We start from the raw sequence: 118,104 nt of genomic DNA on the forward strand, positions 1-118,104 counted from the left end.
CAGGCAGATGCGCTCTGCAAATGTCTTGGCACTAGTGGGACTATAGCAAAGTCCAATAGCCACGTATAGGATGCCACTAGGTACACTGAGTGTTTGCTAGTATAATGGCTTCGTTATAATTTGTTGTAGTGTGCAACGCAGGCAGATGCGCTCTGCAAATGTCTTGGCACTAGTGGGACTATAGCAAAGTCCAATAGCCACGTATAGGATGCCACTAGGTACACTGAGTGTGTGCTAGTATAATGGCTTCGTTATAATTAGTTGGAGTGTGCAACGCAGGCAGATGCGCTCTGCAAATGTCTTGGCACTAGTGGGACTATAGCAAAGTCCAATAGCCACGTATAGGATGCCACTAGGTACACTGTGTGTTTGCTAGTATAATGGCTGAGTTTAAAAAACTTGGAGTGTGCAATGCAGGCAGATGTGCTCTGCTAATGTCTTTGCACTAGTGGGACTATAGCAAAGTCCAATAGCCACGTATAGGATGCCACTAGGTACACTGAGTGTTTGCTAGTAAAATTGCTTAGTTTAAAAAACTTGGAGTGTGCAATGCAGGCAGATGTGCTCTGCAAATGTCTTGGCACTAGTGGGACTATAGCAAAGTCCAATAGCCACGTATAGGATGCCACTAGGTACACTGAGTGTTTGCTAGTATAATGGCTTCGTTATAATTTGTTGGAGTGTGCAACGCAGGCAGATGCGCTCTGCAAATGTCTTGGCCCTAGTGGGACTATAGCAAAGTCCAATAGCCACGTATAGGATGCCACTAGGTACAGAGTGTTTGCTAGTATAATGGCTGAGTTTAAAAAACTTGGAGTGTGCAATGCAGGCAGATGTGCTCTGCTAATGTCTTTGCACTAGTGGGACTATAGCAAAGTCCAATAGCCACGTATAGGATGCCACTAGGTACACTGAGTGTTTGCTAGTAAAATGGCTTAGTTTAAAAAACTTGGAGTGTGCAATGCAGGCAGATGTGCTCTGCAAATGTCTTTGCACTAGTGGGACTATAGCAAAGTCCAATAGCCACGTATAGGATGCCACTAGGTACACTGAGTGTGTGCTAGTATAATGGCTTCGTTATAATTAGTTGGAGTGTGCAACGCAGGCAGATGCGCTCTGCAAATGTCTTGGCACTAGTGGGACTATAGCAAAGTCCAATAGCCACGTATAGGATGCCACTAGGTACACTGAGTGTTTGCTAGTATAATGGCTTCGTTATAATTAGTTGGAGTGTGCAACGCAGGCAGATGCGCTCTGCAAATGTCTTGGCACTAGTGGGACTATAGCAAAGTCCAATAACCACGTATAGGATGCCACTAGGTACACTGAGTGTTTGCTAGTATAATGGCTTCGTTATAATTTGTTGTAGTGTGCAACGCAGGCAGATGCGCTCTGCAAATGTCTTGGCACTAGTGGGACTATAGCAAAGTCCAATAGCCACGTATAGGATGCCACTAGGTACACTGAGTGTGTGCTAGTATAATGGCTTCGTTAGAATTAGTTGGAGTGTGCAACGCAGGCAGATGCGCTCTGCAAATGTCTTGGCACTAGTGGGACTATAGCAAAGTCCAATAGCCACGTATAGGATGCCACTAGGTACACTGAGTGTTTGCTAGTATAATGGCTTCGTTATAAATAGTTGGAGTGTGCAACGCAGGCAGATGCGCTCTGCAAATGTCTTGGCACTAGTGGGACTATAGCAAAGTCCAATAGCCACGTATAGGATGCCACTAGGTACACTGTGTGTTTGCTAGTATAATGGCTGAGTTTAAAAAACTTGGAGTGTGCAATGCAGGCAGATGTGCTCTGCTAATGTCTTGGCACTAGTGTGACTATAGCAAAGTCCAATAGCCACGTATAGGATGCCACTAGGTACACTGAGTGTTTGCTAGTATAATGGCTGAGTTTAAAAAACTTGGAGTGTGCAATGCAGGCAGATGTGCTCTGCAAATGTCTTGGCCCTAGTGGGACTATAGCAAAGTCCAATAGCCACGTATAGGATGCCACTAGGTACACTGAGTGTGTGCTAGTATAATGGCTTCGTTATAATTAGTTGGAGTGTGCAACGCAGGCAGATGCGCTCTGCAAATGTCTTGGCACTAGTGGGACTATAGCAAAGTCCAATAGCCACGTATAGGATGCCACTAGGTACACTGAGTGTGTGCTAGTATAATGGCTTCGTTATAATTAGTTGGAGTGTGCAACGCAGGCAGATGCGCTCTGCAAATGTCTTGGCACTAGTGGGACTATAGCAAAGTCCAATAGCCACGTATAGGATGCCACTAGGTACACTGAGTGTTTGCTAGTATAATGGCTTCGTTATAATTTGTTGTAGTGTGCAACGCAGGCAGATGCGCTCTGCAAATGTCTTGGCACTAGTGGGACTATAGCAAAGTCCAATAGCCACGTATAGGATGCCACTAGGTACACTGAGTGTGTGCTAGTATAATGGCTTCGTTATAATTAGTTGGAGTGTGCAACGCAGGCAGATGCGCTCTGCAAATGTCTTGGCACTAGTGGGACTATAGCAAAGTCCAATAGCCACGTATAGGATGCCACTAGGTACACTGTGTGTTTGCTAGTATAATGGCTGAGTTTAAAAAACTTGGAGTGTGCAATGCAGGCAGATGTGCTCTGCTAATGTCTTTGCACTAGTGGGACTATAGCAAAGTCCAATAGCCACGTATAGGATGCCACTAGGTACACTGAGTGTTTGCTAGTAAAATTGCTTAGTTTAAAAAACTTGGAGTGTGCAATGCAGGCAGATGTGCTCTGCAAATGTCTTGGCACTAGTGGGACTATAGCAAAGTCCAATAGCCACGTATAGGATGCCACTAGGTACACTGAGTGTTTGCTAGTATAATGGCTTCGTTATAATTTGTTGGAGTGTGCAACGCAGGCAGATGCGCTCTGCAAATGTCTTGGCCCTAGTGGGACTATAGCAAAGTCCAATAGCCACGTATAGGATGCCACTAGGTACAGAGTGTTTGCTAGTATAATGGCTGAGTTTAAAAAACTTGGAGTGTGCAATGCAGGCAGATGTGCTCTGCTAATGTCTTTGCACTAGTGGGACTATAGCAAAGTCCAATAGCCACGTATAGGATGCCACTAGGTACACTGAGTGTTTGCTAGTAAAATGGCTTAGTTTAAAAAACTTGGAGTGTGCAATGCAGGCAGATGTGCTCTGCAAATGTCTTTGCACTAGTGGGACTATAGCAAAGTCCAATAGCCACAGATAGGATGCCACTAGGTACACTGAATGTTTGCTAGTATAATGGCTTAGTTAGAATGAGTTGGAGTGTGCAGAGGACAAGAGGGTACAGTGGCAGGATTGTGGTGCTCTGGGTAGAGGAATGGAAGCCTGCCTTTCTATTCCCTCCTAATGGTGAAATGCAGGGAGGAAATCCCTGACCTGGGCTACACAGACGCTGTTGCTGTTTGCAGGACCTGTCACCTATGGCTCTCTGACCCTGCCGGTACGAGCCCTTAAAAGGACTGCTAGAATGTGCTCTCCCTAAGCTGTCTAACGCTGTGTATGCAGCGCATACAGCTGTATCGGCGATAGGACAAAGGACGGAACTGCGACAGTGATGTCTGACACCAAAGACGCAGAAGGCAGATAATGGCGATCGTGAAGAAAATGTCCGGTTTTATAATGCAGGGACATGTGACATGCAGATCCTATCACACATGCCGTTGCTTCTCTGCCTCAAAGTCCACTTAGGTGTGTGTGTGTCTGGGATTGGCTGACATGCTGGCCCGCCCCACAAGACGCGCGCGCTTAGGGAAGGAAGACAAGAAAAAAAAAAAAAAAAAATGGCGATCGCCATTATAGAAACAGCAGTGATCTGAAGGCGCTGTTCACGCACACTATACACTGAAATGTGATAATAGTTTGATTCACAGAGTGACTTACACTATTACAGCAGAAACCAAGCTAAGATTTAGCTGTTTTTTGGCTGCTAGAACCGTTCTCGAACGTTTCTAGAACTATCGAGCTTTTGCAAAAAGCTCGAGTTCTAGTTCGATCTAGAACATGCCCCAAAATCACTCGAGCCTAGAACTGGAGAACCACGAACCACGAACCGCGCTCAACTCTAGTAACAAGCATACTCGCTCATCACTATTAGTGACGTGATCACCGCATCTGCGCGGTAGAATCCCATTCACCGCTCCATGTTGTAAAATGGAAACAGCGACGCGCCTGCGCGGTGAAGCGTCAGCGTCATGGTTGACGATATTGTGGCGACGTCACCAGGCAGCTGCGCAGAAGAAGTATATGGAGAGATCCCGGATTCCCAGCCCATTGCACTTAAATGTAACAGATAAAGACATTTTCTCGTCCTGAAGAAGAAAACCTCCCAGAGTATATGCCATCTTACGGACAGCTATTACTCCTCCTCAAAGGTGGCCAGAAAAACCATATCTGCCAAAACCCATTAGTTAGAAGATGAAGGAAGCTTATAGACGTATAAGTAATGAATAATAGCAAAGGCCGGGATCCATATATATCAGCCCAGGGTCCCAAAAATAGGGAAAGTGTTTAGTGTAGAGAATGCATATTGACTATATCAAAGCACAAAGGGTTATCATCATCAGAGCATATACTCCAACAATGCAATGAAAAGAATCTAGCTAAGAAAATGAATTAATACCCCTCAGGAATAGCAGGGGCTACAAAGCAATCAAACGAACAACAAAGAGAACAAAAATCCAAAAACGGAACTATGGGGCAGATAAGGAAGAGAAAAGAAAAGAAGAGGGGGCTTATAGGAGATGTATTGTAGGTAACTATCTTAAATGAAGCTAATAAAGCTCAAAACCTCATTGAGGCCCTTGGGGTTAACTGTATCAAGGAGGAAAGTCCAACGGGCTTCCCTCTGAAGTATTCTGTTGTCCCAATTTCCCTTCCTGGTTGGCATCGGGACAACTTCAATCCCTTGAAATCGTATGCTCTTGGGGTCTCCCTGGTGACAGTTATTAACGTGTCTAGCTATAGGTGTGTCGCGTTTGTGGGCAATATCGCCCAAATGCTCCCCAATGCGAACACGCAATTGGCGTCTTGTCTTACCTATATAGCTAAGTGGACACGTGCATGTACATCTGTACACTAACCCTTCCGTACGACAGTTGACAAAATCCCTGATGTAAAAAACTCTTCCTGATTCTAGATTGGTAAATGTTTTGCTTTGATCTATATATGCGCAAAATTTACAAGACCCACATCTGAAGGTACCACACGGTTTCCTCTCAAGCCATGTGCCAGGTGGTTTTTCTGGTACAAAATGGCTATGAACCAGGTAATCTTTAATCGTCTTACCCCTCCTGTATGTAACGCTGGGATAGGGAGTGATGAAGTCACTCAAATCTGGGTCAGATCTTAAAATTCCCCAGTGCTTCCTCAGGATGTGCATGATCTTTTCATTCTGACCATCATATGACCCAATGAGTCTGGTAATTTGTTCCTGCTCACGCCTGGGTTTACTAGCTAGTAGAGTAGTCCTTCTTTGATCACGAGCAGACTCAAATGCTGATTTGATCACATATTCCGGGTAGCCTCTCTCCCTGAAGTTGTTGCTAAGGCTCCCAGATTTTTCTGGAAATCAGATAGGGACGAGCAATTCCTCCTGAGTCGGAGGAATTGCCCCTTAGGGATACCCCTCCGTAGGGGTGCAGGATGATAGCTCTCCCACCTCAACAAGCTGTTTGTTGCTGTTGGCTTCCTGGAAATAGTGGTACCCAGAGTTCCATCCATGTTCTTAATGAGGAGGATATCAAGGAAAGGTAGCTTATCACCACCTACCTCACATGTGAACTTAAGTCCAAGATTATTGACATTAAGGTGTGCCACAAACTCAAGGAAGGATTTTGCGCTCCCCTTCCAGAGGACGAGGATGTCATCAATATAGCGCCCCCAGAACATTATCTGGGGGTTCCAAGTGACATCCTCGTCCCCAAAAACCACTACATCCTCCCACCAGCCCAGGTACATGTTTGCATATGTGGGAGCACAGGGGCTCCCCATTGCAGTACCCCTGAGCTGGTGGTAGAATTTATTATGGAAGATGAAGTAGTTATGGGTAAGTATATGCATGAGGAGCTTGAGAATGAAAGAGTTATGTTCCCTGAATTGTATCCCTCTAGTCTCCAGATAGTAGCTTGCCGCCCGTACGCCAGTCTCATGCGGTATACAGCTGTACAGTTGTTCGACGTCGATAGATGTGAGAATCGTGTCGTCATCCAGCTGTATGCCTTCCAGTTTGCTCAAGAGATCTGACGTGTCCCTTATAAACGATGGCTGTGTATTTACAAAATTCCTAAGGACCTTGTCCAGGTAGATACTGGGGTTCTGCCCCATAGCGTCAATGCCTGACACTATGGGGCGACCCTTAAGGGGGCTAAGGCCCTTGTGGATCTTAGGGGTAGAGTAAAAGGTAGCGATCATGAACTCCCTTGGTAAAAGGAAGTCCAACTCTTCTTTAGATATAAGTTCTTTAACAAAAGCCTCCTGGACGATCTCACAAAGGGCCAGCTTGAATTTGGCGGTTGGGTCTGTATGTAGAATGGCATATGTGTTCTTATCTGATAATATCTGGAGGCACATAAGTCGGTACTTATCTGTATCCATAATAACAATATTGCCCCCCTTATCGGAGGGCTTTATTGTTATTGTCTGGTTTGCATCAAGTGTTGATAGTGCCTCTCTCTCCATTTGTGTAAGGTTATTTCTTGTACTTTTAAGGGCCGGATTAATCTTATGGATTTCTTTAGTAACCAGTGTGGAGAAGATGTCAATACTAGTACATTCAGTTGGTGGTGGCATCTTCCTATTTTTTGGTCTCAGGCTAGTGAACGGGCCCCTACCAGTATTCGTATTATCTGTTTCTGACAACTCAGCCAGAAGCCTGACATCTGGCAGAATGTTAAGGGGAATTCCCAGTCTATGGCACTCATTAAGGTCTTTATGCCGGAAATGTTTTCTCCACCGGAGCTTTCTCAAGAATAGTTCAAGATCCTTTACCCAGACAAACGCGTCAAAACGCATAGTGGGGACAAAGGTTAACCCATAGCTTAGTACCCTCTCTTCCAATTGAGATAACTTATAACTAGACAAATTCACAATCTGTTTGCCTCCCGTCTGACCCCCAGTTACCATTTCTTGGATTTTTTGTTGTATCTTTTCCGAACTGGATATGGGTCCCTTATGCCTAAAAAACTGCTCTGTTGTGCAGATGAGGGTAATGGCACAGAGGAGATGAAAGATTCCAAAAATGAGGCCTGTGCCCCCCGTTGTGGGTCTTGATTTGCATAATGGGGTATGTCCCCTGGAGTTCCACATCCCCTCGCCCCACCCCGTGCGGTGGGATGTATCCCACCCCTGCTTCTATTAAAGTTTCTCTCCCTCGGCTTCCCTTCTGAGTCCGAGAGGTCCGAGGAGGAAATATCCTCTACCCTTTCCGTGAGACTAAAAGCCCTTTTCTGCTTAAAATCCTCCAGATCTCTCATAAAGTGCTTGTGTTTTTGACTTTTTAGATTAAGTTGATATTTTTCCACTGCACCCTGTAATGCCAGTTCTTTTATCTGAAAGTCCGGGTCGGTGTTAAGTTTAAGAGCTTCCTCTCTTAGAGTATTGAGATGTTTACTGGTCTCCTCAAATTTCTTTTTCTCCTCTTCCAGGAGAATGGTCATAAAACGTAGTGAGGAGGCTAGTGACTCCTCCTCCCACCTTTTAAGAAGCAGCGGTGTCCTAACTCTTTCTGCTGGGACTAATTTAATCCTCAGTCCTCTGGGCACTATATTGTTTTTTGAATAGTGCTCCAGGGACTGTACTTCCCACCAGCTTTTAGCGTTGTCAATGTAAGCTGTTTGTAGATCTGCAAATATAGTTCTGAGATTTCTCTTTGTTGGGACTGGTATGTCGAGGTTTCTATCAGAGAACACCTCTTCAGCATCGCCAAGCCAATGATTGCTATTGGTAGCTCCTGAGAGGAAGCCAGCCATATCAATTTAGAAACCAAAACAAGTGAAAAACTAGGAGTATTAGTGCAAAAAACCAAAACAAAAACTCCTAAAATCAATTCTTTATTTTATCATAATGTTAAAAATGCTCCAAAACAGAGCGCAGTAACTCTTATACAATCAAGTACACTGGTCAAGTGTGGTGGAAGAAAGGGCAAAAAGAGGTATGAGCCAAAGTGATAGGGGGAGCTCTAATTTACTCAACACTCAAGATAGAGTTATAGATAGCATAACTTCAATGATATAATTTTTGTAAATTGAATGCCCTGTTATTCTAGGGGGTGTAAAGAGAGGAAAAATCTAACCCTCCCTTTTATCTACCTACCAGCGGAGGTGCACCATAAGTTATTGGGTAACCCCCGCTCCTCGTCGGCTTTCCCTATTCTGTCCCTTTAACCCGCAAGTCCCAGGAACAACCACCACCAAGAATAAAGGTGCAAATAGTCAGAAGGTCATTATCAATATGGTTACCTGGATTGGCAACCCTGATGCAGCTTATCCTTTATGAATAAAGGAGAAAAAATGATGCTTATTGATGTATTAGCAACAAACTTGGAAAATCCATACAAAAAATTACTATTAGCAACACACTTGGACAATCCATACAAAAACTTACTAGGGCTTGGTCACCATAGATATGATAGCCAAACTACAGCTGTACATATAAATGTTCCTGTACAGCTATACAAGTGCAAATTGGTAATAATATACCGATGATATAAGTGATAACAAGATAATAGCATGTAATCCCACAGGGAACTTATCTGTTAGAATCACTGATAACAACTCCCAATCCCGACGCGTTTCCCCCCTATTTATATCTTTAGGGGTTCATCAGGGGAAGAAAGAAGGATTTCATTATATCCACATCATCAGTATCATTAACTTTCTTTCTAAAGAGAAAAAGAGATACCGGTTTCCCAAGTAAGGACATTGTATAACGTCCAGAAAAATCGCATACATTCTCTACAGTATACACTATATAAAGCCGATTTGTCTAATGTCATACCTTAGTTAATTTGGCTTTCCTCATGGTATCAGGCCGACATCAGCCTTTAGTAGTGGGCAAAGACGTCAGGCATGCATTACCCGCTAGTGCTCCAGGTGTAATGACCCCAAAAAAAAAAAAGAGCATCGGGCAGAGAGGTAGCATACCCTTCCTCGTTGGCGTCTTTTAATGTCTAAATGCCGGTTACATGCTTTAACCCCACTTCCTGTATCGTGGCGTAACGCCGGAAGTGTAAAACATGTGGTGAAACCGCCACTCCCATACCTGCGTGACCAATAGGAAGTGCGGCTGAAGTGGTCATGTGACAACACAAACGTCACAGACATCACTTCCACGCCCCCACACGAACAGACGGGTATGGTGTCCAAAGTAGTGAGGTGGTAGGAACAGACGTCACTTCCGCACCTGCGCCGCAGAGTGTTAGTGACGTGATCACCGCATCTGCGCGGTAGAATCCCATTCACCGCTCCATGTTGTAAAATGGAAACAGCGACGCGCCTGCGCGGTGAAGCGTCAGCGTCATGGTTGACGATATTGTGGCGACGTCACCAGGCAGCTGCGCAGAAGAAGTATATGGAGAGATCTCGGATTCCCAGCCCATTGCACTTAAATGTAACAGATAAGGACATTTTCTCGTCCTGAAGAAGAAAACCTCCCAGAGTATATGCCATCTTACGGACAGCTATTACTCCTCCTCAAAGGTGGCCAGAAAAACCATATCTGCCAAAACCCATTAGTTAGAAGATGAAGGAAGCTTATAGACGTATAAGTAATGAATAATAGCAAAGGCCGGGATCCATATATATCAGCCCAGGGTCCCAAAAATAGGGAAAGTGTTTAGTGTAGAGAATGTATATTGACTATATCAAAGCACAAAGGGTTATCATCATCAGAGCATATACTCCAACAATGCAATGAAAGGAATCTAGCTAAGAACATGAATTAATACCCCTCAGGAATAGCAGGGGCTACAAAGGTAGGTAGATAAAAGGGAGGGTTAGATTTTTCCTCTCTTTACACCCCCTAGAATAACAGGGCATTCAATTTACAAAAATTATATCATTGAAGTTATGCTATCTATAACTCTATCTTGAGTGTTGAGTAAATTAGAGCTCCCCCTATCACTTTGGCTCATACCTCTTTTTGTCCTTTCTTCCACCACACTTGACCAGTGTACTTGATTGTATAAGAGTTACTGCGCTCTGTTTTGGAGCATTTTTAACATTATGATAAAATAAAGAATTGATTTTAGGAGTTTATATTTTCTGCACAAGCCCTATTCAGGATGCTCATAAAAGTCTCCCATTTGCTTTGTGTACTTTTATTACTTAGTACATCATCCCAGTTTATTGCACTAAGATCATCTCTCAACCATTTAAAATTTGCTTTCCTGAAGTTTAGTGTCCTTGTAGCCCCTCTACTAGACATCTTACTAAAGAATACATGAAAACTTATTATTTTGTGATCACTATTCCCCAAGTAACCCCCAACTTGTATATTTGATATGCGGTCTGGCCTATTGGTTAGTACAAGGTCTAGTAGTGCTCCCCCTCTTGTGGGGTCCTGTACGATTTGTGAAAGGTAATTATCTTTCATTCTTATCAAAAATCTATTTCCTTTGCTGGAACTGCAAGTTTCTGTTCCCCAATTTATATCAGGATAGTTAAAGTCCCCCATAATAATTACCTCTCGAGACTCATTGCTTTATCAATTTGCTTTATGAGGAGATTCTCTACCTCTTCCATAATATTCGGCGTCTTATAACACACCCCTATCAGTATTTTATTATTCATTCTCCCCCCCTTATCTCCACCCATAGGGACTCTACATACTCAGTACCCTCACATATGTTGTCACGCAGGATGGGTTTAAAGGATGATTTTACATATAGACACACACCTCCCCCTCACTTATTTGTACGGTCATTCCTGAATAGGCTATAACCCTGTAAATTAACAGCCCAGTCATAGCTCTCATCCAGCCATGTCTCTGATATCCCCACTATATCATAATTTTCTTCCAACAATATTAATTCTAATTCCTCCACCTTATTTGTGAGGCTTCGGGCATTAGTGTACATGCACGTTACGTATGACTCTGTACCTATATTCCTGCTTACTGTATTGACTGTCCTAACCCTTCCACGTACCACCCCCAATTTCATTACTTGTGCCCTGGTCACTATCTGCACTACATTCCCCTTCTATAAAGTGAATACCCTCGCCCCCCATTCCTAGTTTAAACACTCCTCCAACCTTCTAGCCATTTTCTGCCCCAGCAGAGCTGCACCCTCCCCATTAAGATGCAGCCCATCCCTAGCATAGAATCTGTAGCCAACTGAAAAGTTGGCCCAATTCTCCAGGAACCCAAAACCCTCTTTCCTACACCAATTCCTGAGCCACCTGTTAACCTCCCTGATCTCTCTTTGCCTCTCTGGTGTGGCTCGTGGCACAGGTAGTATTTCCGAAAATACCACCTTTGAGGTCCATGCTTTAAGCTTACAACCTAATTCCCTGAAATCATCTTTAAGGACCTTCCACCTACCTCTAACTTTGTCATTTATGCCAATGTGGGTCCTCCCAAGCCCCTCCCAGTAATCTGTCAACCCGATCAGCGATGTGCCGAACTCGAGCGCCAGGAAGACAACACACTGTTCGGCGATCCCTGTCTTTGTGACAGATTGCCCTATCTGTCCCCTTAATAATTGAGTCCCCCACTACCAGTACCTGTCTTGCCTGCCCTGCACTCCTATTCTCCCCCTTACTGGAGCAGACACTCCTCTGGCATTCAGAGGTCATGCCTTGCTGCAGCAATGCTACCCCTGTAATGACATCCCCCTCATCTGCCAAGTTTGCAAACCTATTGGGGTGTGTCAGTTCAGGACTAGCCTTCCTAGCACTTTTCCCTTTACCCCCCTTTCTAACTGTCACCCAGCTACCTACCTCACCGTCCTGCCGCTCCCTACTACGATCCTCCCCCACATCTGACCCAGCAAGCTGCTGCTCAGTGAGCAGCACACTCCTTTCCATATTGCTAATGCATCTCAGAGTTGCCAGCTGCTCATTTAGATCCAGTATCTGGGCTTCCAAACGTGCAGCTTGCGCACATCTCGAACAACAGTATGCACCCTCGAACGGCTTTTCAAGGACTGCATACATGAGACAAGATGTACACTGGATCGCATTAGCAATAGTGGAGCACGTTTTCTAATGGGGATAGCACTAAACAAATGTTAAGTAATTAAACAACTAAATACAAACAATTCTACTCACACTTACTTTTGCTCACACTTTGCTCACTCATGCTCACAATGAAGAAGACAGGCTAAAATTCAGGTTTTCAGAAGTCTTCCTTCCGGCTGTAAAGGCCAAAACCCGGTTCTCCTTGAGCTCGCGGTTACTCTTCACTTATCCCAGAAGGCACTGGGAATATGCAAATTATCCTCGCAAGACTCCTTCCCTGGCTTCCAGAAGTCTTCCTTCCGGCTGTAACGGCCAAAACCCGGTTCTCCTTGAGCTCGCGGTGACTCTTCACTTATCCCAGAAGGCACTGGGAATATGCAAATTATCCTCGCAAGACTCCTTCCCTGGCTTTCAGAAGTCTTCCTTCCGGCTGTAACGGCCAAAACCCGGTTCTCCTTGAGCTCGCGGTGACTCTTCACTTATCCCAGAAGGCACTGGGAATATGCAAATTATCCTCGCAAGACTCCTTCCCTGGCTTTCAGAAGTCTTCCTTCCGGCTGTAACGGCCAAATCCCGGTTCTCCTTGAGCTCGCGGTGACTCTTCACTTATCCCAGAAGGCACTGGGAATATGCAAATTATCCTCACAAGACTCCTTCCCTGGCTTTCAGAAGTCTTCCTTCCGGCTGTAACGGCCAAAACCCGGTTCTCCTTGAGCTCGCGGTGACTCTTCACTTATCCCAGAAGGCACTGGGAATATGCAAATTATCCTCGCAAGACTCCTTCCCTGGCTTTCAGAAGTCTTCCTACCGGCTGTAACGGCCAAAACCCAGTTCTTCTTGAGCTCGCGGTGACTCTTCACTTATCCCAGAAGGCAGTGGGAATATGCAAATTATCCTCGCAAGACTCCTTCCCTGGCTTCATGCAATGCTCCATTACGTTGGTCCCCAAGATTACTTTCGGGGTGTGATCACTGGGTTCATTCATTACCACAATCATCCCTTGATTCTTTAACACGTCCCACAGTCAGGGTCACGTGCTTATAGCCCACCTGGGTTAGCTGGAGTTCATTGGCTGCAATCAGGGTCAGGCTATCATCAGAGGGGGCAAGTTCGTCAGTACCCCAATACTGCTGGTACAGTGTATATGATATAGTGGTTACCTGTGATCCTGTGTCCAAGAGGGCCATGAGCAGGACGCCGTCCACTGCCAGCGGGATGATGGGGCGAGCCCCTACGTACCGGTCTCGCCAATCAGGGGGGCCGTTGGTGTCTACTCCTGAGGATTGGCCCTTGGCCCCAGGGGTTGCTCGTTTAACGGGCACCGCCTAGAGTAGTGGCCAGGCTTGCTGCACCTGTAACAGATAGGAGGCCCATACCGTGAGTCATTAGTCCTTCTCCGCTGCATCCAGGGGACGTCCTCCGGGCTGTCGGCGAGCTGGATCCCTCCTGGGAGCTTGACTCTCGTCGGAATCTGGAGTGCGGCGAGGATCTTGGCTAGGTCTCCATCCATGCGGCGGACCTGGGCTGCTAGTTCCTCCATCATCCCGATGGGTGCTGCAGGAGCCGGTAGAGCCGGAGGTGGAGGCACCACCGTGATAGGAGCGGTCTCAGCTGGCCATGGGGCCGCCTCAGGAGAGTCGGGCGCTGGGGTCTGCAGGGCCTCGATGGCCCGCTCTTTCAGTACTGCAAAGTCCAGATTGGGGTGTTCCAAGGCCCACAGCCGCAGCTGCTTGCGATCTTCCACGGACCCCAGCCCCTGCAGGAATTGCTCTACTAGCATCTTATTACTGTCCACATCATTGATAGTGTCCACCCGCTTCAGCGTATGGAGTGCCGTTTGCAGGCGCAGGGCATAGTCTCTTACATTGTCCGCAGGCCGTTGTCGGAACTGATAAAACTGCATCCTCAGCTCCGCTTCGGTGCGGGTCTCAAAAGCGATTTGTAGTTTTTCGAAAATGGTAGTCACTGAGGCCCGGTCCGCGTCGGTCCAGGTCTCCGCCTCCTGCTCAGCCGCGCCGGTTAGCTGCCCTAGCACTACCGCTGCCCGTTGCCTATCAGCCAAGGGATAGAAATCGAGGACCGGGCTAATCTTTTTCCGGAACACCTGCAGAGCATCAAGCTTCCCATCTTACTGCGGTAGCCAGGTAGCACCGGGCACATAGGGCAGGGAGAACGGCATCACCTGAGCGACCGCTGTACCCGCGGCCCCCCGCTCCTGCGACCGGAGCAGGGGCTATCCCATTTCCCTCTACGGGTGCGGCAGGAGCTGCAACCGCCACTCCTCCAACAGCTCCGTCGGGCGCAGACATCTTTTTCCCGCCCCCCTTAGTACTCTTCAGCACTTCCGCTTGTTGGGGGCAGAGCTTCGCTTTTGCGCCTTCCCTGCTCGGAGAAAATGCTTGAGCGGGAGATTTTTGCGCCAAGATGGCGGCGCATCAAAATTTTCGGCCGGACGCCGCCGGCGGAGATCACAAGGCGCACTTCTACTGGTAAGTAGATGGGTTCAATCCTGTTTGTGACGCCAAGTTGTCGCGGGCGGGGAGGACGCCGTCGCTGCTGCGCTCTTGCTAACGCTCGTGTCCGGCACCGCTGCGGCTGCTGCTGCTGCTCGGTGGCTCGAGCGGTGGTCCGGATCCGGGGGCTCGAGTGGCGCTCCTCGCCCGTGAGTGAAAGGGATGGTTGGTTTGGGGGATTGAGTCCGTGACGCCACCCACGGGTCGTGGTGAAGATGGGCTCCACCGCTGCTGGTGATGGAGATCCCGGGAGCGATGGTAGGGAGCAGCTGGGATGTTGTTTTCCCCCTCCGTGGGTAGGGGTCGGTGGTCCCGGGGCCCGATGATGTCGTGACGGGGAGATAGGGTTGGTGAGGTGCAGGGTTGCAGGGACAGCGCGGCGCGGTGCCGGATGACACAGGTTTACTCACTCAGCAAGAAAGGTACAAAGTCCTTGGTAAACCAAACGGCTGGATGGGCGGGTCCTGCAGCCGGCTGCAGTGTCTCTCCCCGGACAGGTGATGGCGGCTGTCTTATCCTGCACCTTGATGTTCTCCTTCTGACTACTATGGATTCCCAACGGTAGTCCGCTCCCCGGTGTATGGGTACCGGAGGAGCCCGTTTGCCCGTAGACGCTGGCCCTTGGGTCTCTAGCCGCAGGCGGTAGCTGTATTCCCTCACGGTGTGGGCTGTTGCCTTCAATCGGGACTTTTGCTGTTGTGAAACCCCTGGGGTTCCAGTCACATTTGGATCTGACTATTGTCGGCGGCTCCAAGCCTGGTTGGGGTCCGATGGCCCTGCCTGTGTGTGCTGGCTTCACTTTGCTCCCCAGTCGGTACTGGCGGGCCAACGCCCGACCCCTGTCCTACGATTCCGCGTTGCTTCACCACTCCTGCAGACGGCCACCACCATCTGCCAACCTTGCTGTCAGTGCCTGGGCCACAAACCCAGACACCCAAGTGCTTGCTCCTCACTCCTCAAACTCCTAAGCTGTTCTGTCACTTTTCCCGCCTCCAGGCCTGTGAACTCCTCGGTGGGTGGGGCCAACCGCTTGTCTCCGCCCCACCTAGTGTGGACATCAGACACTGGAGGGAGGCAACAAGGGTTTTTGTTTGGCTGGTGTCCCTGTCTAATGGGGGTGGGGGTGTTTGAGTGTTATCTGTGACGACCTGGCTAGGCCAGGGCACCACACACCCACGGGGTCAGAGGTTACCCGTCACCGGGCTGCGGTTGTTCTCCTGGCCTCGCCCAGTTCTGTGATCCCGTCCAGTGCCAATAAAGCTTTGGGGACTGGGATGATGGGGGTATTTGTTCATGATGCCACCTGTGGTGTGCGGCCAATATGAGCCAACGGTGTGGTTTCTTTCCTCTTCTGGGGCGGATGGTGATGCAGCTCGGGTGTTTCAGCTCTCCACAGGTAAAGCTAGGCCCCAGGGAGGATGAGGAGAGTAGTAGTCTATTGTTGAAGCGCAGGGCTGGTGGCGCAAGAAGAAAGCGACACAGAGATTGCAGGCAAAGTTTTTTACTCACTCCAATGTTGTCACCCTTGGAGTACCGTTTTCCACCGTGATGGGCTCCTGTTGATCCCGGATAGTTCGGAGGTTACCGCCGGTGTTGTGGAATGTGAGCCCTTCCTTCTTGCGCTGTGTGGGATGAATCTCTGTGACTTGTAGTACTACAGATCCTCGTGTCCTGGGTTTAGTTCCCATCCCGTATAGCAGGCAGCGCGAGACCACGACTAGGGATGATCGAATACTTCGCTTTTTCGGCTTCGCGAATATTTTCCAAATACCTCGCCGCTATTCGACATTTCTCAAATATTCGATGCGCAATGTAAGTCTATGGGAAACCCGAAAAACAACTATTCGGAACTATATGGGCTTTCCATAGACTTACATTGCGCATCGAATAGTCGAATAGCGGCGAGGTATACGGAAAATATTTGCAAAGCTGAATAATTGAAGTATTCGTTCATCCCTAGTTACGACTCCAGGCTCTATGTGCTGCTTTGCACGGGGATCTGTGTATGGGTCAGAAGACCTGAAATCCTCTGCCCGGCGGATTTTGCTGGTGGGACCTGAAGTGCCCACCAGCCTAGGGCTCCACACCCTGGAGTGTGCGCCGGTCCTGAGGGGGATATCAGCTCTTCCCTCAGCGACCATGTTCTCCTGTGTCTCACATGTTTCCTGTCTCCGATCATTCTGTCTCAGTGTGTGTGTGTGTGTGTGTGTGTAACCTTGCTCCCCAGTGTGTAGCTCCACCCCCCCAGTGCTGACCAATGAGTAGAAAATCCGCTTTCCATGACGGCCACCTCTAGTCCAGTCCAAGTGGTTGGCTACTAAGCTGTATGTTGTATACAATGTGATAAACACTGGTGAATAACCTTCTGCCTACCCGGAATAAATACTGCACCTTAAGTGAGGTGCAGTACACTGTGGTGACTGAAACCTCAGGGGTGCCACAACGAAAGGAATTTGGTTGGGGCCCCGTGTATTTTTGGACTGAAGGAAAGAAGGACTAGGGCTGGAATATGATGGATAACCTCTGGCCTGAAATTGTGTTCACCCTCAGTGGGGGTGTGCGGGGTGCCTGAGCTCCACCAAAGTAGGCCATGAATTAGAGCATCTCTCATGAGTTCGACTGCTTTAAGCAATTTTAAATAACTGGAAATAACAGTATTCCCTGAACACTTTCTGCATCAAAAGATTCCCAAAGTATACAAGCTGAAGGAGCCTCCAGAGCAGGTTAAGACTTTTAGACTTATTGTAGACTCTTCCATCCTATTCTTAACACAAGACTTTTCAGAAGTCTCATTATCATCATATGATCATATCATCATACTAACTGTTGTGTTGGCTCCTGACTCCACCTCCTGGCTGCACCTCCCCCCTCCCAGGTCCTAAGTTAGTGTGACTGGGGCCCCTGTATGAGGGCATCCAGTAAATTCCACTCTGTAGGCAACCCCTTTATTACCTGACCTTAGCACAGTCCGCAGTAGGGGCAGCCTGGTGTGCATTGGAGTGTGCATGTCTGGAAACCGGGCCTGACCTCCTCAGGAACCGGATGTAGCATTACACTCAAAATTGGGTGTAATACTCTGTGGCAACTGAAGCCCCAGGGGTGCCATACTCCCCCCACAGCAAATGGTGGCACTCCCGGGCCGCAACCATTTAAAGTTGGTACACCTCATTTTTCTATGCATAAACAAATAACATTCTTCCCTTTATGGGAAGCACCATCATTAAACGTTACTAACATTTTCAACAGTTACCGGTCAGCAGTATCATTATGCAATTAATAACAACTTTTGCATAGAAAAACATTCAAGAAAACAATTATTCTTTCTTGGCTGCTGGTGGTGCCAGAGGGCTGGTCCCAACCCCCTGGCTCTGGGCACTCAAGGAACATCCACGGGTAAACTGTCCAAGTTTGCCAAACCAGTGTGAGGATGTCCATGGTGTCAGAAATGGGTTTCTTCACAAGGGCAATCCTGGAACATCCCTTTGGTAAAATACTCTGCAGAGGCTGGATTGCAATTACCTCAGTCTTACCTCCATTGCGTATTGGCTACCCATCAGCATCAAAACAATCAGGAAAGCAGGCAGGAACATCTATTACCAGCAAGCGCCAGGCACACAATGCTCTCCTAAATAAACTAGGCTGATCGGCAATAGGATTTCCTGGATTCCCAATTAATTTATTCACCTGTCTGAATCACAGATTTCAACCTCAGCCTCATTACCTTTCCTTGCCACCAGAGGGAGCTCCAAACCAGTTCCCACTCAGATTCACAACAGGAAATCCTGTGCCTGCAAGGACATGTCCACTGAGGAGAATTACATACCTGAGTGACTTCAAAGATAGACTGTACAGGTTGTTTTCTTTTTCAGGATGTACCCCTGTAACCAGTTGGTGAACAGACTCTGCATAAAGACTCCATGAATGAACTGCAGCTTCAGATCCTGGAACTGATTGGAGGTATGGCTGTTCTGTTCAAAGTGATGCAACCCAAGCAGGGGACTCAGCAACCTGTGACTATTGAACTGGCCTCCCTTGCTGATGACCTCCTGCTGCCACCAGCTGAAGATGGCTGGGAGTTTTTCCCATTTATTTGGTGCCTGAATCTACTCCAGATAAGTTTACTGTTTCTGTGCTTAAGTGCTGGATTTTTTGCACTTTACAATATTACTTATTTTGTGATTGTGTTTCTTCCCATTATATCTGCAGTTCTGTTTAAAGTCTCAAGCACAAGAGTACCTGAGATAGTGGGGGAGAGTCCATGTGGACTCAGTATTTTTTATTATCAGGAGATTGATATTTTTTGCAGGGTTTTTTTGCTGACGGCAATCAGTTGTGTCCTGTCCTGTTCTATCTAGTAAGTCGGGCCTGACCTTTGCTGATCTATATTTTCTATCTGTGTATTGTGATTTCTTACATCACCATTGTTTACATGTTGGGGGCTTGGTATGCCTTTGGGGACTGCTCTGAGGCAAGTTAGGATTACTCATTTCTATCTTTGAGGTGTAGCAAGTTTCTCAGGCTGTTATTACCTCATTACCTGCTGTGTTGTGCTATATCGTCCCTTCATCCCAACGTACGTTTCAATTAGCTTTCTTCATAAAACTGTCACAAACTGACAGACAATAGACTATTTCTCATTAGTGATAGTTATATGTATAAGATATGTATATGGTCAAAATAAACCTATCTTATACATACAGTCATATGAAAAAGTTTGGGCACCTCTATTAATGTTAACCTTTTTTCTTTATAACAATTTGGGGGTTTGCAACCGCTATTTCAGTTTCATATATCTAATAACTGATGGACTGAGTAATATTTCTGGATTGAAATGAGGTTTATTGTACTAACAAAAAATGTGCAATCCGCATTTAAACAAAATTTGACCGGTGCAAAAGTATGGGCACCCTTATCAATTTCTTGATTTGAACACTCCTAACTACTTTTTACTGACTTACTAAAGCACTAAATTGGTTTTGTAACCTCATTGAGTTTTGAACTTCATAGGCAGGTGTATCCAATCAGGAGAAAAGGTATTTAAGGTGGCCACTTGCAAGTTCTCCTATTTGAATCTCCTATAATAATAATAATAATAATAATAATAATAATAATAATATTTTATTTCTATAGCGCCAACATATTCCGCAGCGCTTTACAATTAAGAGGGGACATGTACAGACAATATGAGACAATACAAAATAACAAAATTAAGATACCAGGAGGAGTGAGGGCCCTGCTCGTAAGCTTACAGTCTGTGAGGAAATAGGGGAGACAGAAAAGGTGAATGGGGGGGAGAAAAGCTTGTCCTATGAAGAGTGGCATCATGGGCTCCTCAAGACAACTCTCAAATGATCTGAAAACAAAGATTATTCAAAATAGTTGTTCAAGGGAAGGATACAAAAAGTTGTCTCAGAGATTTAAACTGTCAGTTTCCACTGTGAGGAACATAGTAAGGAAATAGAAGAACACAGGTGGAGTTCTTGTTAAGCCGAGAAGTGGCAGGCCAAGAAAAATATGAGAAAGGCAGAGAAGAAGAATGGTGAGAACAGTCAAGGACAATCCACAGACCACCTCTAAAGACCTGCAGCATCATCTTGCTGCAGATGGTGTCAATGTGCATCGGTCAACAATACAGCGCACGCTGCAAAGGAGAAGCTGTATGGGAGAGTGATGCGAAAGAAGCCGTTTCTGCAAGCACGCCACAAACAGAGTCGCCTGAGGTATGCAAAAGCACATTTGGACAAGCCAGTTACATTTTGGACGAAGGTCCTGTGGACTGATGAAACAAAGATTGAGTTGTTTGGTCATACAAAAAGGCGTTATGCATGGAGGCAAAAAAACACGGCATTCCACGAAAAGCACTTGCTACCCACAGTAAAATTTGGTGGAGGTTCCATCATGCTTTGGGGCTGTGTGGCCAATGCCGGCACCGGGAATCTTGTTAAAGTTGAGGGTCTCATGGATTCAACTCAGTATCAGCAGATTCTTGACAATAATGTGCAAGAATCAGTGACAAAGTTGAAGTTACGCAGGGAATGGATATTTCAGCAAGACAATGATCCAAAACACCGCTCCAAATCTACTCAGGCATTCATGCAGAGGAACAATTACAATGTTCTGGAATGGCCATCCCAGTCCCCAGACCTGAATATCACTGAACATCTGTGGGATGATTTGAAGCGTGCTGTCCATGCTCGGCGACCATCAAACTTAACTGAACTGGAATTGTTTTGTAAACAGGAATGGTCAAATATACCTTCATCCAGGATCCAGGAACTCATTAAAAGCTACAGGAAGCGACTAGAGGCTGTGATTTCTGCAAAAGGAGGATCTACAAAATATTAATGTCACTTTTATATTGAGGTGCCCATACTTTTGCACCGGTCAAATTTTGTTTAAATGCGGATTGCACATTTTCTGTTAGTACAATAAACCTCATTTCAATCCAGAAATATTACTTAGTCCATCCGTTATTAGATATATGAAACTGAAATAGCTGTTGCAAAAACCCAAATTGTTATGAAGAAAAAAGGTTAACATTAATAGGGGTGCCCAAACCTTTTCATATGACTGTATAGCTATTACTAATGAGAACTAGTCTATTGCCTGTCAGTCTGGCATGTTTAATGGTAATCCTTCTAAGTGCTAATGAAGAAAGCTAATTGAAACGTATGTCAGGGTGGAGGGACGATATAGCACAACACAGCAGGTAATCAGGTAATAACAAGTTTACAAGCACAGGAGCACCTTATTTTCATTGTGCACTGTATGAATTCCCACTATGTATTTCTGCCATCATATCTATTGGGGTAATAGATTCATTGCTATAGTTTATGCACTTTAGGACTTTGTCCATTCATTAGCACTTAGAAGGTTCACCATTTAACATGCTGGACTGACAGACAATAGACTATTTCTGATTAATGATTGCTATACGTATAAGATAGGTTTATTTTGACCATATACATTTTTAGCAAAAATATTTTTGATAGCTATTTATTGTTTTTTCCATGCTTTAATACCTTTGCCTGCCTGTATAGTTATATCTTCATTTACATGAAATTATAGACTGTTATTGTGTCCCTCCTTTTTGAAGCACCATTATATACTATTACATACTATTTTATCTTCAATGTTTTTAATATTTCTTAATAAAAATCCAATTTTTAAATTTTAACTCACTGTGTTTTTTTGTTGGAGTTATTTTTTACTCCAACAGGTGTTGTCCAGTAATATATGCCCCCATTCAGGTATAAGGTCCCCCATCCTGGCCTTGTTCCACTAATAGATGTCCTCCATCCTCGTATAATGCCCCCATCCTGGGCTTCTTCCAGTAAAAATGTCTGTTCTGTGGCTCTTTTCCAACAAATATACAAAGACATAAATGATCATACCTACATTGCTTCTCTCTCAAGACACTTGGCATCCTCTTCTGTAGCTGACGCAGAAGCCAGCAGCTGACATCAGCGTGCAAGCATAGGGCAATGCATGAGGTCAGTGCCATGCACAGTCAGCACGTCAACGTCATCTACAGGCCTCTGATTGGCCCGCAGCTTTTTTGCAGTGCAGGGAGCAGGCCGGTCTGTGACATAATACATTTTAGCTAAATGCATGTGTGACGCCCTGGCCTATCAGGTCGTCACAGGGTATTGTGCAATCTGCCCTTCTGCATCATATACACTTCCTCCTTAATTACGGGTCCCTGACCTTTTGGTGTTGCTAAGAACAAGCTAATCAAAACCCTAGGAACACTCTGCACCACACCCACCAGACACACCAGTGTACAGCCTGAAGGGAATAGGACTGGCCACTTGAGGGGTTGGTTAAGGGGAGGTCAGGAGTGTTAGGAGACAGGAGTTGAGTGGTGACTAAAGTGGAGAGGTCAGGAGCTGGGCTCCTCGTTTTACTAGGTGGCAGACGTTGGTCTGGGCCTGGTAGGAGCTGGACCCCGGTTACAGGGGATCGTGTTAAGGGGCACGGACTGTGCCATCACCGGGCAGGCTCCCTGCTGAAGTGGCATCAAGAACTTTGGTTTACCACGATTGTCAGCGTCAGCATTATTGGACTGAGTGAGTATGCAATTAAACCTTACCGGCCCGACAGCACCTCCCCGACACCGTCACCGAGTCCCGCGGCATCCCCTCTACCCGTGGAGGGGCTAAACACCTGGCTGCCCACACCATCGCCACCGGGTACTCCCAGCGCAGCGGTGGTACTTTACCCTTACCACACACCACGGGTGGCTTCACAAACTTTTCACACATGTCCCCTGTACATATACCTCCTTTATTTGAGTGGCCGCATGACCCCCCGGGTCCGGACGTCCCTCGAGCCACCATTGATCCGGATCCGAGCAGCCCGGCTGCTGACGCAGGGGCAGCACACATATATTTCAGCTGAAATAGCTGCTGGCATCGGCGGTGCCCCTTCAAGCACCCTCTGTGTCTGATATCGTTACGCCCCTGGCAATCACTAAGAAAGATGGATTCAGCTGAGGAGGGTATCCTCAAAATATGTTGAATCATTGAATACATGGCATGATGTTTTATTGATCAAGTTTTGATTGAGAACATTTTAAATTATTTCTTGACAGAATTTGATTCCATTTTATTGGGCAGTAAAGTAAATAGAAAAATTAAATTCTGGCAATATTTAGAGTTCCCTACATGGGATGAATAGATTTTCTTTGCAATAATAATATAGCAATGATGTTGACAGGGCCTCATAGGCTTCTTCATATATCTCAGTAAACTCAGAAAGACTGTTCAAACCAAGTACGGGCGCTCGGTACAACATGGCGGAGCCAATCATTTAAATACACCTTCACAGTTGCTTGTTTCCCCTCATTCTCCATCCTCCTTTCTTCTTTGATTGACATCTCTGGCTTCATGGAACAGAGAAATGAAGAAATAGATGAAAACAAGCAGGTGAGAAGGTGTGTTGGAATGTTTGACCACCCCGCCATGAGGTACCGAGCGCCTGTTCTTGGTTTGAACAGTCATTGTGTGAGACAAAGTCCCTTTAAGTGGAAAGCATAGAGGATGAGGGAGGGCCAGAGAGATGGTGGGTCACAGAGGAAGCGTTCAGTATCCAACATCCAGGTGAAAGACGTCAGTTATTGTAGAGTTGAGGGAGCTTCATGGAAAAGCTGAACGAACCCAAGATCTGTAATGTCCCCACCACTTAAAGCGCCCAATGTGGTCTCCAAAATAATTGTGGTACCCTGAAATAAAAATTGTTTCTAAAAAGAGCCCCCAACCCAGCCTGATATAAAGAGGAACACTAGTCATCTAATCCAGTTTCCATTTTACACAACATGTAGCCTGAGCAATGGGACGATGAAGACAGGCACAACATTGATGTCGTCGCACCTGCCTACGATGGAAACCTGCACATTTTTAAAGCATAGTGCTAAAACAATTTGTGGTTTAAGAAGGGCAGTGAGCCCCATAGGGGTGAGCAGGCCCATGACGATCGGGAGGGTGCAGGGTAGTAAGGAGTTAAAAGGTTTTGGTTGGGGATGAGGGAGATAGATGGGGGGCATGGGATTGGTGGTTGGTACTGGAGGGGGGATTGGTGGAGAGCAAGGAAGGGGTGGGGGCATAGTTTGAGGTATAAAGAGAATGTAAAGTGTGTTACCTCCCCTTTCGTCGCTTGAACTTTGTGCCCCAGGACGTTTGTGCTGCAGTCCACTGCGATGGCTGACCTGGCTGCTTTAAGGGACTTAGTGCGTGGGGCTGCTGAGGTCCTGGGTGCTGACGTACTACGGGATCAGCTGGCGGCGGTTTGCGGTGCTGGAGCGGTGATTCCTGCTGCTCCTGCGCCCGGGCCTGTTCTACGTGCTCGGCGGTCACGGCCGCCGGTGCGCTACTCCCCCAGTGGAGGGGGGAGAAGGAGATCAAGGAGCCCCTTCGGGGACCCTCCGGCACGAGGGAGCCCCGCGTCTGCTGTGGTGGAGCTGCCGGTTGCCGGGAGGAATCCTCGCCGGAGATCCCGCGGGTCGGAGGTGGGCGGAGCTTCGGCGAGGCCTACTTCCGGTCCGCGGCCTGCAAGGTCCCGGAGCGGAGTAGCGGCAACCCCCGGTGATGTGCGGGCCGGGGGTGGAGCCCAGCGTATCGGATTGGTGGTGGAGACTCCCTGCAGACGGCAGGGGAGCGACTCAGGACGGATAGTGGAGGTGGAGTGCGGCGGCGGGCAGAGACGAGCGGGAGAAGAGTGCGGCGGCCCGGCGGCCATGGTGCGGTCCCGGATTACGGTCCCCTCCGGCGAGGATCGGGCTGGGGGGGGGGTTCCCGGCGTTTGTCAGAGGCAGGACGGCAATCCCGCAGTCGGCAGGGAGGGAGCCCAATGAGCAGGGAGGACGCAGCAGCGGCGCAGCAAGGATACCGGAGGCCAGCAGGGATGGACGGCGGTACGGCGCCACGTCGTGCCAAGAGACTGAGGTCCAGCAGGAGGCGTCCGGAGGAGCGGGGTGCGGTGACCGTGGGGGTCGACGGCCGCCAGGTGCGGGCTGTCCCCTCGCTGGTCCCCCCTGTGGCCGGCAGCGGCAGTTCGGACTCCGGAGGGGATGAAGAGTCGATGGCAGCGACAGGCCGGACGGAGCGACAGCAGGATGATCGGGGCACGGCTGTGCCAACGTCGGTGCAACGGCAGCCGGGTGAGCGAGCGACAGAAATGTTTAATGCTGTGGGTAGTGCGGGCGGGGGAGGGGGTTCCTCCGCGGGAAGTGTTGCGCAAGGGGCGAGTGCGGTCGGTCAATCTGGTCTACCGGGCCCGGATTTTTGGGGGCAGCTTTTGGGGGTGTTGCAGGGGTTGTCGGCGGAACGGGGTAGTCGGATGGGGCCTGGGGCTCCGGTGGGGGCGTGGGTGGCCCCCTCGGAGGTAGTGCAGACAGAGGCGTCGGGGCGTGAGGTTGCGGCGCGGGACACTACCGCGGCGGTAGATGCGGGACAGGCGGCCGGTGGGGTGGCTGCCGTGGGTGCGAGTAAAGAGGCGGGAAAGGAAAAAGAGAAAGAGGATGAGGTTGTGCGGTTGGATGATAGGGCGCAGAGTGAAATTTATGTGTGTTTTGAAGGTCAGTTGGGGGTTCATTTAAAAAAGGAAGTGAGGGACAAGATTTGGAAAGGGGAGTATGTGGAAATTTTTTCCCTGCTTCCCCTGGAGAAGTTTAATTTGGATAAGGTGAAGCCCAGTGATACAAAAAAGGAGAAGGAGGATGAGGAAAAACGGAGGTATAGGTTGATCCCGAGGACGTTTACCAATTGGCTGCAGGCCTTTGCGATCTTGGCTAGCGTGATTGGGGAAAAGGAGCCGGAGCATTGTTCCGCTCTATTCGGTTATATGGACGCGATAGGGGAGGCGTATAGAGTATACGGCGGATTAGGGTGGTTAAGATATGACGAACAGTTCCGGCAACGGAAGGCTCTGCGGCCTGGTGTTCAGTGGGGACACAAAGATATTTCTTTGTGGATGCGGCTAATGACGGCTCCGGCTCAGCCCTTTCGAGGTGGTGCCGGGAGCCCGGGTGCGAGCGGCGGGTCCCCGGCTGGACAGAAAAAGGGGGCTTGTTGGCAATATAACGAGGGCCAGTGTAAGTTCGGGGCCTCATGTCGTTTCAAACATGAGTGTTCCGGATGTGGAGGTTCTCACTCCCTGGCAAGGTGCTTTAAGAAAGGAAAAGGAAAGGCGGGGGAGGGGTCTGGAAAAAGGGAGGACGCCAGTGAGGGTAGAGGCGATGCTTCCCTATCTAAATAGGTACCCGGACGTTAGAGCGGCGGAATTGTTGGCACGTGGTTTTACGGAAGGTTTTCGGATTCCGTTTGAATCTGAGGCGCCGGTGTTTCGCCCGGGGAATTTGAGGTCCGCAAAAGAACATCCAGCGGTGGTGAAGGAAAAGCTGCAAAAGGAGGTGGAGTTGGGGAGGATGGCGGGTCCATTCCAGGACCCGCCATTCTCCAATTTAAGGATTTCCCCCCTTGGGGTGGTGCCTAAGAAGGAGCCGAACAAATTTCGGCTCATCCATCATTTATCTTATCCGGAGGGATTGTCGGTGAATGATGGGATATCACCAGAGTTGTCGGCAGTTTCTTATGTATCCTTTGATAAGGCATTGGAGCTGGTAAGGGCTGCCGGGCGGGGGGCCCTAATGGCAAAGGCGTATGTGGAAGCAGCTTTTCGTTTACTTCCGGTGCATCCAGAGAGTCTTCATCTCTTGGGGTGTATGTGGGATGGGGAATACTATGTTGATCGCTGCCTGCCGATGGGCTGTTCCATTTTGTGTGCACATTTTGAGGCATTTAGTACCTTTGTGGAATGGGTAGTCAAGGACGTGGCAGGGGTCCATTCAGTGATTCACTATTTGGATGACTTCTTTTGCGTGGGTCCGGCGGGCTCTTCGGTTTGCTCCTTGTTGTTGTTTACGTTAGAGCGGATTGCGAGGAGCCTGGGTATTCCGTTGGCAAAAGAAAAAACAGAAGGCCGGTGACTGCTCTATGTTTTTTAGGTATTGAAATTGATACACTGGCAATGGAATGCCGATTGCCTGAGGGGAAGCTTCTGGATTTGAAGGCGTCGGTGCGTTTTTTGTATCAGGCCAAGAAGGTGCGGTTGCGGGACTTGCAGTCAGTGCTCGGGAAATTGAATTTCGCTTGTCGCATCATGCCGATGGGGCGGATCTTTAATAGGAGGCTGGCAAGTGCATCCGCGGGGGTAAGAGCTCCGAATCACTTTGTCAGAGTGACAAAAGTGATGAAGGGGGATTTGTTGGTTTGGGAGAAGTTTTTGGACCGGTACAACGGTCGGACTCTTTGGATGAGCAAGGCTTTGTCCAATAGCCAGTTGGAGTTGTATACTGATGCGGCTGGAGCGACAGGTTTTGGGGCAATTTTTCAGACGCACTGGTGTGTTGGAAAATGGCCAAAGCTTTGGGTGGAAACAGGTCTGGTGAGGAATTTGGCGCTGCTGGAATTGTTTCCCATAATTGTAGCAGTGGAGTTATGGGGCCCCGATTTTTCCGGAAGAAGGGTTTGCATGCATTGTGACAACATGGCGGTGGTGCATTCCATCAATGCGCTGTCGGCAAAATCCCCGCCGGTTGTGGGGTATTTAAGGCACTTGGTGTTGCGTTGTTTGGAGTTGAACATTTGCGTGGTGGCTCGGCACGTGCCAGGGATTCGAAACGAGGTGGCTGACGCGTTATCACTGTTTCAGTTTTGCAGGTTCAGGAAGCTGGTGCCGGGAGCGGACGCGGATGGAGAACCTTGCCCGGACGGGCTGTGGGACCTGGCATCGGTGTAGCTTTTGAGGAGATTAGGAGATCGGTGTCTGAGGCTACTTGGTGCCGATATCAGGCGGTGTGGAAGGAATGGGCAGAGTTGGAAAGAAGGGACTTCGTGGAGTCGGGTTACAAAGACCGAGTGTTGGGGGTCCTGATGTTAATTAGTGGGGATTTTTCGGCAGGTCGGTCCGTTTCGGTGATGGGTGGCAAGCTGGCGGCATTGGCCTTCCTGTTTCAGATGCAAGGGGTCCGGGATGCGACTAAGGATTTTCTGGTGCGGCAGGCAATGAAGGGTTTTCGGAAAGGGGCCCAGTCGCGTGACATGAGGCGGCCGGTGTCATTGCCTTTGTTGGGGCGTTTAGTGGGATGTTTGGGGGAATTGTGTTCGTCTCCTTTTGAGAGGGGGTTGTTTTCGGTAGCTTTTGTATTGGCGTTTTTTGGGGCCTTTCGCATTGGTGAATTGGTCAGCCCGACTAAGCAAGCAATGGGTGGTTTGATGATGGAGGATGTAATGCTGGGGGAGGATAGAGTGGAATGTCGGCTTCGTTTTTCGAAGACGGATCAGAGGGGGCGGGGGCGCTTAGTGGTGTTGTTTGCGTTACCGGGACACCAACTGTGCCCGGTGGTACAGGTTTCGGAGTTTATAAAGGTACGCGGAGGTTACCCGGGCGTTTTCCTGCGGCATGCGGACGGATTGGCCTTGTCGCGTTACCAATTCATTGCGGTGCTGAAGATGGCCTTAGCTCGGGTGGGGGAGGAGCCAAGTGAATACGGGTCTCACTCCTTCCGGATTGGGGCGGCAACGGAAGCCGCCAGGTGGGGTTTGAGTGAGGATTGTATCCGGCGGATTGGGAGGTGGGAGTCTTCCAGGTTTCGCTTGTACATTAGGCCTCATTTGGTCAGATGATGATTCGGGGGTGGGGAATTCCTGTTTTGTGTTTTGATGCTGGTATGTGACAATTTTCTTGGCTGTTGCTGTTTTATTCGTGGTGTTTATATTTTGTAGGGCCATGCCTTGTGTGGATCCTCAGGCACTCCTACGTGTATTGGGGAGCGTTGCGGGCGGATGTGCGTCACGATGGTCGGCAGCTTGGAGTGTCGGTGACGGAGGCCCGAGTAAAGTGGCTGGGAATTCGGGGCATGACCTGGGGTAGGGTGCGCCCAGAGGTGGCTTATTATAGCCGTATGTATCGTGACCCGGATGTGTTAATTTTACACGTGGGTGGGAATGATTTGGGAGTAAGGTCGGCAAGGGAATTGAAAAGGGACATAAAGTTGGACCTGTTACATTAGTGGAGGGCGTTCCCGGGCATTGTGATCGTTTGGTCGGACATCATAGCTCGGACGCAGTGGCGTTTTGGTAGGTCGGTGGACCGTATTAATAGGGCTCGGAGTAAGCTGAACCGGGCAATTGGCAGGTTTGTGGCACGGAATGGTGGTTTGGTGGTGCGGCATAGAGAATTGGAGGAGTCCACGGAACAGTACCTAAGGGGAGATGGAGTTCACCTGACCGATGTGGGTCTGGATTTATGGATGTTGGGTTTGAGGGATGGCCTGGAGCAAGCACTTGGGGTGTGGGGGGCCCGGGCCAAGTAAGGTGGTCACTTGGCCGGTCTGTGGCGGGGGGATAGGTCCGTCTGAGAGGTTGGGAGTACCGACAGTCGGTTGGTTGGTACGAAGTCGCTCAAGGGGAGTGGCTTCGGAGTGGATGGGAACTTGCAGGCGGAGGTCCTGCAGGTTCTGGGTGGGGGTAATTAACGATGGAACGTTATTACCCCTCACCTTGGGCCGGTTGGTCACGGCCGAGGTGGTCCTCTGGGCCGGTTTGGAGGTTACGGCCGGGGGGTTAAGAATGATGGTTGTTTCCCTCTCGGATGGATCTATCGGTGGTTTTGGTTATAAGGGTATATATGTATAAAGGTTATGTTTAACAATGGGTGGCATGTTGAGCCACGAGTTTGGTATACATATATACGGTTAAATAAAAGCTGTGGCCATTCCTTGCAATAAAGTCGTAGTTATCGTCTTTATTTAAGTAAATAGGGTATGGGGGGTAGAACCTGTTAACCTGCTTATCCCTTATAGATGCGTCATGAAGATAAATGGTGGGACATGGAGCCCAGAGCTCCTAAGTTTTTGATTTTATCCACATCCATGCTGCTTGCCACCCTTCAGTGATTGACAAGATGCTGACTAGGTTAGGCCAGGCAATAAGAAGCTGCGCACTAGAAGGACCTAAGAACCTTCTAGTGCGCAACTTCTTATCATCTGGCCTTAATAACAGCTAGCTCACTGCCATAATAGGATTCTGATAGAGGAAATAAACTATTAATCATGAGAGACCACCAGTTTAGGCCACAATATGTTCTGTCAGGAAATAATACAAATGCCAGGTGGCACCATAACTAGGAGAAGCAATATCAACATATATGAGCTTTTTTAGTTTACATTTTCCATTTTAAAAGTTATGTTATTCACGATCTCAGGAAATATATATTGATTTGTAACATATCCTTTTAATTAATATATATATGAATATATTATTATTATACTTCAATTTATATGTAGCTGATATTTATTACAATAATAATATGATCATTCTAAATTTCTTAATATCTTACAATTTTAGGCCACTTTATACTAAACATACAAACAACTTTTTAAGAGACTTGATCATTTTTTAAGTAAACATCAAACATGCCCTATCTGCAGACAGAATGCCTATGTCCAATATGGAATAAGTCCAGTGGGCGGTCCTACTCAGTGATTGACATTTTTTTCTGTATTCATATGTATACAAGGAAGACTGTCAATCACTCAGTAGGACCGCCCACTGGTCTTTTAAAAGGGTTATTTTTAATCAATAGATCTTGGAATAATAATAATTTCCACACTTGTATGTGTTAAAAGAAATGTTCCTGTGCTGAGATAATCTTATATATGTGTCCCTGCTGTATATTGTAAAATATTGTTCCGCTGTATGTTTGTATGGAATTCAACTTCTTAAGAAAACTTTTGAAGATGACATTTTGTCACCAATGTAGGTAATTCTTGGAATTTTACATGTTGATGACACTCAAAGGTTACACACGAGGGATAGCGCATATCTTATATGCCTTTGGAGGGGCTGTGAATCCTCCCGCAGCAGTCAGGTCCAGTGTAGCCCCAGGAGGAGCCTGGAACGTGAAGTTCTGCAGTAGCTTTGTGAAGAACATGAACAGCTCCATTTTGGCCAAGTTTTCTCCAGCGCAACTTCTCTTACCTACAACAAAATAAGAAGTTAAAGGATAAAAAGTTCTCATTTTTTAATGGAAAAGCAAAAGGTACTGTATACTTCCAACATGGGCTTTTTAACACTTCGTTTGAAGTGTTCTGCCTTCTGCATTCATCTGTGTTGGCATTGTTTCATTTGCTGTTCATGTTTATTTGCTACATTGTACTTTGGCCCCCTCTAGTGACCAAAGTTTAATAGCACCGGGCTTGCATTTCATGTTTCCTCTCTCCTCCCCCTTGCGGTGCATTCTGGGTAAGAAGTCTCATTTCCTGCTGGCTCACAAGCTGAGGACAGTCTCCATTTTTATCCCCTGAGTGTTAGCATTGCTGGTAAGAGAATATGTTGTAATGAGTGATTCACTACTAACATTTAAGCAGAGCCTGGATGCCTTTCTTGAAAAATGTAATATTACCAGTTATGTATATTAGATTTTATGACAGGGTGTTGATCCAGGGAACTAGTCTGATTGCCATATGTGGAGTCAGGAAGGAATTTTTTTTCCCCATTGGAGCTTGTTTGCCACATTGTTTTTTTTTTGCCTTCCTCTGGATCAACATGTTAGGCTACGGGTTGAACTAGATAGACTAAGGGGTACTTTGCACACTATGACATCACAGGTGCAATGTCGGTGGGGTCATGTTGAAAGTGACGCACTTCTTGCGTCGCTCTCGACATCGTAGTGTGGAAATCCTAGATGATACGATTAACGAGCGCAAAAGCGTCGTAATCGTATTATCGGTGTAGCATCGGCGAATTTCATAATTACGCTGACGCGACGGTCTGATGTTGTTACTCGCTCCAGCGACAGCACACATCGCTGTGTGTGAAGTCGCAAGAGCGAGGAACATCTCCTACCTGCGTCCCGGCTGCAATGCGGAAGGAAGGAGGTGGGAGGGATGTTTACATCCCGCTCATCTCCGCCCCTCCGCTCCTATAGATCGCCTGCCGGGTGACACCGCATGACCCGCCCCCTTTATAAGAAGGCGGTTCGCCGGCCAGAGCAACGTCGCATGGCAGGTGAGTGTATGTGAAGCAGCCGTAGCGATAATATTCTCTACGGTAGCTATCACAATGATATCGCTGCTGCGACAGGGGCGGGGACTATCGCGCTCGGCATCGCAGCATTGGCTTGCGATGTCGTAGTGTGCAAAGTACCCCTTAGAGTCTCCCTTCAACCTTAAAAACTATAATACTATGATACTATGAATATTTATTTTTTGTTGCCATAAGCAGCCCTGGACTCTCGCCATGTTAGATGTCTGCATTTACTAAGCTAAGATTAAGCTGCTTGTACACTTCTATGTATATTGTCACGCTTCTATATGTATGTTCCCTTTTATATTACCAATGTACTGATCATACGCATCTTATTGTGCTAGTTTCACCAATCAAACAAACACATTTACAAATGTTAATTTAAATACAGACTTCAAGTAACAGTCTACTTATTAAGCTATGCTGAAAAAACAAAAAAGCTTGCACTGAATGTACACTACAGCACTAAAAAATTCCAACTGTACTTATTATAAATATGAGATTTTTGGCAAAAAATTGCAATTTCTTGAGCCACCCCGCCACTTCACGACAAATCTCTGTTGGGGCAGTCCTAACACTAAAATATTTTTATAAAAGGTGCCATATGGCCTCACATATGAATAGTAGAACTGCTCTTAGCAGCACTCACCTGGTCTATTTCAATCCCGTACCCATGACTGAGTCATGGCTGTGGGCGGGACAGGTCCAAGTAAATGCTGCATGAAGTAAATAGCCTGTGGACAGGGCCTGATGACTGAATGTGAACAGTAACCAATCGCCAAAATCTAGACAGGTGGAATACATCCCAAATTTGGGTGCATAGCAAGGTGGGGGTCAGCCACCGACCAATTTAATGAAGAAAAAACAAAAAAGCTAGCACTGAATGTGCACTACAGCACTAAAAAATTCCAACTGTACTTATTATAAATATGAGATTTTTTCAGGCCCTGTCCACAGGCTATTTACTTCATGCAGCATTTGCTTAAAAGACCTGTCCCGCCCACAGCCATGACTCAGTCATGGGTACGGGATTGAAATAGACCAGGTGAGTGCTGCTAAGAGCAGTTCTACTATTCATATGTGAGGCCGTATGGCACATTTTATAAAAATATTTTAGTGTAGGACTGCCCCAAATGAGATTTGCCGTGACGTGGCGAGGCAGCTCAAGAAATTGCAATTTTTTGCCAAAAATCTCAAACTTTTTTTTATAATAAGTACAGTTTGGAATTTTTAGTGCTGAAGTGCACATTTAGTGCTGGCTTTTTGTTTTTTCTTCATTGAATTGGTCGGTAGCTGACCCCCACCTTGCCATGCACCCCAATTTGGGATGTATTCCACCTGTCTAGATTTTGGCGGTTGGTGACTGTTCACATTCAGTCATCAGGCCTTGTCCACAGGCTATTTACTTCATGCAGCATTTGCTTGGACCTGTCCCGCCCACAGCCATGACTCAGTCATGGGTACGGGATTGAAATAGAGCAGGTGAGTGCTGCTAAGAGCAGTTCTACTATTCATATGTGAGGCCATATGGCACATTTTGTAAAAATATTTTAGTGTAGGACTGCCCCAAATGAGATTTGCTGTGACGTGGCGGGGTAACTCAAGAAATTGCATTTTTTTGCCAAAAATCTCAACATTTTTTATAATAAGCACAGTTTGGAATTTTTAGTGCTGAAGTGCACATTTAGTGCTGGCTTTTTGTTTTTTCTTCATTGAATTGGTCGGTGGTTGACCCCCACCTTGCTATGCATACCAATTTGGGATGTATTCCACCTGTCTAGATTTTGGCGGTTGGTGACTGTTCACATTCAGTCATCAGGCTCTGTCCACAGGCTATTTACTTCATGCAGCATTTGCTTGGACCTGTCCCGCCCACAGCCATGACTCAGTCATGGGTACGGGATTGAAATAGACCAGGTGAGTGCTGCTAAGAGCAGTTCTACTATTCATATGTGAGGTCGTATGGCACATTTTATAAAAAATATTTTAGTGTAGGACTGCCTCAAATGAGATTTGCCGTGACGTGGCGGGGTAGCTCAAGAAATTGCAATTTTTTTCCAAAAATCTCAAAAATTTTTATAATAAGTACAGTTTGGAATTTTTAGTGCTGAAGTGCACATTTAGTGCAGGCTTTTTGTTTTTTCTTTATTAAGCTATGCTGGATAAGGTTAAGCTGCCTGTCAAACAGTATACGCTCCAGGGTCCATATAGGGAGGACAGAAGAGACACAGTGATATTATATTACGCTTTGGCTATCCCAACGTAAGACCAATAAGTTAGATAAAACCCCAAGTGTGCCTTACACAAATGACTCCATCTGTTCCCAGATGTTCTCCTACTGTGCCCGTGATGGTCGTAAGCTAGTATGGAAATCTTCGGCAACTTTACACTTAGCACTACGTTCACAATCAGCAGCTTTGCTGTGTTTTCTTCTGGAGCCAAAACCTGCTCTATTAACAGTAAAAGCACTGCGTTCAACACATTTGTTTAATTGACTTTTTTGTGTGGAATACATGGGTGATTTGCCTATAGTACATATTTAAAAATATTAGTTTTATTTACCAAAACTGCAGCAAAAACTGTTTGCAAAAGCAAAGCTAAACTTGTTTGCCAGGGGCGTAATGACCGCGGTCGCAGAAGTTGCTACTGCGATCGGGCTCGGGGTGCAGGGGGCCCGCCGGCTCCGGCTTCAGCTAGATGTGTGTCTGAAGGCACACATCCAGCTGACATATATTGGAGCCGATTAAGGCCGTGAATATTTATTGCTCCCACACACACAATCGTGCGCATGGGGAGCAGAGAATATGCTGATAGCTGCCAATGCTGTAAGTGGCCGCACATAACACTGATGTCATGTGCTGCGCCGTTTACACACTGGTCAGTTCCAAGTGTCGCAGGACACCGGGAAAGTGCAGGGTAGGTGAGTACCATGGCAACCAGTCACACAGGGCCCCTTCCTGCAGACAGCAGATGGGGCACCGCAGGGAGCAGCAGTTCACTGTGATTTGCTGCTCCTGCAGTGCACAGGCTCCAGCACATGGCGCCCTCCCCTCCTTTGTGCCCTGTCTGCTCCCATCTTCACCACAGAGAGTGGGAGGGGCGGCTGCACTGCTGCGGCCGGAGAGGCTGCTTCTTAAGACCTTCGGAACTCCAAGAGACCAAGAAGGAGGTGAGTATAATGTGATCATGTGTTATGTGCTGCCTGTATGTGTTATGTATAAGATATGTGTGTCCTGTATAGTGTTCAATATGTAGCTGTCTTTCTGTGTATACTGTCTGTCTGTGTATACTGTCTGTGTATACTATCTGTCTGTGCATACTGTCTGTCTGTGTATACTGTCTGTGTATACTGTCTGTGTATACTGTCTGTGTATACTGTGTCTGTCTGTGTATAATGTGTCTGTCTGTGTATACCGTCTTTGTATACTATCTGTCTGTGTATGCTGTCTGTCTGTGTATACTGTCTGTGTATACTGTCTGTCTGTGTATATTATCTGTCTGTCTATACTGTCTGTTTATACTGTCTATCTATACTGTCTGTTTATACTGTCTGTCTGTCCATACTGTCTGTCTATACTGTCTGTCTGTCCATACTGTCTGTCTATACTGTCTGTCTGTCTATACTGTCTGTGTATTTTGTCTATCTGTCTATCTGTACATCCTATCTATCCATCCATCCATCCATTCTGTTTGTCTGTACGTCTATCTATTAGTGTTGAGCGGACCCAGACTGTAAACGTCCGGATCCGCGCGGTTTCAGCGCTATCTCCGAGGACGACCGGGACGCAGGATTCTGGGTGCACGATCCGGATTCGGCAATTCATAAAGCATGAAAAAAACAATAAATAAATGAGCGTTTCATACTTACCAACACTCAGTGTCATGGCGGCATACTGCTTCTGGGTCGCGCTTTCACTTCCTCTGCTGGGCACGCAATCACACAGCTTTCCTTCTTTTCTCCACCCAGCGGCCGTCCGTGCAGGCTGACATGCCCCCCAGCCTGTGACAGTCTCCTGCAGTCATCGCTCTCTGCCCACAGGCTGTCCGTGCAGGCTGACATGCCCCCCAGCCTGTGACAGTCTCCTGCAGTCATCGCTCTCTGCCCACAGGCTGTCCGTGCAGGCTGACATGCCCCCAGCTTGTCAAAGTGCCCCAGCCCCGGAGGCTGTGAGAGTGTGCTATGCTCATGGCGTCATCGTTAATAGCAGCTCACGCTATACTCAGAGCGAGCAGTGTTATCGCTCTGAGATGTAGCAGAGCTGGTTGTGTCGCCGCCCGTAGGCTGTGACAGTGTGTTATGCTCATGGCGTCATCGTTAATAGCGGCTCACGCTACACTCAGAGTGAGCAGTGTTATCGCTCTGAGATGTAGCAGAGCTGGTTGTGTCGCCGCGGCTGGAATATATACATTCATTTATTCAGCATGTGACAGTGCCCCAGCCCCGGAGGCTGTGACAGTTTTCTCTCTCTCTCTCTCTCTCTCTCTCTCTCTCTCCATATGCTTCATTATGAAAGTGAATACAGTACAGTAATTTATTTTTTTCACTGTGTGCGGTGCGGTAGTGGGCTACATAGCATGATGGGAACTATATACCAGGATGAGGGGACTATATGCCAGGATGAGGGGGCTATATACCAGGAAGGAGTGCTATATACCAGGATGGGGGCTATATACCAGGATGATGCCATGATGGGGCCATATAAACTAAGATAGGCCATGATGGCGCCATATATACCAGGATGGGCAATGATGGGGACATATTTACCAAGGTGGGGCCATATATACCAGCCTATATCAATGATCGGGGTCATACACCAGGATGGGGACATAATGGGGACATATACCAGGATGGGACCATACATACCAGGATATAGGCATTATGGGGGGGTCATACACCAAGATATGGCCATGATGGGGAGATATACCATGATGGGGTCATGATGGGGCTATATATACCTGGATGGGGCCATGATAGTGGACATATATACCAGGATATAGCCATGATGGGGTCATACACCAGGATGGGGCCATGATGTGGACATATTTACCAGGAAGTGGCCCAGGATGGGAGATATTATTACACACTAAAATGGGGAGGGGGCAACTTGTATGTCTTTATAGGATTTAGAATTTTACAATGGCCCGTACATGTGACGAGGGGGAACCCAGGCTCAAAGTCTGCACCGGGGCCCATCAGACTGTAGTTACGTCATTGTTGTTTGTGATAATTTTTTACAGAAGGAAAAATTATGCAAAAAAACAGTAAAAGAATTGACATGGGGCAGATTTAAAAAATGCTGCAATACTCAAATTTAATTAGAAAAATAAAGGCAAGCAGATGCATGAGATTTCTGAAAGTTATAGCTTTTGTGGGCCATGTAAAAAGCAGCTTTTAATTTGTATAAAGAAATTGCCTAAAAAAATGCCGTGAACCAACAAGACAACTTTTGATATTTTAAAATATGAAAATATAATAATAAAATATGGTAAACATGTACAAAATTGATATTTGCAGCAAAACATGCATGGTTACAGCTAATTCATACTTTAATTTATTGTTGGTTGAAAATCAATACTGATCAATTAAATAGCTTTCCCTTTGGTGAGGGTAACGGAGAAGAAATTCTCCCATTTCTACACATTACCTATAATTTAAGACATCTGAGAGGACAACTCACCGGCTGAAAAAGGCATAAACGCTTCTTTCCTTACAAAATTTCCTTTGGAATCCAGAAAGTGTCCCGGGTAGAACTCATCGGCTTTCACAAAATGATCTTTGTCATAAAGAACGGAGGTCAGCAGCGGGATCACATGTGTTCCCTAAAAATGGGAAGATTTGTACAAGTGAATTCATTATATTTATATCGCCAGTCCTGGGTGATATGGTGGGAAATTCTACCCATCAATTGCCGTTGAACCACATTGCATATTAATGGCATCCAGTAGGCACCTGTATTATGAGATAAATCCAGGTAAGAACATATTTCCCCTAACCTCAAGTTTAGTGATAAACGTGTGATTGCGGATGGACCTCTACTAGTTGGAAAATACAATTGCATTGAATATATGACACACAAACCACGTTTTAGTGATAAATGGTATATATTTTGCTTAGAGGTCTCTTCAGATCCCAGAAAGTAACAAAGTTGAAAAAACGTGATATGCGAACATGTTCGTTAATACTGGATTCTTGACTGAGTCTCAGGGTGGTCAAGATGCTCGGTACTAGATTGAGTATATTGGAAGTGCTCAACTCCTCACCCGTTGTCTATCTCTCTTGTGTCCTCACATTTTTTTTCTCCCTCTCTTTGTCTCTCAAACTCTCCTCTCCTCTTCTCTCTCTCTCTCTCTCTCTGTCTCCTCTCCTCCAATTTTCTCTCTCTCTCTCCTCCTTGATTCTTCTTTTTCTTTCTCTCTCCTCTCGTCTCTCTTTCTATCCCCCGCCCTTGGGGTGGAGATCTTCCGGAAAAATGCGCAGGTTTCCCATTAACTTCCATTATGCTTGCTTCTCAAGTCAAGCCTGTCCGGGCATCTGACCTGCTCGACTTGAGTACCGAGCACTTGAAAATTTTAGTGCTCACTCTTCATTATTGAAAAATAAAAAAAATGATACCCCTCTTCCCTTAATTACCCCAGATTCACAACTCCATGCCCAGTTATTTCCAGCTTAAGTCTTATTTTTTTCTTCATTCTTCTGTAGTCTTCGGCACTCAGTATATCTCACGATACTTCATGTTGTCACTTGAGGCCTAGTTAGTGCCAAAGAAATGCCTTAAAGGGAACCTGTCACCACTTTTTTGCCCTATAAGCTGCGACCACCACCACCGGGCTCTTAAATACAGCATTGCAACATACTGTACATAGGAGCCCAAGCCGCTGTGTAGAACATAAAAAACACTTTATAATACTCACCTAAACCGGTCGCTCTGGTGCACAACAGTCGGCCTTCTTGGTCTTCCTTATTCTGAAACCGCGGTGCATGACGCGTCTACGTCATAAACACGCTCCAGCATTGAGGTCCTGCGCAGGCGCACTAAAATACTTTGATCTGCCCTGAGACGTGCAGATCAAAGTGCACCTGCAAAGGACCTCAATGCCGGTGAATGTGTATGACATAGATGCGTCATGCACCGCGGTTTCAGAATAAGGAAAACCAAGATGGCCGAAAGGGGAGGTGCCGGTCCCGGAGAACGAAGACGCACATTTGACCAGTCTGCACCGGAGCGACCTTCTAGGTGAGTATTATAAAGTGATTTTTATGTTATACCCCCGGCCTGGGCTCTTATATACAGCATGTTAGAATGCAGTATATAAGAGCCCACTGGTGCTGGCCTCAGCTTATAGGGCAAAACAGTGGTGACAGGTTCCCTTTAAAGGGTGAGGAAGACCAATGGGAAGCTGAAGCTCGATAGAAGTAGTGAGCCAGTGGAAGGCTGGGTGGGGAGCTGTGGCTTGCCAATACGTCATTTGACTGCCATTTTGCTTGATTCAACCAAATAAAGTGGCGAAAAATTCGGGTGATGACAAATTCAAATAATTTTTGGATGACATTTTAAATGAGTTTGATTTGTTTCGAATTGATTCTCTCATCTCACAATAAACTATTGACATTGGCTTGTTGCTTTATCTTTATCCCTCTGATGATTTTTTACACTTTGACATGTAACTTTTAAAGTTTGTCCCTTTTGGATTCTATAAATTTTCTCTTTTTATCTACATTAAGCTTTGCTACTTTATTAGTATTTTTTGACAATCAGTATTTCTGAAGGGGTATTAACTTTTATTGGGCCGTAATACCATGTACATGGTTGAACTTTTACTCAAATGCAGTAATTCTTCAATACACAGTATATCCACCCATATCCTGTCCACTGCCATTAACTTGAGAACGGCGGCAGCTATAAGCATAGAAATGGTGTCTAGGTATAGTAAAGTAGCCATACGAAATTAAATTCACTGAAAAGTTATTCTCCATGAATTTAATCTCCCTTATTATACCCTGGTGTCTGATGAGATCGTAATATGTAAAAAACAATCAAAAGCATTCTATTCTGCTCTCTGACCCTTCAGCTACTCACTGTCACCAGTTCAAACCTCATCACATCTTCGGATCGGTGTCAGCCGCACTGGGTCTAAGTCGCTAGACCAAAGCTTTCAGGTTTGCAAGGACTCAGATGGTTCTGCGCATGTGTCGCGGGCGGGGAGGAGGGTGTCAGCACACTACGCTCACCCCTTCTGCTCAGGTCCGGCGGCTGCTGCTCAGTGGTGGCTCGAGCGGTGGGCCGGATCCCGGGGGCTTCTCGAGCGGCACTCCTCGCCCGTGAGTGAAAAGGGGATTTTGGTTGGGGAGATTGTTTATTGTCCGTGACGCCACCCACGGTTGTGGTGATTGAGTGTACACCACCGCTGCTCTATATGGGGATCCCGGGGATGGTGAGGCGGAGCAGCCAGTTGTTGTGTGGTCCCTCCGTGGGTAGGGGTTGGTGATCCCGGGGCCCAGTGGGGTGCAGGGGCGCAGGGGCAGCGCTGTGCCTTGCGGCACTGAGGTACTCACTCAGCCAGTAAACACGACACAGTTCTTGGTAAAGAAACGGCTGGTTGGACGGGTCCCTCGGACGGTTCACGGTGCTGCGGTTCCCTGCAGTTAGCGGTGACGGTCTCTTCCCTGCACCTTTGAAATGTCTTTTTGGTAGCGGTGGATTCCCACCGGTTACCCGCTCCCCGACTACAATCTGAGCCAGAGGAGCTCCACACTTTGCCCGCAGGCGCCGGCCCTGGGAAATTGGTGCCTTGGCGGTGGCGGTGTTTCCCCGTTGTGGTTGGACCTTTGCCGTCAATCAGGACTTGCTTGTTGGGGGATCTACGTCCCCTTCACTAACGGATTTGGCAACTTACGGCGACTCCAAGCCTTGCCGGGATCCGAAAGGCCCCTGCCCTGGTGCTGACTGCCCTTTGTATACTGCTCCAGACCCCCGGGCACACAGCCTCCATGGTCCTTCCAGCAACCTCCAGACAGTCCCACTGCAGACCTCCACCACCGTCTGCTGACCTTGCTGACTCCGTCTGGGCACACAGCCACAGACCAACTTCAGGCTTTCTGTCACTTTCACTGATGTTTCACTTCGCTCTAGCTCCCTCCTGAGCTACACTCTGTTCACCTCCTACTCCTTCCTCTCTCTTGGCTGAACTCCTCACTCAAGCCCTGCCTGGGCTCAACTCTCTCCTGGAACTTCCTGCCTCCAGAGCTGTGAACTCCTAGGTGGGCGGACACCAACCGCCTGGCTCCACCCCCTGGTGTGTATCAGCAGCCCCTGGAGGAAGGCAACAAGGATTTGTGGGTTAGCTGGTGTACCTGCAGGGAATGTGGGGTGCGTGTGGTGTTGTGACCTGTGTCCCCTGGCTTGCCCAGGGCGACACATTCCCCCTTAGCAAAACGCAGAACGTCCTCGGGCTGCCCGTCCAACACCGGTTTTATTTTCCTTTTTGTTTTCTGTAAATGTAAAAAGGGTATAACATGATAAATGGTAAATTATGTACATTTTTAATAAATCTTCCCTTAACGGGAGGCACATTTCTTAAACGTTGCATAACGGTTTACGGTTACGGATTCCGCTCTCTCCCACCCAAGCAACCTGGCCCTGATGCTGCCCCTAAAGCCCAGGCAGCACCCCTTGACCCACAGTCCAGCACACGGTACCCGAGCGGGATCTGTCCTTCCCTCCAGAGGGTAGCCACCGGTTCCTTTGATGGCTGGGCCCCAGCCTGCTCTGCTCAGGGCCCTCCCTCCAACCTGCCTCTCCGGAGGCGGCATTGCGGAAACGGTAACGGCAAACAACATATTTACAAGCCACTTAACGTTTGTGGTTGCCCTGCAAGTTCACGGGCTTGTCCATGGATAGTCCTCCATGCAAAACTTTAACGGTCCCCACGGGGACAACGGTGCCGGCTCCAGCCAGTTGCAATCACAAAGCAAATCAGGTGAAACTTCGGTAATCATTTGTTTCTTATCATTCTTTCAACTTTTAAACAACAATAAACAAAATGGTGGTCCCAACGGGGACTGGACAACGGTGCTCCGCTGCCCTACTTCAGGCCTTCAGCAAACGCAGCTCCATCCCCCTCCACCAGCATATCCAACATGCACTGACATGCCTGCGGCGACAGGGGCACCCGGTACTCATTTCCACCGGTACACGGGGCATGGACGACCACTGGGGCTCCTACATAGTGGGAACGCTCACTTGCCTCTTCAAACTCAGCAGCAGACCCGGGACTAGGGCCGGAGTCGTCATCTCGTGCTTCTGCGTCAGGCGGGTTGCCGCCAGCTGTCGCAGCCTCCTGGCCTCCAACATCCAGAACTTCAGCCCCTTCTGCGGTAGCACGGAGCAGCAGGTTAGGCGAGCTGACATTGAGGCGCCTCATGAGTAACGGCAAGGGTGATGCATAGGCCGAGACTAGGCCGGGCCCCTCAGCCGCAGCGGACGGTCCTGGTAGGACATAGTGACGTGGGTCACCAGTCGGTTCTGCTACATCCATTCCCCCTCCGTACCTCGGGGCAGTTGTAAGTAGCTCCTCCACCTCGTTGGTCCACTGCTCCATCATCCGGAAGATCTGATCCTGCTGACGCTGGTGGAATTGCATCACCAGGGCCTTCATCCAGGCCACGGCCTCGGGCTCAGGGTCTGGCACAGTCTCTATTGGGACTTCTGGCACCATGCTGTTAAGGGGTCGCGGTTCCAGCGGTTCCCTCTGGCATACTTCAGGGACGTCCCGGTCGTCTGCAGCCGGCTGGTCCACCGGAGCGGCTGGGCAGGGTATCGCTACCGGTTGGGTAGGTAGCGGGCCTAATGGTGGGGCGGCAGCAGCTATTACGGGTAGCAGGGAGAGAGGTAGGGTGAGCGGAAGCCGGCCGGGCCCCTCAGCTCCGACGGCCGATCCCTCAGGAATACAGGGGCGTGGGTCGCTTACCCGCTCCTCCAAATCCTCTTCTGCCTCGCGTCTCCACATAGCAGCCACCACATCCGCAATGTCGGTCTCCCACTCCTCCAGGAGGAGTTGCATATGGGCCTGCAGACGATTACTCAGCGGGACAGTCCGGTCCCTCAACCACGTCGCCGTGCCGGGCGCGGGGGCTTCCTCGTTGGGAGTTGGGTTGTACATCTTGGCAATCGTGCCTTCCAGGAACCCAGTATGTTTGCAGAGTCCTGGCGTCTCTGCTTTTATAGCCGCAGCTACATGCGTCCAGCCGCCATCGCGTCCCCCTTAGCTCTTTCCGGCCCCTCCTCTCTCGGGGCGGGGTTTTGGCCTTCGCGCCTCTACTGCTCGAGAAGACGCTCGAGTGGGAACTTTTCGCGCCAAAGATGGCGGCTTCTGAAATTTTTCTGCCGGACACCTCCGGCGGTAACAAGGCGCACCTCTACCAGACGGCAGAGCGGTAAGATCCTGTTCATGACGCCAAGTTGTCGCGGGCGGGGAGGAGGGTGTCAGCACACTACGCTCACCCCTTCTGCTCGGGTCCGGCGGCTGCTGCTCAGTGGTGGCTCGAGCGGTGGGCCGGATCCCGGGGGCTTCTCGAGCCGCACTCCTCGCCCGTGAGTGAAAAGGGGATTTTGGTTGGGGAGATTGTTTATTGTCCGTGACGCCACCCACGGTTGTGGTGATTGAGTGTACACCACCGCTGCTCTATATGGGGATCCCGGGGATGGTGAGGCGGAGCAGCCAGTTGTTGTGTGGTCCCTCCGTGGGTAGGGGTTGGTGATCCCGGGGCCCAGTGGGGTGCAGGGGCGCAGGGGCAGCGCTGTGCCTTGCGGCACTGAGGTACTCACTCAGCCAGTAAACACGACACAGTTCTTGGTAAACAAACGGCTGGTTGGACGGGTCCCTCGGACGGTTCACGGTGCTGCGGTTCCCTGCAGTTAGCGGTGACGGTCTCTTCCCTGCACCTTTGAAATGTCTTTTTGGTAGCGGTGGATTCCCACTGGTTACCCGCTCCCCGACTACAATCTGAGCCGGAGGAGCTCCACACTTTGCCCGCAGGCGCCGGCCCTGGGAAACTGGTGCCTTGGCGGTGGCGGTGTTTCCCCCTTGTGGTTGGACCTTTGCCGTCAATCAGGACTTGCTTGTTGGGGGATCTACGTCCCCTTCACTAACGGATTTGGCAACTTACGGCGACTCCAAGCCTTGCCGGGATCCGAAAGGCCCCTGCCCTGGTGCTGACTGCCCTTTGTATACTGCTCCAGACCCCCGGGCACACAGCCTCCGTGGTCCTTCCAGCAACCTCCAGACAGTCCCACTGCAGACCTCCACCACCGTCTGCTGACCTTGCTGACTCCGTCTGGGCACACAGCCACAGACCAACTTCAGGCTTTCTGTCACTTTCACTGATGTTTCACTTCACTCTAGCTCCCTCCTGAGCTACACTCTGTTCACCTCCTACTACTTCCTCTCCCTTGGCTGAACTCCTCACTCAAGCCCTGCCTGGGCTCAACTCTCTCCTGGAACTTCCTGCCTCCAGAGCTGTGAACTCCTAGGTGGGCGGACACCAACCGCCTGGCTCCACCCCCTGGTGTGAATCAGCAGCCCCTGGAGGAAGGCAACAAGGATTTGTGGGTTAGCTGGTGTACCTGCAGGGAATGTGGGGTGCGTGTGGTGTTGTGACCTGTGTCCCCTGGCTTGCCCAGGGCGACACACATGTGCCCACAAAGGTCACAGCAGATGCCATGACATTGTGGGCCTTGACCTTTGCAGGAGCATGTTACACACTCGCACAGGGGCTGTAGGGTTACTCATCACCGGGCCGGTGTAGGGAAGGATGTCACAGCGGCCAGGCCTGGCTCCGTGACCCCGGAGGTGTCAATAAAGATGGAGGGATGTATTTACAGGGGAGTTGAGTTTATTCATGATGCCACCTGAGGTATACGGCCAACTATGAGCCGCCACTGCAAGAGGTGTCCTCTGGGGAGGATGATGGAGCAGCTTTGTTGGTATAGCTCTCCACAGGCAGGGCTGGGATCCCCAGGGATGATGGGAGTGGTAGTCTCTGCCGTGCAGTGATATGAGGTTGGGAGCGCAGGAATGGTAGGACGACACAGGGTTGCAGTCAAAGTTCTTTTACTCACTAAGTTATCCGGTCCTGGTTCACATAGATGATACATAACCATCTCTGGAGTACTCATCTTCATCGTTATGGGCTCCAGCCGATCCCGGATAGTTCAGAGGTCAAGGCCGGTGCACTGTTTTGTGTGTTCTTCCTGCTCGTATTCCCTCCACCCCAATGCTTTTTCAGTGGAACGAGTCATAGGTGCCTGACACACTCCCTGTGAGTCCTAGAACCCCTTTCTTCCTTATGCCCGGGTCGAGCTGTCCCAGCTCCAAAGCACAGGTCTTTTCGACTCCCCTGTGTCCTCTTCCATCCTTTCTGTCTGCGTGACTCTGTCTGTTCTGCCCTGCTCTCACACGCTGCTCCCCCTAACTATGCTCCACCACCGGGTGGCTGGACTAGTGGGCAGGAGGTCCCATACCCAATGATGGCTACCCCCAGGTTCTACCCTAACCCAGTCCCAGTGGGAGAGTTGCTAAAGTGAGTGTTGTGTGAATTCGTGTGCATACCGGTGAATGACCTCCTCTGTACCTGGAATGGAACACCACACCTCGGCTGAGATGCAGTTTCCCTGTGGTGACTGAAGCCTCAGGGGTGGCACACATGTACAGAAACCCCCTTGTCCTAGCAAACTCAGAAATCCTGGTCTGGTGACTTCTCCCCAGGATCTTAGCACTGCTGCTATTAGTTAAAAAATGACAAAGACAGGAAGGGCGGCAGTAAGCAGTGAAGGAGTCAGAGCTGTTAATTTCAGAGGTTTTTTACATTTTTCTGGCTGTAACGTCCTTCTCACAGAGGAGTGAGGAACTAATCACTGAGAGATGCAGTAAACAGGCAATACGCTAGGTGTCACTAAGGACTAAGGATACTAAAGACTGAGGGAAGTTAGGCAGGCTGGGATCTGAACCAAGAGGACACAAAGAGACTCAGGGAGCAGACAGGAGAGAGGTAGTGAAACAAGCTAACCAAGTGAAACAAGGTAACCAGGAGAGCATGTAAAAGCACAAGGGACAGGCAAAGAGTAGTAAGGCGGGACGCTGAAGTCGAGAGCCAGATGGGAACGGAAAAGTTAGGGGGAGCAGGCAGGGACAAGTCATAAGTCAGTCCGGGGTCGAGTACCAAGATCAATTGCTGTAACCAGGAGCCGAGTGCTTACTGCAACTTAACCATAAAATGTGACTGGTGCTGCTCCATGCACGAACAGTCATAGATAAAGCAGAGCAATTGCCCGGAAGCGGTGCTTGTGAGTAAGCCCCTCCCACTGCCGGTGAACGATCAAGTCCAGGAAACAGCCCGTCACAGGGCAAGGAAAAACATGATGGTCACACACAAGAGGACACAATATAAGGTCTCGGCACAGGAGCCGCACCACAAGTCAGGGCTCTGACACTGGCCTTTTATGGGTCAGGAAAAATTGCTGAAAAAAAATGCCAATTTTTTTTGTGAAATTTGAGCAGAATTCAATTCAACTCAAATTTACTTAATCAACTGCACAAAACAAAATGATGTTTTGTTGTTTGTTTTAAATTCCATTGCAATTACATTTTTTCCCCATTTCTCAGTACATTTTACAGTAAATTGAAAGGTGTCATTCAAGATATGAAATTTTTCTGCAAAAGGCAAATCCTCAGACAGATATGTTGATGTAAAAATGAAAAAGTTATGGATCTTGGAAGAAGGGCAGTGAGCCCCATAGGGGTGAATGGACCCCATGACGATCGGGAAGGTGCAAGGTTAGGAGGGGGATAATTGGTTGATCTGGGATAGGGGATAGTTGGGTCTATAGGATTGGAGGAAGGGAGCTGTAGTGGGATTGGAGGGGAGCAGGGAAGGGGTGGGGGTTTGTGGGAGGTATAATAGAGGGGGGTGTACTGATTACCTCCCCTTTCGTCGCTGAAAAGTTGTGGCCCCAGGACGTTGGTGCTGCTCGCTGCAATGGCTGACCTTAATGCGCTGTTGGAGATGGTGAGGGGGGCCTCCTCGGTCCTCGGCGTGGACGCTCTGCGGCAGCAGCTGGTGGCGGTCTGTGGAGCTGGAGCGGTGCCGCCTGCTGCTCCTGCGCCCGGGCCGCTGCTACGTGCTCGGCGGGCGCGACCGCCGGAGCGCTACTCTCCCAGCTGGAGGGGGAGAGTGAGATCTAGGAGCCCCTACGGGGACCCTCTGGGACAGCGGAGCCCTCCATCTTACCAGGGGGAGCTGCCGGCCGCTGGGAGGAATCCTCGACGGAGATCCCGCGGGTCGGGGGTGGGCGGAGCCTCGGCGAGGTCCACTTCCGGTCCGCGGCCTGCACAGTCCCGGACCGGAGCAGCGATCACGGCAGCCCCCAGTGAAGTGCCGGCTGGGGGTAGTGCTCATCGTTCCAGATCATGGACAGAGACTCCCTGCAGGCGGCAGGGGAGAGCGACAGGTCGGAAGATGGGTGCAGAGGGGAGCGGCGACGTGAGGAGTTCGGAGGAGGGGTACGGTGGCCTGCAGGCCCGGATGAGGTCCACAGTGACGGTCCCCACCAGCGAGGATCGGGCTGGGGGGGGTTCCCAGCGAGGGTCAGATGCAGCACGGTCTTCCTGCAGTCGGCAGGGAGGGAGCCCACTGAGAGCGGCGGGAGGAACGGCGGTGCAGCAGGCGCCCGTGCATACGGCGAGGAAAGACGGCGGCAGGGCGCCACGGCGTGAGAAAAGGAAAAGGTCGAGCAGGAGTCGCCCGGAGGAGCAGGGTGCGGTGACTGTGGGGGTTGACGGCCGCCAGGTGCGGGCTGTCCCCTCGCTGGTCCCCCCTGAGGACTTCGGCAGCACGTCAGATTCCGGCGGTGATGATGGAGCAATGGCAGCGGCAGGTCGGACAGAGCGGCAGCAGGAAGATCGGGGCACGGCTGTTCCGGCGTCGGTTCATCGGCAGCCTGGTGAGCAGACGACTGAAATGTTTAATGCTGTGTGTAGTGAGAGCGGGGGCGGGGGTTCCGTCGCGGGAAGTGTGGCGCAAGGGGCGAGTGTGGTCGGTCAGTCTGGTTTACCGGGCCCGGAGTTTTGGGGGCAACTTTTGGGAGTGTTGCAGGGGTTGTCTGCGGAGCGGGTTAGTCGGATCGGGCCTGGGGCTCCGGTGGGGGCGTGGGTGGGCCCCACGGAGGTGGTGCAGACTGAGGCGTCGGTGAGCGGGGTGACTGTGCGGGACCCTACCTCGGCGGGAGGTGCGGGACCGGCGGCCAGTGGGGCGGCTGATGTGGGTGCGAGCAAGGAGGCGGAAAAGGAAAAAGAAAAGGAGGATGAGGTTGTGTGTTTGGATGATAGGGCACGGAGTGAAATTTACGTGTGTTTTGAAGGTCAGTTAGGGGTTCACTTGAAGAAGGAGGTGAGGGAAAAGATTTGGAAAGGGGAGTATGTGGAAATTTTTTCCCTGCTTCCCTTGGAGAAGTTTAATTTGGATAAGGTGAAACCCAGTGATACAAAAAAGGAGAAAGAGGACGAAGAAAAACGAAGGTATAGGTTGATTCCGAGGACGTTTACTAACTGGCTACAGGCCTTTGCGATCTTAGCCAGCGTGATCGGGGAAAAGGAGCCGGAGCATTGTTCCGCCCTATTTGGATATATGGACGCGATAGGGGAGGCGTATAGAGTGTACGGCGGTTTAGGGTGGCTAAGATACGACGAGCAGTTCCGGCAATGGAAGGCTCTGCGGCCGGGTGTCCAGTGGGGCCACAAGGACATTTCTTTGTGGATGCGGTTAATGACGGCTCCGGCTCAGCCCTTTCGAGGGGGTGCCGGGAGCTCGGGTGCGAGCGGCGGGTCCCCGGCTGGACAGAAGAAGGGGGCTTGTTGGCAATATAACGAGGGGCAGTGTAAGTTCGGGGCCTCATGTCGGTTCAAACACGAGTGTTCCGGATGTGGAGGGTCCCACTCCTTGGCCAGGTGCTTCAAAAAAGTAAAAGGAAAGGCGGGGGAGGGGTCTGGAAAAAGGGATGACGCCAGTGAGGGTAGAGGCGATGCTTCCCTATTTAAATAGATACCCGGATGTTAGGGCGGTGGAGTTGTTGGCATGTGGTTTTATGGAAGGTTTTCGGATTCCGTTTGAATCTGAGGCGCCGGTGTTTCGCCCGGGGAATTTGAGGTCCGCAAAAGAACATCCGGCGGTGGTGAAGGAAAAGCTGCAAAAGGAGGTGGAGTTGGGGAGGATGGCGGGTCCATTCCAGGACCCGCCATTCTCCAATTTAAGGATTTCCCCCCTTGGGGTGGTACCTAAGAAGAAGCCGAACAAATTTCGGCTCATTCATCATTTATCTTATCCGGCGGGATTGTCGGTGAATGATGGGATATCACCAGAGTTGTCGGCAGTTTGTTACGTATCTTTTGATAAGGCATTGGAGCTGGTAAGGGCTGCCGGGCGGGGGCCCTGATGGCAAAGGCGGATGTGGAAGCAGCTTTTCGTTTACTCCCGGTGCATCCAGAGAGCCTTCATCTCTTAGGGTGTATGTGGGATGGTGAATACTATGTGGATCGCTGCTTGCCGATGGGCTGTTCCATTTTGTGTGCTCATTTTGAGGCATTTAGTACTTTTGTGGAATGGGTAGTCAAAGATGTGGCAGGAGTCCATTCAGTGATTCACTATTTGGATGACTTCTTTTGCGTGGGGCCGGCGGGCTCTTCGGTTTGCTTCTTGTTGTTATTTACGTTAGAGCGGATCGCGCGGAGCCTAGGTATTCCGTTGGCAAAAGAAAAAACAGAAGGGCCGGTGACGGCCCTATGTTTCCTAGGTATCGAAATTGATACACTGGCGATGGAATGCCGGTTGCCGGAGGGGAAGCTTCTGGATTTGAAGGCGTCGGTGCGGTTTTTGTATCAGGCCAAGAAGGTGCGGTTGCGGGATTTCCAGTCAGTGCTCGGGAAATTGAATTTCGCTTGTCGCATTATGCCGATGGGGCGGATATTTAATAGGAGGCTGGCGAGTGCAACCGCGGGGGTAAGAGCTCCAAATCACTTTGTCAGAGTGACCAAAGTGATGAAGGGGGATTTGTTGGTTTGGGAGGAGTTCTTGGACCGGTACAACGGTCGGACCCTTTGGATGAGCGAGGCTTTGTCCAATAGCCAGTTGGAATTGTATACTGATGCGGCTGGAGCGACAGGTTTTGGGGCAATTTTCCAGACGCACTGGTGTGTTGGAAAGTGGCCAAGGCTTTGGGTGGAAGCAGGTCTGGTGAGGAATTTGGCGCTACTGGAATTGTTTCCCATCATTGTAGCAGTGGAGTTATGGGGCCCCATTTTTTCTAGGAGCAGGGTTTGCATGCATTGTGACAACATGGCGGTGGTGCATTCCATCAATGCGCTGTCGGCAAAATCCCTGCCGGTTGTGGGGTATTTAAGGCACTTGGTGTTGCGTTGTTTGGAGTTGAACATTTGCGTGGTGGCTCGGCACGTGCCAGGGATTCGAAACGAGGTGGCTGACGCGCTATCACGGTTTCAGTTTTGCAGGTTCAGGAAGCTGGTGCCGGGAGCGGACGCGGATGGAGAACCTTGCCCGGAATGGCTGTGGGACCTGACATCGGTGTAGCATTTGAGGGAATTAGGAGATCGGTGTCTGAGGCCACTTGGTGCCGATATCTGGCGGTGTGGAAGGAATCGGCAGAGTTGGAAAGAGGGGATTTTATGGAGACGGGTTACAAGGGCCGAGTGTTGGGGGTCCTGATGTTCATTAGTGGGGATTTTTCGGCAGGTCGGTCCGTTTCGGTGATTGGTGGCAAGTTGGCGGCTTTGGCCTTCTTGTTTCAGATGCAAGGGGTCCGGGACGCGACTAAGGATTTTCTGGTGCGGCAGGCAATGAAGGGTTTTCGTAAAGGGGCCCAGTCGCGTGACATGAGGCGGCCGGTGTCATTGCCATTGTTGGGGCGTTTAGTGGGGTGTTTGGGGGAATTGTGTTCGTCTCCTTATGAGCGGGTGTTGTTTTCGGTAGCTTTTGTATTGGCGTTTTTTGGTGCCTTTCGCATTGGTGAATTGGTCAGCCCGACTAAGCAAGCAATGGGTGGTTTGCTGATGGAGGATATAATGCTGGGGGAGGATAGAGTGGAATGCCGGCTTTGTTTTTCGAAGACGGATCAGAGGGGACGGGGGCGCTTAGTGGTGTTGTTCGCGTTACCGGGGCACCAACTATGTCCGGTGGTACAGGTTTCGGAGTTTTTAAAGGTGCGCGGAGGTTACCCCGGCGTTTTCCTGCGGTATGCGGGCAGCTTGGCTTTGTCGCGTTACCAATTCATTGCGGTGCTGAAGACGGCCTTAGCACGGGTGGCGGAGGAGCCAAGTGAGTACGGGTCTCACTCCTTACGGATTGGGGCGGCAACGGAAGCCGCCAGGTGGGGTTTGAATGAGGATTGTATCCGGCGGATTGGGAGGTGGGAGTCTTCCAGGTTTCGCTTGTACATTAGGCCTCACTTGGTCAGGTGATGCTTCAGGGGTGGGAGATTCCTGGTTTGCGTTTTTGATGCTGGTATGTGACAATTTTTTTTTTGGCTGTTGCTGTTTTTATTCGTGGTTGTTTATATTTTGTAGGGCCATGCCTTGTGTGGATCCTTGGGCACTCCTACGTGTATTGGGGAGCGTTGCGGGCGGATGTGCGTCACGATGGTCGGCAGCTTGGAGTGTCGTTGACGGAGGCCCGAGTAAAGTGGCTGGGAATTCGGGGCATGACCTGGGGTAGGGTGCGCCCAGAGGTGGCTTATTATAGCCGTATGGATCGTGACCCGGATGTGTTAATTTTACACGTGGGTGGGAATGATTTGGGAGTAAGGTCGGCGAGGGAATTGAAAAGGGACATAAAACTGGACTTGTTACATTTGTGGAGGGCGTTCCTGGGTATTGTGATTGTCTGTTCGGACATCATAGCTCGGACGCAGTGGCGTTTTGGTAGGTCGGTGGACTGTATTAATAGGGCTAGGAGTAAGCTGAACCAGGCAATTGGCAGGTTTGTGGCACGGAATGGTGGGTTGGTGGTGCGGCATAGAGAATTGGAGGAGTCCACTGAGCAGTATCTCAGGAGAGATGGGGTTCACCTGACCGATGTGGGTCTGGATTTATGGATGCTGGGTTTGAGGGATGGTCTGGAGCAAGCGCTTGGGGTGTGGGGGGCCCGGGCCAAGTAAGGGTGTCACTTGGCCGGTCTGTGGCGGGGTGTTAGGTCCGTCTGAGAGGTTGGGAGTACTGACAGTCGGTTTGTTGGTACGAAGTCGCTCAAGGGGAGTGGCTTCGGATTGGATGGGAACTTGTGGGCGGAGGTCCCACAGGTTCTGGGAAGGGGTAATTAACGATGGAACGTTGTTACCCCTCACCTTTGGGCCGGGTGATCACGGCCGAGGTGGTCCTCTGGGCCGGTTTGGAGGTTACGGCCGGGGGGTTATGAAGGATGGTTGGCCTCTAGGACGGATCTATCGGTGTTTCTGGTTATACGGGTATATATGTATAAGGTTTAAGTAACAATTGAGTGGCATGTTGAGCCACGAGTTTTGGTATACATATATATGGTTTAAATAAAACTGTGGCCATTCCTGCAATAAAGTCGTGGTTTTAGTCTTTATTTAAGTAGATATGGTTGGGGGGTGCTTTGTATGGTAACCTGCTTATCCCTTATAGATGCGTCAAGAAGGGCAGTGAGCCCCATAGGGGTGAATGGACCCCATGACGATCGGGAGGGTGCAAGGTTAGGAGGGGGTTAATTGGTTGATCTGGGATAGGAGATAGTTGGGTCTATAGGATTGGAGGAAGGGAGCTGTAGTGGGATTGGAGGGGAGCAGGGAAGGGGTGGGGGTTTGTGGGAGGTATAAGAGAGGGGGGTGTACTGATTACCTCCCCTTTCGTCGCTGAAAAGTTGTGTCCCACCCGCCCGCCCTGATGTTATGTATGTAAAAAAAAAAAAAAAAAAAACATTGTGAAAAGAGGATGTTTAAAAAAAAAAAAACAAAAAAGGAAAAACAACAAAAAAAAAACAAAAGAAAGACTGGAGAATATAAGGTTGATTTGCCAAGTTGTTGTTGTCACAGCGGGGTGTTAGGTCCGTCTGAGAGGTTGGGAGTACCGACAGTCGGTTTGTTGGTACGAAGTCACTCAAGGGGAGTGGCTTCGGATTGGATGGGAACTTGTGGGCGGAGGTCCCGCAGGTTCTGGGAAGGAGTAATTAACGATGGAACGTTGTTACCCCTCACCTTTGGGCCGGGTGGTCACGGCCGAGGTGGTCCTCTGGGCCGGTTTGGAGGTTACGGCCGGGGGGTTATGAAGGATGGTTGGCCTCTCGGACGGATCTATCGGTGTTTCTGGTTATACGGGTATATATGTATAAGGTTTAAGTAACAATTGAGTGGCATGTTGAGCCACGAGTTTTGGTATACATATATACGGTTTAAATAAAACTGTGGCCATTCCTGCAATAAAGTCGTGGTTCTAGTCTTTATTTAAGTAGATATGGTTGGGGGGTGCTTTGTATGGTAACATGCTTATCCCTTATAGATGCGTCAAGGCAAAGAGGAAATAAAAAACATGCAAACAAAAAATGACTGTGGGATGTTCTAAACTTAACTTACCAAATTCACGCAATTTGTGAGTTAAATGAAAATCCAGAGTTATCTTATAGACATTCATTGTTATAAATGTTGCTTGCCATATATACTATCTGTTTTGATTCCAGTCTTTAGGCCACGTGCACATGTTGAACATTTGGTGAGTTTTTTAACTCGGTATTTGTAAGCCAAAGCCAAGAGTGGGACAATAACAGAAAAAGTGTAATAGAAACATGAGCACCACTCCTGTATTTTTTACCCATTCCTCGTTTAGCCTTACAAATACTGAGGTAAAAAAATGAACAAAAACATGGCCAGAATGATAAGTAAATGTGTTCCTAGCTGCTACCAAAATTCTGTCCATTAGTCATCTATACTCTAAGGCGGGCTTTGCACGCTGCGACATCAGTAACAATGTGTTACCGATGCTGCAGCGATAGTCCCGCCCCCGTCGCACGTGCAATATCTAGTGAAAGCTGGCGTAGCGATTATTATCGCTACGGCAGCTTCACACGCACTTACCTGCCGTGCGACGTCCCTCTGGCCGGCGACCCGCCTCCTTCCTAAGGGGGCGGGTCGTGCGGCGTCACAGCGATGTCACACGGCAGGCGGCCAATTGAAGTGGAGGGGCGGAGATGAGCAGGATGTAAACATCCCGCCCACCTCCTTCCTTCTCGTTGTAGCCGGCGGCAGGTAAGGTGAAGTTCCTCGCTCCTGCGGCTTCACACACAGCGATGTGTGCTGCCGCAGGAGCGAGGAACAACATCGCACCTGTCGCACCATCGGCATTATGGAAATGTCGGAGGCTGCAGCGATGATACGATAACGACGCTTTTGCGCTCGTTCATCGTATCATAAAGGTTTTACACGTTGCGATATCGACTGCGACGCTGGATGTGCGTGACTTTCGATTTGACCCCATCAACATCGCACGTGCAATGTCGCAACGTGCAAAGCCGCCCTTAGGCTATGTGTCCACGTTGCTTTTTACCTGCTTTTTTACTGCTTTTTCAACTGCAGCGTTTAATGCCAAAATGGATGTGTTCTGCTCTTCAAGCTTAGTCTGTGGGAATTTGGGTTTCTAAACCCCACTATGCAGTTCAAACTGCAGCCTTTTTGTGGCAGAAATTTGGGCAACCCAACCCAAATTCCCATAGACTAAGCTTGAAGAGCAGAACACATCCATTTTGGCATTAAACGCTGCAGTTGAAAAAGCAGGTAAAAAGCAGGTAAAAAGCAACGTGGACACATAGCCTAAAGGGGGCTTTACACGCTACGATATTGCTAGCAATTGCTAGCGATATCGAGTGTGAAAGCACCCGCCCCCTCGCACATGCGATATCATGTGATCGCTGCCGTAGCGAACATTATCGCTACGGCAGCGTCACACGCACTTACCTGATCGGCGGCGTCGCTGTGTGTGCCGAACAATCCCTCCCTCAAGGGGGAGGTGCGTTCGGCATCACAGCAACGTCACCGCAACGTCACTAAGTGGCCGGCCGGTCAAAGTGGAGGGGTGGAGATGAGCGGGACATAACATCCCGCCCACCTCCTTCCTTCCGCATAGCGGCCGGGAGGCAGGTAAGGAGACGTTCCTTGCTCTTGCGGTGTCACACATAGCGATGTGTGCTGCCGCAGGAATGAGGAACAACATCGATAAGCAACCAATACCGATTTTTGGTTTTAGGACGACCTCTCCATGGTGAACGATTTTCACCACTTTTGAGGTCGCTTAAGGTCGCTGGTAAGTGTCACACGCTGAGACATCGTTAATTATGCCAGATGTGTGTTACTAACAAAGCGACCCCAACGATAATTCATTAATGATATCAAAAAGCGTGTAAAGCCCCCTTTAGGCCACGGTCACACATTCAGTATTTTGTGAGTTTTTTTATCTCAGTATTTGTAGCCTAAACCAGAAGTGGCTAAAAAATACAGAAGTGATGTCCGTGTTTCTATTCTACTTTGCCTCTGATTCTTTTTCTGGTTTTACCTGACATATGAAGAGTAGGTTTGATACTGTAAATTTTATGTTGCTTTAGAAGAGCAGCAGTCTATGGGCTTCATTATGTGGAGCAATGGGCAGTATTGGCCCATAGGCGAAGACCACAGAATATTGACTTTGCACGATATTTATGACATATACAGCCATGTGCATGTGGACTTGTTGGACAGGCCAAGGTAAATCATACAAGTTGCCAAAAATACACCAAGAATAAGACTTAACATCTATTTTTCTTACTTTGGGTAGGAGATATCCCCTGAAGTTGACATCCTGAGTGGTAGCGTGGGGCAGATTGGATGGAACAATATTTCCAAAACGTTGAATCTCATGGATGACGGCATCGGTATATGGCATGTCTTTACGATGACTCACTTGCGGTTCGGCCGAACCAATAACTTTCTCAATCTCACTTTGGACCTTTTCTATTTCACAAAATTCACAGAAAAAAAATCATAAAACCAGGCATTATTGTAGCATTCGATCACATTTAAGCTATGGTTTTTGAATTTGTGGTGATCATGGTAAACTTGTTGGTTGCTGTAATCATCATGAAACCTCAATGTCTACCTAAGATCGGATTTAGACACCCACTGGTTTTACTTTTAATGGCATTTTATATGAACATAGCGGATAGTAGACCTAAAATTATTGGGTAGTGTAGAAACAGTTGTTAACTTATGTTGTATAGACTGATTCCACCATCATCTGTTTATCTTTATGGGTGGGGTTACAATGAAAGATAATCCATCTGTTACAAAGCTGAAGGCAGCATCGATTTATTGTTAGGAGAAAGGTTAAAAAAAGCACGCTGCGGCACAAAATTAAGTCAGTGATCTTTGAAGATCAGAATATTTTATTGTTCTACGCGTTTCGGAGCATATACAACTTCTTCTTTAGGCACAAAAATCATCATATTGATAAAGCTTAAGGCAAATAATACAAAATCCACTATTATCAATAGGTGAAGGAGACAGCTCCTCCTCTCTCACAGCGTAGTGACCTCTGCACAAGTCACAAAGCATGCTCAATACGTTTTTGTGACGTCTGCCTGGGATCACAGACTCAGAATGACTGTCACACACAGACTAAAGGCTAACAGCCCAATCACCAGGATCCAAAACCACAGGAATACAGGAATCTGGAATTACTACAGGGTCACAGAGGTCGCTGCCCGTGGTAAGCTGCAATCCAGAGAAGAGTAGTCTCTAGGCAGGGTCAAAACCAAGAGGTACAAAAGAGACAAGACAGTGGTCAGGTAATCAGGCTAAGGTCAAACCGGAGATGGCAGCAAAGTAGAAAAATGGCAGGCAGGAGAGTAGTCAGAGAGCAGGCAGAGGTCAAAACACAGAGATCAATAGTAAGCACAGCATGGGAACCTGAGACACAGCAGTAATATACCAAATCTATTTTATTTGGTGGTCACACACAGAATAGGCCCCCGCATAACACCTTCCCTCACAGGGTTACACCAAGCCAACAAAACCCTAGTCACCCCCCCAGGGTAGAAAAGACACACCAGTGGGCGGGACCAGCTGGATGGAGAACGCCCACCTAGGGGTCTAGAGAACCCGGAGCGGAAAAAGAGTCAGTTTAAGTTTTGAGTTTCAGCCGAGTGGTGCAGGAGGAGAAAGTGAAGTAGAGGTTCAAGTGCAAAGTCAGAAAGGAAAGGCGTCAGGGTTGGAGCCCCGGTATACTGGCTAGGTGGCAGATGGTGGTCCATGTCTGTTAGGAGACAGGAAGACAGCTGCCAGAGATCCGAGGTGGACCAGGACAGGGTAGGAGCCCGCCGGTACCGACACCGGAGAACCGACCCGGAAACTGTGCACAGAGGGGGTACTTGGACCCTGAAGCCAGGACCGTAACCAGCGGCCTCACTAATTAATCAATTGAGGACAGGATTATAGGTCCTGTCCCACCCAAAGTCCTGAAAGCAGACAACAACCCACCAAGGGGGATAGGGCATCCGCCAGGGCCCTATAGATTCCAAGGGTCATCATTAGCGGGCAAGGTTCCCAACAGAAGTAGCAGGAGTGGACTCCCGTGTTCCATACCGGGAAGTCCACAGACACAAAAAGTAATACAGAGAAAGTGACACAGACCATCACCCCGGGTGAGGAACCAGAATACACCCAGCCGCGGTGGCCGGCCACCAGAACCTTGGTTTATGATCGGACTCGTGTGATTGATTCAATTGTGAGTAAACCAACCTTCCCCGGTCTGACTGGGCGCGCCGGCCCCTGCACTCACCATCCTCAACACAGAGACACTGGGCCCCGAGGCATCCACCCCTACCCTCGGAGGGGTTAACATCCAGCTGCCGTCCCATCGCCCCCTGGTGCTCCCCAACAGCAGCGGTGGTGCTACATCTCACCACACACCGTGGGTGGCGTCACGTAGTGCTTATAGCAATTCCCGTACAAATACGTCCCCTTATATTTGAAGTGTCCGCGCGACCCCCGGGTCCGGAAAATCCCTCGAGCCACACTGCGGATCCGGACCCGAGCAGCCCGACTGCTGACATCAGGGCGGCACACGGACTCTTGTGAAGACATGACAATTCTACCATAAAAGTCATTAGATTGTTTTCTGACCCTGGTTTCTCATGTTTGATGTATCTGCTGTAAACAACATTTCTGAACTGCTGTTCACAATTCAAAGCAGCAGTTCAGGCAATATGGCTGCCGCCATAATGATGTACAGAAAATAAAATTAAAGATGAGAAAAAATAATCACAATATCACAATATACAGAGTGATGATTAATAAAAGTGAAATTAAACACTCCCACACAGAGGCATATGTCTTACTTTGTATTTCTGGATATTTCATCATTAGTAGAAGGCCCCACCTAAGGGTGGTTGAGGTTGTCTCCATACCAGCAGCAAAAAGGTCCGTAACAAGCATTGTCAGGTTTTCGTTGGTGAAGTATAATTCAGGATTTGGCTTTTCCTAACGTTTAAAATATATCATATACATTACATTACCTAAATGTAATTATTCTCACTGTTTTTAGTAACTTTGTGGAAATTTCTCTAACTTTTATTTTCCAGCCTTTTTCCCCCATTGACCCCTCTATATTGGCAAGTAAAGAAAAAATATATTATTTAGATCTTTAGGCAGTGACAATTCTCATACATCACAAAGCAGCTTGTGGCTAGTGATGGGCAAACCCCCTGATGTTCGGGATCGGGAGCCTAGCCCGAACGTTTTGTAAAGATCGAGTTCGGGTTCTAAGATAACGCGAACTTGCGTCCGAACACCGAACTCGGGCTTTACAGTTATGGGATGGGGCGGGGGGCTGTAAAATATTGAGTATAGTTAATAATAAACATTGTCATTATACTTACAGGTCCCCGCGACGCGTCCTGCAGACTCTGTCGCCCAGCTGCTTCTGCTTCCGCGTCCGATCTTTGCTGTGCCCTCGGGTAACCACCAGTAACTAAAGAACCTTCCATGACGTCATAGCCATTGGATTAGTCTGGTGTGAATGTTGTACAGACATTGGCTTACAGACTGGTGACATGATTATGACGTCATCAAAGGTTCTGTTAACTGAACTTTGACTGTCACCGTGCGAGTGTCGCTTCACGTCACCCGACATGGTGCACACTCTCCTGACAGGAGCAGTTGGCTGCATGTATTTCCATGCAGCTGAGGCGCTCCTGTCGTGAGAGAGTCAGGCCATGCCGGGTGATGCAATGGAAGGCGCAAGTGGAATCATACTTTCCCTGTCAGCCTGCTTCTCGCTCTGTACAGAGTGATGAAGCAGAAGTGACAATGCTCTACCTGTGGACTACGTCGGGCTAAGGAGTTTTTATAATAACGAGGGAGTCTCTACATTTTTTTTTGTTTTATCTCTAATAAAAAAAAAAATTCTATGTGTTGTGTTTTTCTTTTTACTGTTTACTAGAATTTCTTGGTGGCCATGTCTAATTTGGTGTGACACCATGAATTTCGGGCTTAGTACCATCTGAGAATACAAAGCTGGTATTAACCCTTTATTACCCAGCATGCCACTGCCAACAGAGCCAGTGGACGAGCTGGGTAAAGCACCTGGAAATGGTGCTAAGAAACAATGTGGCTTTTCCAGGGGTGGCTGCGGGCTGTGGAGAATCCCAGCTCCCAGCTGCCTGGTTTTACCTGACTGGCGATCAAAATACAGCAGGAACCCAAGAATTTTTTAAAATTATTTTTTAAATAATGAAAAAAGAAAAAAAAAAAGGGCTTCCCTGTATTTTGATTGCCAGCCAAGATAAAGCCAGGCAGATGGGGGGTTTTCTGATTTTTCTCTTTATAGGTATATTTTTTTAGTAAAATGTAAATTGTTCCTTTATTCTATAAACTACTGACATGTCTCACATTGCCATCACCCCGCACAGACTGACACTCTCCGGACAAGAGCGCCTCAGCTGCATGGAAATACATGCAGCCCAACTGCTCCTGCCAGGAGAGTGTGCAGCCGTACTGGGTGATTCAATTCAACACTCGCACAGTGACAGTCAAAGTTCAGTTAACAGGACCTCCGATGACGTTATAACCATGTGACCAGTCGGTACTGGGTGATTCGATGCGACACTCGCACAGTGACAGTCAAAGTTCAGTTAACAGGACCTCCGATGACGTTATAACCATGTGACCAGTCGGTACTGGGTGATTCGATGCGACACTCGCACAGTGACAGTCAAAGTTCAGTTAACAGGACCTTCGATGACGTTATAGCCATGTGACCAGTCTATAAGCCAATGTTTGTACAACATTCACACCAGACTGGTCACATGGTTATGATGTCATGGAACGTCCTTTAGTCACTGGTGGTTACCGGGGGGCACAGCAATGATCGGACATAGAAGCAGAAGCGGCCGTGAGACAGAGTCTACAGGACGCGTCGCGGGACCTGTAAGTATAATCAGAATGTTTTTTCAATAATGTGCTTTTTTTTTACAGCTTCTGTACCCGAACTGTAACTTGAGCTTCCCAGGAAGAAGGTGTTTGAGATTGTGAACACGAACACTATGGCTCATTATTTAAGTGTCCACCTTCCAAGCTGAGTATGACCCTCAGAAAAGGATAGCTACTATCTACTAGCAGAAAAAAATGGATACAATAATTTTAATTAATACATACATTAATATAATAATAATAATAATAATAATAATAATAAATAATACATTAATTAACAAATAAAAGTTCAATAATTCAAAACCACAACTCAGGACAAACCTGCATATGGCTGTGTCGATGGTAAAATAAAAAAGTTGTGACTGTTGAAAAGTAAGCAGAAAAAAAATAAAACTAGACATGTCTCTTATAGGTTAAATTGATGTCTTAGACCTAATGAAGCTGGTGTATTTGCCTTTAAAATGTAAGAATAGCTGTATATATTTTTTGAATGTTCATAGCTTAATCTTCAGTTCAGTATGTTATGAGTCCAAGTAATAAAATAAAAATAAAAAAGCTCTTACAATTATGTAAAGTATAAGCTATATTGTGTATCAAAATTGAGCTAATGAACGTGAACAGTACATTTCTCTGTGAACCCTCAATCTACTGAGGTGTTCATTGTTGACATGAAAAAAAAATGTCATGCATCTCTATTTTTCAGGATGAAAACAATAGACATTTCAAAGGAGGATTCTAACCAAGCTCCAAACCAAAATCTAAATATATTTCATAGATCGTAGAATGGTAGATTTGGGACCTATAGGGCCATCGGGTCCAACCCCCTGCAATTGCAGGTTTTCCTAAATCATCCCAGCTGTTACGGTTGCTGCGAGCACTGGAGACTATGTCCAGATTTCTTGCTACTGCACATGTGCGAGCGCTGGAGACTAAGTCCAGATTTCTTGCTACTGCACATGTGCGAGCGCTGGAGACTAAGTCCAGATTTCTTGCTACTGCACATGTGCGAGCGCCGGAGACTAAGTCCAATCTTGGAGCCATTGCACATGTGCGGGTGACATCATCGCTGACACGAGGTCACATGTCTCTGACACCTTCTATGCCGATTGGTCGCTGGTCATGTGCTTGTGACGTCTTGCTCGGTGATAGGCCAGCATGACGTCACTCCTGTCGTTCTGGAAGCGGATTGGCTCTGGTGTCCTCCATCTTGGATGAGGCACAGAGTCTATATAAGACCCTGACACACGCCGCATGGTGCTCAGTCCTCTTGGTTCATGCATATGAGTAGACGCTCTGTGCGCGTTCCTCTAGGCATTCCTCTGTCTATGCTAGGTGAGCGCTACCGGCAGGGTAGCGTTCTTATACCTTACAGCTTCGGCTGCTGTCCGTATCCTTACCTCTTAGGGGAGCGGACATAGGCAGGTGCCTGAGGCACATGGTCTGGCTGGGCCTTGTGATTGTACTCGTAGGTGGACGTTGCCGCTAGGGTAACGTTCCTTATACTGCGTCTGGCAGTTGTTCGTATCCTCGCACACTAGGGGAGCGAACAGAGGTAGGAGCTTTGTGCGGCTTACGCTGCTGTTCGTCTCTTTTGCACCACTAGAAGAGCGGACCTAGGCAGGTGCCATATCTAGTGGTTCGTGTCCTCGCACACTAGTGGAGCGAACGCAGGTAGGAGCTTTGTGCGGCTTACGCTGCTGTTCGTCTCTTTTGCACCACTAGAAGAGCGGACCTAGGTAGGTGCCATTTCGCACACATTGCCTTTGTCTCTGTGATTGTTGGCAGGGATCATTCCACACACCCTCCAAGTAAGGGAGGAATTGCTTTACTTTCTTATTATATCCTTCTGTGAGTTAACAGAGGTATTGCACTCTGCCATAGTCTGCAGCAAAGTCTTTGCACGGTGGACCCTGACTGTCTGATACTCCTTTCGGTTATTATCAGACAGCCCCCCGTAACACCAGCTATATGTTTATCCAGTTTCCACTTGAAGATTTATATTGATGGAGAGATCACTACCTCCCATGGTTGCATGTTCCACTCTCTGACTGCCCTCACAACCTCCCGTGGTCACCTGTTCCACTCTCTGACTGCCCTCACTACCTCCCGTGGTCGCCTGTTCTACTCTCTGACTGCCCTCACTGCCAGAAAGTTTTTCCTAATGTCTAATCTGAATCTCCTTCCATTTAGTTTCATCCCATTGCTTCTTGTACTTCCTTGTGCTAATGAGAATAGGGTGGTTCCCTCTGCACTGTGACTTCCTTTCAGATAATTGTAGACCGCTATTAAGTCTCCTCTCAGCCTTCCCTTTTGCAAACTAAACATCCCTAGTTCTTTTTGCCGGTCTTCATCTGACATGGTTTGTAGACCTTCTACCATCTTGGTTGCTCTTCTCTGGACTTGCTCCAATATATCGATGTCTTTCTTGAATTGGGGTGCCCAGAACTGTACACAGTATGCCAGGTGGGGTCTGACCAGGGCAGAGTAATGGCCTCTCTTGATCTAGATTCAATACTTGTCTTGATACATCCCAGAATTTTGTTGGCCTTTTTAGCTGCAGCTCCGCACTGTTGGCTCAAATGGAATCTGGGATCTACTATTATGCCTAAGTCCTTTTCCCCGGTGCTATCACCTAGTTCTATTCCTCCCATACTATATATGCTTTTTACATTTCTTTAACCCAGATATAGGACATTGCATTTGTCCCTCTTAAACACCATTCTGTTTGCCTCGGCCCATTGTTCGAGAGTGTCTAGTGTTCGAGTGTGTTAAGAAGGTAAAATGGGGAAGAAACATGATAATTGGTTGTGCTAGATATCAAACTCAGCTTTGCCACAAATGTATCGGTACATCATCTAATACCTCCTTTTGTTTCACCAGGAATGAATCAATAAGATTCCTTTGGTCATTTATGTCCAGTTCTTTCTTCTGGTTGGTGAAGGTCTCTCGAATGAACACGTGCATTTCCTCGACATTCCTGGCCACTGTTCTTTGCACTCTGGAACACCAGCGCATCACAGATGGAAATGCGTTGTACAGCTACAATGAATGAAGAATAGATGAATAGTCCTGGAAATTAAAAATGTAATTGTTCAAACACCATTTGTCATATATGCAAGATATTGAATAGGTGCTACCCATGACTGAAATAATTTTCGTCACAGAGGGTGTGAACAGAACCGGGCCCATGTATGAAGGGAGGTCGTAGAACGGATATTCAGCTAAAATGCATTGCGGCGCATTGACCTGTTGGGTCGCTGTACCATAATACATGCTGCTGGCCAATGAGAAGCCAGCATGTGACTTTGGCGTGCAAGTCACTGGCTGTGCATTGCACTGACATCATGCACTGATCATTGCTTGCACGTTGAAGTCAGCTTCTGACTCCTGCACTGCTACAGAAGATGATGCGGAGTCGCGTTGGATCAGGGGAAGATGAGAAGAATTGTTTATTTTTTTGATGGGTTAAAGAACAGGGACACATATACCAGGATGGAGGACAGATATACCATAATAGGGAAGATATATACCAGAATGTGGGACATATAATTTACCAGGATGAGGTACATATACAGTATACCAAGATGGACATAGTGCTCCAGCAGAACAACAACCCAAAGCATACATCAAGATGGCTGAATGACAGTGAAAAAGAGGTGCTAGATTGGCCCCCACAGTCCTCAGACCTTAACCCAATCCAATACTTGTGGGTAGAGTTGAAGAAACAGCTTTAGGCTTGAAACACACATCCGTGAAACACGTGCGTGTTTGGTCCGTTTCCGTGTATACTGGAGACACGGCCGCGGGTAACCTCAGTGACAGCAGCTGATCGCGCTACTCATCTCATTAGCTGCGTGGAGGTGACCGGAGCGGCGGTGTCTTCTGCAGCTCCGGTCACCTCCATGCAGCAGAGCTGGATGCGACGCTGGAGTCCGTGGATTACGCCGGACATGGAGGGTTTGTCGGGGTTAATAAATTGGTAATGAGGGAATTTGTTTGTGTTTTTTATTTCTAATAAAGGATTTTTTCAGGTGTGTGTGTTTTTTTACTGTCACTTACAGATTAATCATGGAAGGTGTCTCATAGACGCCTGACATGATTAATCTAGGACTTATTGGCAGCTATGGGCTGCCAATAACTCCTTATTACCCCGATTTGCCAACGCACCAGGGTAAATCGGGAAGAGCCGGGTACAGCCCCAGAACTGTCGCATATAATGTATGCGGCAATTCTGGGAGGCTGCTGACTGATATTGTTAGGGTGGGGGGCTCCCCATAACGTGGAGCTCCCCATCCTGAGAATACCAGCCTTCAGCCGTATGGCTTTATCTGGCTGGTTTTAAAATGGGGGGAACCGCACGCCGTTTTTTTAAATTATTTATTTATTTATTTCACTGCACAGTATAGACACGCCCACCGGCTGCTGTGATTGGGTACAGTTAGACAGCTGTCACTCAGCGTGGTGGGCGTGTGTGACTGCAACCAATCACAGGCGCCGGTGGGCGGGGAAAGCAGGGAATACGAGATTGATTAATGGGCGGCCGGCTTTTTCAAATTAGAAAAAGCCGCCGAAGCAGTGTGAACGCCGTGCAGCGCCGGTGATCGGGGAACGGTGAGTATGAGAGAGGGGGGGACACTTCAGTCACTCGGGGGATTAGCGGTCACCGGTGAATCCTTCACAGGTGACCGCTAATCAGTACACGGCACACAGACAGAGCCGCAGCATGAATATGAAGTCGGGTGAAGTTCACCCGAGTTCATTCTCTTCTCGCTACTCTGTCTTCCGACATGTAGTAACGACATTTTGCATCACACACGTACATTTCACACGGACAACACATACACATGTCAGTTATTTCACTCACGCACACACGGACATTCCACACGCACATACGGCTAGCATACGGGATACACACGCAGGCCACACATACCATAAAAACGGACATAAAAAACGGAAAACGGACCCGAAAAACGGCCCGTTTTACACGGACGTGGTTTTCACGGATGTGTGGCGGAGCCCTTAAATATATCCAAGTGAGTTGATCAGTATGCACCAACTTTGGTCAAGACATGCAAGAATCTAATTGAGAGCCCAGAAGTATTCAAGCAGTGTTGAAAGCCAAAGATGTAATTACAAAATACTAACAAAATAACAAAAATTAGAATTTAATTTTTTAGGAACAAAACAGTAACAATGCAGTGAGATGACAAGAATCTGCATAACTAATCACATGCTAAATAGTTGGAAGTCAAATTTATGTATGAGATAATCAAGATGATTGTCTATAAAATAATCGTAGTCTCAAGCTCAAAGCTGCAGAGGATGGTGAGATATGGGGCCTGGAAGTCAGAAGGTCAAAACATTGTTACCCTTTTGATCTTCATTGTATATCAGGAAGGAGCCCAGGATGGGGCATATTGGTACAGGATAGGGTACACTACACAATGGGGGAGGTGGGCAACACACATGGCATTATAGGTTTTAAAATGCTACAATAATAATATTTATCCACTTATATAGTGCTATATCATACATCAGTACCACAGTCCTTATTCTGGCTCACAATCTAAATTCCCTAAGTCTTTGGAATGTGGGAGGAAACCCACGCTAGCATGGGGAGAACATACAACCTACTTGCAGATGTTGTCCTTATTGGGATTTGAACTCCAAACCTTGCAAGACTGCTGTGCTAACCACAGAGCCACTGTGCTGACCAACATACAGGGAAAAGGGGGGTAGTTACAAATTTTGCACAGGGACCCATAAAACTTTAGTTAAGGTACCGTCACACTAAGCGACGCTCCAGCGATCCCACCAGCAACCTGACCTGGCAGGGATCACTGGAGCATTGCTACACGAGTTGCTGGTGAGCTGTCAAACAGGCAGATCTCACCAACAACCAGTGACCAGCCCCCAGCCAGCAGCGACGCGTGGAAGCGATGCTGCGCTTGGTAACTAAGGTAAATATCGGGTAACCAACCCCATATTTATCTTGGTTACCAGCACACACCGCTTAGCGCTGGCTTTCTGCACTCCTAGCCAGAGTACACATCGGGTTAATTACCCGATGTGTAATCTGGCTATGTGTGCAGGGAGCAGGGAGCCGGCACTGACAGCGCGAGAGCAGCGGATGCTGGTAACGAAGGTAAATATCGGGTAACCAAGGAAAGGGCTTCTTGGTTACCCGATATTTACATTGGTTACCAGCGTCCGCAGAAGCCGGCTCCTGCTGCCTGCACATTTAGTTGTTGCTCTGTCGCTGTCACACACAGCGATGTGTGCTTCACAGCGGGACAGCAACAACTAAAAAATGGTCCAGGACATTCAGCAACAACCAGCGACCTCACAGCAGGGGCCAGGTTGTTGCTGGATGTCACACACAGCAACATCGCTAGCAACATCGCTGCTACGTCACAAAAGTCGTGCCTCAGCAGCGATGTTGCTAGCGATGTTCCTTAGTGAGACGTGGCCTTTACGCCACTGGTGATAAAAAGTATGACTAATGGAGGTAAGACTGTTTAAACCTCACCAATACTGAGAATAGGCATCGTAATCTCTTGTTTGAATTAAGCGTGATTAATCATCAATAAAATAGGCTAATAATATTAGGTCAGGTTTCAGTGTCCCCTGTGGCTTTCTATATGGGAATCCCAGTAAATCCCTTTTAAGAGGTGTGATGGTTGAATACGGGGGGAGGTTGTGTGTGGTTTTGTGTGGGTTCGTATTTTGGGTGTGGTGCTCTGTCCATTCTGTGCTTATTGTCCTGTTAAGTTAGGTTAATCACCCCCTGCCAGGCTTTTGTTTCTAAGTCTTGGGGAGGGGGGCCTGGGATCAACCTAAACTCCCTGTTTACCTGACAGATTGGTCAGTCTGGCTGGGAAGTACAAGAGACAAGGAAGAAGATTGATCCTCTGGGGGAGAAGCTGCAGCTACAGGCAACACCCCAGAGGGCCGTTGAGAAACCCCCATTTGCTTGGAAAAGGACTGCTGAAGGATTGTGACTCATCATCGGGACGTTTATGCCATTACTGGACTATTTTAACCTCTGTGTGATGGTTTATTTTTAAGAACCTTCTGATTTTGCTTGGAATAAATGTTCTTTGGATTGCTCACTGATCTCTGGCTCTGTTGATTGTGTGATATCAGAGAAGCACCCCACGACAAGTGGATACAAAGCTCCAATGAGCATTTTTTTGTTGCTGATGCATAAAGAAATGGATCCTAAAGATGTCCATAAACATTAGAGTAATACCAGCTAAAGCTAAATGCATTGTCATCCAACTAATTTACTCATATGTTTAGGTGGTTTCTAACTCGCTACCAAGCACAGATGTTGGAGAAAGAAGGATTGGGCATGTTGGATTTTAGCATGCACGATCTGTTTTTCCAAAAGGGACAATTTACTGTCTGAGGATATGTTTAATTTCTACATTGAATTGCACCGAAGCTGAGTATGTATATAAAGATGTCTCTCGTTGAAATGTCCGTCAATGTTATTTCCTAAGAAATCCCTTTAAATACAACATGGAGTTCAGCTGCTCACCATGGCCATCGGGGTTCCAATTAATCGGGTATTTTCATTAATGATCTTTAGCAGCCTCAGAAGTGTTGGATTTTCATAATCAAATCGATTACTCAGTAAGATGGAAACGATTATATTAGATACCGCAGCATTTATAATCATCAAATTATCGAAGGGTTCACCTGCAAAATACAATGACTAGATAAGTTTAAATGTATGGAGTAGTAAATGTACAATACGCTAATGGCCGACCATGCAGCCTCCAACAGGTCGCGTACCACTAATAACGGCAAACCACACAGCCTCTATGGGGCCCGTGAGTCAAGGGGACTAATTGCAGCAACGGCATTGGGCCCCCCTTCACAGCATTGCCCTTTCAGCTACATCGGCACCCCGGATGTCAATACTGTTGAAAGCAATGATGGGAGAGGAAACCGTCAGCTGACTCTCCATCTTCTATCATTCTCCCTGTGTGTCTAAGCTCTGATATCTCAGTGGTGTGGACACAATGACGTCACTACATTGGTCCTGCGCTGCAGAGCTACAGAAGACACTCTGCAAAAACCGGAGCAGTCTGCAATGCTATGTGGAGGCCGATATATAGTGTTCAGTGCTATGAGTGGGCCCTTAAATAGGTTTGCAGGGCTATGTGTGAGACATTTTACAATTTGCATATGTGTGGGTGTCGCGGGCGGGGAGGAGGGTGTCAGCACACCGCGCTCACCCCTTCTGCTCGGGTCCGGCAGCTGCTCCTGGTGGCTCGAGCGGTGAACCGGATCCCGGGGTGTCTCGAGCGACACTCCTCGCCTGTGAGTGAAAGGGGGTATTTGTTGGGTATGGGGATTGTTATAGTTCGTGACGCCACCCACGGTTGTGGTGATTGCACCACCGCTGCTCAGTATGGGGGTCCCGGGGATGGTGATGCGGAGCAGCCAGGTGTTGTGTTGCCCCTCCGTGGGTAGGGGCTGGTGATCCCGGGGCCCGGTGATGAGATGTGAAGTGTAGGCCCTGGAGGGCGCAGGGACGCGGGGGCAGCGCTGTGCCTTGCGGCACTATGGTACTCACTCAGCCTGACACACGGACACAGTTTGTACGGTAAACCAACGGCTGGTAGGCCGGTCCCACAGACGGCTGCACCTGCACTCCCGGTAGGTGACGGTGATGTCCCTCTTCCTTGCACCTGTGTTGACTGATGGTAGCGGTGGATTCCCTCCGGTTACCCGCTCCCCGGCTGCAATCTGGGCCGGAGGAGCTCTGCACTTTGCCCGCAGGCGCTGGCCCTGAGAAACTTGTGCCGTGGCGGTGGCGGTGTCTCTCCAATACGGGTTGGGCTGTTGCCTTCAATCGGGACTTGGTTGTTGGGGAATCTGCGTCCCCGTCACTGACGGATTTGGCAAATCTGGCGACTCCTAGCCTTGCCGGGGTCCGAGAGGCCCCTGCCCTGGTGCTGACTGTCCTTCGGAACACTGCTCCAGACCACCGGGCACACAGCCAACGGGGTCCTTCCAGGAACTTCCAAACGGTCCCCCTCCAGACAGTCACCGCCGCTGCTGACCTTGCTGTTCTGGCCCTCACAAAGCTGGACCCTTCAGGCTGTCTTTCTCTTTTGTCACTCCACTTCTTGCTTTCCTCCTTTTCCACTTTTCTTTCCTTCACTTTCACTTCTTTGTTGTTTACTCTAGCCCTGCCTGGGCTTCACTTGTTGACACAACCTCGCCCTGGGCTAAACTGCCTGGTTTCTTCCTGCCTCCAGAGTTGTGAGCTCCTCGGTGGGCGGAGCCAACCGCCTGGCCCACCCCCTGGTGTGCATCATCAGACTCTGGAGGAAGGCAACAAGGATTTGTGGTTAGCTGTGATGTGCCTACCTGGAGTGTGGGGTGTGGTGGTGTGTGACCTGTGTCCCCTGGCTTGCCCAGGGCGACACATTCCCCCTTAGCAAAATGCAGACCGTCCGCGGGCTGCCGTCCTACACCGGTTTTATTTTTCTGTAAAAAGGGGATAACAGGGTTAAGCAAAACATAAATACATTTTTAATCAAAACTCTTCCCAAGACGGGAGGCACATTTACTTAAACGTTGCAACGGTATACGGTCACGGTTTCCGCTCTCTCCCACCTAAGCAACCTGGCCCTGATGCTGCCCCTAAAACCCAGGCAGCACCCCTTGACCCACAGTCCAGCACAAGTTACCCGAGCGGGATCTGTCCTCCCCTCCAGAGGGTGGCCACCGGTTCCTTTGGTGGCTGGGCCCTGGCCTGCTCTGCTCAGGGCCCTCCCTCCAACCTGCCTCTCCGGAGGCGGTATAGCGGAAACGGTAACGGTACCCAACATATTTACAAGCCACTTAACGTTTGTGGTGCCCTGCAAGTTCACGGGCTTGTCCATGGATAGTTCCCATGCAAATAAACTTTAAACGGTCCCCACGGGGACAACGGTGCCGGCTCCTGCCGGTTGCAAATCAACATCAAATCAGGTGAATTCTTCGGTAATTTCACTTATCATTTCAACTTTTAAACAAACTTGAACTCACTGGTGGTCCCAACGGGGACTGCTGCTACGGGCACCCGCTGCCCTACTCGTACTTTTCTGCTGAGGCGGACCCATCCTCTGCCACCGGCACATCAAACATGCACTGACATGCCTGCGGTGACAGGGGCACCCGATACCCATTTCCACCGGTACGCGGGGTATGGACAACCACGGGGTCCCACACATAGCGGGAACGCTCACTTGCCTCTTCAAACTCAGCAGCAGACCCGGGACTAGGGCCGGAGTCGTCATCTCGTGCTTCTGCGTCAGGCGGGTTGCCGCCAGCTGTCGCAGCCTCCTGGCCTCCCACATCCAGCACTTCAGCCCCTTCTGCGGTAGCACGGAGCAGCAGATTAGGCGAGCTGACATTAAGGCGCCTCATAAGTAGCGGCAAGGGTGATGCATAGGCCGAGACTAGGCCGGGCCCCTCAGCCGCAGCGGCCGGTCCTGGTAGGACATAGGGACGTGGGTCACCAGTCGGTTCTGCTACATCCATTCCCCCTCCGTACCTCGGGGCAGTTGTAAGCAGCTCCTCCACCTCGTTGGGAGTTGGGTTGTACATCTTGGCAATCGTGCCTTCCAGGAACCCAGTATTGCTGCAGAGTCCTGGCGTCCCTGCTTTATAGCCGCAGCTACATGCGTCCAGCCGCCATCGCGTCCCCCTTAGCTCTTTCCGGCCCCTCCTCTCTCGGGGCGGGGTTTTGGCCTTCGCGCCTCTACTGCTCGAGAAGACGCTCGAGCGGGAACTTTTCGCGCCAAAGATGGCGGCTTCTGAAATTTTTCTGCCGGATGCCTCCGGCGGTAACAAGGCGCACCTCTACCTGACGGCAGAGCGGTAAGATCCTGTTCGTGACGCCAAGTTGTCGCGGGCGGGGAGGAGGGTGTCAGCACACCGCGCTCACCCCTTCTGCTCGGGTCCGGCAGCTGCTCCTGGTGGCTCGAGCGGTGGGCCGGATCCCGGGGTGTCTCGAGCGACACTCCTCGCCCGTGAGTGAAAGGGGGTATTTGTTGGGTATGGGGATTGTTATAGTTCGTGACGCCACCCACGGTTGTGGTGATTGCACCACCGCTGCTCAGTATGGGGGTCCCGGGGATGGTGATGCGGAGCAGCCAGGTGTTGTGTTGCCCCTCCGTGGGTAGGGGCTGGTGATCCCGGGGCCCGGTGATGAGATGTGAAGTGTAGGGCCTGGAGGGCGCAGGGACGCGGGGGCAGCGCTGTGCTTTGCGGCACTATGGTACTCACTCAGCCTGACACACGGACACAGTTTGTACGGTAAACCAACGGCTGGTAGGACGGTCCCACAGACGGCTGCACCTGCACTCCCGGTAGGTGACGGTGATGTCCCTCTTCCTTGCACCTGTGTTGACTGATGGTAGCGGTGGATTCCCTCCGGTTACCCGCTCCCCGGCTGCAATCTGGGCCGGAGGAGCTCTACACTTTGCCCGCAGGCGCTGGCCCTGAGAAACTTGTGCCGTGGCGGTGGCGGTGTCTCTCCAATACGGGTTGGGCTGTTGCCTTCAATCGGGACTTGGTTGTTGGGGGATCTGCGTCCCCGTCACTGACGGATTTGGCAAATCTGGCGACTCCTAGCCTTGCCGGGGTCCGAGAGGCCCCTGCCCTGGTGCTGACTGTCCTTCGGAACACTGCTCCAGACCACCGGGCACACAGCCAAAGGGGTCCTTCCAGGAACTTCCAAACGGTCCCCCTCCAGACAGTCACCGCCGTTGCTGACCTTGCTGTTCTGGCCCTCACAAAGCTGGACCCTTCAGGCTGTCTTTCTCTTTTGTCACTCCACTTCTTGCTTTCCTCCTTTTCCACTTTTCTTTCCTTCACTTTCACTTCTTTGTTGTTTACTCTAGCCCTGCCTGGGCTTCACTTGTTGACACAACCTCGCCCTGGGCTAAACTGCCTGGTTTCTTCCTGCCTCCAGAGTTGTGAGCTACTCGGTGGGCGGAGCCAACCGCCTGGCCCACCCCCTGGTGTGCATCATCAGACTCTGGAGGAAGGCAACAAGGATTTGTGGTTAGCTGTGATGTGCCTACCTGGAGTGTGGGGTGTGGTGGTGTGTGACCTGTGTCCCCTGGCTTGCCCAGGGCGACACATGGGCCCTTAGGGGGGCTTTACACGTTGCAACATCGCTACCAATATATCGTCGGGGTCATGTCGTTAGTGACACACATCCGGCGCCGGTAGCGACATCGCAATGTGTAAATCCTAGGTGCGACGATGAACAAGCGCAGAAGCGTACAATATCGCTGATCTGTGTAACGTCGTTCATTTCTATAATATCGTTACTGCTGCAGGTACGATGTTGTTTGTCATTCCTGCAGCTCCACATATCGCTGTGTGTAAACCCGCAGGAGCGACAAACATCTCCTTAACTGCGTTCCGACGGCAATGCGGAAGGAAGGAGGTGGGTGGGATGTTACATCCTGCTCATTTCCGCCCCTCCGCTTCTATTGGACAGCCGCTTAGTGACGTCACTGTGACGCCGAACGCACCTCCCCCTTGAAGGAGGGATTGTTCGGAGGTCACAGCGACGTCGCCGAGCAGGTATGTTCGTGTGAAGCTGCCGTAGCGATAATGTTTGCTACGGCAGCAATCACCACATATCGCATGTGCGACGGGGGCAAAGGCTGTCGCGCTGGACATCGCTAGCAATTGCTAGAGATGTCGCAACGTGTAAAGTACCTCTTAGTTTGGAAGCAATGTGGAGTCCATTATACTATTTGGAGGGCTATGTGGAGGTGTGTACCATTTTATTGTTTGGAGGACTTTGTGGTGGTGGGTGACATTATAATGCTTGGAGGGCAATACGAGAGCCTTTACACTGTTTGAAGGGCTTGTGGGGCCATTAAACAATTTGCAGGGTTGTGTGGGGGTCATTATACTGTTTGAAAGGCTATGTTGGGGGAATTATTCATTGTGCAATGTTATGTGTGGGCCCTTAAACAGTTTTACGGCACTATGTGGTAGCCCATATATAGTCCCATTCATCGTTATTGGCACCCATGAAGTTTAGGCACATAATGTGGAATAACTCCTGAAAAAATGAATGAAGTGAAACAGCATTTTTGTATAGAATGCTCGTGTTAAATACAAAAGAGCAAATGATAAATAATAATTTAAAATAAAAAAACAATGGAGGAAAAAATAGAAAAACATAAGCCTTGCTGTGACCCTGGTATTGGTCCCTTTACAATAAATTAATATGGAAAAATATTTTGACTCTCCTGTGGTAAATCACAAAGGAGAATTGATAAATAAATTGTCGGTGACCATGGGACATGAATTAGCCAATGAATGTTGACTTTAGAGTTTTAAAAAGCCACATGGTAGGCCCTTTTCCTTTGTCACAATGGTGAAGACAAAGGAGGTGTCTGAGGACATCAGAACTGCTATTATTAGCAAACACAAGACTTCCAAAGGGTATAAGGCCATCTCCACAGACATTGGTATCCCAGTTTCAAAAGTGCACAATGTTATTAAGAAGTTTGCCAAACATGGGACCATCAAGAACCTCCCCGGACGAAGGGGAAAGAGGAAAATTGACGAGAGATGTCTTCAAAGGTTGGTGTGAATAGTGTAAAAAATACCATATTAAACATTGAAAGACCTGTAGGCCAACCTGGAACAGTCTGAGGTCATGGTGTCAACAAGTATCATAAAGTATCATACACCGTACACTAAAACGAGCAGAGATTCAATGACAAAAAAACAAAGGAACAAACCATTGCTGAAGAAAAGACATAAAAAGCAATGACTGATCTTTGCTAAAGAGTACCTTGACAAACCACAATCCTTCTGGGAAAATCTTCTGTGGACAGATGAAAGAAAAATAGACTTTTTTTGCAATGCAAAGCAAGTTTGTATACAGATGACATAATGAAGCTTATAAGGAAAAGAACACCCTACCAACAGTTAAGCATGGTGGAGGATCCATAATGCTGCAGAGTTTTTTTGCTGCGTCTGGTACTGGAGGACTTGCCTGTATCACAGGAATCATGAAATCAGAGAATTATCATCAATTTTAGAACAAAATGTCCTACCCAGTGTAAGAAAACTTAGTTTGAGTTGAAGATCATGGGTCTTCAAGCAAGACAATGACCCAAAATACACATCAAAAAGTACACAGAAATGATTGAAAAAGAAAATATGAACTATTTTAAAATTGCCAACAATGAGCCCTGACCTAAATCCCATAGACAATCTTTTGAGTGAGATGAAATCTGCCATTGAGAAAACGAACCCCACAATCATTCAATAGCTTGAACAAACTGGAAAGGGAGAGTGGGAGAAAATACCAGCGGAGAAGTGCGAGAAGCTTATAGATGGCTACAAGAAAAGTTGGGAAGCCGTCATCAATGCCAAAGGGAGTACAACCAGGTCTTAATTAGGGCTGCCTTTATTGCTTCACATGCTGTTTATTTGGATTCTTGACAAACAATGTTTTATTGTTGTATTACTTTGGATTATTAATTATAAAGCCCTAAGTATGTAACTTTGGTACATTTCCATTTATTTCTGAAGCTATTGTACAATCTATGAAAAAAATAAAGGGGTGCCAATAATGGTGAGCAGCACTGTAGCTTGCAGGGCTATGTGTGGGCTCTTATACAGTTTTTAAGGCTAGATATGGGCCAGTTTGCAGGGCTGTCTGGGGTCCATTATACTATTTGCAGGGCTATGTGATGACCATTATACTATTTGGAGCGCCAGTGGGGCCATTATACTGTGAGCCGGCCATTATAAAATGTGGAGAGTTGTGTTGGGGCTTCCATATTGTGTGAAAAACTTTGTGGGGATCATTATACGGGATGGATGGTTGAATTGGGGCCATCATACTGTGCTGGTATCACTGTGGGGGTATCCTACTTTGTGGGAGGAGAGGGGTACTATGGGGTCATCATACTGTGTGTTTGTGTGTGTGTGTGTGTGTGTGTGCACAGTTTACTGTTTAAGAATTCACTGCTGGGGTATCATGCCGTGTTTTGGGGCCCTTTTGTTGGTGTCATAGTTTATAGAAGCCATGGAAGAGGTATCTTTATACGTTGGAACATTAAAGGCTGCTTTACACGCAGCGACATCGCTAGCGATGTCGCTGGTGAAAGCACCTACCCCCGTCGGTTGTGTGTCACCGGCAAATCGCTGCCCGTGCCACACAACATCGCTAGGACCCGTCACGCGGACTTACCTGCCTAGTAACGTTGCTGTGGCCGGCGAACCGCCCCCTTTACAAGGGGGCGGTTCGTGCGGCATCACAGAGACGTCACACGGCAGCCGTCCAATAGAAGCGGAGGGGCGGAGAGCAGCTGAAAGAAAGTGCCGCCCACCTCATTGCCGGCAGGACGCATGTAAGGTGTTGTTCCTCGTACTTGGGGTGTCACACGTAGCGATTTGTGCTGCCTCAGGAACGGCGAACAACCTGCGTCCTGCAACAGCACCGATATTTGGGATTAGAACGACGTGTCAACGATCAACGATTAGGTGAGTAATTTTGATCGTTAGCGGTCGTTGGTACATTTCACACACAACGACGCCACTAACGAGGTCAGATGAGCGTCACGAATTCCGTGACCCCAACGACATCTTGTTAGCCATGTCGTTGCGTGTAAAGCCCCCTTAAGGGGATTGAATAGGAAGAAAAATACTTTACAGGCCAAATGTGTTTTAATAGTACGTGGGCTTCAGTGTGAATCCATATAGAACCAACAGATAGAGATATTTTCTTATTTTACAAGTGTCAATTACACTCATAGGCTACAAACGAGGTTGGATTGATCAACCAGAGGAGCAGAGGATCATATAGTGGTTGGAGACCAGCCGTAAGAGGAGATTTGGCAGAAAACAACCCTTTTGAAATTTGACTAGAGCAGATCTGATACTCTTGGGGGCTTTTTAGATTATTCAAGAATACTCATTATAAATATATACAATATATACGGTAGCTCTAACCAAGCAAATACAAGTCAAGGATGGATCTAAGCTGGAGCTCAGACCTTCAGAGTCATCCTAGTCCAACAAAAGCTTTAGTCATTCTAATTTTAAACTATGAGCACACAAATAAGGTATGATTGAAGCATTCACCAACCTTTGTAAGATCTGAACTTCTTTACCAAAAATTCACTTTCTTCAGCAATTTTGTTTTCGATGCCTTCTTTCCCCATTCCAAAATCTCGTAGTGTTGATAGAGTAAATCGTCTCATCATTTTCCAGTTATTATCGTAAGCAAAAATAACTCCTGGGGACATGTTACATAACGAGGGAGAATTAAGAAACATACAAGCTGACGACTAACATTTCCTTTTCACTAGCTAATTTATAGCACCCAATAGAGTCAAGAATCAAAAATTCTCTTTGAGTTGATGATCCATCTCCTCAGGATGAGATATGTTTGAAGAAATTCACACTGGATTTACTTGGTGTTTGTGGATTTTTAATTTGTATCTTCGTTGGAGTCAATAGTCTAGTTTCTTATTGTAAGATCAATTTTGAAACAAAAATGTGTTCTAGATCAGGAAAGTAAAGCAGGCTTTACACGCAACGACATTGCTAATGAGATGTCGTTGGGGGTCACGGAATTCGTGACGCACATGCGGCCTCGTTAGCGACGTCGTTGCGTGTGACACGTATGAGCGACCACTAACGATTCAAAATACTCACCTTATTGTTGATTGTTGTCTAGTCATTGTAATCCCGATTATCGTTGCTGTTGCAGGACGCAGGTTGTTCGTCGTTCCTGCGGCAGCACACATCGCTATGTGTGACACCTCAGGAATGAGGAACTTCACCTTAGCTGCATCCTTCGGCAACGAGGAAGGAGGTGGGTGGGATGTTCGTCCCGCTCATCTGCGCCCCTCCGCTTCTATTGGGCGGCTGCTTAGTGACGCCGCTGTGACGCCGAACAAACCGCCCCCCTTAGAAAGGAGGCAGTTCGCCAGCCACAGCGACGTCACTAGGCAGGTAAGTCCGTGTGACGGGTGCAAGCTATGTTGTGCCCGACGGGGGTGGGTGCTTTCACCAGCGACATCGTATGTGTAAAGCCTGCATAAAGCTTTGTTCACACTAGAAAAAGGATTTTTCTCAAGAAATTTCTTGAGAGCCTGAAAGATTACCACACTTGCAGTCAAAAACCGCACCAATACTGCACCGAAAACCGCATGCGTTTTTACCGTGGTTTGGGGCGTTTTGATGCAGATTTGATGCGGTTTTTCCGCAGGTTGGTCCCTGTGGTGTTTATTGCTATATCTGCAATAAATACAGCAGGTACCTGTGAAAAAAAGTGACATGCACATTCTTTTTCTCAATAAATTCTACAAAAAGAATGTTCTTGAGAAAAAAAACAGTGTGCGCACAGGTTTTATTGTTTTTCCATTGGTTTTGCTGGGGAATGTCTGCAGAAAGGTTACAACCATTTTCTCCAGAAATTTCTGCAACAAAACCGCAAAAAACCCGCAGTGTATGAAGAAGGCCTAGGGGCATTTTCGAAGAAATTAGGCATGAGGAGAAGACCCTAGAATATTGTATAGGAAGGAAGTCATTGTATTTTTTACCAGTGATATCAAACTGCAACTTAAAGGGAAGCATTAAAAAATTACCTATTGTTTAAATATTTTTTTACATGTATCTTTTAACACTAGAACTACTGAGGTAGTCATTTTGACTACTTTGCACCATGTATTTCTATATAGGTGTCACGAGTCCAGTAGTTCTAGTGTTAAACCCCTTCACAATATCCTCCTTACATACATGGTGTAAGTTGGAAGCTGGTGTATGGAGCCTCATACTTAGCAGGTTATAGGAAGGACTTGCCTCTTACAATAGCGGGTAAGGTGGACAACTGTCCAGGATTCTTAAACTGTGAAATCCCAATGTCAAATTCTGACACTGTGATTTAACATGAGCCAACATGGGCCACACCATTTTCAGCACCCATCGGCACTCCCGAGACATGATTGCGGGGTGGCTGATTGATAGCTATGACAGCAGGGAGTCTACTGAAGACCTCTGTGCTTGTCACAGCAGTGTTCCTTGTTCATGGCAATTATAGGTTATTGTGGCACCCTGTGCCTAGTCACCACAACTAATAGCTACTTGTGTATTTTAATCTGTATTACATGTATTGTTAGCTTAAGGCCTAAGCCACACGGCGAGAAAAACAGTGCGAGTGGAGTGCGATAAAACATCGCATTCCCCTCGGACAAATTCTAGCCTGTGTGTCAGCACACATGGGCGATTATTTTCTCAGCCCTAATCGGACCGAGGAAACAATCGCAGCATGCTGCGATTGAAAGCTGAGTCTCTTTCTCTTGCACTCATTCAAGTGAATGGGGCGAGAGAAAAATCGCACTGCACTCGCGGTACACCGGTGTACCGCTAATGCAGTGCGAGAATCGCAATAGCCGGCTACGCAGAAGAGAGGGAGAGAAATCCCTCCCTCCCCTCCTGAGTGCTGGCCCGCCCCCCGCAGCTGAGGTCCGCTCGCACGAATGGACCTCAGTTGCAAGGACACACTCATGACACTCGGCTCTGCTGTACTGCCAGCACGAGCCGAGTGTCATGCAAGGGGATCGCAGTAGTCCCCATGTAGCCCCAGCCTTAATGAGATACGGTTTTCTCTGCTGTTCTCTACAAACAAACATTTGACCATACTCCGTTACTGGGGCTGTTCCCTTGTGATTAAGGCGGGCTTTGCACGTTGCGACATCGCACGTGCTATGTCGGTGGGGTCAAATCGAAAGTGACGCACATCCGGCGTCACTTTCGACATCGTACTGTGTAAATGCTAGATGATACGATGAACGAGCGCAAAAACGTCGTTATCGTATCATCATTGCATTCACCGACATTTCCATAATGCTGGTGCAGCAACATGTACGATTTTGTTCCTCGTTCCTGTGGCAGCACACATCGCTGTGTGTGAACCCACAGGAGCGAGGAACATCTCCTACCTGCCGCCGGCGGCTCTACGGAAGGAAGGAGGTGGGCGGGATGTATACATCCTGCTCATCTCCGCCCCTCCGTCGCTATTGGTCGCCTGCCGTGTGACGTCGTTATGACGCCGCACGACCCTCCCCCTTAGGAAGGAGGCGGGTCGTCGGCCAGAGCGACGGTCGCAGGTCAGGTGAGTGCATGTGAAGCTGGCGTAGCGATAATTTTCGCTACGCCAGCTATCACAAGATATCGTACCTGCGACGGGGGCAGGGACTATTGCGTGCGACATCGCAGCATCGGCTTGCGATGTCGCAACGTGCAAAGCCCGCCTAAAACATAGCTTGAGTGTGAGCCCTAGAAAGAGATAGAGGAGGAGTTTTGGTCTGAGGTAAATTTAGTGAGTGGCAATCGCAGCCAGGGTGAATGTAAGAGAGGAGTGAACATGAAGACGATCCTGTCCTGATGTGACTGGTAAAACATCTGGAGGGGCCAGCTATACATTGTCAGGGTATCAGTCCGTAGGCCACCAGGACTTTCAAGGTCAGTGGCAAACTGAGAGACTGCTATTAGCTTTTTTAGAAAGAGCAGATCATTTCCTGGGAGCGCAGTGACACTTGAATCTGGAAAATTCTGGAAGAAATAGTGAGTTTTCCTTCAGGATTCAAGTCACCTGTCGCCGGAAGGGATTAAAGATCCAGTGTACTCATCCTGAAAATCCCAGGATTTCAAGATACCTATTCCCAGGTAGGGAAGTAGTAGCAGGAACAGTACACTACCACCACACAGCAGAGAGAGAAGCCAAACTATAATTAGGGCAAGAAGAACAACCATCATTGTCCTGCAGAGCCTCAGTAAAAGGTAAAAGCTCCTGTCCTGTCTCTGGCTGAATTTTTCCCTGCTGCGCCATTCCTACCTCAACATCCCAAGGAACCAGCCATATTTGGGGGGCCGAGAGGACAACCCTCTGGCACTGTGCATCACCAGCTCACTCCTGGCGACCTCCAACAGTGCTCGGCCATACCAAAGCCAAACATCCGAACTGGCGTCACAAACTCTTTATTTATTCATTTATTTTATTTTTTTTTTTTCTCTTCCTTTTTACTATTATTTTTTAACCCCATCACAAAAGCCTGTTGCTTGCACTCAATATGGCCACATTGCCACTTGGACCCACCACCATGACATCAGAGGTCTACCGGGGTCGGCACATTATAATCCCTAAAGGAACTATTAAAAACAGTGAAAAGTAAAAAAAAGTTTAAAAATAAAATGAAAATAAATGTATAAACCTTCAAATCACACCCCTTTTTCCCCAATAAAAATAAAGATAATAAAAAATAGAAAAATACATATATGATATTGTAGCATTCAAAAAGTTTGAGGTATTAATATAAAAATCATTTTCACAATCAATAAACCCTGTAAACAATTAAAAATTCAAGAATGATAAAATTACTTTTTTTGGTCACTGCAATACCACAGAAATGACCTAAGAAGCGACCAAAAAGTCTTATCTATACCAATGTGATGTGGATTAAAAAAAATATTGTCTCACCCCAGAAAAAATAAGGCACAAACGGCTCCATTGACAGAAAAATAAAAGCATTATGGGTCTCTGAAAATGGAGACCACTCTCTCATTTTTTTATTTTACTTTTTTGCAAACTTCAGATTTTTTTCACCATTAACCCCTTCAGCCCCGGGGCACTTTCCGTTTTTGCGTTTTTTGTTTTTTGCTCACCTTCTTCCGAGAGTCGTAACTTTTTTATTTTTCCGTCAATCTTGCCATATGAGGGACAATGGGGAAGGTGCAGCTGTGCTGGGGGAGAAAATGGTCAGACGGATGGAGGAGCTTTTAAACTAGGATGTGGGGGGAGGGAGGGTAGTGGAGCAAAAAAGGGGATAGATAGAGCAGATAGAGACAGTGAGATGGTAGGGGTCAATGAAGGATTAGGGGGGGATGGGACATGCAAGGAACGTAGGGAGGCTAGGAGTAATAAAGGTGTTAATAGGATTAAATGTCTACTGGCAAATGCAAGAAGTCTTGCAAACAAAATAAATGAATTGGAGACTCTTATGTCAACCATGGATTATGATGTGGTGGGCATTACGGAAACCTGGCTGGATGAAAGCCATGACTGGGTGACAAACATACAGGGTTATAGTACATTTAGGAGGGACAGGAAAGACAAAAAAGGTGGTGGGGTGTGTATATTTATCAAATCTAACCTAAAACCTGTGTTGAATGATGACATTGAGGGGAACAGCAACAATGTAGAGTCAGTATGGGTAAATGTACATGGGGAGGTGAATAATGGAAAAATGCTAATTGGAGTTTGCTATAAGCCTCCTAACATACCTGAACAAATAGAGGGTGAAATGCTGGAACAAATTGAAAAGGCAGCTAATAATAATAATCGGGTTCTTATTATGGGGGATTTCAACTATCCAGACATACAGTGGGACATAGAATCTTCTGGTTGTGCTAAAAGCTGTAAATTCTTATCTACCATTCAAGACCATTTCCTCTCTCAGATGGTAGGTGAACCGACCAGGGGAGATAATTTGCTAGATTTGGTCCTGTCAAATAGACCGGATACAATTTCAGATCTACAGGTCCGGGAGCACTTGGGCACCAGCGATCATAATATGGTAAGCTTCAACGTAATATTCAATAGAACATTTCAAAGGGGAAATGCTAAAACCTGGAATTTTAGGAAAGCTGATTTCAACAAATGAAGGGAAGAGCTTAAATGTGTAGATTGGGACAAAGCGAAATAAACTGTGGAAAGAAAAAGCGCAATAGGGTCTTACCCGGTATATAACCGGGAAAAAAATTAAAGGGAATGCACTCACCTTCAGTAGTTGTGACAGTCACAACTACTATAAAAGCTTATTTTGTAGAGATGAAGTCTGCTGCAGCCCCCGTGGTTGATAACAGAGAACAATAGAGAAGGGGTTTTATGCCGCGCTGTTCATCAGGAAGGAGGACAAAGAGATGGTCAATGTTCCTTTATTGTAGCTTGTTGTCTACGCGTTTCAGGAGCTCTGCTCCCTTCATCAGGACATACAGTACAAAAAAAACATATCTCAGAGATATGTTTTTTTTGTACTGTATGTCCTGATGAAGGGAGCAGAGCTCCTGAAACGCGTAGACAACAAGCTACAATAAAGGAACATTGACCATCTCTTTGTCCTCCTTCCTGATGAACAGCGCGGCATAAAACCCCTTCTCTATTGTTCTCTGTAGATTGGGACAAAGTCATGGTAACTGGGGATACTGAACATAAATGGGGAAAGTTTAAGGATATATTGCTAGAGTCCTGTAAAAAACGTATACCCTCTGGTAATAAAACGTCCCGGAATAAAAAGAAACCACTATGGATAAATAAGACTGTACAAAGTATAATAAAACAAAAACAAAGGGCGTTTAAAATCTTGAAGGCTGAGAATACAGAAATAGCATTGCAGGAGTATAAAGATATCAATAGGCAATGCAAAAAAGAAATCAAACAAGCAAAACTAGCTACTGAAACAAAAATTGCCAATGACATTAAAATAAATCCCAAAATCTTTTATAAATACATTAATGCCAAAAGGAAAACAAAGGATAGTATTGGCCCCTTAAAATATAATAACAAGTTAGTTATAGAGGACAAACAAAAGACTGAGATATTAAATAGGCATTTCTCATCTGTGTTCACCAAGGAACTGACTGTACCAGGCATCATTCAACAAGTGAAAAATCAAAGTTCACCACCATAATTAATTTAACACAAGAAGAAGTACGCCTACGTCTGAGTAAATTAAACATTGACAAATTCCCAGGGCCAGATGGCATTCATCCACGAATATTGAGGGAATTGAGCTCCGTAATTGACAGACCTCTGTATCTCATCTTTTTAGACTCGCTTGTAACAGGGTTGGTGCCTCAGGATTGGAGGATTGCTGATGTGGTACCGATATTTAAGAAAGGTAAGAGGGTAGATCCAGGCAACTACCGTCCCGTAAGCCTGACATCAGTAGTATGCAAAGTTTTTGACGGCATTTTAAGGGATGACATGCAAAAATATGTTGCAGAAAATAATATAATAACTGACAGACAGCATGGATTCATGAAAGATAAGTCGTGTCTAACCAACCTGTTGGGGTTCTATGAGGGGGTAAGTGCAAACCTGGATATTGGCAATGCAGCTGATGTGATTTATTTGGACTTTGCAAAGGCATTTGATACTGTACCACATAATAGGCTTATACTAAAGCTCCAGAAGCAAGGACTGGGGGAAACTATATGCAACTGGGTAAGGAATTGGCTAAAAGATAGGAAACAAAGAGTAGTCATAAATGGAACATTCTCTAAATGGGCCATAGTCAGTAGTGGGGACCGCAGGGATCTGTGCTAGGACCAATTCTTTTTAATCTCTTTATTAATGACCTTGTGGATGGGATTGATAGTAAAGTGTCAGTCTTTGCTGATGACACCAAACTATGTAGGATATTAAAAACTGACCTTGATAGTACAATATTACAAAAAGATCTGGATAAGATGTCAGAATGGGCAGATACTTGGCAAATGAGATTTAATGTTGATAAATGTAAAGTAATGCACCTAGGATGGAGTAATCCTATAGCTGCGTATACATTAAATGGAAGTAAACTCGGGACTACAGAACAGGAGAAGGACTTGGGTATTCTCATTACAAATAAGCTGAGTAGCAGCACTCAATGTCAAGCAGCAGCTGCAAAAGCAAACAAGATTCTAGGGTGTATAAAAAGAGAGATTAGATCCCGTGATCCCAACGTATTGTTACCCCTCTATAAATCACTTGTAAGGCCACATCTGGAATATGGGATCCAATTTTGGACTCCACATTTTATAAAGGACATTCAGAAGTTAGAGTCAGTTCAAAGGCAGGCAACTAGACTACTACAAGGAATGGAGGCCGCCCATATTATGACAGGTTGAAAAAGTTAGATATGTTTAGCTTAGAAAAAAGACGTCTCAGAGGAGATCTCATTTATATGTATAAATATATGTGTGGTCAATATAAAGGACTGGCACATGACTTATTTCTTCCGTAGACAATACTAAGAACCAGGGGGCACTCACTGCGAGTGGAAGAAAAGCGATTCCGACAGCTAAATAGGAAAGGGTTCTTTACAGTTAGAGCAGTCAGACTGTGGAATGCCGACCACAAGAGGTAGTAATGGCAGATACTATAACAGCTTTCAAAAAAGGGCTGGATGATTTCCTCAGTACACACAACATTGTTGGTTATAAATGACTTAGTGACCAAATGTAGAACTGGTGGAGGAAGGTGGAACTAGATGGACCTAGGTCTTTTTTCAACCTTAGTAACTATGTAACTATGTAAGTTGTACTTTTAAATGAAACCATAAGTTTTACCATATAGTATACTGGAAAAGAGCAAAAAAATTCCAAGTGTGGAAAAACTGCAAAAAAAGTGTGATGGCACAATAGTTTTTTAAATGTTTTATTCACGATGTTCACTATATGGTAAAACTGATGTGTGAGTGTGATGCCTGAGGTCGGTGCGTGTTTGTAGACACCAAACATGTATAGGTTTACTTGTATCTAAGGGGTTAAAAAAAATTCACAAGCTTGTCCAATAAAAGTGGCGCACGTTTTGCGCCATATTCCGAAACACGTAGTGTTCTCATTTTTCTGGATCTATGGCTCAGTGATGGCTTATTTTTTGCGTCTCGAGATGTTGTTTCTAATGGTACCATTTTTGCGCAGATGCTACGTTTTGATCGCCTGTTATTGTATTTTGCGTAACACTTGCGGCGACCAAAAACGTAATTTTGGCATTTGGAATTTTTTTTGCGACTACACCGTTTACCAATCAGATTAATTGATTTTATATTTTTATAGATCGGGCATTTCTGAACGCGGCGATACCAAATATGTGTATATTTATTTATTTTTTAACCCTTTAATTTTCAATGGGGGGAAAGGGGGGTGATTTGAACTTTTAGGTTTTTTTTTTTATTTTTTAAAACTTTTTTTAATTTTATCTATCTGCTGATCACAGTTATACAGCTGTAAACAGCAGATTCAGTCACTTCCTGATTTTCTCTGCTCTCGGCCGAGGGAAAACGAAAGTGAAACTTCATAGCTGCAGGCGTCATCACATGACCCTGTGCTACGATGGCAACCACCGAAAGTCACGTGATCACGCACGTGACTTCCGGTGGGGGCGGCATAAGTAAAAATCATGGCCGCGCGCACATAGATCTTGCTGCCAGACTTTGGCAGCGAGATTTAAGGGGTTAAATGTTGTGTGTGGAAGCGATTCCACTCGCAACATGCAGGCACACATGTCAGCTGTTGAAAACAGCTGATATGTGTGCCGACTGCTGCCGCCTGCCCGCGGCAGGGGGCGGAGCTTAACAGGACATGCTCCGTGACGGATATATCCGTCCATGGTCGTGAAGGGGTTAAAATAATTTAATAAACTGGAAAATATATATATATATTTTTTCCTATCTTCCTAATCATGCTTCAGATGGCACACGATAAAGACATCTGCATGCACCAACAGCCCCATTGTATGTACAGTTGAAACCAGAAGTTTACATACACTATCTAAAAAGACACATCTGCAGTACTGTGCCTTTTAAAAATATGGGACAGCCCATATGATGATGTCATGTCTTTGGAAGCATCTGATAGGTTTATTGTCAACATCTGAGTTGATTAGAAACACATTTGTGGATGTTTTTTTTAATGCACACCTGAAACACACTGCTTCTTTGTGTAGCATCATGGGAAAGTCAAAAGAAATCAGCCAACATATCAGGAAGAGAATTGTGGACTTGCACAAGTCTGGTTCATCCTTGGATGCAATTTCCAGATATCTGAAGGTGCCTCGCCCATCTGTACAAGCAATTATACGCAAGTACAAACAATATGAGAATGTGCATCCATCATACCGCTCAGGATTGAGACGGTTTCTGTGTACCAGAGATGAACATGCTTTGGTGAGATATGTGCATATCAAACCAAGAACAAGAGCAGTAGACCTTGTGAAGATGCTGGTGGAAGCTGGTAAGATTGTGTCATTATTCACAGTGAAATGAGTACTGTATCAACATGGGCTGAAAGGCAACACTGCCAGAAAGAAGCCATTCCTCCAAAAGAAACAAAAAAGCCAGATTAATGTTTGCAGATGCACACAGGAACACAGACCTTAATTTTTGGAGACATGTCCTGTGGTCTGATGAAACTAAAATTGAACTGTTTGGTTATAATGACCATCGTTATGTTTGGAGGAAAAAGGGAGAAGCTATGAAGACTAAGAACAACATCCCAACTGTGAAACACGGGGGAGGCAGCATCATGTTGTGGGATTTTTTGGAGGGACTATTAGACTTCAAAAAATAGATAGCATCATGAGTAAAGAAGATTATGTGGCAATACTGAAGCAACATATTAAGACATCAGTCAGGAACATAAAGCTTGGAAGGAAATGGATCTTCCAAATAAACAATGACCCAAAGCATACTGCCACACTGGTTACAAAGTGGCTTAAGAATAACAAAGTCAATGTCTTGGAGTGGCCATCACAAAGCCCTGATCTCAATCCTATTGAAAATTTATGGGCAAAACAGAAAAGGCCGATGTGAGCAAGGCGACCTAGTGGCTCACTTACACCAATTCTGTCAGGAGGAATGGGCCCAAATTCCTACAAACTATTGTGAGAAGCTTGTGGAAGGAGATCCAAGACGTTTCACCCAAGTCATGCAGTGTAAGGGTAATGCTACCAAGTACTAATGAGATGGAGGGAAACTTAACTGCCTAAAGTAATAAAAATGTCTTAATACATTCTCTCTCTCTCTCTCTCTCTCAATATGGCATTTGGCAAAATAATGAAATTTTGGTTTCTAATTGACGACCTAGAATGGGAAATTTTTATCCTGATTTCATGGCATATCGTAACAAAAACATGCAGATGTGTCATTTTAGAGAGTGTATGGAAACGTCTGGTTTCAACTGTATGTACACCCGCACTGACACTTGGAGTACAACATTGCGGACGTCAAGTGTCAATGTGCAATTCACATTAGAAAACTGATTTTTGACAGTACTTGATCTTACCAATGAAGCGCTGTCAATCAAGACAAGGGACTGCAAATATTGGGGCAAAACAGTCCACCAAGGCATAGGCCACACCAAAGTTGCAATGAAATGTCCTCATTTGCTGTTTAAATAAAAGTACATGTGTTTTTCTTGAAACAGCAAGAGGTTGGAGTGTAAAAATGCCCCAGTGGTTAGTATGAAAACTGCAAGATTTCTATTTTTATTATTAATTGTTATATAGAGAAAAAAATACTAATTTTTAAATATACATTTAACACAAAAACCTGATTTAAACAATATTTACTTTTAGGTGATTTTCTGATGATTGCTTCCCTTGAAAATAACTAAGAAAAAAAGTCCAAAAAAAATCAAAACAGTAGAGAAGCCTATTGGTCAATCTACAGGACGTCACCTAAGCTCTTGATTCATGTAGTCTTGTACAATACCTTACGGAAGGTTTTTCCCTCATAGTCTATGGTATGGCTGGTATGATAGAATGAGGAAAGCTTGAGTGTTTTGGTTTAGGTTTGATCACAGAGCAGTTTGGTAGACCGACTATCTCCAAAACAAAGTGCAGCCTAGGTCTCGCCAAGTTTATTGCTCATATCAACTAAGCTTGGGACCGGAGAGATCTCAGAAGAATGCAGAACTTTATTTGTTTATTGATTTTTTATTTTTTTTACCCTTTGAACAATACGAGTACAGTACATGAAGGAAAATATTGATTTTTGTGTCATTAATTCCTCGTTATATGCCATGGTAAGATGGGTTGAAGATATAGAGTAGGATATTAATTACCGTTTTAGAAACAGGATTAACCCTTTCATGAAATTCGCCATATAGAAGTACGTTTCCCGTAAACCAGCAAAGCTCCACTAGTAGAGTCGGCAAAATGGTCAGTGGGTGTCAGCTATATATCTTAGCTGACACCCTTCTGTAACATTTACGATTGGTGCTAGCTCAAATCGCGGGTGTTTAACCCCTCTGATGTTGCTGTCAATAGTGATAGCAGCATCAGTATACAAGAATGAGGAATGTTACTGATTTACTGATGTCACCGCTTGTCAGACATTCCGCGTCTTGCACTGCCCTCTGTGTGAGCCTGCGAGAGAATTGATGACTGGTAGTGTTACTGACATCATCACCGCTTGTCAGACATTGCGTGTCTCGCATTCCTCTTTGTGTGACCCGGCAAGAGTGGTGATGAGTGGTAATGTTACTGACATCATCACCGCTTGCCAGACATTGTGGGTCTCACGGGTCTGTGTGACCTGGCAAGAACGGTGATGAGTGGTAAAATTAGTGACATCATCACCGCTCATCACAGTAGCTGGTTATCGGAGAGCATAACATTACTGGGAGTCACCTATGAAGAGTCGTTCTCAGAACGAGGCTCCATAGGTTGCACTACAGAATCAATGGACATCATGGGAATGCCATGCACTCCAAAAGCTGCGAGAATAAATTTTTTTAATAATGAATTGATGAACGATTGACAGTATATTGTCTTACTATTTCTCTTTTTATGTCTTTTTGGTTTCCATTTGTGGATTAAGTCAGATTCCGTGGACTATTTCAAATCTGCATGGCTTTTTTTTTTAATAAATTGGTGAACCAGGGCTAGAGTCTGAGAATGTTTTTTTTAAATAAAGTATTTCTAGGTGAGTGTTTTTTCTTTTAAATTACTAGGTTAGTAATGGGGGTTTCTGATAATTGCCTCTCCATTACTAATCCCTGGGCTTGATGCCAGCTGACATTACACAGATGACATCAACCCCAACTACCATTACCCTAATTGTCACCTCACCAGGGCAATCAGAAAGAGCCAAGCAAACCACCAGAATTGGAGCATCTAATGTGATGTGCCACATTTTGGACGGCTGTGAGATGGTATTTTTTATTTTTAGACTATGAAGGGCCAAATAACTATTGTAGTGCTCACTCATCACTAGTAAACAAGGTAAAAAAAGTTTTTAAAAGAATTGTAAAAATGTAAACAAATCACAAAAATGAAGACAAAAATACAAAAAAATTACACTAATAAACACATATATTTATGTAAAAACAAAAATAAACATAACAGCACACATATTTGGTAATGTCGTGTCCAGAATGACCTGATGTATAAAACTGCCATACACGTTATCCAATTCAGTCAACACCATAAATTAATAAAAAGAAAGACGACAAAAAATGCTTTTTTATCATACCGCCAAAAAAGTGCAATAAAATGCGATTAACAAGTGAAATGTAAATGAATATGGTATTGCTGAAAATGTCATCTTGTCCTACAAAAAAAGTCCCTGCTCAACTCCATCAATATAAAAATAAAAGTTATAGCTCTCAGAGTATAGCAATGCAAAACAATAATTTTAAATACCATGACAGGTATAATTTCCAAAATGGGGTCAATTGTGGGGGTTTTAGCTGTTTTGGCTTTTTTGGGGCTCTTCAACTGTGACATGACGTTCGCAAATACTCCAGCCAGAATGGTGCTCAAAAATTGAAGTAATGCTCCTCCCATGTGTCCAAAAAGTAGTTTATGACCATAAATGTGGTAGCAAGTCAATTATGGTAAAAATGTAAAGGCTTAAAGAGAGGTGCTACAGACCAAAAGAATCTAAAAATATTTATTCCAAAGAATTACATAAGAATAATAGAACACAATCGGAACTGTTGTTGCACTCAGAGCCTCTCATCTGCAGTCGCAGGGGTATAGCATACGTTCGGCTTCAGGTGAGAGACTCTGACTGCAGCAACAGTTCCGATTGAATTCATCCAACGGATCTTACATCAGACCCAGCACGGCAGGTTTCAATCTTGGGTTGTGCCTGATCACCGCTGTTGGTGCCAGCGCTGGTCTTGAACTTTTTGTGGCAAACTCGTTCTTCTTTGGGGTGCAGGAGCTACAGGAGGGATCATCTGGTCTCCCTTGCATGCTGGACTGTGACAACCCTATAATTTGATGTCGCCTCTGCTTGACCAGTTTGCAACAGTTGTCCTCACATTTACCGGAGTTGTGCAAGGGTTCATAACCACCAAGGTTATCTGCTTTGATCGTCTTCTTATCATTTTATTTAGTGAATTCACACAGAAGTGCTCTTCTTTGTTTTTTAGATTTCTGCATAAATGTGGTAGCATCATACTTGTGGGAAATTACACAACAAACTATGTGGTCATCCTAGGTTACTCATGCTTCTCCTCTGAATATGAAAAAAATAGCCCAAAACAACATTTTTGTGGCAACAATTTTAACTTTATATTTTCCCTCCCCAATTTTATATAATTCTGTGAACAATTTGTAGGTCCAAGATGTTCACCACACCAGTAGATTAATTCTTTGACAGGTGTATTTTCCAAAATGGGGTCACTTATGATGGGTTTCTATTGCTTTAGCATGTCAAGAGCTCAAAAACTTTTAAATGCAATATGGCGTCAACACTCTATTTTAGACAAAATTGTGTTTAAAAATTAAAATAGTGCTTTTTCCTTTCAGAGCACTTCCTTGTGCCCAAACAGTAGCTTTCAACCATATATAGGTTATTATCGCACTCAGGAGAGATTGCACAAAAAATGGTGTGGTCTATTTCATCCTGATAATCTTGAAAAAATTAAAAGTTTGAGGCTACGGCATCTTTGTTGAAAAATTGCATTTCTTAATTTTCACATCCCAATGTTAGCAAGTTCTTTGAAGCATCTGTGGGAGCTAGATGCTCATAATAGCCATACATGATTTCAAAATGGGGTCACTTGTGGAGGTTTTATACTGTTTTGGCATGTCAGGAACTCTTCAAATGCAAAACGGGGTTCATAATCTATTTCAGCCAAAATTACGCTCCATAATTCAAATGGCACTCCTTTGTTCTGAACCCTGCCATGTGCCCAAATAATAGTTTCTAGTAACTTTTGGGGTATCATTATACTCAGGAGAAATTGCAGAACAATCTCTGTGATCCATTTTCTCTTTTTACTCTTATGAATATGAAACATTTGAGAGGCTACCTTAACATTTTTATGGAAAAAATATTTTTTTCATTTTCATATACCAATGTTATAAACCTCTGTGAACCACCTGTGGGTTTATTATGCTCAACACACCCCTTATTGAGTTTCTTGAGGGTTATAGTTATCAAAACGGGGTCACTTGTGAGGGTTTCTACTCTTTTGGCACATCTGGGGCTTGGCAAATGCGACATGATGTTTGTAATTGACTCGCCTAAAATTGTGCTCCAAAAATTAAAATAGTGCTCCTTACCTTCTGAGCCCTGTCATGCACACACAGCAGTTTGTGATCACATCAGGAGTATTGTCAGGCTCAGGAGAAAATGTACAACAAAATGTGTGGTCCATTTTCTTCTGTTATCCTTGAAAATGAAGTTTGGGGCTAAAGCAATATTTTTGTGGAAAAATTCTTAATATTTATTTATTGCGTCCAATTTTAATTCCTGTAAAGCACTCCTAAACAAACTCCTAAATGGTGTTTTCAATGTCTTGAAGAGTGCAGTTTTTAAACTGGTGTCATTTCTGGATGTTTTTTGACATATATTCGCCTCAAAAGTCACTTCAAATGTAAAGTGGTCCCTAATAAAAATTTGTTTTGTAAATTTTGTTGAAAAAATGAAAAATTGTTGATAATAGTGATGAGCAAACTCGAGGATAACCGAAACCAGCAGGTCCCTGTTATCTGGTTTTTAAAATCCAGTGTCAGTCCGGATTCCAGTCTCCATATAAATCTATGGAGACTAGAATCTGCAGATTAAAAATGTCGGTAGAAGAGATAGAGGGATAGGAGTAGGCGCGCTATGCCTACGAAGAACCCGGCACACCTGTACACTGATTCCAAGCCACGCATTCACTTCCGGGGCCACGCATTACGTTCATTGCATATGCACCCCCACTGGTGTCTGTGATTTGTTGCAGTCATAAGCGCCCCCACACTGACGGGCAACATGTTTGACGCTTCCAATCACAGATGCTGTGTGCGTCTATCTTGGTATAAAAATAAATTTTAAAAAGTTGGCAATGGGTCCCCCATATTATGATCCCAAGCACAGCTAAAGTCCTCAGCTAAAGACTGCAGCCCTCAGCCGTGCGTTTATCTTGCCTGTGCATCAAAATTTGAGGAACCGCATGCAACTTTTTTTTAATTATTTAAATAAATAATTTGAAAAAAAGCATGCCATCCCCCTAAATGTTGATACCTAGCCATGATAAAGCCCGACAGCTGAGGGCTGGTATATTCAGGCTGGGGAGACCCATGGTTATTGAGACCTCCCAGGCTACAATAGCAGTCTGCAGCTGCTCCGGAATTGTCACATCCATTAGATGCGACAATACCAGCACTTTATCTGGCTCTTCCTGATTGCCCTGGTTAGGTGGCAAGAGTGGTAATAGGGGTTAATGACAGAACACAGCTGTCACTAAGCCTTAAATTAGTCCTGGTTAGAGGTCTATGAAACCCCCATCACTAATCCTACAAGTCAAAAGAAATAAATGCAAAAAAGAAGAAAAATCCTTTATTTGAAATTAAATATTGCACACTCTTTTCCCTCTTACCCTAAAAGACCTTTGAAATTCTGCCGTTATCCACATGATGTTCCACGATGGTCCTTGCTCTGCTACATCCAAGCCTTGAAAGGCCGAAAACATGTCCAATCTCTTCAGGCTCTGTGAAACACTGACAAGGGGGACCCAGCTAGCAACAGTGATGTCACTTAGTTCACCGGAGGTCATACTTAGGTTCCCACGGTATGACCTCTGGTGACCTGAAGCACTCTGACTTAAAGTCGTGGGGTCGTGCCCCACACCCCACCAACCCTTTAAGTCTGACAGTGCTGGCCGAGGTTAAGAAATGTGGGGTATCCAGCACTGCTGGTCACTGTCACTGTTAAAGGTCGGCTGGTCACTGTTAAAGGGCTGGTGGGGTGCGAGCCACGGCCCCGAACTTTCACAGTGATAATGTCGGCCAGGGGAAGGGGAGTGCGAGGCAATGGTAGGTATGTTAATTGTTGTGAGGGAGTTAAGGGCATTAAAATTAAAAATTGAAAAATTGCAATTTTCCTAAAGCTTTCACAAAATTTTCATTTTTTTTTCCACAAATAAATGCAAATCACATTGATTTAAGTTTATCTCTAACGTGAAGTTCAATGAGTCATGAAAAACAATCTCAGAATTACTTACATATATTGAAAAATTCCAGTTATTACCACATAAATCAACAATGGTCACAATTGAAAAATGTAGTTGGGTCAGGAAGGTGAAAATAGGAAAATTAAAACTCCAAGCTGATCAAGAAGGCTCACACCCCGAAGCTCGCTGTGACCAACTAGTTTATGGGGGGGAGACAAAGTATGACTTGATCTTTTTTAAAGCTAGATAACACATTTTGAAGTGACATAAAAAAAAAAGATAAACTCATCTAACAATATGTACATTATCATCTTTACCATATCCTTTAATGATTTCGTGAAAAATTGGCACTTTTGGTCTTCCCGAAAACTCATCGGCATGATTGACCAGGGCGTCTTTTACGGCATCGTATCCACATAAGACGACGACTTTTTCTTCTCCTAATTTTATGGTGTAAACAGGTCCATACTTCTTAGAGAGCTGCAAAGTACAAGAGGTTAGTTGGGTATTTCTTAAAAAATGTTTCTCCTGGTGTCTGATAAGCAACTTCCAATAGAAAAGCAAAATATTTCATAGAGATTTTCCCATTTTATATTCATTAACCTTAAAGTAGATGAAATTTTGTTTTCTACGTGGAGGACCAGACATCAGGTACAAAGTATCCAGTTTTTGCTGTTATTTTATTACTGTTATTCTGAGCTCCACCCACTTTTAAAAAATTGGAAGAGCTGGCCAAGTCTAGCTTAAAAATAGCAAAAGCTGCAAATTTTTTGCATATCTACAAGTATCGTAAAAACTTTGCTTTATTTTAAACAATTTTGAGCCAGGAAACCAACAAAAACTGCTTGATGAATCAGCTCCTACATTTTCTTGTATTGTAGCAAACCTTAAAGAGGATGTTCACTATTACTATGCTATGCATTCAACTTGTTTGCCCCCATAAAAATAAATAAGCCTATACTCACCTTCAGTGCCATCATGATTCCAGTGATTTTTGAAGTTGTGTTCCTGGGGCCTACATGACATTGATATGACACGCGAGCCTCACAACCAATCAGTTTCTGGTATCTATCTCCCCGCTTTTGGACATTTGAACAGGAAGTCAGTGCAGCGCTCACATCCTGCTCAAATGTCCGAATGCGTAAGACGGGCGCCAGGCGCTGACTGGTTGTGGGGCTTGCATTTAATAATAATGTCATGTGGGGATTGGAAACGCCACTTCAGACATCGCTGGAACCGCGCAGGACCAGAGGTGAGTATAGGCTTATTTATTTTTATTGGGGTGAACAAAGGGAATGAGTAGTGGTTGTCTAAGTAGTGGAAAACCCCTTTAAATACTCTCATTGTTATTATAGCAAACCAAACTTAATTTAAAGCAATGGAAGACCTTGTCATCAACTTATTGTAAAAAAAGAACCTTTTAGGGGTATGTGCACATGATGAATTTTTCAGTTATATTCTATAGTGGAAACTGACTAAAAACTCTATTAGGAAATGTTAAAAACTTATCCATATGCATTTCTTTTAGGGATGATCGAATACCTCAAATATTCGGCTTTATGAATAACCAACGAATAGGTTGCCGCTATGCGAATATTCGATGCGCAATGTAAGTCTATGGGAAGCCCGAATAATTCCGAATAGTTGTTATTCGGGTTTCCCATAGACTTACATTGGCAGTCGAATATTGTCGAATAGCGGCGACCTATTCGGCAAATATTCGCGAAGCAGAATATTTGAGGTATTCGATCATCCCTAATTTCTATGTAAAAAATACTTAAATAACTCTCAGGAGATGGTCTTTACATTTCAATACAAGACGATGAGAAAGCTCAAAAGACACAAGAGAGTCTTTTAGAGCATTTTCCCATAGTTTTTGCTTAAACGGCTTCAATGGGTTTCTTCGTTATTCAATGCAGAGAAAAAAAGTGATCACAAATGTGCACATGGTGTTTTTTAATCTCTATCAAAACCGCAGTCTTTCAAGTAGTAGACACCCTTGTGTTTTTTTTAATAAAAAAATCTTTTGTGTTTTTCATTGCCTTTTGAGCATTTTTTTTATAGTTTTGACCACCAGCGTTGTTACTTTTTATTTTTTTTTTTTTTGCAGGAGGGAAGTAAGTTTTTCTGCATTTTTTGTCGTGTCCTTTTTACTGTTATTTTCTGGTTGTTTCTTTCATTCCATTGAATAATGAAAAAAATACACTTTTTTTATGCAAAAACAATGGCAATTTGCATCCAAGTTTTCCATTAGCTTGTATTGTACAATAAACTACGTTTTCCGACTGGAAACCATGAGAAACTGGATATTTTAAAAACTTTGATGTGGTTAAAAGACATTCAAAAGCTCGAACATATGTACATCAAGTCGTTTCTATGTATGTACAATGCTTTGAGCATTTTATGACAGGTTTTTCAGGCAGTTTCCTAGATGGCATCTTCTTTGAAAATATCTTGTATGCATAAATCCTAAAAAAGAGGATGTTTTTCTTTACAGTTTTTTCAGTTGTAACCAAAAATAAACATTAAAAATCTTCTTTATATACAGTATGTAGCTTATTCCTTAATAGCAATCAGGTTTAGCAGTGGAGCAGAGCTGAAAAAGCTAAACACGCCCACACAAGGCTCTCTATGTACAATGTCTATAGATAGTGAGTTGTTTATGACAAGAAGGAGTATGGTAGGACTAGCTTCTGGTGCTAAAACAAATATTGCAAGTAAACAACAGATTTATAAGAGACTCAATGAAATCTGTGTTTTAACCTCTACAGCATGCTGTCTTTACATTACATATAACAAATTTGCGGATAGGTTCCCTTTAAACTATCCAGGAAGCTTATCAGGATACAATATTCATATAAACTGAATATTACCTGATGAAATGTCAGATATGGTTTCTTCATGTCTAGAATGTGCAGATTTCCAATGATCGGAAGTGGTCGCGGTCCGGGGGGCAGGTTATATATATTTTTTTTCCGTCCATAAAAAAACAGGGCAACAAAAAGACACAGAATGATGGACAGAACCAATGTGATGGGATCTGAGATGTTCATGGCGCTGGGAAAAGTTTCTATAGAGAGACAAAGAAAAACTTCATTATTTGAGGATGTAACTTTTTCATTTTTATTGAGCAATTTGCTGACTTTTTTAACCTGATTCCTCAAAAAAATGGTAATTTTTCCAAATATTTGGAACTAGTGATGAGAGAGTGTAATCGTTACTATTTGCTACTCGCACGGACAGTATGATATTCGGGGTACTGATTACATTGCAAGTTTTCGTGTACTCGCCTCCCAATATTTGCATTTCCCGCTCAGCAGGTTTGGCGCCTGATTTGCAGCCACTAAACATGCTAGGCTTCTTAACATGGTAATGACAGTTATGCCGCAGCCATCTTGGTTGTGGTATTACTGTGATCGTCTGGCCGCGCGTGTGGCTTCCGTTGGGTGCCCCTGCCAGCCCCGCAGTGGCTCACAGCAGTGTGAGAGCAGCTGCGGGGGATGACGAGCGCTGCCGTCATGAGGTTAGCTAAATTCATTACCGGCGGTGATGATCTCCGCTAAACTTGTGTCGTCAGCACTCATCACTGACTTTCATGATGCTGCGTTCTCACATCAAGTCTCGCGGGTAGCCCAAGGCTGGGACGTCATGGGCTCTTTCCGATACTTAATATGACTACGCGGCAGCCATGGAACTCAGTGATGAGCGCTGACGTCACGAGGTCAGCGGAGTTCATCACCGTAGGTAATGTACCTAGGTAACCTCATAACATTGGCGCTCTTCATGCCCTGCAGTGACCTGGCCTGACCTAATGATGTTAGCTCAGGTCACTGCATTGCTCTCACAGCAGATTAGGAACATTCTGTTATTCATTGACTGGGACAGTGAGTATGAATCGTTGTGGACCCCCTTATTGGATTACGCAGATCCGCATTTGTTTTTTCTTTTCAATAAATTGGTGAAAATGGGAATATGTTACGGAGGTTTTTTTCAAAGAAATGTTTTTTTGTCATCTATTTTTTTTTTATTACTGACTGCGTTAGTGATGTCAGGTATCAGATAGACACCGAGACATCTCTAATACCAGGGCTTGATGCTAGGTGACATTACACAGCTGGTATCAACCCCATATATTGCCCAGTGTGGAACTGCACCAGGGAAAAGTGAATAGCTGCAGTGAAGCACCAAGATTGGTGAATCTAATGGATGTGTCACTTCTGGGGTGGCTGCAGCCTTCCATTTTTAGGCTGGGGAGGGTCCAATAACCGTGGACCTCCCAAGTCTGAGAATAGCAGACCACAGCTGTCTGCTATACCTTGGCTGCTGATCCAATTTGAGGGGAACCCCAATTTTTTTTCTTTTAAATTATTTCATTTAATTTAAAATAACTGCGTGGGGTGCCCTCAGTCTTGGATTTCCAGCTATGGTGAAGTGGCCAGCTGTGATCTGCAAACTACCTTTGTCTGCTTCAACTTAGCTGGCTACAAAAAATAGGGGGGAACCCATGTCTTTTTTTGGGGAAAATAATTAATTTGTGTCTACAAACAAGGCTAAACACCCTTTAGTGCCACATAAAAGGCACTAAAGGGTGTAAAATTTCAAAATTCAGGGGAGTGGGACATTATATATAGTATGTCTTTTCTATCTATCTATCTATCTATCTATCTATCTATCTATCCATCTATCTATCCATCCATGTATCCATCTTTTTAGTTTTTGACTGTATGTAACCCTATGTCCGCATTTTTTTTGCAGACCTCAAAAAAACTAGAGGGCACACAAATGTAAAATGGACCATATATGGAACAGATGCAGTTATATGGATAAATAGAAAAAATAGATAGAAAGGACAGATAGATAGATAGATAGAAGGATAGATAGAGAGATAGATAGATAGAGGGATAGATAGATAGATAGCTAGATAGATAGATATATAGATAGATAGATAGATAGAGGGATAGCTAGATATATAGATAGATAGATAGAGGGATAGATAGATAGAGGGATAGATAGATAGATAGAGGGATAGATAGATAGATAGATAGATAGATAGATAGAGGGATAGATAGATAGAGGGATAGATAGATAGATAGATGGATAGATAGATAGATAGATAGATAGATAGAGGGATAGATAGATAGAGGGATAGATAGATAGATAGATAGATAATATAGAATAGACAGAAAGAAAGAATATATAGAATAGTTAGAAAGAAAGAACAGAATAGTTTGATAGAGGGATAGTTAACTTGGTCAGCTATTTTTTTTTTAATTTTTGGGGGGTAAAAAGATGATGTGGGGTCCCCCCGTTTTTTATATCCAGCACAGGAACACCAGACAACTGGGGGCTGATATTATTAGGGTGGGAAGGGCCATTGTTATTTGACAATTTCCAGCCTAACAATAGCAACCCACAGCCAAACTAGAAGTGGCGAATCCATAAGATGCTCCAATTCTGGCGCTGGGTCCGGCTCTCCTCGTTGCCCTGGTGCGGTGGCAATTGAGGTAATAAGGAGTTAAAAACAGCCCACGTCTACTACCAAGCCCTAGGTTAGTGATGTCAGGCATCTATGAGACACCCCATAACTAATCTGTAAGTGAAAGTAAATAAACACAAACACCCAAAAAATCCTTTTGAACGCAAATCACCCGAGTGATGTCACCACTTATAGTGCGGCTCACTTCACTTGCAGTGTGGAGCTCACAGCGGGCAGCCATGTTCTGTGACTCTCGCTCTGACAGCACAGGGATATAGCATTGCTGGAAGCGACATGGGACATCGAGTACTGAGCACCTGAGCATGGTAGTGCTCGCTCATCACTAGTTACGAGTACCGAGCACCTGAGCATGGTAGTGCTCACTCATCACTATTTACGAGTACCGAGCACCTGAGCATGGTAGTGCCCGCTCATCACTATTTACGAGTACCGAGCACCTGAGCATGGTAGTGCTCGCTCATCACTAGTTACGAGTACCAAGCACCGGAGCATGGTAGTGCTCGCTCATCACTAGTTACGAGTACCGAGCACCTGAGCATGGTAGTGGCCGCTCATCACTAGTTACGAGTACTGAGCACCCGAGCATGGTAGTGCCCGCTCATTACTAGTTACGAGTACCGAGCACCTGAGCATGGTAGTGCCCGCTCATCACTAGTTACGAGTACTGAGCACCTGAGCATGGTAGTGCCCGCTCATCATTAGTTACGAGTACCGAGCACCTGAGCATGGTAGTGCTCACTCATCACTAGTTACGAGTACCGAGCACCTGAGCATGGTAGTGCTCGCTCATCACTAGTTACGAGTACTGAGCACCTGAGCATGGTAGTGCCCGCTCATCACTAGTTACGAGTACCGAGCACCTGAGCATGGTAGTGCTCACTCATCACTAGTTACGAGTACCGAGCACCTGAGCATGGTAGTGCTCGCTCATCACTAGTTACGAGTACTGAGCACCTGAGCATGGTAGTGCCCGCTCATCACTAGTTACGAGTACAGAGCACCTGAGCATGGTAGTGCTCACTCATCACTAGTTACGAGTACCGAGCACCTGAGCATGGTAGTGCTCGCTCATCACTAGTTACGAGTACAGAGCACCTGAGCATGGTAGTGCCCACTCATCACTAGTTACAGGTACTGAGCACCTGAGCATGGTAGTGCTCGCTCATAACTAGTTACGAGTACTGAGCACCTGAGCATGGTAGTGCCCGCTCATCACTAGTTACGAGTACCGAGCAACTGAGCATGGTAGTGCTCGCTCATCACTAGTTACAAGTACTGAGCACCCGAGCATGGTAGTGCCCGCTCATTACTAGTTACGAGTACCGAGCAACTGAGCATGGTAGTGCTCGCTCATCACTAGTTACAAGTACTGAGCACCCGAGCATGGTAGTGCTCACTCATCGCTAGTTACGAGTACTAAGCATCCGAGCATGGTAGTGCCCGCTCATCACTAGTTACAAGTACTGAGCACCCGAGCATGGTAATGCCCGCTCATTACTAGTTACGAGTACCGAGCAACTGAGCATGGTAGTGCTCGCTCATCACTAGTTACAAGTACTGAGCACCCGAGCATGGTAGTGCTCACTCATCGCTAGTTACGAGTACTAAGCATCCGAGCATGATAGTGCCCGCTCATCGCTAGTTACGCGTACTAAGCACCCGAGCATGGTAGTGCCCGCTCATCACTAGTTACGAGTACTAAGCACCTGAGTATGGTAGTGCCCGCTCATCACTAGTTATGAGTACTGAGCACCTGAGCATGGTAGTGCCCGCTCATCACTAGTGACGAGTACTAAGCACCCGAGCATGGTAGTGCCCGCTCATCACTAGTGACGAGTACTAAGCACCCGAGCATGGTAGTGCTCGCTCATCACTAGTTACGAGTACTAAGCACCCGAGCATGGTAGTGCTCACTCATCGCTAGTTACGAGTACTAAGCACCCGAGCATGGTAGTGCTCACTCATCACTAGTTACGAGTACCGAGCACCAGAGCATGGTAGTGCTCACTCATCGCTAGTTACGAGTACTAAACACCCGAGCATGGTAGTGCTCACTCATCGCTAGTTACGAGTACTAAGCACCCAAGCTGGTAGTGCTCGCTCATGACTTTTGTATACCAATAATATAACTTTATTTGTATTTCCAACTGCAACAAGGTCAATGCTAATTTGTTGAAAGCATTAAAGGGAATAACCATGCAGAACTTAACAAAGTGGTCCATATAACATTAGGACTTTGTTGTAAAATGGTTGAGGATTATCACTTCGATTCTCTACTCTTTAAAGTTCAAAAAGCATAGAATTATTTATCAATCTATCTTAATGTGAAATTAAGTCAAAACAGCTCTGAGAGAGGGTTAAACAACATTGCGCTGCCTCAAAGGTATATTCCAGTCGAATCTTGTGAGCCCTCGTGGGCAGAGACCTCTCTCCTCCTATACCAATCTGTGCCTTGTATTGTTTATGATTATTGTACTTGTCCCTATTATGTATACCCCTTTCACATGTAAAGCGCCATGGAATAAATGGCGCTATAATAATAAATAATAATAATCTTGTATTAGAAAGTGATATTATTGGTCTACGCGTTTCGGAGAATAAACTCATTCTTCAGGACGAAAATCACATGTGAAAACATCGAAACGCGTAGACCAATAAATGCACTTTTTTTTTATACAAGATTTGACTGGATTCTACTTTCCGGCAGCGCGGTGTTTTTTAACCCCTTCTCTGACCTGTTTTGTCTACACATATTGGATTACGGAAGCAGCGGCTACATGTTCTTTCAGTAGATGTGACTCACAACCTCCAGAGGTGAGCCTCCAGGATCTATCCTCACCTCATTGCTCTACTTAGATAAGACCATATCTGCGCGTTTGTCTCTCACTTTTTGTTTTTCTAGAATACAATGTGAAATTCATAAAATCCATTCCCTTTGTACATGTTATACCTTATCTTACCTCAATCCTTGCAGTGGTCAGAGTGTGATTTCTCTTTTGGTTCCCAGTAATATTTGGATTGTAAGCGGAAAGTCTAGGACTGGATCCAGCTCTTCAGAGTGATTTTGCAGTTCTGATTCCCATTGCCTCACACCAACGCTGTAATCAGATATTCGTAATCCTCCCAGATATTCAGCCCATAAAGACTGAAGAAGTGTAATACTGATATCTAATCTCTTTTCAATGGGAAAAAAATATTTTGAGATTTACATTAGAACAAAATAAAAATCTTCCATTCAGACCCTTCACTATTAACCAGATCAGAAGGCAGGTATGAATAGTGTCCAGAGGACCCATCCAGATCATGAAGAGCGCAGACTGGTGGTGGCGGCGCAGTGGAATCTAAGATTTATCATTTTGATTGTCATGTAATTTACCACTGATTGGTGGAGGCTAATGCAGTAGGATAATTTGTGATTTGCCTACAGTGGATGTGTGGGGTATTCGGTCCCGAGCGTGTGGTGCGCAGGGGGAACAGTCGTGGTCGCGGCCGAGGCAACGTCTCGTGACCCTGGGCGTCTGTCCGAAAAAAAAAGGGAAAAATAATAAAATAAAGGAGTTCTCAACTACGCCACTTGCGGTGTGCAGCCTGGTTTTTTAGGTCGCCGCTGCGGGGTCCTGCTGGGGCTGGTTGAGTAGTTCAACTTAGGTGATTTGGGCCCTCCGCAAGCAGGGCTAGGCCCCAGCAGTGGATAATAAGTGGGTTATAGAAGGGGACAGTCAGTGTATGTGTACGGAGGCGAGCAGGAAACAGTCCACACCAGTATTGCAGTTTCAACTTGCCTTTTTTACTTGTGGCTTGGTATCTTGACCTGCTGGTGCCGGTTTTAGGTGTTCCTGCTCCCTTTGTTCTCCATGCCAGATGTGACCTGGGTTAGCTGTCCTCCATGCACACTTGGTGGTAGGCTCCCCTGGCCTAGAGCTTCTCGGGAACCCCTCCATTTCAGTCTTGGTCCTATTGCAGGCAGCCTGGACTATTTAATGATGGACTTGTGTCCCTTGTCCTAGGTCCCCACTTTGCTGCTTATGCTTCAGACTCTTTGGGTGGTGAGGGACCCTGGAGATCCCCTCACCTGGCAGATTTAACAATTGACCATAAAGTGTCCCGCTTTCCTAGGGTCTGTACCCTGCCTTGTGCTGAGTCCTGGGAGCCTTGGTTCCAGACTTCCATAGGCTTCCCGTGGTCCCTGGAGTATTCTACTTCCACTGGTTTGTCATAAAAAGTATAAAATAATGCCATGTCTTACATTACACCTTGCTTCCAGAGTTTATATCTTTGGTATGATGGGTGTCACTAACTCTGTGCATGTGTCGCATGGAGACTTATTTGTATAATGTTGGGTCATGGCATGGGTAGCGCTATATTTTGCGTCCATATGTGTTCTTGTGTCTATATAGACATTTGCACTGGGGTTTTTGTGCTAGCACAGCGCGCTTGCCGTAAGGATACACATACAGCACACGGTCATGTGATCTATGACGTGTGCTCCCTTGGTCTGTAGCATTGCGCATGCGCACGGGACGCTCCACGCTCATGGTTACTATGGCTCCGGCGCCTGCGCGGTAGAGGGTACCCTCACGTCATGAGTCCACCTGACTAGATCAGGTGGCGAATATGGCGGCGTCCATCGGCATACCTCGGCCTGTATGCAAAAATCTCCACAGTTCTCTAAATTACATGCTGGTAAGCAATCTTTGTTCTAATTACGACATGTACTTAAGACACGCTAACCATGGCTTTCCTCACTTTTCCCTGAGGAAGCTACACCTTGCTGTAGCGATACGCGTGGGATCACCACCCCACCCCCTCCTTCATTTTGTGGCCTCCCACCATTATCCTTACTGGCGTTTGCACTTGCCTCCTGGCTTAACAAGTTTATTTCAGGTGATTGCTGTGGCCCAGGTCACTCAGGTGCTTTATTGCTATGCATTGACAGTTGGTCTTTTTTGTCTGGGCATCTGTACTTTCTGTCTCAATCCCCTGTTTGTATTTATAATATCGTCTTGCAAGTGTACGCCTTCACTATTAGTATATATTGGTGGTTTTGGCCGGCGGAGAGTGTGGGGCGTGTTTGGTGTCTTATACCTTGGCACCAAATATGTGTTAATATATGAGCTTACGCTTTTTAAATGTTTTTAATGTTGTCCATGGTTTTGTTTTGTGTCTAATTTAATAAATGATATTTTTTGCTATATTGGTGATCCCACTTTATGCACATTTTCTTTCTCTCTCTACTGAGCAGGAAACAGTCCACACCAGTATTGCAGTTTCAACTTGCCTTTTTTACTTGTGGCTTGGTATCTTGACCTGCTGGTGCCGGTTTTAGGTGTTCCTGCTCCCTTTGTTCTCCATGCCAGATGTGACCTGGGTTAGCTGTCCTCCATGCACACTTGGTGGTAGGCTCCCCTGGCCTAGAGCTTCTCGGGAACCCCTCCATTTCAGTCTTGGTCCTATTGCAGGCAGCCTGGACTATTTAATGATGGACTTGTGTCCCTTGTCCTAGGTCCCCACTTTGCTGCTTATGCTTCAGACTCTTTGGGTGGTGAGGGACCCTGGAGATCCCCTCACCTGGCAGATTTAACAATTGACCATAAAGTGTCCCGCTTTCCTAGGGTCTGTACCCTGCCTTGTGCTGAGTCCTGGGAGCCTTGGTTCCAGACTTCCATAGGCTTCCCGTGGTCCCTGGAGTATTCTACTTCCACTGGTAACCCACGGTTCCTGGAGTCCTTGGTTCCTTACTCCACAGTCCTCGTCTCCTTTACAGCGTCCCATTCTTACTTCAGGTCGTTACGCCTTTCCTTCTCTACTTTACTCTCAAATCCTTGACTTCAACCTCTGTCCTCTCAACTTCTACTTACTACATGCTACCTACAACTTCCCAACTGACCACTGGCCCCTCCCCTCGCTGGGTCTCTCCCTACAGATTGGGTGTCAATTAGCCAATAAGTGCCCATCCCTTTTACCTGTTGCTAGGCAGTCTCCCAGTCTGGAATTGCGGTTATGTATGTGGCCTGAGGGTGCTGGTGTATTGACTGGCACGGATATTCCGGGGTTTGGGTTTCCACAGGTTACATTTTGTGGCAGGCACCTGATACCTCAGGGGTGCTACATGGACCCTTCCGGTAAAAGAGCAGGTCATCGATGGAAGTAATTTTTTAAAGGGGTACAAAACCTATTTACACTCGTATATATTATTAGAAAATTTTTAGTTAAAGGTGCTATACAGGACTTAGCAATTGATGAGCTAGCTATACAATAGATTAATTTTTCCTATTGGTTATCACTCAAACGTATAAGTATATAGATCAAATTTCAAAAACCCTCTAAAAACAATAAACCTTTATTAAGTAAATATACTAAAATCCCATGCAAACATACCATGCAAACAACAAAAGTGTTGTGTACAATCTACACCAGCGTAACTTAGGGTACCTTCACACTTTAGCGATGCAGCAGCGATCCGACCAGCGATCTGACCTGGTCAGGATCGCTGCTGCATCGCTACATGGTCGCTGGTGAGCTGTCAAACAGGCAGATCTCACCAGTGACCAGTGAACAGCCCCCAGCCAGCAGCGACGTGCAAGCGACGCTGCGCTTGCATGGAGCCGCCGTCTGGAAGCTGCGGAGACTGGTAACTAAGGTAAACATCGGGTATGGTTACCCGATGTTTACATTAGTTACCAGTGTGAGCAGGGAGCAGGGAGCCGCGCACACTGAGCGCTGGCTCCTTGCTCTCCTAGCTACAGTACACATCGGGTTAATTAACCCGATGTGTAATGCAGCTACATGTGCAGAGAGCAGGGAGCCGCGCACACTGAGCGCTGGCTCCTTGCTCTCCTAGCTGCTGTACACATCGGGTTAATTAACACGATGTGTACAGCAGCTACATGTGCAGAGAGCCGGAGCCGGCAGCACAGGCAGCGTGAGAGCTGCAGAGGCTGGTAACTAAGGTAAATATCGGGTAACCACCTTGGTTACCCGATGTTTATCTTGGATACAGCTTACCTCAGCTGTCAGACGCCGGCTCCTGCTCCCTGCTCGCTTCATTTGTCGCTCTCTTGCTGTCACACACAGCGATCTGTGTGTCACAGCAGGAGAGCGGCTTTGAAGAAAACGAACCAGGGCTGTGTGTAACGAGCAGCGATCTCGCAGCAGGGGCCAGATCGCTGCTCAGTGTCACACACAGCGAGATCGCTAATGAGGTCACTGCTGCGTCACAAAAAGCGTGACTCAGCAGCGATCTCGGCAGCGATCTCGCTGTGTGTGAAGCACCCCTTAGGGATCATCTGCAGCAAGGGTAGAGATAAGTGTTGACCTCTGAGGATTGGGGTACAGGCAGTCCAATAACATTGTTAAGATAATGGGCCTAGCCCTACATTTACCACTGCCTAACAACGGAAGTTAAACCACCCTAATTTGCCCGGCGCCCCTGTTCCTCGGCGGCTATCACTATTAATCCCTACTCTTTCACTAGATATGTATATGTACCCTCCACGGAAAAACCTCAGTAAAGTGCAGGTGTAAACAGACAAGCCATGAACACATTCATAGGTAGAAATATCAATAAGGGGTAGGGGGACTGATACTGTGTGTTCACTGCAGCTAGGGTTACCAGATAGGACCCCACTTCATGCCTAACGAGGATCTCTGGCATCTATATCCCAAACATGCCTAATCTCTGAAGGAAGTCACCAGGAGGTGGCCTTTTCTAAGGACTTTATCAGTCCCCCTACTCCTGATGAACCCCAAAGGAGGGGGGAAATGCATCAGGATGTTGAATATATGGAGGTGATATTCTCTGACAATGTAGACACTCCTTATGGAGCCTTACGGAGCTTCCATTGTGGTGCTAAGTATTCCCTATTAAGGGCCATTTATTCTAAGGACTGAAACAGTCCCCCTATGTCTGATGAACCCCAAAGGAGGGGGAGAACGCCATTTATTCTTTGCCTACCATTATGTTTATCTATTTTCTACCCTAATCCTTGTCCTCTGTTGGGGACATTATTTATTATCCATGTATATGTGATGCCCTGGGCCCCCAGGGGTCACAGTACACTAACATCCCACACATACCCCCTCCCCTGGGTAGGTGACACCATTCAATCAAATCCTTGTTGCCACCCTCCAGGCTTTATGTCCACTCCAGGTGGGGTGGAGCCAGGTGGTTGACCCCACCCACCGAGGAGTTCACAGGCCTGGAGGCGGGAAAAGACAGTAGATCGTGATAGGCAGTGAAAGTGAGAGGAGTGAAAAACTGTTGGTGTTTGGGTTGGAGCCCAGGCACGTTCAGCAAGGTCGGCAGATGGTGGTGGCCGTCTGCAGGAGTTGGTGGACGTCAGCGGAACCGTAGGACCGGGGTCGGGCTGTGGCCCGCCGGTACCGAACCGGGGAGCAGATTGAAGCCAAGCACCAAGGTAGGGTACTCAGACCCCGACCAATCTGGGAGCCGCCGTAAAGGTCAAATTATCTGATTGCAGTCTGGAACTCAGGGGTTCATTCCCACCTAAAGCTGGGTTTACACACTGCAACATTGCAAAGGACATCGCTGTAACGTCACCGGTTTTGTGACGTTATAGCGACCTCCCCAAGTCTCTGTTGAGTCGCTGGTGAGCTGTCAAACAGGCAGACCTGGCCAACGACGCAACAGCGATCCGGACCTGCAGAGCGACCTAGCTGGTTGTTGGGGACGTTGTAAAGCTGATATTTGAAAGGGAAGTCGCTGTAAAGTCCCCTTTACACACTGAAACTTTCTAGCGATGCATGCTGCACAGCGGGAAACAAAGGACCTAGGAATGGTCCTGAACAATTTGTAGCGATCACAACTTCACAGCATGGGGCAGGTTGCTGATAGGTTTCACACACTGCAATGTCGCTGGGGAGCTCGCTGTAACGTCACAAAACCGGTGACGTTACAGCGATGTCGTTTGCGATGTTGCAGTGTGTAAAGCCACCTTAAGTCCCGTCAGAAGGCAACAGCCCAACCCGTCCGGATAAGTGCCACCGCCAAGGGCCAGAGATCCAAGGGCCAGCGCCTGCAGGCAAACGGGCTCTCCCGACACGTACACGCTGGGGAGCAGACTACTCGTGGGAAGCCATAGGAGTCAAATACACTTACACAGGTGCAGGAAAACGACAGCCACCATCAACCCGTCCGGGGAGAGTGAGAACACCGCAGCCAGCTGTGGGCCCCGTCCATCCAGCCGTTTGGTTTACCAGAGACTCTGTCCTTCTGTGTCTGAGTGAGTACAACAGTGCCGTCCGGCACCGCGCTGCACCGCAACGTTGCACCAGCGCCCACGCTGCCTCCCCGCCTCGGCACTTGCACCTATTCCTCCTCCCTACTTCCCCAACCGGGGCCCCAGGACCAACAGCCCCTACCCACGGAGGGGTCAACACCTCAGCTGCTCTCCGCCATCGCTCCCGGGATCCCCCGTCACCAGCAGCGGTGGTACCCACCATCACCACAACCCGTGGGTGCCGTCACGACCGACATCCCAAATACCCACCACCAACCTCCCCTTTTCACTCGTGGGCGAGGAGGCGCTGCTCGAGCCCCGGGTCCGGCACCGTGCTCGAGCCACCGAGGAGCAGAAGCACGGACCCAAGCACCAGCGATTCCAGATGAGCGTCGTTCCCACCCCTCCACCCGCGACATATACACTGTTAGTGGACTTACTGATGTCTCTACCTATGAATGTGTTACATGGCTTGTCTGTTTGCACCTGCACTTTGCTGAGGTTTTTAGGGGAGAGTACCAGGCAGAGTAAGGGTTAATAGGGAAAGTCACCGAGGAATGGGGCACCATTCAAATTAGGGTGGTTTAACCTCCATTGTTAGGCAGCGGTAAGTGTAGGGTTGGACTGCCAATATCCTAATGCTCACAGGTGACGACTTATCTCTACCCTTGCTGCAGTTGACCCCTAAGTTACCCTGGTGTGGATTGTACATACCACTTTTGTTGTTTGCCTGGGATGTTATTATATTTACTTTAAAAAGGTTTATTGCTTTTAGAGGGTTTTTGCTATTTTTGGCCTAGCAATACAATGGGTCATTAACATAAGATTGGTGGGCGTCCGACACCTGGCACCCCGACTGATCAGCGAAAATCTACTGAAAAATTGCAGTACTCAATAGTTGCCACTATCCAATGTGTTCTGCCCTATACATTCCTTATGTGGCCAATGTTGGAGCACATTTCAGTTGATTAGTGGGGCCTTTGCGTGTAGAAGTTTTCATATTGATATCTTATGGAGAGGTCATTAATTCTTAGCTCTTAAGTTCCTGAAAACCCCGTTAATTAGTGATGCGCCAACTGTTAGGTGCTCGGGTGCTCTTAATGAGCATTTTGATGCTCGGGTGCTCGGTACTCATTTACCAAGTATAATGGAAGTCAATGAGGGAACTCAAGCATTTTTCTGGAAAATTTTCTGGAAAATGCTTGAGTTTCCCTATGACTTCTATTATACTTGATAAACAAGTAGCGAGCCCTGAGCATCGACATGCTTGTTAAGAGCACCCGAGCACCGAAAAGTTTGCTCGTCACTACCATTAATACATGAGGGATTCAACGTTTGGGATCTCAATATATTAGCCAGAGTGAAGAATATCTGCAAGGACTCTCTCTGGCTCTAGAAGATCCCATATTGATTTCAGAGGGAATTTGGTACATTATTTCCCCTTTAGTGGAGCTCTGGGGAAATTCCTTTTCCTACACTAGTGAATAGACTATAGTCATTGGATTATTTAACACATACTGTAAATAACGTATCTACTGCATATATTTATGGCAATAGGAAGAAGACTTTTACAGTGTCTTTGTTTGTAGCCTGCCCCCAGTCCCACCACCACCAATCACACAGTTATTGTATATAACGTGGTCTCCAACTTGTAGCTCTTTAGATGTGGTGAAATTAAAACTTCAGCTGAGGTATATACATACACTATCAATATGCCATAGAAATATATGGAGGAAAACCCATATAAGATGTATAATTATTTAAAAAAAATAACAAATAAACTTTTGTGACGCCCCTGGACTATCAGGTCGTCACAGGGTATTATATAATCTGCCCTCCCATGCAATATCCAGCTCCTTTTTGGTTATGGGTCCCCAACTACATGGTGTTGCCTACATCAGCTGATTAAAATACTAGGTACACTCTGCACCACACCCACCAGACACACCAGTGGACGGCCTGAGTTGAGTGGAATAGGGTCGCCCACTTGGGGGTTGGCTAGGGGAGGTCAGGAGTGTCAGGAAGAGGGGAGTTGCGTGTTGGAAGTGAAGGAGAGAGGAGGTCAGGAGCAGGGCTTCTAGGAAGCCATGTAGGTAGCAGACGGTGGTATGGGCCTAGAGGAGCTGGACCCCCGGTCACAGGGGATCATGACAAGTGGCACGGAACTGTCAAGGAGGACAGCCGGCAGCCTTGTACCATCACCGGGCTGGGACCAGGGCATGATGGGGTACGTGGACCCTTGGTCAGGGAGTAGCTTCAGGCACGGAAGAACGGACGAGAACGGAGCCTTCAAGATCCACTCTCCACCCACTCCAAAGTCGGGGTACTAGCTCAACGAGGGGGATAGGACTTTCCACTCAAACGGTCCAGAAAATCCAAAGCGTGAACCCTGAGAGCAAGCTTCAACACTTAGCCATACTGGGGAGCGGGACCCTGCAAGTTCCATACTACCAGGACCAACAGAGAAGTGAACTTAGTGCTAGGAGGCAGGTTACGGATCACCAGGCAACACCATCGGGGACTGGACCCAAACTAGCTCCCCTCAGCGGCAGCGGTATACAGAACTTTCGTTTATCCTGTGATCGGTGTCAGCTTAATGGACTGAGTGAGTATGCAAGTGACCCCCTTCACTCCCCACGGCACTCCCTTGTCACCATCACTGAGTCCCGGGGTGTCCCCCTACCCGTGGAGGGTCACAACACCTGGCTGCCCCATTCCATCACCCCCGGGTACTTCAAACTGCAGCAGTGGTACTCCAAATTACCACATACCACGGGTGGCATCACGAACTCTAACACAATCCCCTGTAAATACCCCCTTCATTTGAGTGACCGCACGACTCCCGGGTCGGGAGACCCCTCGAGCCACCGCGGATCCGGATCCGAGCAGCCTGGCTGCTGACACAGGGGCGGCACACTTTCAAAACCCAAAATCTGAGGACATTAAAGGGAAATTTCACAAGAATTTCATCCCAAACTATTTATAGCTCTCAAAAAGAAAATCCCAGCCATCTTTACCTAGTAAGTTTGTTCCTGTATTACAAATATATTGGAATTTAAATCTATATGTAAATGAGGATGAAGTGCCTGAGACCGTAGAAGCACTACTCAAGACTCTGTCATTCCGGCTCTATTCCTCGTCCGTCCAGTGTTGTCCTCGCTTGCGTGACTGACAGCTCCTTCCCTGTGTAATTTAAAGCAAAGGAGCTGTTAGTCAAGCAGGAGAAGAGGCATAACTGAGTGAGGAATAGAGCTGGAGGGAAAGAGCCATGGGAAAAGAGCTGGAGTGACAGGACCTTGGGAAGAGAGCTGGAGTGACATGGTCTTGGAAAGAGAGCTGGAATGACAGGGTCTTGGGAAGAGAGCTGGAGTGACAGGGTCTTGAGTAGAGAGCTGGAGTGATGGGATAGAGGGAAAAAAGCTGGAGTGATAGAGTCTTGAGAAGAGAGCTGGATTGATAGTGTCTTGGTTAGTGGACTGCAGTAACACAGTCTTGAGTTAAGAGCCAGAGTGGTAGAGTCTTGGGAATTGCTTCCACAGTCTAAAGCACTTCAACATCATTTGCATATACACCGTGTGCAGAATTATTAGGCAAGTTGTATTTTAGAAGATTTTTTTTATTATTGATCAACAACTATGTTCTCAATCAACCCAAAAGACTCATAAATATCAAAGCTTAATATTTTTGGAAGTTGGAGTGGGTTTTTTTAGATTTGGCTATCTTAGGAGGATATCTGTTTGTGCAGGTAACTATTACTGTGCAGAATTATTAGGCAACTTAATAAAAACCAAATATATTCCCATCTCACTTGCTTATTTTCACCAGGAAACCCAAAATAACTGCACAAAATTTAGAAATAAACATTTCTGACATGCAAAAACAAAACCCAAAAAAATTAGTGACCAATATAGCCACCTTTCTTTATGATGACACTCAGAAGCCGACCAGCCTTAGATTCTGTCAGTTGCTTGATCTATTTATGATCAACATTGCATGTAGCAGCCACCACAGCCTCCAGACACTGTTCCGAGAGGTGTACTGTTTTCCCTCCCTGTATATCTCACATTTTATCAGGGACCACAGGTTCTCTATGGGGTTCAGATCAGGTGAACAAGGGGGCCATGTCATTATTTTTTCATCTTTACTGGCCAGCCAGGCTGTGGAGTAGTTGGATGCAAGTGATGGAGCATTGTCCTGCATGAAAATCATGTTTTTCTTGAACGATACCGACTTCTTCCTGTACCACTGCTTGAAGAAGTTGTCTTCTAGAAACTGGCAGTAGGTCAGGGAGTTGAGCTTCACTCCATCCTCAACCAGAAAAGGTCCCACAAGTTCATCTTTGATGATCCCAGCCCATACCAGTGCCCACAATCACCTTGCTGGCGTCTGAGTCGGAGTGGAGCTCTCTGCCCTTTACTGATCCAGCCTCTGGCCCATCCATATGGCCCATCAAGAGTCACTCTCATTTCATCAGTCCATAAAACCTTTGAAAAATCAGTCTTAAGATATTTCTTGGCCCAGTCTTGATGTTTTATCTTCTGTTTCTTGTTCAGAGGGGGTTGTTTTTCAGCCTTCCTTACCTTGGCCATGTCCCTGAGTATGGCACACCTTGTGCTGTTTGATACTCCAGTAACGTTGCAGCTCTGAAATATGGCCAAACTGGTGGCAAATGGCATCTTGGCAGCTTCACGCTTGATTTTCCTTAATTCATGGCCAGTTATTTTACGCCTTTTTTGCCCAACACGCTTCTTGCGACCCTGTTTGGTATTTGCCACGAAATGCTTGATTGTTCGGTGATCACGCTTCAAAAGTTTGGCAATTTCTAGACTGCTGCATCCCTCTGCAAGACATCTCACAATTATGGACTTTTCAGAGCCCATCAAATCTCTCTTCTGACCCATTTTGCCAAAGGAAAGGAAGTTGCCTAATAATTAAGCACCCCTTATATAGGCTGAACGGAGCCAGGGCAGAGCCATGGGCGTAGTGACCCATGACTCACCTTTGCAGGGCAGCAAGGGGTTAATGTTTTCTGTAGAAAGAGCGGGCTTGTGCGGGGTCAAGAGTTTAGGGGGGGTGGATCTATAGGGCCAGGGGAGGGGACAGGGTGGGGGCTGTATATATGTCCAGGGAGAAAGGGGGGGGCACTACTTCGGCGGGAGGTACCATTAGAGAAGGTCCCCGTGTCACCTCACCTGGTCTCCCCCTGATCTGATGGCATCGGTTGCAGGACTCCTGGAGCAGCTTCGGGCTGCTGCCGGCGGCGCAGATGGAGCGGCGATCAGGACAGCATTGAGGGAGATCCTGGGAGGTCCGGATGCGGTGTCTGATGCTGACCCCCCACCGCTCCGGAGTGGGCGCAGGGCGAGGGCACCGGAGAGGTTCTCGCCCGATGCTGCTCCTGGTCCTCAGCGGCGCCGTAGGAGCCCCTCCGGGGACCCTCCTCACCAGAAGAATCCACCTGCAGCAGCTGGCAGGAGCAGGCGAGGGAGGAATCCTGCTCGGCGTTCAGGACCTGCGGCGGTGGGCGGTCCCTCCAGGGGTCATGTGACCGGCTCAGCTGCCTCTACTGCTTCGAGCTACAACAAAATGGCGGCGGTCCTCCCTGGCGATGCTCCTGTCGGGGGGACTGCTAGACAGCATGGAGATGGAGTTTCTGCGGGGCCTCCGGGGCCGGGAATGTGGAGTACGACCCTGCAAGGAACATCACCTGTCGAGCCCAGGATGGATGCAGCTTCCAGGATGACAGCGCGCGCTGGGTTCGAGGATACTGCCAGGAGTGGGGCATCGCAGCTGCGGAGATCATCGCCAGAGAGGAGGTCGCGGCCCAGGTTCCGGTCCCTTTTGACGCGGAGGAGCGGGTCGCCATCAGGGAGGTCAGCGACGTGGAGAAATTCGCCCGTACGGCAGGGGCCTGCGCCATCCCGGTCGAGGTCGCGATCCAGGAGGAGGTCGCCTTCACGGTCGGCATCTGAGGGGAGTCGTCCTGCATCTCATTATCCGGTTCGCTCCCGGGTCATCCGACCAAGGTCGAGCGCGGCGGGTTCCCAGGTCCCCCCTGGTCGAGCTGCCGAAGACGTTTCCGTGCTGGGCCATTCGGGAGGAGATCGTCGTCTGGAGTCAGGATTTTCGGCTGGTGGGTGTCATGTACCGACGCAGCTTGGTGAGTACTCCTCTATGTTGTGTGTGTCCTCACCTAGTTTAGTTTCCCTGGGAGTGAGCAGGGGCCAGGCGCAGGGCGTCATGGGGGGTCTGGGGGTTGCGGGGCCGAGCGCGGCGGGGTTTGATGTCAGTAGTCTGAGCAATGTTTTGAAGGGTGTGCGTGATTTGTTGGCGCAGTTGCATAGGACGAGTCAGGGGGCGACCAGGTCTCCTGTCCCAGCGTGGGTGCCGGATTCTGGGGCGGCAGCATCGGCTGTGGTTGTGGTACCGACGGGAAGCGAGGTGGTTGCTGGGGATAGTGTGGCGGATCCCGGGTAAAAGGAGAAGGATAAGGAGGGAGATAGGATTATTTTGGATGATAGGGCCAGAGGGGAGGTGTACGTTTGCTTTGAGGGCCCTCTGGGGGCGCATTTAAAGAATGAAGTGAAGGAGAAGATTTGGAAGGATGAATACGTGGAAATTTTTTCCCTCCTTCCTTTGGAGAAGTTTAATTTAGATAAGGGAAAGAAGGATGATAGCAAGAAGGAGGAGGAAGAAAAGCGGAGGTGGCGGCTGATCCCTCAAACGTTTGTTAACTGGTTGCAGGCTTTTGCGATCCTTTCTAGCATCATTGGCGAAAAGGCGCCGGATAATTGTTCTGGGCTATTTTGCTACATGGATGCTATAGCGGAAGCTCATAGGATTTATGGTGGGCAGACTTGGTTGCGGTACGATGAACAATTTAGGCAGCGGAAAGCTGTGCGGCCCAGTATCCGTTGGGATCAGAAGGATATTGGTTTATGGTTAAAAGTCATGGCTCCGGCTCGTTATGGTCAGCCCTTTCACGGGGGGGCCAGGTCGGCCGGCCACACTACTGCTGGGGGTGCGGGGACCCAGGCAGGGGGTGTTGGAGCAAAGGCAGGGGTGTGCTGGCAGTTTAACGACAGCCAGTGCAAGTTTGGAAACTCCTGCAAGTTTAAGCATCAGTGTTCAGGTTGTGGAGGGTCCTCCCATGGAGCAGCTCGTTGCTTTAAGAAGGGTAGGCCCAAGGCAGGGGGAGATTTGGGAAAAGGGGGTGAGCCCGGTGAGGCTTCACGAGATGGCCCCTTATCTAAATAGATACCCCAAGCGGGATAAGGCGGTATTGTTGGAGGATGGTTTTCGTGTTGGTTTCAGGATCCCTCCCCCTCCTCATGTTGTTCCGTTTCAGTTAAAGAATTTGTTGTCGGCGCGGCGACACCCAGAGGTTGTGGCTAAAAAGCTTTTTGGGAAGGTTGCTTGTGGGCGGATGGCGGGTCCGTTTGCATCCCCCCCATCCCCAATTTGGTAGTATCTCCGTTAGGGGTCGTCCCAAAGAAGGAGCCGAACAAATTTCGGCTCATTCAGCATTTGTCGTTCCCCAAGGGTTTGTCGGTGAATGATGGCATTGACCCAGACCTCTGTGCGGTGGTTTATACCTCGTTTGACGCAGCCGTCAGCTGGGTTCGGAAATGTGGTCGGGGAGCATTGCTAGCAAAGACGGACATCGAGTCGGCATTCCGCTTGCTGCCGGTGCATCCTGAGAGTATGCGACTGTTGGGTTGTTTTTGGGACGGTTCCTATTTTGTTGATCGTTGCTTACCAATGGGGTGTTCCATTTCTTGCGCTTATTTTGAAGCGTTCAGTTCCTTTTTAGAATGGGCAGTGTGTGATGTGGCGCAGCTCTCGTCGGCGATCCATTATCTTGACGATTTTTTGTTTATCGGCCCCGCTGAGTCGGCAGTGTGTCAGACGTTGTTGGGGATGATGCAGTGGTTGTCTGGCCGGTTCGGGGTCCCCTTGGCTCAGGATAAGACGGAAGGCCCGTGTACTTGTCTGAATTTTTTGGGTATCACTATTGATACTGTGTTGATGGAGTGCAGGCTGCCTGAAGAAAAGATCTCAGCTTTGCGGGCAGAGGTGGGATCGGCTGTGCGTCTTAGAAAAATCCAGTTGAGGGACCTCCAGTCTTTGTTGGGCAAGCTTAATTTTGCTTGCCGCATCATGCCCATGGGCCGTGTTTTCTCACGAAGGTTGGCGTCGGCGACCGCTGGAGCGCGCTCCCCAAGGCATTACATAAGGTTGACTCAGGACCTTAGGGAGGATTTGGCGGTATGGGGCAGTTTTTTAGAGAAGTACAATGGCCGGTCGCTAATGATTGCGGAAGTCTTAGATGATTTTGATTGTGAGCTCTTCACCGATGCCGCAGGGGGTAAGGGCTTTGGAGCTTACTTCGGCGGCAGATGGTGCGTGGGAGAGTGGCCCGCGGCTTGGCATGAAGCAGGGTTTACACGGAATTTGACTTTGTTGGAGTTTTTTCCAATTGTGGTGGCGGTGTCCATTTGGGGAGAGCATTTCAGCAACAGAAAAATTCGTTTTCACTGTGATAATATGTCAGTAGTCATGGCAATTAATAACCTGTCGGGCGCGTCTCCTCCGGTGGTCCGCTTGTTGCGGTACTTTGTGTTGCGGTGCCTTTGTCTTAATGCGTGGGTTGTGGCAGTGCATGTACCGGGGGTTGAGAACGCCATTGCTGATTCCCTTTCTCGCTTGCAGTGGGATCGTTTTTGGAGCCTGGCACCGGAAGCGGAGTCCGCTGGCAGCATCTGGCCGGCGGAGCTCTTGGAATTGGTGTTCGAGAGGCGAGTTCGTTGATCAGAGCATCATTGGCCCCTGGCACGTGGGCTGCGTATGAAGCAGCTTGGATGGAATGGACAAATTGGAGGCAGGAATTTGGGGCGGGGGAGTCTGCCGAGGATTCTGTAGGCGCTTTGCTTTGTTGGATGTGCCGGATGGCTTCCGGTCAGTGGTCTTTTTCCAGGGTTAATCGGTTTATGGCAGGGGTTGCGTTTGGTTGTAAATTGCGGGGGATGGTTGACATAACAAAGAATTTTTTGGTTCGACAAGCTGTGAGGGGCTTGAGGAAGGGGCTTCATAGACTGGACAGTCGGAGGCCGGTGTCATTCCAGCTGCTGGAAGAGCTGGGTGTTCAGCTGGAGCGAGTGTGTGTTTCCTATTTTGAATTGGTTTTGTTTCGTTTGGCGTTTTCCTGGGCTTTCTTCGGAGCTGCGAGGATAGGCGAATTGGTGTCCCCAGCGTCGTCCCGTGGGTTGGGGGGGTGTTTTGGGAGAAGACACAGTTGATTTGGTAGACTCTGTG

General features: G+C 47.2%; 1 protein-coding gene across 1 annotated transcript; it reads right to left on the reverse strand.

Annotated features, from left to right (window-relative positions):
• Positions 1–30,555: 30,555 nt before the first annotated feature.
• Positions 30,556–102,602, reverse strand: LOC142296999 (cytochrome P450 2K1-like). Its single transcript, XM_075341205.1, has 10 exons — positions 102,511–102,602; positions 96,927–97,123; positions 94,371–94,533; positions 76,979–77,128; positions 68,381–68,541; positions 63,700–63,876; positions 58,746–58,887; positions 56,177–56,361; positions 37,987–38,128; positions 30,556–31,261 (listed from the first exon to the last, which is right to left on the reverse strand). The coding sequence occupies exons 2-10, from the start codon at positions 97,104–97,106 to the stop codon at positions 31,083–31,085; spliced, it is 1,479 nt and encodes a 492-aa protein (XP_075197320.1). The 5' UTR covers positions 97,107–97,123; positions 102,511–102,602; the 3' UTR covers positions 30,556–31,082.
• Positions 102,603–118,104: the final 15,502 nt, after the last annotated feature.

Source organism: Anomaloglossus baeobatrachus, chromosome 3 (genome assembly GCF_048569485.1).
Source record: "Anomaloglossus baeobatrachus isolate aAnoBae1 chromosome 3, aAnoBae1.hap1, whole genome shotgun sequence".
NCBI classification, from domain to species: domain Eukaryota; kingdom Metazoa; phylum Chordata; class Amphibia; order Anura; family Aromobatidae; genus Anomaloglossus; species Anomaloglossus baeobatrachus.

Excerpts from the sequence above, each read along its gene's own strand:
- LOC142296999 (XM_075341205.1), bottom strand. The coding sequence starts at position 97,106 with ATGAACATCTCAGATCCCATCACATTGGTTCTGTCCATCATTCTGTGT. Across the intron at positions 94,534-96,926 it reads CATATCTGACATTTCATCAG|CTCTCTAAGAAGTATGGACC; the intron begins GTAATATTCAGT and ends TGTACTTTGCAG. Across the intron at positions 77,129-94,370 it reads CGAAATCATTAAAGGATATG|GAGTTATTTTTGCTTACGAT; the intron begins GTAAAGATGATA and ends ACATGTCCCCAG.